The sequence below is a fragment of the Diospyros lotus genome, chromosome 4, assembly GCF_014633365.1.
Source record: "Diospyros lotus cultivar Yz01 chromosome 4, ASM1463336v1, whole genome shotgun sequence".
In the NCBI taxonomy this organism is placed as follows: domain Eukaryota; kingdom Viridiplantae; phylum Streptophyta; class Magnoliopsida; order Ericales; family Ebenaceae; genus Diospyros; species Diospyros lotus.
Genome location: NC_068341.1, coordinates 44,175,407 through 44,297,302, shown reverse-complemented (window position 1 = coordinate 44,297,302; position 121,896 = coordinate 44,175,407). Strand labels below are relative to the sequence as shown.

Below are 121,896 nucleotides of genomic sequence, written 5' to 3'. Positions count from 1 at the left end.
TTTTTGAATATAATTTTTAAGTTAATTTAACTATAATATATTGATATTTTTTTAATGTGATAATATAAATTTTTGGTTGTTTCAATTACATAAATAAATTTATATTTTTAAATTAATTTAACCCATATGTTATCATGCATTAAAAATAAGTAATATTAGATAACAAAGTATATGTCATATAGGGATTAAATTAATTTAGAAATACATGTTCAGGTTAAAATCGACATAATGAAAAGTTAGATTAACATAAAAAAAAGATAAAAATATATTAGTTAAATTAATTTGAAAATATAAGTTTATAAGTGTAATTAAAATAATAAAAAAAAGAATAATTATTTAAAAAAATATAAGAATATAAAGATTAAAATGTCAGTTTTGCCCACGATAAAGCAAAAAGTAAATAAAAAAATTTGGTCATAGTATTAAAAATAAAAAAAAAGGAAAATAAGCATAGAAATGGGAGGGAGAAAAAATGCTAGAACACATAGCAAAGGAAAAAGAGAAAATACAAATAATCACGCCCTTGTATAAGAAGCAAAGCGCAATGGTCTGAGCTCTGAATCGCGGTTGGTTCCGGGCTTTAACGCAAGACACCGCTGATTTGTCAGCGAACCCATCCGCCCTCTTCACCATTCGCGCAAACCCTTATCGGAGCAAACGCCAGAGATTCAATTATTTCAATCTTCTCCGATTCATTGATCTTTTAGCGAGGCGATGTTACGAAGGTACAAAACAGTAACACACGCACACACAGCCACAGTATTCGGACGGAGAATTGTATAGTTGGTAGCCGGGTGTTCTATGCTGATTGAAGTATGATCATTAGGGTTTTTGGCAGTCTCAATTGATCTTGCATTTTATGTTTATTTGATTCTTCCTGTTTATGAATTCGGGTTGCGGTTTTATGCTGCTGCTTTGCAGGTCAATTTTGGAGCTTTCATACCGTCAATCTGTTAGAAGGAACCTGACTCGAATTACAACTCAGGCATGTTACATTTTTTGCCGAAATAAATTGCATCAAATTTCTTGAAGTAACAAGTATTTTATTTTATTTTATTTTTAAAATTTTCTATATCTGTTAGTTGGTAGATTCTGTGCTATATATTGGTGGGTAAAACTTGTTGAAATTTGTTACCGAGCATTGTGTTTGTTTAGCTTCATTTAGGAATCTAGTGATAAGCACAGTGAGCCATTAGCTATTAACTGATGTGAACCTTTTGTGACCCTGCTCCCCTGTTCATATGAGGGCCTTACCACTTTATGGGAAATGATCTAAGATTGTTTGCCAGCATCCTTATTGCTAGTAATCCATTCATTGCGATTTTCGAAAAACACACCGCTTGACCTCATGGTTGAGCATTTCACTCCCTTTCCCCTGTGTGCCTGTCTCTCTAGGGGGTGTAAATGGACTAATATGTTCAGTAAACATCTCGGTTTGGGCTCATTTATGTTTGCTTGTTAAGTAAATAAACGAAACCCTAAACCCTAAATGAAAATTCGAACAAAAATTCAGACCTTGTTTAATAAACAAGTCGAGCTCAAACAAGTCTGTTCAACTCTTTTATGTTCATGAACAAGTTTGTTTATAATTCGTTTAAAGTTTGTTAAAAACTCATTTGTTTGTTCATTGAATAAGAGTATATATATCTCTAAGATGTTTTAGGGTTTTTTTTTTTCTTGCTTTGAAATCCATGATTTTGTTAAATAATATAATTATATGAACTATTCATTAAAAAAATAGCTCATCCATCAATAATTGTATTTTTGTTCTTGTGCAAACTTGTTTGTTCATGAACAAGCTTCTCATTCATGAACGAGCTTAGTAAATTGTTCATGAACGAACTCAATAACTTTTCTTGTGAACAAACTCAATAATTTATTGTTCACGAACAAGCTCAAGAACAAGCTCAAATTCAACTTGCTTAGCTTAAATGAGCCGAGCCTGAACTGAGCCTGAATGTTTACAAACCAAGTTTGAACATTCCTTACGAGCCAAGCTTGAACACCTTCAGAAGTAAACGAGCCGAGCCCGAACTGAGCTAAGCTCGGCTTGTTTACACCCCCTAGTTCTCTCCCTTCCCCCACTGAGAGGCCTCCAAACATTATGACAATTGTCATAACTTCTTGCCCATCTCATACGTGTGAAGCTAGCTTCGTTTTTCCCTGTGGACTAGAAAGACTTATATAATGGAACAGATTACATGGTATGACTGCAGATGAAAACAATCCTACTTTGACCCTTGCAAAGCAAGGAGCCTCTTGCATCAGGGATACTTTTTCCCCCTCTGCTTCTAGGTTGGATGCTTGTCTAGTTGTCTTGTAGTGCTGGCTACAGAGCCAAGGTTGCTTCATTAGTTTTCTTGTAGTACTGGTGGTGGGATTTGCATTGGCCCTGGCCTTGTTTGCTCCTTTAACATGTTTCAGCAACTATTGTTGGATGGACCACAGTTGCCTGTTTGCACTCATGTTATTAAATTGTGGATTTTGATCTTTTATCGGTTGATAGTCACGTGGGTAGTGCTGATAGAAGTGTGCTCATTTGGGTAAAAGAGGGGTTGCATATCTGTCTTCTGAAGCAGGGTTGTGTTATGTTGTTTATGGTGGTTCTGCCCCACCTCCACTCCTCATCTCTTGCTGCATTATTGGCTATATCATTTATGCTTTTTCTTTCTATTTCTTCTCATAATTGAGGAGATAATTCAGCCTGAATGCTAAATTGGAGAGATGCTCTTTGTTTTGTGGTTGTCAAATTGTTATTACTTTTCTGTTATATTTATATAATACATAAATCACCATATAAACTCTGCAAATTCATTACCTAACATTCATAGTTATATAAAGGCAACTTATTTGAATTTTTTTCACTGTTGCCACATGTGGGGCAGACACCCTTGTATCTTTCTTACAGTAGGCAATATTCAGTTGCCTCTGATAAACATGCGTCTCAAGGGTCTGGATCAAGTGGCAAGCCACCAGAGGCAGGGAACTCTCTGTCAAAAGTGATCATTGGAACTGTTGCACTTGGTGCTGCTTTCATGGCTGCTTATCAGTGGAATTCTCTTGAGGAGCGGCGAAAATCGCTTGAGTCAGCTAAAATTGGTACTAAAGATCCTGTTGACTTACCAAAAAGCATTAATGATTTGCAAGAAGATAAACAATTGCAAGAGAAAAATGCCGTGCCCAGTGTTCAAGATTCAAATGTATCCAGTACTGATGCATCTACGGAAGACAACATTGGAACCTCTGATTCTTCTCACCTTGATGATTTGAATAGAAAAGCTGAAGGAACCCAATTTCAGGTAGAAGATAAAACTGACCTGACGGCTGGACAAGAAGATATACCTACTGTTAGCATGACATCTGATGTTGAAAGTAAAACTTCTGGAACATCAGTTGAAGAGATCCCTGACATGAAAAACACAGAGTTAAACTCTGGCATAGAGCAAGAGAAAGTTGAAAGCACACCAGTAAGAGAACAGGTCAATGCAATTCCTACAGAAAATGAGATGAAGTCAACATCACCCCAGCTACAAACTGCCAAAGACATACTGGAGGTGCGATTTATTATTTTTATTATTAAATAAATTGTATTTTTTCGAACAGCTATTCTAGCAGTACTTTTTGCAGGATGCAGTTGTTAATGGTGTGGAACAACAAAGTTCTCTTCTTGATGAATATTACTTGAGAGATAAGGCTGAACCCACCATTTCCACTTTATCAGACAAGCATAAGGTTAGTGGCTTCAGACATTTATCAGAAGATAAATAGACTGGGACCTTATGCCATGGTATATGAACTAGTTAATTGTTATTCGTCTTAGTTTCTTGTGGGTGAGAAAGAACTGTTATATGGTCAATTTTTGGTTTCTGGAACTGAAGGATTTGGTTGGTGCAATTGAGGATTCCAATGATGTTTACATATCCAAGGATGGAAAGCTGGTCCTTGATTTCTTAGAAGCTATTCATGCAGCAGAAAAACGGCAAGCAGAGTTAGATGCTCGTGTTTTTGCGGAAGAAAAAAGAAAGATGAAGGTTTGATCTTTGCTTATCTCTAGAAATGAAAATTTAACTTTCTAAGACTGTTATATATCGATTAATTTCTTCTGGTGCCTCCTTATGCGGATAAGGAATAAATATTGGAGAATAGGATATTTCTAGTTTTGGTGCTATGGATATGTTGGATATTATTAAATAATCATCTGTCATAAAAGATTAAGATTTTAGGACGGGCCCAACCAGGCCTGTAAATGGTCTGGATCTGGACCAGATCCAATTGGTAATGGTTGAGTCTAGATCCCTTTCTTTTGATTTTTTTCACTTTTTTGGACCTATCATCATTGTAACCATATATTATGTATACATTTTTTCTAGATTTAACAAAGCTAAAAAACAAAAAACAAAATACCAGTGTTTAAAAAATCAGACCGGGCACCGAATCGTAAAGGGCAGAGGGTCAAGGTTCAATGGTCAAACTGCCATTGAACCAAATTTTTTCATTAAATAAATAAACACACAATAATTAAAATTATGATTTTAAAAAATCATTATATAATTTTATAATAAACTTCAAAATGCAAGTGAACCAACAAAAACACAAAACAATTTGAAAAACGTGATCAAATATTAAATATAAAAAATTATTTTTCAATGTAAAAATTAGAACTTATATTTACAATGTTGTTATGAAAAATAACCTCAAAACATGTAAATGTATATGAGTTAATCTGGCCCTTGGTGGGAAAGTCATTCTTCTAGAAACATTTATTGTTGCTTAAATATCAGCTAAGTGACTTAGCTTCCTAAGGAAGCTTTGTGGAGATTGAATGACGAGATTGAAAAGCTTTAAAGTTGCAGGGAGAGGATAAAGGCTACTGGTTTCAGACATTCAAACCAAAGCTTCGTAAGTTGTAACTTGTAAGCGAGGGATAGAAGACAATGCTTTCAGACTTTCAAACCAAATTTTTTGGACTTTCAATGTCTTCAAACAACCTGCATTGTCTCTCCAAAAATTGTTGAAGATGAATCCGAACGCCATAATTCTGTCATTATATTAGCCTTCTCTCCAACCCATCTCATATCTTGGAAGCACTTAATTTTAATTTTTATTTTAATAATCACATCCACCATTTCCAAAGATTTTCTGGTCAAAGTCCCCATATTCCATCATCCAATCCTTAATTTATGATCTTGGTCTAACTTCCACATTTCGCATCCATCCATAAAAATATGAGAACCCTTTTAGATTTAACACTACATTCGGGCATTGATACAACTCTAGCTCACTTGTCACTACACACAATCATTGTAGCGCGCCTTTGTTAATGGTTATGCGCTAGTAATTTTTTCATTTGTCTAGAATTTATGTTTGTTTGATCCAATGAGTTTTACACTAGTTGTCAGCTATTAAGAACAGAGGAAGAAAACCTCGAAAAAGTATTCTCTGTTATTCACAAAGTTGCCTTGCAGCAAGCTTAAATACAATAGGAATACAACAACAACAACATATCCAACCTTTATCCCACTATGTGGGGTCGGCTACATGAATTCTAGACTTCCATATATTTCTGTCTTTTGTCATATCTTCATTGAGGTCTATACATTTCATATCAAACTTTAATGTCTCTCCCAAAGTCTTCTTAGGTCTGCCTCTACCTCTTTTTTTGACTAATTGTTCCATTTCATCAATTCTCCTCATAAGAGCGTCTCTTGGTCTCATTTTCACATGACCAAACCATCTTAGTCTAGTCTCTCTCATCTTCTCCTCTATTGGCACTACTTCTACTTTATTACGAATAACTTCATTTCTAATTTTATCTTTTTTTGTATGACCGCACATCCATCTTAACATCCTCATTTCTGCTACGCTCGTCTTTTGATCATGCTGGTATTTGACTGCCCAACATTATGAGCCGTACAACAAAACTGGTCTTATAGCTGTCCTATAGAATTTTCCTTTCAGTTTTAATAGGATTTTACTTAAATACAATAGGAATGAAGAGACAAAAATAACCCTGCTTACTCTAACTGTACAATGGAAAGAAATACAGAAAGAAAACAACCAGCAATATAGTTATATCAATATTTGTTATCAGCTACCTAATGCAATCCTCTCTTGCTTATTTAGGCTTGAGAATGGTAGTAGATATGAATCCACAAGTGAAGCTACCTGTGATCTTAATAAAATAGAATAAAGTAAAATAAGAAGAAATGGGAAAGAGGGCGAGCCTTGGTAGCAATGATGAGGTTGCTTCTTTGTGATTAAAAAGTTACGGGTTTGAGTTGTGGCACAACCTCTTTGCAAGCAAGGGCAAGATTGGGTACAAAAATGACCCTCCTCTAAATCTCGTAAAGTGAAGAGTCTTGTGCACTGTGGATGTCCTTTTAAATAGAAAGGGGAAAAATGACATGTTGGAATTAGACATATATGCATGGTTATATGCTTCACTTGGTAAAGCACATTACCATTTGAATGAGCTTCTACAAGATCTAAGTAAGTAGAGACAAACTTGAAGCCCAAGGTGGTCTACATAAGATTTAACTTAAAAGTACAAGCCCCCTTGCACTAATAATGCTAGAAAAAGCTTCAAATTTTTCATGGCTAATGATTTTGCAAAGAAAGGCTGGAAATAGGTGTTATTAGGGGCATTTTCTATTTTGTCAGTTAATTTGCACGTCTAGTTCTAAGCTAATTCCATGTGGTGTGTCGCCTTTTTTTATGGATACCAACTATCATGATATTTGGATAATATCATTGCCATTCTGTATTTTAAAATTATCTCTGATATGTTGAGTTAGTTAGCAGTACCAATATAATATTTTAGAAATTGCACAATTGTTATATTTCCGATATTTTACAGCATTTAGTTCTGTCATCAGTTTAATTTTTATATTTTTTCTGTCTTGATAATCTGTTTTTCATAATGGTCCTAAATACTTTAGGAGAGGTATGAAAAAGAACTGAAAGATGCTCGGGCAAGGCAGCTTATGTATGCTGAAGAGGCGGCTATTCTGGATAAGGTTATAGAACTACTTTAATGCCTGTTATCTTACTTTCTTGTAGTTAACTACATTGTTTGGGGTTCTGCATTTACTGAATCCAGGTTTGCTAGATAGTGGTTATTGCATGTGATTTCAAGGTTGCTTTCTCGCTTACTCTCACATAAAGCTCAGTGTTTTATTAAATTTTGTTTTATTAAATTTTGCGATTGAGGTTTAAGTGGTGCCTTTTACTTTATATATATATGTGTGTGTGTGTGTGTGTGTGTGTTTCTTTGCTTGCTGCCTGGACATCTGAGAACTCAAGACCATTAGACTGATGCATTATTTCTGATATGATATAATTTAGGTTTTATATAGTAAATCTTATTAAATACCTCTTTAAAGTATCATTTTTAGATCATCACCATCACCGTCATTAATAATTTATTATTTTCATTATCACCATTATCATCATGACTGTCATGGTCATCATCATCATCATTATTACGTTGAGGGAATTTTGAACTTTATATCCAGTTGTACAAGTTTTCCAACCTGTTCTGTCATTTCTTGATGATTTCATCATCATCATTATCATGTTGAAGATTTTGAACTTTATATGCATTCGTAAGGGTGTTCCAAACTTTCTGGCAGTTCGTGATGTTTCTATTTTCATTGCAATTGCATTTTCTCACAATATTTTCAGGAACTGAGCAAAGAGAGAGTGAAAGCTGCCGCTGCTCTCAAGTCACTTCAAGAAGAACTTCAAGGGAAACTTAAAATGGAGCTTGAGCAGAAGGTATAAGTTCTGTATCATGCTTTTAACAATATTTTCTGCAAGGGCCAATTATGGGAGACATGTAATTCAAGTTTGACTTGCTTTTGCAGGAAGCTGAAGTGGAATCTGAGCTGAAGCAAATGCAGGAGTTAGCAAAAGCTGAATTAGCAGCAGCAATTGCAAGTGAGAAGGCATCTCAGATAGAAAAGATGGCAGAAGCAAATCTTCATGTATGACAGCTGCTGAGGTTACTTAGCATGTAGAGTCGCACGAAATATACTCTGATTCAAGTGTCAACTTCCACCAGGATAAAATGCCAATTTTCACTGTGGGATATATTTTGCAAATAAATAAAATTCATAGCATAACTTATTAATGTTCCTTTGTGGGATTGCATACAGTTGAGAACTGCAGAAAAATCTCTATGAAACAGTGTTTAGAAATACAAGCCACTTGTTTTGAAGCACCAATGAGTTTATGTAAGATATCCACACACAAGTTAATCTCTGAATACCACATGATAGTAAACATAACCAACAGCAGGTCACTATTCTCTCATTTTGTTTCCATGTGTGAATAAGAATGCAAATCAGAAAGTTACTATTATCAACACTTTGACAACATATCTGTGTGTGTGTGTGTGTGCGTGTCTTTAGATTGGACTGCTTGCACCATAAAAATGTTCTATAAAAAGTATTGCATAAGTAACCTAAAACATCTTGAGATATTTGCAGTAGAAGTTTCATGTTGATTTGAAAGTCTTCTTGGATTGAATTAATAATGAAACATCAGCATTGGATGTGCAAGAAGGATGATCCCTGGTAAGGATCCATTGCAACCCTAGCATTTGAAATGTAGAACTGGGAAAGTTTTGTAACTTCTTGTTCTGAAATATCAGAATCTTAAAAAATTTATTCTTTCTGTGAATGCAAAAATGTACTTGAAGAAGTCTTAAATGGCATCTTAAATTTAGATTCTTAATCCTTGATTGAACTATTTTGATTCCTGTTTGATTTTTAGATACGTCGGGGGTTCAATTTCAGAGAGTAAAAGATATTAATTTGTGACTGATTCTTGTGTTAAACATTTTTTGTGTTGATCCTTCATTGTTCTGCGTGCAGATTGTGCCCCTATAAGCTCCTTTATTATATATAATTTTCTTATTAAAAGAAATTAGGAATTTAACTCAGTTATGGTTCTTCTTTTGCAGATAAATGCCTTATGCTTGGCATTCTATGCCCGATCTGAGGAGGCTCGCCAGAGTCATTCTCTTCACAAGCTTGCTTTGGTAAGTGCCTGGATCTCTCTAGTATTGGTAACACATATTTAAGATGATACTGATTATGGTATGAGTGTGCTGCATTGTAATAGATTCATTATATGAGATGATCTCTAAGAATCAAGATGAGCTTAGTGCATTTAAAGGGTCATAAGGAGTGACTGCACCTGGTTAGCTTGATGGAATAATAGGGTTGTCATTATTATTTCATATTTTAAGATTTATTTTATTACTCTTAGCTTGACATCTAGTGCATGAGACTGTTAGTGAGGTCAACTGTAGCAGGGACCCAACATCTGTACATCATCAAAGGGACTGCATGGATTTCCTTAGCATGCATGTGGTGGATAGAAATTGTTTGTCCTCGTACAGAGTAGAAGGCATGCATGTTTAATGTGGTTGTTGTGCTTGAATATGTGTGTGTGCACAGAGAATGGGCCTATTCACAATAGTAAATGTCATGGGCTTGGTTGTGGAAAATATTTGTGGTTCCTATGGTGAAAGGGGAGGAATCATTTTGTGGTCTGGAGAGGAATGAGGCTGGAATTGTGCCTCAATTTCTAGAAGGCAGATTGCAGGTGTCAGAGTTATCAAGTGAACAACCTGTCCATAAATCTTGTGTTGTAGATTTCAGAAATGAGTTTTTTGAATGAATTATTTTTCATTCAATAGGTGTTTTGCATGATTGCAAGTTTCTGGATATTTGGGATTAAATTGTTCTCTCTACCTGATTCCCCTCCAACCAAACAATAAAGGGAAAGGAAAACTTCCCTGCTAAATCATGAAAGAGTGGTTTGGAAAATGAATTGGAAGGACAATGAAGACTTTCATTTGATTTCTTTTTGTTTTATGTATAATATATATGTTACTTTGAGGAGTGCTGGGAGTAGAGGTTTACCATGAAGAAGAAAAGATAAAAGATAGAAGATGAGATATAAAGAGTTTAGAATCTTTCAAGTTTTAGGTAGTGAAAATTGAGGAGGGACATGTATGCTTAATATTTCTGTATTCTAATGAATTATGTGCTCAACACATTATTATTTCCTGGATGATCAACATTTAGTTGATAGTATTAATATTATTATTGTTATCGTGATATTACTATTTTATTTATAGATGACCAGGTACAACCATCCCAAGCCTAGTCCCACCAATAGCTACACTTATTTTAGTTTTCTAACCATCTGTATCCATGGCTGAAAAAAAAAACAAGTAAACTGCCAAAAAATAAAAGCAAACTGCCAAAAAAGATTGAACCTTGTATGTAAAGAACCAAATTAGAAGGACAAAATAAAAACCTACCTACTTTGAAAGCTGATCTACTGAAAAGGAGAAAAGACTGGAGAACAAACAGGGTTCCCCAGGTCAATGAAAGGGAAGAGGTCTCTGAGTATCACAAGACACTGCATGGTCTAAAATTAAATGATTTACCAAGTCTCAGTCCCTGCCCCTCTTATATAGATAGCACCAATCAACCACCTCCCCGGAAGCCCTTATCCCTAGATTATCAAAAGCAAGAATAGAACCGAGTAAGGCTTTTCAAATTAAAAAAAGGCCACTTTGGGAGGTGCTTTTAACCTTCATTTTGAAGGACCAACACTCCACTTCTGTCATATATGGCATCATAGGAAGAGCGAATAGAAAAGGCTCATTTACTTAGCAAAAGTTGGGGTCCAGTTGTTCCCACCCACTCAATTCATAAATAAGAATTGAGAATATCAAACAATGGTATTGGGGACCTAAACACTCACTAATTGCAAAATCTCTATCACTCTCCAGACTAGAAGGATCTAGGATAAGTTATACAGCTACTTGTGCTTACACCAACTATTAAACCAGAAATGAACTCTACCAGCATTACTGCCACCAACAAAAATAAATGAATGGATCTTGACCTTGGTATTAATCTTATCCTTTCAAAGCCCAACTTCATGGGAGGATCTAATCATCCAATAGGACCAGTAGTCCACTTTTCCCACTGAAGACTGTGTTTATCATTAATATTCCTCTTTTAGAGACATTAGCTTTCAATTGTGGATCTCCACAAACCACTAAGCTGTAATAGCTTTGTTAAATGCTCTTAACTTTCTAATACCCAAACCATTGCCAGCTACTGGAAGTCACACTTAACCAATTTAATAAATGATAGCTAAAATTCATTACTCAAACCTCTCAATCTTGAATAAGCTCTGTAACCTTTCAAAACGATTAGTAATCAAATCTAGCATTGCCAGGAGACATAAATTAGATAGAATAATAGAATCATAAATGATCAGTAGTTGGTATTTTTTGTTTTCATTTTTTCTTCCAGGGCTGACAGTAAGGATTATATAGTTTATGTAACTTTGAGATTGAGAGGTTTGAGTAATGAATTTTAACTACAGGGTGCACTCGCATTGGAAGATGTATTATCCAAAGGGCTACCGATTCAAAAAGAGATTGAGGCTTTGCATGTTTCTGTTGAAGGCATTGATAAAGATCCACTTGTGGAATTGGTTCTATCATCGCTTCCTGAAGAAACAAGGGACTATGGAACAGACACCATACTACAATTGCGGCACAGGGTGTGTTTTTTTAGCTGTTTCAATGATGACATAAGCTGCATTGCTACTCCATTCTGCCAACCATATTGTTTTGCAGAAAATTTTCCCCCGTGTTCTTGTCATTTTACATTGCTTTGTATATTAGTCTTCATTGATGTGAAAGACCACCAGTCTTGGCTTCACAAAGTGATAATAGAAAAATTTATGCTTGAGGAGATAGATATGGTGGTTATGATTAGTGGTTTTTCTTCTAGAGACTAGTGTTTGTGAACAACTACCATTATCCTCAAATGGTATTGTGATTACATTAGCTCACGGATTTTATTCGACACATCTTATTCTTATGATAACAACACCAATCACAATCTTAAACCCTATTAGTTGGGGTCAACTATATGAATTCTAGACCTATAACCATCTCTGTCCATGGCCATATCCTTCGTAAGGTTATTATATTCTATATCATATTTATGGGTTTCTCACCAAGTTTTTTTTTTTTTTTTTTTCCTTTTTGGTTTTCCTCAGTTCCTCTCCCACTTTTGCTACAAATTTTCTCCATTCCATTCCCTCACCTTAAGGGTTTGTTTGTCAGTTATCTTCTTACATGTCCAAACCATTTTTATTGTGTCTCTTGCATTTTATCTTTGACAAGCGCTACTCCAGTTTGCCTTTAGTTTTGGGGTGTCTCAAATCCAAGCCATGTGAAGGAGATATGGTGGAAAGGATTGGGACGTTTAGAAGCATGATCTTTTACTTACTATGTTTCAAAGTCCATGATTCTTGACAAGAAATAAGTTTTGCTTTTGACAATGCTATTTTAGTTGTATCAGGATTGAATTTAATAGCAGTTTGAAGACATATACAAGGGTTTAGTCTAATTCACATTTTTCTTACAGTTTGATGCCCTAAAAGAGATGCTGCGGCACTTCAGTCTAATTCCACCAGGTGGTGGCGGTGTTCTAGCACATTCTTTGGCTCATATTGCATCCTGGTTGAAGGTGTGACCAGAACTGTTCATTCCTTTCTATGCTTGACCATTGTTTAGCAAATGACAGATCATAATACCCTTTCCCTTTGCTTGTCGGCGCAGGTTCAGGAGGCTGACCAATCTGGTGATGGAATTGAATCGCTTATAAATAGAGTTGAGAGCTTGCTAGCCGAAGGGAAACTCGCTGAAGCAGCAGACACTCTTGAAAACGGGGTCAAGGGTACACAAGCAGCAGAAGTTATCGGCGAATGGCTCAAGCAGGCCAGGAACAGGGCCATCACTGAGCAAGCCTTGACACTGCTTCAGTCTTATGCTACTTCCATCAGCCTTTCTTGACTCAAATGCTTCATCACCCTCATAATTTTCACCACTCATGGTAATATATTCATTGATGTTGTTTAGCATACAGAAAGGGAGATGATTTTCAAGACCCATCTACATCCAATGACAGGAATAACCACCACCTCATTCGTACCCTTAAAACTTTACCTCAAAATTTTGTAGCCAGTTGCGGCTTTCTTTTTGCCTTCCATAGCCAGTGTTCTTGAATAAAATTCAGCTTCTTTACCCATCATCATCCATTGTTAGTCTGTTTTTTATTCTATACTTGATTAAATGCTGCTGAATGATGGAACAGGAACAATGCCTGGGACTTAACTGCTCTCCTCTGTTATTCTGTATTTCTCATTTCTATTTTGAACAGTCCGATGCTTTTAATAATATTCATGTATTGATACATTATATATTTATATCAATGTAATATAAAATATAACTTTTTAATACATAAATATCATTAGAAGTATGACAGCTAAGTATTTTGGTTCTCTATTTGCTGTTGAGGAGATGTTATAAATTTTTTTTACTTTATTTTTTTTATGTATAAAATGTTATTTAGATACTTTTAAAGTTAATATTTGTGACGATATTTGTTTTGATTATACTCTTTTATGTGTATTCTTTAATTAATTTAATTTGTGTATTTTAATTTTTTATTATATAATAATTTAAATTTTTTGTTATTTTGATTATATTTTTGTGTTTATGTTTTTAAATTTGTTTAATTTATATATTTTGATGTATACAAAAAGTTAAAATAAAATAAAATAATGTAAATATAAAAATTAAATTCAGTCAAAAATATAAAAATAAAATAATACGAAATTAAAATTATCATGTTTAAAAAAGTGATTAAAGTAAAATATAGGCTCGGATTTATAATATAATATATAATATGATATAAAAAATCATTGGGTGTTTTAGAAGTGTATTGAATCACTGTAGAAGGAGCCTGTCAAAACCAGAAAGCGAGACGCGCCCGAAAACCGAAGCGGGGACAAGTTGCCGCGTGGCCAGGTGCAGCCAGTGAAGGTACGCCGCTGTCCCTGACACGTAATTGCTTCACAGTCCGGGACCACACACGTGGCGCCTCCTCGTAGGTGGCTCCTCTGCATCTGCAACGACAATAAAGGACGCTTGCTTGACCCTTGCTTCCGTATTAATTAAAGCTAATTATCAATCAAAACCTCAACTCAAACACTCCAATCTCCGCCCACGTTCTCAGGTGCCGCCCTTCTCTACAACGCGCCTGGTGCACAATGCGCACCCCGCGGGCCAACCACAACAAAGTAAGGAAAATTACACCGGAACCCCGAGGTCTTGCACAGAGACACGCGAAAAAGTTACATTAATTTATATTTTTTGAATAAGAATTAAATTAATTTAAAAATTATATTTAAAGATAATTAAAATAAAAAAATTTAAGTAAACATACAAAAAAAATATGAAAGTATAAGAAGAAAAATATAAATTTAACTTATATTAATTATATTTATTATTTCATTGAATATTCTTAAAATTTATAAAATTGCATGCGTTTTTTAATACTTTTTGATTGAGATCAAATTAATATAATTTCCAAAATATGAAAGGAACACACTATAATTAAGTGAGTAATTTGACCCAACAATTATTATTTTTGGGTAATATTAATTATAGATATATTTATTGTATTTTATTTTTAATATCTAAATAATTTTAAAGATAATGATTAATATTAATTAGACGATGCCAACTTATTGTTATGAGAATATAATAAATAAAATTTATATCAGGATAGCTCAAATTAAAACAGAGCCCGATAGAAAACAAGAATGTGGGAGTTCATCTTTATCTTAGAGAACTTATACTTTTTGTATGGGAAAGTGAATAATTGTTAGGTTAAAAAAAATAGATCAAATAGTGAAGTGAAAAAGTATTGTAATTATCTAGAAGAAATTTTCGTATGTCTTCTAATTGATTATTGTGATAACTACAATACTTTCTCATTTTATTCTTTGAGCTGCTTCTCTTAAATTGATAATTATTCGCTTTATTAGACAAATGCGCATATTTATCTAGACAATAGTAAGTTTCCTTCAATCTTATTATCTATTAGGCTATGCTCTAGTTTGAGCTATTTTCGTATAATTTTTATTTATATTTTGGTAACAATTGATATATTTAAACATTGTCTAATAATATTAATTTTATTTCAATTAAAATAACTCCACACAGTTACAAATTTAGATTCTAATAATCATTATACTTTGTCTCTTTTTAAAATATTATGATCAATTTAACCTTAACGGACAGTACCTTGTTTGGCATTTTTCAAAATACGATAACTAACTTAACCCTAAATCCGCATTTCTCGTTTTGTCTCCTTCCGTTTTTCGCCCCTCGCGTTCCAAAATCCAAACACGGCCTTAACCGGAAATTCACCTAACACTTGCCCCTTCACGCTCTGTTGAGTTTCTTCTCCATTTCTACTTTTCCCTGCTCTTGTGCTCTCTGCATACATCCGCATATATCTTCTGTCTATGTGTGAGCTGCTTCTCTCTTCGCTGCCATTCGCAGTGATCTCAAAGCCGCGTAAATCTAGATCTCACTTTTGAAGCTTGTTAGCTCGGAGAAAACCTAACTTTTTCCGCATTGCGTTTCAGTACTCGTTGTTGTTATTGTTGTTCTGTTGTTTTGTTTCGATTTAGAGTATCGATGGAGGCGGCGCGGCGTCTGCTGGTTGGTGTGACAATGACGATTGTTCTTCTGCTGGTGGTGGAGTGCGCCGTGAGCTTGACGCTGTCTTCGAGGCTAATTCACAGGTTGTCCGAGGAACTGAAGAGCGCTAGGGTTTCGAGAAGCGGCGGAGAGGCGTCCCCTGCTTGGCCGGAGCGGCGGAGCTTGGAGTACTACCGGATGCTTGTGAGCAGTGATGTTCGGAGGCAGAAGATGAGGCTCGGTTCTCGCTATCAACTTCTGTTCCCTTCCGAAGGCAGCCAAGCAATGTCGTTCGGGGACGACTTAGCATGGTGTGTTAATCTCACCTTTTTATCCGTCGTCGTTTTGCTAATAAATCTCCTTCTAGCCGTGGATTTTTGTTAAATACTCACCTTCCTCAAATTTTGGTTGATATTGTGCTAAGCTTGGAAGTGAAACAATAATATAAAGCTTGACAATTATTTTGAACCACTTATGAGGTGAGGACTAGAAATGAGAATTGAGAAGCATTTGTATATTGAAAATATGGAAGCTCAAGGTTTGGTCGGTACCGTATTGAATGCTTATAAATGTTTGAATGTGTTGAAAGATATGTACTTCGCATTCATATCTGATATATTAGCTCCATCTTATATGGGGTCCAATTTTGTAATCTATTATGTTCATTTGGCAAAGAAAAAAAAAGAAGAAGTTATTATCAATTTATATTGTATAAGTTATGCAAAAGCATGTCCAAATATCATGCTTTAGTCTTCTTAAAAGCACAGATGATCTCCATAAAAAGAAAAAGAAAAAATAACACAGATGACCAAAATTTGAATGTATCTAACCTTGTATTGTGATTTTATCAAGGAAGCAAGGCTGCCTGCTGGTTGACATGTCAAGTAATAGCCCTTTGTTGTCCTGTTGGCACCTCATTATAAGAGTGGTTTCTCAAACCTTCACAACAGGGGATCAAATCCCCCTGATTTAGTGTTCAGGTTACGAAGCATCAATCAGTTGGACTTAGATCTGTTGTGAGATTCATTCAACTGAAATCTATAACAATTCATATTTTGATGGCTATGTAGGCCTATTGTTATCAACTCTGGTCTTTTGTTGTCAATGACATGGTCTGGGTACACATAGGTTGGTTATTGTTGAATATATTATCCATACATGTTAGAAGGCTTACAATTTTCGTATATTGGGCTTATGTCTTGTAACATATGGAAATGGGTAATATGTCTTTTAGTTGTTGGATATACAATCTGTGCAGTAGGAACATAGTGCTTGATAATTTTTCTATCTACATATTAATACAACAATTGGTCATTCAAATTCATTCCTTATGGACTGGATTATTTTTCTGATTTTAAAATGAGTTTGAGATAAAGTTTTTGTTTGAAACTAAAATGAATTGGGTTTTCTCACCATTTATATCTTCTGAAAGTACTTTTCCATTGAGTTCTTTTGAGTTATGCTTGTTCATTGGAGTCTAATTGTTACTTTTTAACTTTATACAGGTTGCATTACACTTGGATTGATATAGGGACACCCAATGTGTCTTTTCTGGTTGCTTTGGATTCTGGGAGTGACCTACTTTGGGTTCCGTGCAACTGTATTCAATGTGCTCCCCTATCTTCTAGCTATTACGACAGTTTGGTATGCTGGTTACTGCTAACATTGTTACATTATCAACTGTTACATTCTTATTACTATTGCTACTTAGTAGAATATTGGTTTGGCCTTACAATTTTTGATTTTTTGTTTTTTCAATTTTTTGTCTCCTAAGAGCTGATCCTTAACACTTGGATGTGTACTGTCTACTATCTTGATTTGACTACATTAGGGATATAAACATGAGAAAAATGAGAGCTACAGAAAATTCAAAAATTGCCAAAAATAGCATGCATTTAAATACCATCACAGATAGTACTTCATGTTTAAACTAATGCATACATGTCTGCTTCATTTTACTATTACGAGAGTGTTTGGCTTACCCGTTTGACCACTTATAAGCTACTCTTTTAGCTTATAAATTACATGACTTATTTTGTTATGCGTTTTTTAAAAATTTAGGAGCTTAAACGGTACTGAGCTTATAAGCTATTTTAGCATCTTATTCAATAAGCTCCTCCCCTAGCTTTTCCAAATAAGCTCTTAGTAGCTTTTTTTGTTAACCAAGCAAATTACAAATTTGCCCTCAAATATTTATGGTATTTACAACTCTATCCCTTCTCCTTCATCCCTCTGTCTTCTTTGTCGCTGCCTCCCTCCAATTTCTCTGTTGTCGCCTCTGTCTCCTCCATGGTGGCTGTTAGCCGTTGCCTACATCTCCATCGGCTGCTGCCTCTAAACCCATCCCCAGTGGCCGCCTCCTCTAGCTTCCATCGCTGCCTCCTCCATATCCGTTGGCGTCATCCACCTCCTCTATGTCCATCGGACGTGCCTCCATCATCTGCCGCCTCCATTGTCGGCGTCCTCCCCCCATCTCTCTGTGTATATGCATATATTTAACATATATATTGTATTAATATATTTTTTAATAATTGCGTATAATTTATCAACATGTAATTGTAAGTATTTTATTAATTGGATATTAATTTATAATTTATTTTTATTAAAATTTAGTATTTTTATGAATTTTATTTGTATTATTCAGTCACATATCCATTTTCGTCTTCTTATTAAGTTTTGATAGTTTATCAACTTTTTCAAACAAAACACATAATTATATAAATAATAGTTTAAAACACATTTATCCAAACATATTATCAACTTAAATGATATCCAGCTTTTAAGCTTTACACAACTCATAAGTATAAAGACTTATAAGCACGCCCCCCCCCCCCCCCCCCCAAAAAAAAAAAAAAAAAAAAAAAAAAGAGGGTAAGCCAAGCAACCTCTATATTAGTTTGCTTTGTTTTCAACTTAGGGCATTCTAAAATTTAGAACCTTGTTATACAATAACAGAATGCTGATACTATTTAAATGTGTGTTAGTTTAAATATGAAAATGAACTCATTATAGTAATTGAGACTTCATATAAGGATACTGTTTTACATGCATAATTGACCATTGGCAGCCACAGTCAGCCACTACCTTTGAATGTTGTGTCTGAGCTACTTTTGAAGTTACATTCTTATATATAACAAATTATGTAGCTTCGGAACCCCATCTGATTATGAATGCAACTTAACAAAAGGATTTTCTTTTTCCCCCTTTCCTTTGGAGGGGGGGGGGGAGGGGATCTTTGTGGAGAGCAGTGAGAGTCATTTAATCCTGCATGGAATGTGCAGATGTTAACCTTATGCAGAAATTAGAACTTTTTTGATTTGGGAATTGATTGTATGTACTATGCAGAAATTAGTGATTCAATATGTGTCAGCTAAGAAGCGCAAACACAAGACGTGACATGAATGACTCACCTTCAACATAATAGGAAATAAATGATGAAAAAGCATTAACATATCTTATTTGGTTCTAAGCTGTGCAAGATCTTGTGATGAACAAGGGTGCCCTTGCCCTGCCCCCTCCCAAAATACAAAAAAAGTATGCAGTATCCTTTGTAAAAAAAGGTCATGTTCTAACAAGCGTTGCCATGCATTTCTTATTGTTTGAGAAATGTTGGTGTCGAAATGATATGGCACCTTTATAAAAAGCAGTGCTTTTTAGTTCTAGAGAAAAATTGAGGAATTCCTTTCTGGTGGGATTAAACCTTGTGATTTTTGCTATTGTTGTATGGAAAAATTGTGGAACTCTAATCAATATATCATTCTGTTGGAGCTGATGTAAACGAGAAAAGCTAATGTCATGGCAAAGTTTTGATACATGCAAGAAAATCAAATAATGAAACCATGATCTCTTGGATCAAATAAGTCACCTCATGAGCTCTTCTAGGAGTACTCTGGGATAATGGGATTACTTATTGACGCAACATGTAGCGCGCATGTGAAAAACACAACATACAACAACAACATATCCAGCCTTTATCCCACTATGTGGGGTCGGCTACATGAATTCTAGACTTCCATGTATTTCTATCTTTTGTCATATCTTCATTGAGATCCATACACTTCATATCAAACTTTAATGTCTCCCTCAAAGTCTTCTTAGGTCTGCCTCTACCTTTTTTTTTGATTAATTGTTCCATTTCATCAACTCTCCTCACAGGAGCGTCTCTTGGTCTCCTTCTCACATGACCAAACCATCTTAGTCTAGTCTCTCTCATCTTCTCCTCTATTGGCACTACTCCTATCTTATTACGAATAATTTCATTTCTAATTTTATCTTTTCTTGTATGGCCGCACATCCATCTTAACATCCTCATCTCCGCTACACTCGTCTTTTGCTCATGTTGGTATTTGACTGCCCAACATTCTGAGTCGTATAACAAAACTGGTCTTATAGCTATCCTATAGAATTTTCCTTTCAATTTTAATGGGATTTTATCATCACATAACACCTCCCGATGCATTTCTCCATTTTAGCCAACCTGCCTTAATTCTATGTGTGACATCCTCGTGAATTTCTCCATCTTTTTGAATCACTAATCCCAAATATCGAAAATGGTCTTTTCTTTGTAAGATTTGATCTTCCAATTTTATTATAATATCCTCCACTCTTGCATTCTTACTAAATTTACATTCCATATATTCTGTTTTCTTTCTGCTTAATTTAAATCCCTTAGATTCTAAATTGTTTCTCCATAACTCAAGCTTAGTGTTCACTCCTTCTTTTGTTTCATCCACCAACACTGTGTCGTCTGCAAATAGCATACACCATGGCACATCTGTCTGAATATCTTTAGTGAGTTCATCCATTACTAGAGCAAATAAGTATGGACTTAGTGCAGAACCTTGATGCAATCCTATTGTAATTTTAAACGGTTCAGTATCCCCTCCGCATGTGTTGACCCTTGTCTCTGCACCATGATACATGTCCTTAAGGGCTTGTATATAGGCTATTCGGACTCCTTTCTTTTCTAAAACCCTCCATAATACTTCTCTAGGGACCCTATCATAGGCCTTTTCTAGATCTATAAACACTATATGTAGGTCCTTCTGATGATCCCGATACCTTTCCATTAGGCGCCTCAGTAGGTATATAGCTTCCATTGTTGACCTACCGGGCATGAAACCAAACTGATTTTCTGATACCTCTGTTTCTTTTCTGAGCCTCTGCTCTATTACTCTCTCCCGGAGTTTCATGGTATGACTCATTAACTTAATTCCTCTGTAATTTTCACAATTTTGAACATCTCATTTGTTCTTATATATAGGGACCAAAGTACTCTTCCTCCATTCATCTGGCATCTTTTTTGATTTAAGAATCGCGTTAAATAATTTCGTTATCCAGGAGATACCCTCTTCTCCCATACATTTTCATGCTTTTATTGGCTAATCCAAATCCATCTAATATTTGTAAACAAAATTTAACTAAAATTCTAATAAAAATAAAACCCTAATCAAATATGAAATAGAATTAAAATCCTAAAACGTAGGAAGGAGAATAGAAGTAAAAATCTTAAAAACTCATGGAGTTCAACTGTAGCACTACTGTTCCAATGCTACTGTAGCGTTACTGTTCCGGTTTGGGCCGGATTGGCCTTGGACCGGGTCTTGAATATTAGTGACTGCATCACTTCTCATAGATCACGTTTCTCTATTTTGACTCCTGTTTCTTATTTTGCCTCACAGGAGTCTTCTGGACCACAGTAACGTGCCACCAATGCAGTTGCTTCTTTGTGTAGCGAACATTTTGATTTTGAGTTTCTTCCCTGGTCAAATGCAGAATTGAGTTTTATTTATTGGCTAGTATTGAAGATGAGGAACTTTGTTTTATGTTTTGTGTCCCATTCTTTCTCTCTTGAGGTTTTTTTTTTTGCGCATGTGTGTGGGTGGGTGGGTTGGGGAGGGGGGGCATCAAGAAAGGAGATGATTTGACTATGAAATATGAATATGTATGTACTCATGTGAAATACTTACATGAGGCTAAAGAACATGATCCTTTTTTTGCCTCTGTGTTTTTTTTCTTTTCTTCCTCAATAACTAATGTTACTGTAAATTTTATTTGCTAATCAATTCAAATTACAAAGGGGTAATCTGCTTAGGCTTGGCAATGGGCTCACATCTGATAATTTATTGGCCAGTTTACTTGGGAAGAGAACTTTTCCGATTACATACCTAGAAGCACTTCTGATCACATCTGTTAGAAAGAATTTGTAGTTGCTCTGTTCTGATAACATGTTTAGCACTTATTTCCAATGATTGATTGGCAGGTGCTCCCTTGTATTTGGGGCATCTATTATGCAGGATAGGGATCTAAATGAATATAGCCCATCTGGGTCAATCACGAGCAAGCACTTACCTTGCAGTCATCACTTATGTATACTGGGTCCGAATTGCAAGAGTCCTAAGCAGCCATGCCCTTACACAGCTGAATATGAATCAACAGATACCTTCAGTTCAGGATTTCTGGTTGAGGATACAATGCATTTTGCTGCAAGAAGTGATAATGCAACCAATATTTCTGCAGAGGCTCCAGTCATTATTGGGTCTGCTTGATTGATCTGTTATTCTCACATTAGAATTACACCTTTCACATGCTTAAAGTTTCCTCAAGAAGGAATTATCTTGGTTACATACTTAATCCTGATTCTAGCTGTCTATTGTTTCAGATGTGGGAGGAAGCAAAGCGGTGGTTACTTGGATGGAGCTGCTCCTGATGGTGTTATGGGTCTGGGACTGGGTGAGATTTCTGTGCCAAGTTTACTTGCAAAAGCAGGATTGTTGCGGAATTCTTTCTCTTTGTGCTTTAATGAGGATGCTTCTGGGCGAGTATTTTTTGGGGACCAAGGGCCATCTGCTCAACAGTCTACTCCATTCCTGCCGCTTGAGGGGAAGCTGTATGACTAATAGACTATCTATCTGATTTTGGATTCTTTCTTCTCTCTTCTTTTTAATTTGTAATTCTCTCGTTGGCTCAACTCTTGGTTCAGTGTTGTACCATATACTGTTGGTGTTGAGGCATGTTGTATTGGAGGTTCTTGTCTCGACAAAACAAACTTCAAAGCACTGGTAGATAGTGGGACATCATTTACGTTCCTCCCCAAGAAAGCATATGAAATGGTTGTTCAGGAGGTACATTTTATTGCCATTGTATAGTTTATGAAGCTAATCTCTTTTAGCAGTATGTCTCATATTTCTGTGTATGATGATAGTTTGACAGACAAGTAAATGCTACAAGTGTTGAAGGATCCGATTTGAAATATTGTTACAAATCCAGGTAATTTCCATGAATTACACCATGGAAGTTCAGCCCTTCTCCTTGTCTTGTTTAATATGGTGGTAATTCAAAATCTATGGTTGAACAGATCCCAGGATATGCCTAAGATACCCTCTCTGACACTTAAATTTGCATCAAACAACAGCTTCCTGGTCCACGATCCTACCTTACGTTATAATGACAGTGAGGTTGGTTGGTTGTTCAATATTTGAAATATTAATTGTTTTATCTAGATGAGTTGGAATAGTCTTGTGATTCAATATGAGGCTTAGCTGGGAGAGTATGCGCAATGAACCATGAAATGGACTGATGGGTCTGTTTACATATTCCAAACTTATGATTCTGCCAAAATTATTAATTGTTAATGTCATCTAGGCAAGTTTTTATTTCCCCCCCTCTCTACATGATGAAATGTTTCAGGTTTTTCGGTCTCTTATGGTTTCTAGCAGTTTGTGGAAATTCTTACTTGTTTCCTAAAAAGTGCAGATGCTTTGTGATATTTGTTTTACTTACTCCATGACACATAGAGATATGTATCAAAATGTGTCATCAAATTTTTTCAGTATTTTTGGGAACTGAACATGTTTTAGATACTTGGGGAACACATTTTGTGGGGTTGATAAATGCATTACATCTTGAGATTGAAGAATTTTGTTTGGATAAATAACTCAAATTTCATTAGAGAACAGCAGAAATGTGGTGAACCACTTACAAGGTGAAAGAAAATAAACCTGCAACACCAGCTATGTTAACTATTAGCTCATCAATGAAGAAGCAAAAAAGGATAGATAAAAAATGAGAATCTTGTCTGTCATGAAATAGAGAAAATGGGAGTTGGGCCTTCTAATAAAGTTATGCTATTTACTCTCCCCTATCTGTTCTGCCTTTTTAACCATCCTTTTTCACAGAGCCTAGCCTTTTTTTTTTTTAATATTATACATAAAGTTCTATTTGTGCTCATGCCTCTCTGGGTTATTTATGCTTGGCCATGCTGGAATTGAGTACGCAGAAGAAGAAAAGACATATTTGTGCTATGCTTGTGGTTGGTTAACCTAAGCTTTATTATAGTTCATTTCCATTTGAGCTCAGCTTTGAGCCTAGCTGTCAGGCATAGCATAAAACTTCAAAGCAGAACTCATAGTTATTAAAGGTGCGCCTAGGCGCAAGGCGCCTTAAGGCGCCAGTTTGGCGCCTCGCCTGGGCTGAGGCGAGGCGGTTTCAGCAAGGCCCTCGCCTTGCAAGGTGAGGCGCTGAGGCAAGAGGCGCGCCTCATGAAACCCGTGCTTGCATTCTCTCTTCCTCTCCTCTCCAGCCTCCTTTCTTCTTAGTTCCAGCATGTATACATCACAACTTATTTGCATTTCTTTAGTTTAAGTAAATGGAAGGTAAAATATCCATTTACTTTAATATATAAATGTAAATAAGAAAGTATCCCCCATTTGGATTCAATAAAAATATCTAAAAAATTAAAATCCATAACAATAAGAAAAGAGAATTTTGATTTTAGTACAAACTCAGGATTTAGCGATTTTACCACCCCCAAAATACATATCTATTATTTCTTGAAAAATTCATTAAAAATCATTTTAATAACAATGAATATTAGCTATCAAAATATCGGGAGATAGTTTTTCAAAATGAAAACATTTTCTTATATGTCTCCTTATAATGCCCTAATCTTCCAGATTTAAAAAAAATGTGTTAATCTTCCAGTCCTAGAAAAATAGCATTTTTCAAAATGAAAACATTTTCTTGATTGTGAACTTATAGTGTTTATTGATTGTGGAGAATACTAAAGCTATTCCAAAATGTCCTCCATCAATAAAACAAGAGATTGGAGAGTACATGCAAAAGAAGAAAAATAACAGGGATGAGCAAAATATGGCACCGTAAGATGATGATTTTCAATTTGGTGAAGGGTATGATGATGATGATGATTAAAATTTCTTTATTGATTGTGGACTTGTAGTGTTTATATGTTTGTTTAGAACTTTGCACGATGATTGGTACTTGTTTGAGTTTGAGACTTTAAATTTGAACTTTGATGATGTTTCTAGTTTAGAAATTGCATGATGAATGAATTAACTTTGATGTTGTTAGTTTAGAATTTGAAGATAATGAAACATTAATGATATGCATGTGTTATTATTGATAATTTGATAGTTTTTTATGATTTTACAAGATTTTGAGTTTTTTTCTAAAAGGTGCGCCTTGCTTTGCAAAGGCGCGCCTCGCCTCGTGCCTCAGACTTCAGGACCCTTTGCGCCTCGCGCCTTTCAGAACTATGGCAGAACTTCCATTTTTTATAGAAGCATATTGTTATTGCACTGCATTTATCCATATTTAAGCCGAAGTTATTTGTTCTGAGATATTGTGGTTCCAAATTACTAGTTCAGTACCATAGTAATGAAATGGCACAGATATCAACAAGATAATTTGCTTCAGTGAAACTCTTTCTTAATGAGTTAAAAAATAATACCATCTGAGTGGAGATAGCCCAATGCCAAGCTCTCTATTCTAGAGGTGGGCCAATATCTGTCCTTGTCCTATATAGCCCGTGTGTGTAGTTGATTTGTTAGCTGAATTTTATATTCACTAGCTGGAAATAGGCAGCTGTCTCAGACCTGATGTAAGATGCATCATCTTGTTAGATGTTTATTCTGATTTACCTCTCTGTGCTGATTTATTGGGTACATTTGGAGGTATTTGTTTCATAAACTGAATCTATATATATATATATATTCCATGATATTGGACTCATTTCAGCTCTAGCAGGAAGGAAAAATGACTATATATGTAAAAATTGAGAAAGGATTAAGTTAATAATCAAGTGGCGGAACTTAATGCATAGATGGGCTTTGGACGTACTGTTTTTAGGTTTTACTGAAACTTTTAATTCTTTGTTCTTCACGATTAAGAAGGAAAGGAATAATTGTTTTTTCCCCCAAAATTGTCTTCAATTTGTCTATTGGCTTTATACTTATGCATGCATACATATTAAGCCATAGCCATAATCCCACTAGGTGCAATATTGCCTTTCTAGTTACTTGGGTAAAAAAAATCTAGTAGTGTTGACGTGTGAAGATCAAGGAGAAAAAGAAAGCCTTATATGTCTGCTTCTAGAATGCTATGCCGTTTTGGAAGTTTCTAAATTTTCTAAATCTTGTTATTTTGGATAGTTTCCTAATATCTAATTAGGATACTTTCCTAATGTGCTTTATTGTAATCTTCTTTGTAATCTTTCCTAAGCTGTAAATATTCAACCCTATAACTAGGGCTGTACGTGAATAAGATAATTAGCTTTTCCGTCCAGTTTTACAAGTAGCTTTATAAAGCAATTAGATTTTGAAAAGCTACTAGAGTGTTAGATCATTTGTTTGTACTGGAATTAGAGAACTTGCAACTGGATCAGGAGCAATATAGATTATGCTTGCAACTAAGAATAGAGGCCAGAAGCTGCTACCTTGCATTGACTACAATTGGCTACTCTATATCTGTGTAGAAATGCTTAAACTGTTCTGGGATTAAAAACAGTGATGCAGTAATTAGTGTACTTGATATCAGATAAAATCTAAAATGTGTAGTCCTTGTGACACAGGAAGTATTTTGTTTAGCCATACAGCCTACAGATGGGGATCTTGCAATAATTGGGCGTAAGTGTAAACAATTTGTTTTTTGTGTTATCAATGATGTATGGCTCCTTGTTTCAGCTTTTGTTATTCTCAAGAAACTTTCTTAATGCAGAGAACTACATGACTGGTTATCGGTTGGTGTTTGATAGGGAAAATTTGAAGTTGTGCTGGTCACCATCCAATTGTAAGTACACGACTTCCCAAAATGCATATGCATTGTGACACTTTGCAAGTCAAAAATGTGCCTTTTCTTTTACCCACAAAATAGGTACTCCCAGGAGGTCCATATTATTCATGAACATGTGGTAAAGATACATTGATAAATGTATTCTTGACAGACTAGTTAAGTTATGTACAACACGCTGTATTCTCGACAGATTAGTACGTACAAAACTCTCATTTTATGTACAAAAACATTTTTTTTTAAACACCATTCTATGTACAAAAGCTCTCTCTCTCTATCTCTCCCCCCTTTTCATTTATAGACATTTTTAAGCAAATAAAAAGGTATCTAAGAAAGTGGAATTTAGCATCAGCCTTGGACATGAGATCTTGATGAATCAGACTTAGGACACCGCCTGCACCCAAAACACATACCCAACTCTCTGCAGTATCTGTTGTAGTTAAGACTGCAGTAGCTGAGTGGGGGAGTTTCTAGGAAAAAATATTGTGGATCAGGCATCAAACTTTGAGATTCTGATGCCCAAATCTCCTTCAGCTGCCTGGTAATGCATTGGTTTTAAATTGAACTGGCTCTTTGCAGAAAAGAAACCCAAAAATTTAAAGGTGGATATGTGCTTCCCTCTCCATTTACCTGCCCCCCCCCAACCAAAACCCAAAAATATGCATACATCGGTGGGGAGCATGTTTTTACAAACCCTTCCAATTGTTAGCAGATGTCCTCTTTTTTTTTTTTTTGAGTTGGCATCTTGACGCAGAGGGTGAACCTTAGTAACAGTGGTAAGCTTACTCCTTTGAGTGTTCCCTGCCTCACCCCCCCCCCCCCCCCCCCCCAAAAAAAAAAAAAAAAAAAAAAAGAGAGTAAATGGAAAGCGTTACACAAATGTGGTTCTTGCAAGTGTGGAGCCTCTTATGCTTGGGACACCCTGTTTGTGCTCAAGATTCATGTTTTTATCATTCCTTCATGTCTGAATATGTATGCGTTGATGAATCACAAATTATTCTTGCCAGTTGACATCTAATTTAAACGTTGTATCAGGTCAAGATCTCAGTGATGCAAAGACGATGCCACTTACACCTCCAAGTGGTAGCCTGCCTAACCCGTTGCCAACAACTGAGCAGCAAAGTTCGCCTAATGGCCACGGAGTTGCCCCCGCCGTTGCTCAAAGGACTCCCTCAAAACCCTCAGCTGCCTCACCACAGCAACTCTCATCCCACATACATTTGGTGAACTTCTTGCTACTGCTGCTATTTTTACATCCGTATTTCTCAGGCCACTAAGTTTGATGCTTTCACTTCCGATTAGATATTTTTCAAGTTTTCATGTAAATCCTGTTGCCCACGCCCAGAGCTTCCACTTCCCTCGCATTGCCCTTTGTTTCCTTGCTCATCCTGGGATGCATTGGGTGCTCTTTTTCTAGGAACACGTAGTATTCTTGTGTGTATCTTCCTCTTTTTTATTTAAAATTTTTCCTTATTACATATATATATATATATATCTGGCTTAACACTATATCTATAAATCCCTCTGAAATTAACCATCTGCTTGCCTTGCTGCCACTTGTTTTCGAAGGTTTCTCGACATTGTATATGTTCATAATTTATATATTTTTGCTAACCGAACACGGCGATGGTTCTTACCTAGGGGGGCTTGCTTTTGATGTTTATTGGCAAGCTTCCTCCCTCCTGAGAAATGCTGTAGCCCGTAGCTCATCACATGGTGGAAGGAGAATCTAATTGGAAATAAAAAAGTAATTCACAGCGAGTCCAAAGGGCAGCCTGGTGTCTGGGTTAGGTAATCTGTTGAAGCAGAGGTCACACGGCCATTATTATAGAACATAATAATAATTGGCGTTGTTTTACCCGTTAATTCTATATAAATTTGCTGGACTTAGTGTCTTGTTTGATTGATCTTGTCATTTGGGAAGCGAACAATTTGAGCAATGATTGATGAGAATGGGCCTGACCACCGAATATTGAATTTCTTGGCTCCCAACCATATTCCCCAAAATGCCTCTTATCTGTGTGTAGTCTTAGGGACAAAATGGTGTTTGGTGGCACATCAATGGCTGGCTTAGCAAATGTTGTTGGGTGCATTTGGGTATAGATATTGCCAGTACACTCAAGAGGTACCACCAGCTGGCTTTCTGGAATATTTTTTTTTTTTGATATCGCCAGTATACTGTATTTTCCTCTTTTCCTTTCTCTGTTCCTAGACCCTGCTACGAATCTGATTTCATTGGCACAACACAAATATCATATTCTCCTAGAAATGTAGGAAAATCTGTCTTTTATGTTCCAAATTTTCCTTTCTGGGTTTCCTTCCATAAATGCTTGAGTTTGGGGCATGACTTTAGGCCATAATGTTTTGGGATATAATGATTTTGAGTCTGAATTTTGGGATATAATGATTTTCATTGGCACAACACAAATATCATATTTGCCTTGAGACCACTTTCGGTAAAAGCATTCTAGAATTACTTGCCCGAGAAGGACTCTCACGTGGAAGCACGTGCCCCCCCCCCCCCCCCCCCCCCCCAATTTATAACACATCCTCTTACTTCTTCAAGTAGGTACAATACTTTCATTTACGTACTTGTTTTGCATTGTCGTTTTGTCCCTGCAATGCAAATCTAATCTAGCAACTCCGAAAAGACAAATTTAGAATTATGAATTTCCCCATGAGTGGTTGGGCTGGGCTGGGCTGGAAATAATAAACAATTATTGGGTTAGCAAAGGACTGCAAGATTGGTTGGTGCGGGGCTGTGGCAGTGTCTCCAAATCTTCTTTTTCCACTCCCAAAAGTTGCACCTTTTAAATATGTGAAGAAGGGGAGAACGTGCTTTCTTTGCTTTCATCTGTTTGTCTATTTCAGACAAAAATCATATTAATACTTAAAGAGAGCAAATTTGAGTTCTTAAGGTACCACCCAATAGTCAATCTTTTCTTTTCCAATCACTAGAACCATATACATGCACATTGTTGAAGCCTTCAGAGCTTAGCAGAAGGGGTTTCTCAGTGATTTTGAATAAACTATCAGAGACGTGTCTCAGTAATATTTCTATAATTATAAATTAATAATTTTTTTTTCTTTTTTGTAAGATGGCCATCAGTGGAAAGAATACAGGGACACAATACTTCCCCACCATTAAATATTCTGTTTCCAAAGAAGATTCTTTTCAGCAAAGTCACTTACCTGAACTACTGTTGAGGATTCTCTGTGCCTGCCTCTATGGTCACTCCTAGGAACACATTGGACCAGCAAACAACATGGCCATTGTTCTTGAGAACCCCTTAAAAAGTTTCATATTTATTATAATATTTTATATTAATATCTTATATTTATAAATTTATTAAACATTAATGTAGAGTGTAAGACTTGAATGTTTAAATACATCAATGCATGAATATTATCAAAATTGTCTGAGTGTCCAAATTAAAATGATATATATATATAATAAGGGTAATGTTGGAAATGATTATGTATTAATAAATTTATTTTATTTTTAGACAATGTATATTTATTATGTTTTATTTTTAAGCTTTAATATTAAAAATAAGATGTAATAAATATATTTTATTTAAAAATTAAATATATTTATTTACACATATACAAAAACAAATTTACACATGTGGACTACTGTTAATAAATAAATTTATTGGACACGTATAATAATCTACCGATACCATTACGGGCCTTCCAGGCCCATGAGTGTTGTCCACGCTCCAGTCAGGAGCGTGGCAAAAATTCACACGTCCTTTTGCACTTTAATGGGCCTATGTATTCAAGCCCAAAAACACTTTACGCCAACCAACCTTCCATCACCAAACCAACAAAGTTTTTTTCTTTTTGGGAAAAGTTAAATTACATACGAATATATTTAAAATGCAGACATTATTTTCCTAATATATAATTATTTAATGTGACTTTTCTAAAGTTTTGTTAATAAAATATTTTTATATATTTCATTTAAAAATAAAAATTAATAATGTCGCAATCTTTAAACAAAAAAATAAATAGTTATTGTCAAAGGCTATTCAATAAACTATCATTTAAATTTTTTTACTTTTATTATATATACGAATCACTCCTTCAATAAGACTAATAAAAGCAACAATATCTTTAATAGATATTTTGAGTTACCAATACCACTAACAAGGTTGAATGAGTATAAAATATGCATGCATTAATTAGGTAAATGATTTTGACCATACTTGTTTAATTTTCCCCAACCCATCCTTTCTCTCTTTCTCTTCTTGCACTCAAAGCATTGATTGAAGTTTCTCTTAAAAGTTAACTGATTAGTGGGAACTAATCCCAAGATTAGGGGCTTCAAAGAAATTAATTAAACATGCAAAATGAACCAGATTCTTGAGAAAAGCATTAGTTTGTTCTGAAATGTTAATGTTTTGGGGGGCCACCGCCAACCCTTAGTTTCCTTCCCCCTGTTTGAATTAAGGCAATGAGAAGAAACAAAGGCCTATATAAGAAGTAGACTTCTGCAAAAGAAAGATCACAGTCACGGGACATAGAGAGAAAGCAAAGCAAAGGTTAGGAGACAGCAGCCTTTGGGAGAGTCTTTTCACTCACTTTTCTTCTGTGTTGGAAAGCTTAAAGGAATTAAGGAATTCATTCTTGGAGGGAAGCTTCTTGCAAATTCACCTTTTGAGTGCTGTATTCAATCTCTTATAACCCCTACCTTTTGGTTATAAATATGGTCTCCATACTCTCTTCTGGTTCCCAGTATTGTTTCTCTTTGGTTTTTCTCTCATTTTCCACTTTCTCTCTCTATCTCTCACAGAGAAAAGCTACCATTTTCTTGGACCCATTTGCGCAAAATAGAAAATATGGGGGTTGCAGGCACCTTGGGGTACATCTCTGAGCTGATGAGCAGCGGCGCCCATAAACACAAGAAGAGGAAGCAATTGCAGACTGTGGAGCTCAAAGTCAGGATGGACTGTGATGGTTGTGAGCTTAAGGTCAAGAAAGCTCTATCTTCATTAACAGGTGATTTTGCTCTCTCTCTCTCTCTCTCTCTCTCTCTCTCTCAAATTTCTTGACATTTTCTGCGATCCCAATGTATGAGGTTTCCTCACTTTTGATCTTTCAATCAGGGAGGAACAATCTAACCGTTGCGAGTTCAATGAATTTTTTATATTCTTTTACAGTTGCAGTTACCTAATTAATTAACAAAGAAAAAGAATACAAATTGGTGGGCTGCTGTGTGCAGGAGTTGAATCGGTAGAGATAAACAGGAAGCAGCAGAAGGTGACGGTGAGTGGGTATGTGGAGGCAAGCAAGGTGCTGAAGAAGGCCAAGTCGACGGGGAAGAGGGCCGAGCTGTGGCCCTACGTTCCATACAACCTGGTGGCTCAGCCATTCGCAGCCCAAGCGTACGACAAGAGGGCGCCGCCTGGCCATGTCAGGATGGTGGAACACCCCACCACCGGCACCGTCTCCAGATATGGGGATCCCTACACCTCCATGTTCAGCGATGACAACCCAAATGCCTGTTCTATCATGTAATCCCGTAGCTCAATCAACAAGAAGAAAGAAGAAGAAGAAGAAGAAGAAGAAGAAATGGTTGGTGGGTTCTAGAGGTGATGGATAGCTAATAATAGGTTGATGCTATCAAAAAATTTCTTTTCATTTTATTTTATTATTTTTATTTTAGTACATTAATTTTGAAAATGAAAATGGAAGACATCGATCGTTTGATTTTGTTGCGAGCTGTCAACAAGAAAACGAAAATTAATTAAAACTAAAAACAGTGTAATATTATTGCATTTGACTCCATAAAATGTCGCTAATAGATATTGGTGTATAATATTATATTAAACAGTCTAATATTGTGTTAGATCTCATAAAAAGTTAGGTGGTTGATGTGGCTATAATCAAGGCTGCACAAAAATGAAAATGAAAATGAAAAACGAAAAATATTTTTGATATGAAATAGAAATGAAAAAATGATATATTTTTTAAAAAAATATAAGAAATAGAAATGCAAATTAAAAAAAAATATATTTTTTGTAAATATAATTTTTAGTATAGAAGATTATAAAAAATAGTTCAAACATAATACAAACAAACATAAATAATAAACATAAGTTTCATAATGCATTCAAATAAATATAAATATAAAGTCCACATTAATGCATTTAATTAAACACCCATCAATAATATTTATAAAGTTCTATTATCCTTACCATGACTTAGTAATAAGTATATATTACCATGATTTATTTATTATTATGACTTGGTAATAAATATAAGATTAAATGTTGTTCAACCCAATAAATCTCAAGCCTAAAATAGAAATTGCATATGATTAATCACACAAAAACAGAGAAACAACTGTTTATCAAAGTACAAAATAATTGATGGGGAACAATAAATGAAGTTCCAGAATTAGGACTCAAAACTTTTTTATTAAGTGTTTCTCTTATTGGAACAGTATTAGTTGCCAACACCATGAATCTAACGAGAGAAGAGGAAAGTATAATATACATAATAAAAGAAACATCTCTCCAACTCAATAGATAGAGCAGAAAAAAGGAAAGACTTGTATGTGAAAGATAAAACAAAAACAAAAACAAGCAGAAAATATCACTCTCTCTCTCTCTCTCTCTCACACACACATATTCATTTTCTCACCTTGGTCCTCTTTAGGTAATCTTTATATTTAGGCAATTGCGTTATAATCAAGAGGGAAAATTAATATAAGAAGTTATTTGAAGGGATAACTATAGAAACATACCTTAGAAGGATGACGAGTGATGACTAAGAGAAGGAAAGGAACGAATGGTTGATAGTGGCGACCAAGAGAGAGAATGATTGGTAAGCTATAGCGATCGAAAATGAGGGAACAACGACTGAAAGCAAGGAAGCAACAAGCAATGGTGAGGAAGCACCAACGATGATGGAGCATCAGAGGAGTAAGGACGATCGAAAGCAATGGCGATGGAGCACCAGAGCATCAAGATTTGACGACCGAGAGAGGGAACTTCGGGATTCGAAAACAAAGAAGAAGAAGAAGAAGAAGAAGAGAACTTTAGAATTCAGTCGCCGAAAACTTGTTTTCGGCCATTTTTTGTAATTTGCGAAATGGTCTCATAACATTTCGTAAATTACAAAAATGGCTTGAAAAGCATTTCGGGTCATTTTCAAAATGGGAAACGGTTCAAAAGCTTAGAAACAACATTTTCGAACTGTTTCTGTGCTTTAGAGGCTACAATACATAATTGTCGAAGATGTCATGGTGTTAGTGTCGATTGGTGGTCACAAACAGGGAGGCCTTTTCAATTAGGTTGGCAGGAAGAAAGAGGATGATAGTGACTTTTGAGCAAAAATAAAGAGTTGTTAGTATTTTAAAAACAAAATGTGAGAGGAAACAATTTATTTTTATTCAACTTAGTCATATGTGAATATCATGGTGTTATAAGCCTATAACCTCTCAAGGTAACACAACTGGCTGCAACACTCATTCGAGAGTTTTGAATTCTGTAAGGTTATGAGTTTGATTAGACTCTCGTATGGAATTGTGCATATAATTGTGTTTATCTGAGGGGCCAGGTTCTTGGGGTTCTGCCTGCTACTTATTTGTTTGTTCACCTTTGTTTGAAAAGAAGATGAATCATGAATTTCAAAAAAAGTGAGATGGACTAAATCGAAAGTTGATTGTGATCTTAGGACTCCTCAAATTTTTCATGATAAAAAAAAAAAAAAATATCGTGATGCTATGCACTCTCTTTGTTTGCCATAGTAACTAGCTCGCTCTTGGCTGTACCCACCTGGAAGTGATGATCTATAATATTAAAAGTTTTAAATGAATGATGTATCATAAGTTGTTGGTACATGGATAATAGGAAAAATATTCTTCAAAAAGTTTATGGAATTATAATTATGAGAATATCACTGTGTGTATTTCTAAAATTAAGGATAAAATATTTTTAACGGTGACTTAGGTGAGTGTATGTGATGATTCATTTTTCATTGTGAATATGAAATTATAAATTCTAACATTCGTGTGTTTTTTAGTGTCGAATAGAAGCAAGTAATATTTTGATTAAATCAAATAATAAAATCGAACAAGTCAAAATTATTGGTTTGATTCGGTTCATGTTATAAATCAATTTAGTTTTGTTTTTAAGTTTGACATTTTTAATTATTTTAGTTCGGTTTGATTTTTGTATTGAAAAAAACTAAATTATCGAACTAATTGAAATGTTAGAAATGAGGTTGTTTTTGACCAACAGTTCAGCGTAACAAAAGAAGAAAGGAAGATCTTCTAATTCAATAGTTTGGTTTTTTCTTTTACAATTTTTTTTGGCCTTTTTGATTTTTTCGATCAGTTATGTTTTTTTCAATTTTTTTTAGATTCTTTTATTTTTATAATTTTATTTGATTTTTTCAATTTGTTCAATTTGAGTATTTATTCAGTTGGTTTGGTCTAACTTTTGATATAAATTTGATCTATTTAATGTAAGTAATTTAGCCAAATGCCCATCCTTAATATCAACATTTCTAAAAAGATAAAATAGCTCTGTTATATAAGAAATGGATCAAAAAAACAAAAATATATAGAAAGCCCGATACAAACAAGGGTATAAAACCCAAAAAATAATTCAACCAAGAGAGTGGCCCAAGCAAGGGACAAAATTAGGCCCAATACTTCCAGCTCAAACAAGGCCATCAACAACATCTACCAAGCCACAATACCCTTTATTTTTAAATATCTTTTTTAATTTACACGTGCATAATATAAACTGCGTTCCTAATTTATATTTATTAGAACTCTATAAAATTCTTTTAATTTATTTTAAAATGGCGAATTCTTATAGGAAAAAATAGAGAATTAAAAAGAATACTTATTTAAACCCACATGTCATATTTGACATTGTTGCTTTAGGATTTGTTTTATTTAATGGATTAAAATAAATTTATTTTACATTTTTTCGGGCTTAAGAAAAAGCTTTTAAGTAGTGGAAAATGGTAAAAGGTAGAAGAATAAATAAAATTCTTAAATTGGGGGACATGTATTGAGTGGATCTGATATCTAAATAAAAAATGTTACTTGTACAAATAATTGGGTTATTGAGAGGATGACTGAAGGTGTCTAATGACAAAAATACTCTCACACAATTTATAGATTCACCACCCCTACCCTTGACAGCCTCTTATCTTCTCTGCCATGGCTGCCTTCAACAAGCTCCGCCTCGCCTCATTGTCTTGTTGACTGTCGATGCATCATCTTGTCACCCTGTTGCAACGCCTCACGTGATTGCCATTGCATCCTATTGTCAACTCGTTGCAGTGTCTCGTGCGATTGCCATTGTATCTTGCTATCGCCTCATCATAGTGCCTCGTGTCGATTGCTATTGCACTATCTCGTCGTCTTGTCGTTGTCACATCTGGATGAAGCCCAATCGGTCTTTATTCGCGGAAGAAGCCCAACTTGATGATTGATGATGAAATTCATCGGATGAAATCTGATTCGATTATTGATGAGTTTATCATATCCATCGATACAAGTAACACGGTCCAATTAAATATAGAGGGGCGCACATGATATGGCGCAATGAGAAATCATTGAACCAACATAAATCAGTTAAAAGAGCACATGGAAAAGGTTAAGGGAGACATGCATTCAGCGGATCTAAGACCCAAATTAACCATAAGACATGCATTCAGTTGTGCATCTTTCAATATCAAAATAGCCTCACTAGTGGCCATACCATTTTAAAGCTCCAACATGGTAATCTATTCATTGCTGAATGCACAATTGAAATTGAGGTGTACGGGAATGCTAAAATTACTACCAAAAAAAAAAAAAAAAAAATTCAGGTTTGGAGATGAAAAAAATTCTATCTCTGAATGTTTAGAGATGAAAATCGGTTTGTGTCTAAAAAGGCTAGAAATAACCAACTAGAGATAGAAATTTTATTCTGACTCTAATTCAGTGATGAAAATTTTTTTCGTCTCTAATTCGAAAAATCTTCATAGACAGAAAGATTCCATTTTTGATTTCGTCTCTAATTCGAAAAATGTTCAGAGATAAAATTTTTCCTTCGATAATTTTGTCTCTAAAAAAAATTTCGATTCTTTTGATATTTCATCTCAAAATTTGCCTCTATTAGAGATGAAATTTATTTTGATTTCTAAAATCCGTCTCTATTAGAGATATAAATAAATTCCATCTCTAAATTTAGTCTCTTAAAATGATTTTATTTTTTTAGTGAATACTGACTTTAATTAGAGAAGTGCAACTTGTTATAAAAAGTTTTTATTTGATATTTGATTAACATTGGCATTGCTTAATTAGAGAAGTGCAACTTGTTATAAAAAGTTTTTATTTGATATTTGATTAACATTGGCATTGCTGGAATAATCAAATTACTATAAAACTAAGATCTAGCAAGTGTATTCAGGGGCGGATTTAGGGGGCAGACACGGGCTGCAGCCCCCCCCCTCCCCTAGATTTATTAGGCATAGTTAGGACCCTTCTCCCTCCAGCCTCATTAATGGCTTATGGATTTGGGGGCTAACCCTCCCCAGATCTGTTCCTAGATCCGCCCCTGAATGTATTAGTTTTGAAAACCCAAAATATATCAAATGGTCATCTTCTCAACACTCTAAACTTTTGAAAAAAATGAATTTTACATAGATGGAAAAAGGGTAGTGATTAATTGTTTTTAAATGGATATGTCAAAGTTACATCAACATTACTAATCTCTTTTTGGGGGAATATAAACAAATGTAATCTAATTATGTCAATCTTAAAGGTGTATATGCGGCTCTTTTTGATAAATATTGCAGCTTGGATAATATATTCTTTAAATATCTTTTATACTTATTTTAAAAATTGTAAACAGAAAATAGTCCGACAATATATATTTTTAACAATGTATCCTTATAAACCTTTTGATGAATACTAATAGAATAGAAAATAACTATATTTTTTGTATATTTTCTCTAGTCTCGTTGTCATTGTGAACTTTACGCAATCGATCAAATTGTGTAGATATCTCTTCAACAAACAAAGGTCATCGAAAGGATATCAAAAACTCACGAAAGCCATGCAATGCTATTGATAATTTGTTGTTAATTTAACCTTTGGTTTGAATGTTCTAATTTTGGGTTGGATGCCTTTATGCTTTTGAAGGTTATTATTGTTGAGATTTGAGGTTATTATAGGAAATGCAAAAAGTGAGATATTTGGTCCATTATTTCTTCTAGGTTGATTTTTGATACTAGCACTTACCAACATCTTTTGATCATATATTCCTTATCCACTCAAATAAGCATGCTTAGAAACTACCTCAACTTCTTCCTATTTCCACCATTAATTTCTCGGTCGATTTCTAAAAGAATTTTCTTATATTCCATTATTTCTAGGTCCATCACCACATAGTTTGTGCCCATTCCTTGTTGATTTCTTTTGAACTATAAGTTCATTGTGCCCTTTTCACCTCCCCAAATATCAAAGTCTTCTTATATACCACACTTCATAATCTTTGTCATCTTCATTTTGCTTCTAAATGTTCAAAGCATTTGAAATGTTGCATTTAGTGCGACATCATTGACGGTTTCTTAAATATTTGTCCGATTTGATTGGTGTTCTTCCTTACCTCATTTTTAGTTGGGTTCATAAATTTGTCTGAATCATTCAACAGTTCAACCAGAGCACCTTTTGTCGGCACTTCCCCTTTCTCCACATTTATGGGCAAAACTTGTTATCATCATCAACGTTGACATCCATGCCTTTTGTCTCATGGGAAGTGCATGGTTGAGATGAGATCGGAGTCATGCATGGGATATTTGCATCCTCTAAGAGATTACGTAAGGGGTATTAGTCTCTTTACCTATTCAATACATTATCAATAGGTGACCCTACCACATTTATAACAATATTAAATGACTAAACGTCTAGAGATACTAAGTTCGAGACATTCCAACCTCGTTTCTTCTAAGTTAATGTTCGATACTAGCAGTTTCGATACCAATCTTGTTTGATCATATTCCTCATCCACTCGAATAAGCGTGCCAAGAAACTGCCCTCATTTCTTTTTGTTTTCCGCTATTAAACTTCTTGTTTTCTAAAATAATTTTCTTTGATTCCATATCTTTTAGGGCTATGGTTTACCATTAACGTCTGATTCCATTTTTTGATCATTCTCCTCCTCAAACCACAAGACGTGACAATGTTTTTTTTTTTGACACTCCCCTTAAGCTACTTCAATACTTGTGGGCTAATAGTTCTATATATATGTGCTTCAATGTCCTTTAGATAATTCTTTTCAATGTATTTCCTTAGCAAAACGAACAAAAAAACAAAACGGGGAATAGTTTCCTCCACGCTTACTATAGGGTTAGAATCAAATAAATCAAACTGTTCATATGAAACAATAATATTAGAGAAAAACTCGGGAAAAAGGATAAACGTCAGGGCGAAAAAGAAGAAAAAGGTACTCGACGGGTGCAGGTTAATTAGTTGAGAAAATGTTGTAATTGTAATTGCATTTGGATTCATTAGGAAGAGAATTGATACGATGATTCAAGTAAACAGGAGTAAATGGAAAGCCTCAACAGTAGTAGAAAGGGCGGTTGTGGTTCTAGCATTCAATTCATCGCCGGATCTATCACCGGTTTGCTGTATTCATCTCTCACTGCTTTTAATTCATCCAGTCGCCAGTGGGGTTTGTTAGCAAAACCCCAAAATATATAAATGATTCAAATCACTTGTAGGGATTGACACTGGGTTGAAACTCGAATGCAAAGGCGGCATGTGGCAATGCAGCTTAAAAGCAATCGATGAAAGCTGTGTTCTTGTTTATCAGCTGGTGGAGAAGGAGATGGAAGGTAGCAGAAGGGAGTTACATATTTATTACATGCATGCATGAGGTGAAGCTGCCACCTATCAAAACAATCTGCTCTATATATGCCCTCCCAGTTCTTCCTTCTCTCTCACACAGCTTATCAATCATGTCAGAGGCTGAGAAGAACAAGTCGGTGGCTGCCATGCCCAAGGGAGACAAAGGTGGATCGTCAGCTGCTAAGGGAAAGGGGTATAGATCCCTTGTGTTTTTCAAGAAAAGATCAAGAGTAAAGAAAGGGTTTCAGTATTTTAATTATTTATATTTTTATGAGTTAACCCTTCTTGTTTAATTTCCATCTGTAGTGTCACTATAATCGATGCTGATGCTGCAGTTGCCGCCAATACTGAAGCGGCTAACAGAGAGGTGAAGGGCTCCCCCCACAAACCCCCAATTTTGTGTGTGTGTGTGTCATATGTTTCTGACCTCTGATTGCACCTTGCAGGATATAATCAAGGAATTCCTCAAAGATCCCGAGAACCGTGAACTCGCAAGGATTGCGTGGTTCTCTCTCTCTCTCTCTTTCTCTCAGTTCTTCTGCTACTTGATGGTTTATTTGAAAAGGAAAAATCCCCAAATCTTCCACTTCTGACTCTAATTGACAACTAATTAACAAGTGCGTCTTCATCTTGCATGAACTTGGCCGTCAACAAACATGGCTTCGGAAAACGATCAGGTTGCAGGTAATTAAGGAATCTACCAATTTAATTAGCTTGATCTTGTTATAATCACATCAACACACACAATTTGCTTAGAATCTCAACATCTCTTCTGTTGCCCCCCCTCAGTCCTTCGGGAGAGACCTGAAGCAGGTTAGGGACGAGCTAGCTGCCGCGGGCAAGGCCTTGGGGTAAGTCCCATATATACTCCACCATATCTGTGATTAACCAATTGTTCTTTTCTCAAGTTTGGCTTAATTAATCTTCTGTTATCTCCGATTTTTATACATATGGATCCATGTAGCTACAAGCCCAAGTGCCGATGCCAATGCAAGTGTGAGGCTGGCAAGGGAAGTCTCAGCAAGTGATCAAGAGCAGACAACAGTGATGGGTGTCTCTCCGGGAGGAGTATAAATAAAGTTGTGTGTCGTGTAGGCCATTCATATGGTCAAGTCCAGTTATCGCTGGGTCAGTTTGCTATCCAGTGGCATCTAAATAAAACTTTATTATATAAATATTGTCTTTGTGTTCTTGTTGGAGAGGCCACTGCACTTAACCAAATGATCCCCAAAATGAAAGATTGTGATGAAACCAAGCAGATTGTAACAAGTGACATTCGAAACATTAATTTATGAAGAAAATCAAGTGCTTTTTGGGTAGGAAATAATGTCTTTATATATCATAAAAAATCGTACTTTTTAAATAACCCAAGATCAACATCGGCCGGAACCCCACTTCGTGGATGTCGGAGAGACTTTGCCCCCATTGGTCTAAGTCACTGACAAATTTATCGATAATATTTCTACATCATCAATAACATTATTCTTAGAACAATGTAAGCCTCTTTTGTATATAAAAATTAAATTAAATTAAAATTTTATTAAATGATAATGCAATGTAAACAATTTATTACTCAAGGTATATAAATATTTTTAATCATAATCCATCCAAAGTGGATTATATCAAATATTTCCATAAGAAATATATAAAAATAACATTTTAATAACAGATATCATAAATTATTTATCTTTATATTTTTATCAAAATTCCTTTATCTTGGAATTTATTTTTTTCATATTTTTTTCTAAGTTAAGTTTAATTTTGAAATAAAAAATTATACACATGATATTATTTTTGGAATTTAGTTTTTTAGAGTTTTATAAAAAATTCCTTTCTAAGTTAATCTGTATGTATGGAATAAATATAAATATAGCTAGGATAAGATTTATGGGAATTTTATTTTACATTTTTCTATAAAAAATATTTTCTAAGTTCAAATCAACGAGTTTATTTTATTTTTATTTTTATTTATAATAGTATACAAAGGAGCAAGTTAAGTTTTTAAACAAAATTGAAAAGAAAGTTGTTAGTTAAGCTGGGCCGGTCTCTAACAAAAAGCCCATGGTCTGCCCAACTCACTGGGCTTTCAGCCTTGTTAAAATCCTAAGCTGCTACTCTCTGGACTGGACTGATGCAAGTTAAAATTTATCAAACAGCTATTGCAAGAACAGTTCTTTACTTAATTCCACAAGAAATAAATATGTTTTTCATACAGAGAATAGGATATTCACTAGCTAAAAAACGATGTACAGTTTGAAAAAAATTTAGGTAAACTAGGTATCTTTTTGGGATGACACACTCAAAATTCAAAATTTAGTCTTGCAGTTAAATTTGAATTTCAAGTCACAATTATAAGAGTAGTCAAATCTTAATTTTTAAATATTATTCTAACACCTAAAAATTTAGATTTGACTACTCTTATAATTGTGACTTGAAATTTAAATTTAACTCTGCATACTAAATAATGGATTTTTAAGTATTTTCAGGTTATGGGGGCCGTTTGCTTTCACCACAACCCATAATAGATTCTGGCAGTTCACCCACCCTCTCTATCCCTTCTTCAAACACCACCCCCATCCCCATATAGAAGTGGGACTCTATGTGGCAATGGAATGCCCAGACGCCCGGATTGTCGGCTCGAAATCGCAGGGCTGTCCAGCCATAATGATGCACAGGCACAGTGTTTTTCATGATTGGATTAACCAAATTGTACTTCAATGGATCCTTGTACATGTCGAACTTGCCTTCTCCATATCCCATCACCCAGAAATCGTGTCCGTGGAGATGCCAAGGATGTGTCTCGCTATTGTTTTTGGTCATAGAGTTGGCATTTTGGAGTACTATGTCCACAGTTGAGTTAAACTGCAGCCTGTAGATGGCGTTGCTGGCAGTGGCATTCGAGTTCTTGGGGGGATTGTAAATGTCATAGTTGAGGAAATCATAGCCATTCGGGGGAGGGGTTTGGTCGAAAGCATCGGTTAAATTCTGCTTAAGCGCAATTAGGTAGGGGGTACTGGGCAGGTGAAAGGACACATTGTTGACAGACCAGTGGGTGTAGCCATTGATCAGATTTTGTGTGTTCAGCATGACAATGATTCTGTCCGAGGCCCGGGGAGGGGGGGAAATGTGGCCTTGTCGGGCCTTGATCGCGCGACTCTGTGCCAGCCTCGGCGGGACATCATCCCAAGCAGGGCCGGGTGGTGGAGAGGTTGAGGGAGATCTCCTGGGATGGTTGGGATAGTAATTGAGAATGGCTAAACCATTTGGAGTTGTGTTGTTCCTGCTAACCACTTTTGTGCTAGCCCAGTAGTTTCTTTTAGGGTCTTGATCAGCCTTTATTAGCACAGAGTAAGTCTCCCCTGAATATATGAATAGATTTTGCACCACAAATGGCTCAACATATCGCCCATCTGCTTCAACCACTGTCATGTTATGACCCTGTTGAGCATTGCAACAACATTAGCAATCACCTACATATGGTTCATGTGTCATGCTAATTAGTTAACTAAATCACCTCTATTTCGAAGCTGAGGGCCGATAAAGTAGTCAAGCTTCCAATCCTGAGTCGATACGTTTTGCCTGGAATTACTGTGATAGCATAGGGAGAGCATTCAGGGTTTGTGACATTACAGGTACTGGCCTCCATTCCAGGAGATGAGCAATTAAATCTTCCTTTCCCTTGTATCAGCAATGACTGTAGATTATCATGGAAAAGAATTAGTTCAGATCGGTAAGAAAGTAGAGAAGAGGCAGAGGGGATAGTCATGAACCTGAGGCTCCCCGACCCAGCCGAAGGGTATGGAAGAGAGGCCAGTGACTTGCTCAAATGTGCTCTTGTGGTACCAGTCATTGAGGATGATACTTCTGTCGTAGTCATACGAAAAGGGCTCTGAGAAGCCGTCAGGAAGTGACACCCGGATGGATCCATAGAGGCCAGCTTCCCTTTGCATGCCGTAATGTGCATGGTACAGATATGTTCCAGGCTGTGGATTGATGTTAAGAGTGTTGATTAGTAGTGAGAATAGCACTGGAAGACAAGCTAACTAGCTAGCTGTAGATATAGAGTGCTTGGCTTGCAGTAGAGGCTTAAGCACATGGAGCTTACCCTATCCACTACAAATTTGTAAATGAAGGTGTCTCCCGGCAAAATAGGACACTGAGTCACCCCTTCCATGCCATCAAACCAAGGTGTCCCAATCTGCAAATAGTTGCAATCAACCGTATATAAGTAGGTGTAAATCAACCCAAAAAAACAAAAACAAAGCCTCTCTAGGGACGGTCGGTCACTTCCTCAATGCTGCTAAGTTACAAGTAGATCTTGTTAGGATGTCTTGTTATTAGAGTTACAAGTTTGTATTGTGAGAATTAAATGGTTAAATGGTATAAATGGTCATTAAATTTTATATTAATTATAGCACAAAAAGATTACTAAAATTCAATTTTTAACTAAAAGATCACTTAAAATAAATTTAGTATACAATTTTATAATTATCGTCGATTGGTGTTAATACATGTCGTTAGTATTTTTTAACGATAATTAACAATAATTATAGAATTATATACTAAATTAGAATTTAGTAATCTTTTTATATATTAGCATAAAATTCCCTAACAATTCATCTTATTTAGCCGATGGAAGTAAAGCTAGCTCCTCCGCTCATCCACCCCGTGTGCATACAGTGTGATCTTGAATACAACAATGCTCACGGCGGGCGGCTAGAAGCTTAACTTACCTGTCGGATTCCATGCCAGTGGATCGCGAGATTCTCGGTTAACAGGCCGTTCTTGACCTCGACGACGACGGTGTCGTTCTGCTGAGCCAAGATGGTCGGCCCCGGCGTCTTCCCGTTGATGGTGATCACCAGTTTCTTGTAGCAATCAGGAGACTTGTACTCGTACTTCACCTCCCACTTGTAGCGCCGAACTCTCGCCTCCGCAAACAACAGCGGAGCACTCGCCACCAAGACAAACAGCCACAAGGCCCCCACCACCAACCCCGCCGGCCGACTCATTCTGCACACCGAGAGCCCCGCCATTTCTTCTTCTAGATACTGACCAGCCCGGCAACCAATCAACTATATATTTTCAGTTCTCTTTCGCTTTGCCACTTCGATTCGTCTGTCTATATATATAGAAAAACAAAAAGGGTGAATCAAACGATGAACTTACCTGGCGGTTTCCTGTAGGAAATTCATCAAATATTTGGCAGGTTGGAACCCATCAACGTTCGAACAAATTAAAAGGTCTATTCCAAAGGGACGACTTGGGTGGGTCAGCCATCCCGAAAAACTTCCGAGCACTGTTTCGGCATCCTAACTGTGAGCCGAGATCTACCCTCTCAGTTGGCTGTCTCTTTTTATCTTCACCAAATGAAAATCAGCCGCATCATCAGCCACATCACTCTAGTGTCAAATAGTAATTTTAAAAAAAAATATAAAATCAAATAAAAAAAATTATAAATGACATATATGTTGATTATATATATTATTATTTAATTTTATAATTTTTTTGTTTGATTTTATAATTTTTTTTAAAAAAAATTAGTATTTGATAGTGGATGATGTGACTGATTTTCATTGGATAGACAAAAAAGGAGATAAGCAACCGGGACAACAAATCTCGACTCATTAACGATAACGTAACAACAAGAGAACCAAATATAATATGTGACGATGTGACATGAAATGAAGCAATAACTTCATGTACATCATCAACTAGTTTGGGCTTGACGTCAACTTAAGACCACATTGTGATGAGCCGCAACATAAGTTGAGCAGACGGATAAGTAATATGTCAATCTAGTGGATTGTGAGTTTGATTCTCGTTCTATACAAGGGTCAAAAATCCAACCTATGATTTATCTCTCTTGACAAAATTAAAAGTACAAGTACCAGGGACTGCTCAAAAATAGTCATCCCAAGACCACATTGCGATGAACAGTTCAATAATTGATTCTTCTAACGTGTTTCTCTTAAGTTTATTTGCCAAACACTTATTTATGTCATGTATTTTTATGTTTTTTTGTATACTCAGTCAAACTTTAAGTAATTTTGATCATATCTCTAGATCATATATTTTCGAGTCAATTGCATATTTTATCTGGAGCATGCAACATATGCAAGTTGAAATGCCTAAATTATTCCTCACGAGCATGCAAACCCTTATTGTGGACTACTATCTCGGCCACAATATCTTCTTTTGGTGGCCGATGACAATTGAGATGTAAAAGATGAAGAAAAAGATATATGGGTTAGGTTGAAGGGGGTTTGCAACAGGTAAAAAAACGTCAACGGTGGTAGAGGGTGTAGAGGAATCGAGCAGACAACTAGTTGTTGTGACTAAAGAAAAAGGCAGATAGTTGGAGGCATTACCGACGGAGAAGACTATGACTGGCGAAGACAAAACAAGAGGTCTCACCGACACGAAAAGATTAACTATCGATCATGATGATCGAAGAAGACACGAGAACAGTCGCAATGATCGAAAATGACAAATAATGCAGTTGACAACAACTGCGAAGGACTAACGACAGTTGACTGTGCGTGATAATTTCAATATTTTAGCGTGCGTGTGTTACATGCTCTAACTTAATTATGATAAAATAAGCAATTAATTCAAAAATACATAATTTAAAAATATAATCGAAATAATAAAAAATTTGAATAATCACACCAAATAAACATAAAAATAAATACGATATATGTTTGACCAAATTTTTTCCTTTCTTTGGACCTAAACATGTTCTTTTGTTAATGCGGACTACATCAATGGTCCCAATTCTAAGTTACAATTAATAAATTTATATATTTTTTCTAATACTAAACTCAAATAAATCAACACAAAATCAAATTAAGTTGGAATCTAAACCCCAAATATATATAATATAATAATCCAATGGAGGAGTTAATAATAAGTGGGAAAGAGATAAAAGTGTCTGGAAACACGGTTTTGACTTTTTTAAAGATGTTTATATTTTATTAAAATAAAAAAAAATAAAATATAAGAGGAGCACATGCGACCATAGACCATGTATTAATATAAAATATAATAATATATTAATACATGAGTCTCACATAAATATTTGTCAATACGTGTGTCGAGATAACACTTTGAATTTTTTATCTTGGGATTGATGCCACAAAGCCAATTTTTTATTTAAAATATATTATTTGAACATTAATTTGTCATTTTCTAATAATATTTATTTATTAATATGATGTAAAATATAATATATTATAAATAAGTGTCAAAATAATATTTTAAAATTTTTATGTTAAAAGCGTTGACCATGAAACCTATATTATGATTTTTTCCCCTAAATATCGATTGTCTTCTCATTAGCTGGATGTGAAGTTTGGTTTGAATTGAAAAATTGAACCACCCTACCCCAGGTCTTTAGTTTTTCATTGAGACCGAATTGAATTGAAAATTAATTATATATACATAATTAATAGCAAGATTGTAACTAAATCGAGTTTAGTCGAAATTCAATGAGTTTAAGATCAACTTACTAGATAGTTTTCAGACTTGAGCTTGAACTCTAACTCGGGTTCAAAAGAATTTGTTATTTTACAGAAATTTAATTTATTATTTTATTTTATTATATATACATATATTATATTATGTTGAATGATTAAAGTAATATATATAATAATTTTAAATATATTTAATTTAATTATATTATTATAATAATTTAAATTTTGATAACTTTATCTTAAATAATATATTTCTAAAATTAAAAATAAATATATTTATAAACGAGGTTATTCATGAGATATTTACAAACTTCTAATTGAGCATGTTTATGAGGCTTTAATTGAACTTATTAGTATTTATGAGTTTTTAATTGATCATGTTCATGAAATTTAATGAATTGAGTTTTATTGAGTTCAAATTCAACTAGTTCACAAATTGAAGTTCGAAGTTAGTTTGTTTATTTTAATGAATGAAGTCAAATGAGATTTTGTCGAGTCAAAAATTAAGCCACTCGCGAACGACTCGATTCATTTGCGACCCTAGTTAATAAGAGATAACATATTATAAAAATCTAATCTAAATCAATTAACTAAGTAATGGGTCCAATTTTGACTTTTCAAAATAAGAATTTTTTGATTGGGTTATGATGCAAGCTAGACTTGTTTTGTTTTGATAACATAGTCAAACAATTTGAATGGGTCAGGAGGGGGTTAGTGTGAATTGAGTAATGATTTACGAAAAGTTGCATTTGATTATTAGGGGCCTTAGGTATGGGTGCAACTACATGGAAATGAGGTATCTTTGAAAGTTGGCCCCATGAGGAGGACTTGGAAAGAAGAACCACCCACAGCCTTGCACATGGTTATTGAATTCGGTTATATCTTATATAGTTGGAGTGGTTGTAAAATGATCCTCTTTGCTCCCTATCTAAGTTCAGAGGAAACGGTTCCCACGTTTGATGATTCGTTGAAGTTGGAGAGGTTGGAAAATTATCATTTTTACTCCCTCTCAAGGTGGGTGCGATTTTCCATGAATGTTGTTGTCACATAAGCCTATCAAATATTTTTATCATATAAATATATCTAACTTTATTAAAGTTGGTCTAACCTTGATTTAAGTCTTAAAAAAAATTGGAACACAATCGTACACATAAAAAAAATATGTGATTCAATAAAAAATTATGTGATTCATAAGTATTTTTTACTATCCGAAAAGATTACTATTATAAAAAATTATACTCACGTATTTATAATTAAAAGTAGAACTACTAATTTGAACATAATTCCTAATCTATTTGGGTTTCACCCTATTTAGAGCTCATAATCTGAATTAGTCTTCACATCTTGACACTTGGAAATACCAAAAAGTTAAGATTGCGTTCTCTTTACTATTTTCAAAGCATTTTTAATTTTTGATTTTCTAAAATAATGAAAACGCGTTCTCTTTATTATTTTATTTTTATTTTTTAAAAAACAAAAAAAAATTATAGAGAAAATTTAAATCAACAAAAAGTTGTTTTGAGTGTTTTTATCCAAAATAAACTCTAAACTCAAAACACATTAATTAATTTATTTATTCATATTTTATTATTGTAATGGAAAAAAATATTACAAAATTCATTAGCTTTAAAATGTATATATTTTTTAATAATATATTAACATTAAATATTTCTAATTTATTGAATAATCAGATTTATTGAATAAAATATTATTAAAAAATTATTTTCAAAATTTCAAAGAGAAATCATTTTCTAATTAATTGTTTTAAGAAATAGTTTTTCAAAATAATAAAAAAATGCGTTTTGAATTTTTTAAAAACAGACAACCAAAACAAAAAAACTGAAAATAAATTCAAAATTCAAAACTGAAAATTGAAAAACAAAAAAAACGCAGTTTAAATTATTGTTAGTTTTTAAATTTTATAACATAATATTTTAATTTTTATAATTATAATTATTAAAATTTAATTTTTGTTATAATTTAGTATTTCTTTTAATTTTTCATCAAATTGTGTTAATAAAAACTAATATGGTATATATACATGAATAGAAGTCTCAAAATTAATTAACCACGAGATTTATGTCATTTTTAAAATATGTTAGTTTTTGCAAACAGATGAAAAATTAAAAAAAGAAATTGAATTGTAACAAAAATTAAAATTTAATAATTATGATAACACAAAATAAAATAAAGTAACTAATTTATTATGAAAAATAAAATTTAAGAACTAGTATATAATTTATCCTACCTAAAAAGAATGATACCATTGCTTACATCCCAATTTAAGAAAACAAATGTTTAGGGTGAACATTCATTCCTTGTTTAAATTGAATAGATTGAAGTTGTGTCAAAAATCAAACCCAATTGATCAGATAAATTCTTAAATCGAACAATTCAAAAAATTGAAAAATAAAAAAAAGTGAATCAATAGTAAAAAAATTAAAAAAATCAAATAACAAAGTTAAAAAATGACCTTTTGTCATTTCGATTGGTTTGATTATTTTATTTTTTTAATACAAAAACAGAATCGAACCGAAATACTTAAAATTATTAAATCAAATTGAACTGACCTATAGTTTGAACAAACTAACTGAAAGTTTTATCCAATTCCACGTTTGATGATTAAAACATATGTTATTGTATATAAACTATGAGAATAAGATGCATTATTCGATTATTCCTCTCTTATAATGGATCACCATGAACTTTTATTTCTGGAAAAAATAAATTAATAAAAAAAAAAGACTAAATGAGAGTCCCATATGGCACAGAGGACAGGGGACCTTTGGTAATAACAAATTAACAATATACACATTCTAACCATTTATTTTCATTTTAGTTATCTCTTGTTGGACAAATGAACATAAATGGTATTCAACAACCATAAACAAATACATTACAAACATACATATTTCTTGGGGGCGGAAATAGAATCGATCTTCAAGTTGGGTTAAATCATTGGTTCCAAAAATTAAACATCAAAAGTGAAAATCGTTTCATAATCCATCATCTAAATGATTCACTTTATGAAACCCATCATCTAAATGTCTCACTTATACAGAAAATATCTTTGAGAGTCTAATTCTTTTCCTTCTACACAAGTTGGAATCACATGAGCACTCTTTTTCTTCTTTTTGCATCATCGGTTTCATTGTATATATTTGATATATATATTGGCATGCTAACGAGCATGCTTCTTGACCCATTTGCCCAACTTCAACCGTATCTTGCAATTACCTCCCTTCAAGTGCACATAGTAGATTTGGATCTAGATTCAGATCTACAGCCCTTTATGGACAGACCAACCCGAATTCATAATTTGGATCCATAACTAGTGTTTATTACATTTCTTATAAAATTTTGATTCTTAATTACCTAATCATCAAATAATTTATGTTGAAATCACCTAAGATAGTTCTTTCTTTTAGTTGTATTAGAGGGGTAGTTCGTTTTATGTACGTGAATAAAATAAAAAAATTTAAATAAAAATTTATCGAATGAAATTTAATAAATTAGGTGATTTCAAAAGAAGCTTGATAGCTTATAAGTTAAAAACTACACAACTTAAACGCTAATCCAATAACATCTGAAAAAAGTTCTCACCCCCAACTTTTTCAAAAATGTTAGCAGGGGCTTTTAGCGTTGACCAAATAAAAGACAAATTTGCCCTCATGCAAATCCATTATTTTCAATCTACCCATCGATCGTAATCTTACTATCTTCATCATCGCCACCTCCCTCTAGCGTTGGTTGTCGCCTTTAGCTAATCTGTCGTCGCTTCTAGCTCCACCGTTGTCGTTGGCCGCCACATGCAGACCCATCACCATCGCCATTGGCTACTACCTCCAGCCCCCATCGCCCGTATCTATCACTTTCTCTTCCATCAGTCGTTGCTTCTAGCCTCCATCGCCCGTCGTTCATAGCTTCCATTGTCTGTGATCGCCTCTCTATGGGTTTATATTTATATGTAACATATATATTGTATTAGTATTTTTTTAATAATTATATATAATTTATCAACAACTAATTGTAAAATTTTATCATTAGACACTAATTTATAATTTAATTTTATTAGAAATTAATATGTTTATGTCTTTTATTTATATTATTTAACAATATATCTATTTTTATTTTTTTGTTAAGTTTTGATAGTTTCAAATTAAATATATAATTATTAACAGGCGCACAGGATCTCGAGCTAGACTCGATCCTTCTTTAAACTGTGCTCGGGACCCAGACCGACATGGTCAGTCTGCTCCGTGTGGAACTCGGGCACAACCCCATCATTGTTCTAGGCGCCTCAACCCTGCCTCGGCCCTATCGAGCCACGCCTTGTATCAGACAGGCTCACAGGACCTCGAGGCAGACTCGGTCCTCATTTAAACCGTGCTCGGGGCCTAGACCAACAAAGTCTGTCTGCCCCACGTGGATCCCAAGCTCAGCCCTGTCATTGCTCTAGGAGCCTCGAGCCTGCCTCGGCCCTATCGAGCCACGCCTTGTATCAAACAGGCATTTCGGACCTCGTGTCTACCTCGGTCCGATCCCAAAGTCATGTCTTGTATCAAACAGGCACGCTAGACCTCGGGTCTACCTCGATCCGATCCAAAAGTCGCGCCTTGTATCTAACAGGCACACCGGACCTCGAGTCTACCTCGGTTCGATCCCAAAGCCACGTTTTGTATCAAACAGGTAAACAGGACATCGAGTCTACCTCGGTTTGATTCCAAAGTACCTTATATCAAACACGATCAGAAAGGCTAGGAGGCATCACAACCAAAATAAGATGCGCAAGACAAAACATGAAAGAAGGTACCTAGAAAATATTGTCCATTTCATTACAAAACTTACATATTGTAATACCCAATTAACTGAAGAGAGAACCCTGAAACTTAAATGTCTAAGGAAATAAGAATGCCTTTAACGAGCATATCAAGGCATGATTTTTAAGACCAAAAGAAATCGAATCAGAAACCATTTTTGGTATAGCTATGGATCGGGTTGAAAAATTGAATTGTCGTAGGAGACTCTCGCAAGGGTATCAGAAGCTTTGGGAAGCTGCGGTTTATCGAGTAGGACAACCCTTCAGAAGTTTCGGGAAGAAACCAAGAGGTTTAAGGGCAAAACGAAAATTTGGGCCTAAGTGTAATTTTTCAAAATTACCGGAAAGGGGTCAAAATGACTTTTTTTAAAAATTTCAAGGGATAAATGGAAAGATTAGGATTTGAGGGACCTAATGGAAATATTCAAAATTTGAGGGACTTTTGTGAAGGAGGGCCAAAACAGAAAAAAATCAAATCAATGAGACAAAAGTGCAAAAAATGAAAATCTTAGCCATGGAATTCGAACAAGCCACAGGGGGTCGCCGAAAGCCTCTGGGTTTGCATGGGCGGCAGTCAGGGAGGTTCAAGGAGCGATGATGAGCCGACAATGGTCACTAGAGTGGCCGAATTTTTGAAAAATTAGGCCAAGAAAGATGGCCGCGATGATGAGCCCTGCAACTCGTTTTTTTAGTCGATTATTGATGCCTTTAGGTCGATCCAAGGGAGGTGAGGATGTCTAAGGCAATGGGTAAGGCGGCCAAGGCCATTTTGAGCTTCAACTTTGCCTATAAATAGAGCTCATGTTGGCCGAAAATTTCAGAAGATTGAAGCTCAAATCGAAGCCATTTTCGAAAGAATTGAGAGGCAAGGATAGAGGGCTTTTGTTATCTATAAGTTGAAGAGCATTTTTGGAGAATTTTGTGAGCAACAGAGCAAGAATGAAGGAGATCCGAGGCTTTGCCGGAAACCTAGGCGGATTGTGACACCCCAAATTTCTCTAGCATGTTATAACTTAGGATTTCTAGAATATAAAAATTTTTCATACCACAATCGTTGTCATACATCACACAAATTCCAAAAAACCCTAATTTTCACATTCTCAGCTTAATAAACCCAATATTAAATAGTTAAGATAGGTGTTAAAATTTCAAATGCGGAAACTAGGTCGAACCTGATATGGTTCACAACCATAATGCTTTATTTATCATAAATAAAATCGTTCAAGATATCTACAAAATGTATTACAAGGACATCATCTTTCGTAAGTGATAACTAAACGCCTTAAACATATCCAAGACATACATAGGTTCACACATAAATAAAGATATTCTAAACATGCTACAGACAGTAAATTAAGCTTATTCTTCCGCTACCTCCTTTCCCTTTGAGCCACTTGTCGAACCTGAAACGTTTGAATATTTCAGGGACATAGTCCAATTAGAAGATGAATCTTCTAGTGAGAAACTCCAAAAAAAAAATAGTTTATATCAATGCATGAACAAGTATAAAACGTATGAGGAAAATAACGAGAACTACTCCGAAGTGCCTCGTGAACATGTCAGCCTTCTCCAACGAGACCTTTCTCAATGGCGCATGCATAGCGTCTCTCGGGAGGTCCCTAACCATGTCACCTCGACCCGACCTCATAGAACCTATGCAAACACCACATCCATTGTTCCTTAGACTCACGGTCTTCCCCATGAGAACTTTCTAGATGGCGCACGCATAGCTTCTCTCGGGGGATATCCGATGTAACACCCCAATTTTCGGGAGGGCATTACGTAACGTAAGATTCCGGGGATACTTTTTTTTTTCCAACAAACAACATAAACTCAACATAAACTGTTCCCCGAGGATCCTGTTACACCTTCTCAGTATATCAACTATGAGCCATCAATAACTAAGACAGGTTCACCAACACAAATGCGGAAGCTAGATCGAAACCTTAACAGGTCATAACCAAAATCACTTTATTTATAATATAAACCTGAGCTAACGTTTACATGATGTCATCAAAATAAATGACATAACTGAAATGACATAATATAAAACATCTTCTAATCGTTGTCACCCCTCGGCAATTCCTTTTCCTTTCGCACCGCTGCCTTCACTTGGAACGTTTGAATATTCCAAGGACATAGTCCAAATTAGATGCTGAATCATCTAAGTGAGAGTTCAAAATCACATTTTTCATGAATGAATGCAAGACATGAAATAAACCAATACACCTGGTAAGCCCTATCTCAAGAGAATCCCACGCGCTTAACCCTACCATGGGAAAAGAGCAATCTCTCTAAAAGCTATGCCACCATACCGACTTGACGACACGACGACGCGACGCGATTCTAGCTTAAATGGGGCTGCCAACGCATCTCACCAGAATATGTTCCCACCTTAAGCATCCAGGAACCACCATGCAATCCGAACTCCAAAATTTCATATGGACCACCTAGTCATCCTAGTGCAACTTCCTTGGCCAAACGACTTGGCACGGAAACCAAGACGGCTATCCTAACATGCACACCAGCATCAGATACCCCTATTATTCCGTCACGCCCTTGGAGAATTACGGTTACACTATCTAGACAACATCCTAAGCTGACATTCCACATGAACAACACTGTATGGACCACCTAGTCATCCTAGTGCAACTTTCTTGGTCAAACGACCCGGCACGGAAACCAAGGCGGCTATCCTAACATGCACACCAGCATTAGATACCCCTATTATTCCGTCACGCCCTTAGAGAATTCTGATTACACTATCTAGACAACATCTTAGGCTGGCATTCCATACGTACATACAAAACTCAAGACAATGCCACATTTCACAATTCAATGCATTATATAAACAACATTTTATAAAATGCAATGCACCAGTTCAAAACGTTTAGGGATGAACCTCCCTCATAAAAACCAACCGTCACCGATTACCATTTCAATGCACAAAATCATTTTGCATGAAATCACACACATGTTCAGATAGAGTAAGTACAATAAATCAAGTTTTGGGGGCGAACACTGACCTTGAACGAAACTCAGAACACTTCAAGTCTTGTTCTCAACCTCGATTTTCGTGCAACTCCTTAAATCTTTTAACCAAACCACCTCCTTACACGTCCTCATGCGCTGCCCAAGTGCTCTGCGTGTGTGATGCTTCGCGTATGCTTAAAAAGCCCTCTATCCACTAAACCCGAAGCATTCTTGTCTAGCACGAACTTCTTACAATTTCGAATGAGAGAATCCTTAGCCATGAACCCCTATTTATAAGTTTTGGAAACTTAGCCACCAAGAAACATATATTCTGCAATCATTTCAAATCTTCCAAAATCTTTTACAATCATTCAAAATCTTCTAAAGATCTTCTGCAATCATTGTAAATCTTCCAAAATCTTTTACAATCATTGTAAATCTTCCAAGATATTGTATTTTCATTACCAAATCTTTTAAGATATTCTGCAATCATTCTAAATCTTCCAAAATATTATATAATCATTACTAAATCTTCGAAAATATTATATAATCATTACCAAATCTTCTAAGATATTCTGCAATCATTCTAAATCTTCTAAGATTTTATATAATCATTGTTATCCGAATCAAATCTTATTCAAATCAAATCTTTATCCAAATCAAATCATATCTAACAAAATCTTATCCAATCAAATCTTATCCTTAAAGTCATCATGAGCTTTCATCTTATCTCTAACGTCAACATGAGGCTTCATCTTATCTCTAATGTCATCATGACACTTCATCATTATCTCTAAAGTCATTTATGAGGATTTTCTTGAATCTCCCAAATACCCCTAATAAAAAGATTTTAAGAATTATACTTTGGCCCAAACTTTTGGATAATTGCACTTAGACCCTTTTGAATATGGTCCCGGACTAATTTTTAATTGCATTTTAGTTCCTGAAAAAATGGACTAATTACGCTAATGCCCCTAATTTTTAGGTAAATTACACTTTTACCCGAACATCAAAAATTACGATTTTGCCCCTGGCTCAAAAATTGAACTTTTGTCTCCAAACATCCACAATCCCTTAAAATATCATATTTCTTCAAGTATTTGAATCTAAAAATCTCGAGTATTACATCCCTTACGATCATTCAGTTTTCTCAACCTGGTTGATAGTTGTACTGAAAACTGTTTCCGATCCAACTTCTTTTGATGCCTAAAATCATAACTCGAATCACTCGTCCTTACTATTCCATTTTCCTTAATCATCTAGGGTCCAGGGTACTCCCTCTGGTCGATTCGAAAATTAGTTAACTAAATTCTCAAATTGATTTTCAGTTCCTTGAACTTACTTAACACGTTGGAATATGAGGTATTATATCCGACTTTTTCCCTTGGCCAACAACAAATAGGTGCAACAATATGGACACACGAATTTTATAAATGCAAAAGTTAAAAAGCCAATAGCATATAATTTTCAGAAAAATACATTTCATATATGCAACATGATTTCACATAAGAGAATAACAAGAGTTTACGTATAAGAACTTCAAGAAACACATCTCATGCAATAGAAGTCTCTTATAAGAGAATAAAAAATAAGATTTGGAGTATAGGAGTCTCACCTTGTTGGTTTATCTCTTGGACGGTATGATTTCACTGCAAACGGCTTAGGTTTCTGTAGAAAATACACGTTTCGATAAATCTAATCTCAAATATTTTTATATAGAGGTGAGGTATATTAAATTAGGGACAAAACTAGAAAAGTTGAAGAAAACTAGGCCCCTCACACGCCCTAGAAAGTTTGGCCACGCGCCTTCACGCGCTGCCACTTTCCGGCGCATGTGACTCATGCGCAGTTACCAGATTTCGGACAGCTTTGCCTCATTTTCGTATTTCAGCAATAATTTCCTCATTTTAACTTCGATTTGACCCTCGTTTGAATCTACGCGACCCTATCTTCCCCATCTACAGGATTATCAAAAAAAAAAAAAAAAAATTAAGACTTACCTTGCTTTTTTTCTGACTGATTTTGCCAAATTCTAGTGAAGACCTGCAACTCCGACGAGGCTCGTTCTCCGCCGCTTTCTTCCCGCTTTCTTGCAGAATTTCCTTTCCTCTCTCTAGAGAAAGCTTCTCCACTTAGAGTGCCTCATTTCTTAAAACTCTCTTGAATGATTTGAGAACAACTCATGGTACCTATTGATAGATTACTTGAACCAATCACATTATGCCACTTGTCACAAGCTTAGCCATGGACTCCAAAGACTCAAACCTATAATTGAATGGATTTTCAAATCCAAAGCTAGAATGAATTTAACTTTTGAAATCCAAACTAATACCCCAAACTTCTTCCAAATGACATTTTGGCCCTTATTTCAAGTTCTCAACTTTAATATTTTATCACATGAGCTTATAATTTCATCCTTATTTTATTTGAATAATTTTTTAATTACAATTACACCCTCAAACATCAAATTTATCGAGATACTTAAAATCTCAAAATTAATAACTCAAAATTACTCAATATGTACGATTTTTGGGAAGCCCTTATCATCATTCGGTCTTTTTAGGCTACAACTTAGCTTAACCGAAAAACCTTCTCTAATTTGATTTTCTTTAGCGTCATAAATCTTGCCTCGAGACGCTTATAAAAAATATAACTTTGTCCTTAGGTATCTAAGTTCCAGGGCACTCCCTGCGACCGATTCAGTCACTTGTTGCCATTTCAAGCATATTTTTTCATATTTTAAACTCACTTAAAATACGTGGCATCTTCACGAAAATATGGGGTATTATATGGACCGCCTGGCCGAGTCTTCAAGCTTCAAGTTGACCGGCTTCTTGACCTTCTTTTGAGTCATCTCAAGTACCATCGTGATCGACTTGGTCTGGGCAATTTTTGGGTGTACTGTCGCCGGAGAAGATGACCGGCGCGTGAAGCTCACGCGCTAGTCTCACTCGCCCTATCACGCGCTGGCGGGTGCGGGCGCGGGCGCGGGCGCGTGGGACCTTGTCAATTTTCAATTTTTTTTTAATATTCTTTGAAAATTATTTTAAGATTTTCTATGAAAAAAGATTTGGAAAAAAAGTTATGTAGGTACTTATTTTGGATTGTTAGTAAAAATAATTGGAGAAAAATAGAGAAAAAATGCAAGAAAATTAAGGAAAAATAGTTTTTATTGATTATTTAAATGAATATCTTGCCTAGGGTGTCTTGTGATTTAAGGTGAAATAATTGGTGCGATTTTTGAAATTGGCACGAAAAATGAGGCAAGTTGCACGCTTTTCGAGATATCCCGATTTTTGAGAATGGTGAGTGGTTTTGTCCCTATAACCCGTAAACGACATGAATACCTCTCTATGCATGATATTTATATATGTTATGGTCATCTTCGTCATATTTGTCCATATTTTATTGCATGGAAAGTTATGATATTCACATGACACGCTATTATTGTTATATTGAAACTCGTGCATGGGATTGTGATGTCCCCCTAAGAGTGTAGTCGTAATTCTCCAAGGGTAATTGATGGAATAATGTTAGAATTATCCTGTAAAGGTTCGGGATTCTGCCTAGGATTTCGTGTCGGGCTGATGGGCCAAGGAAGTTACACTAAGGTATTTGTTTATAAATGTCCATGCATCATTCATTCATTCATGCTTATCTAACTCTCACTTAGAAGATTTCATCTTCTAATATTGGACTATGTCCCTGGAATATTCCACATTCCCGGCGAGACAAGCGGTCTAAAGGGCAAAGATGTGATCGAGACCTGATCGCGACGAAAATTTTATGGGCCCCATGTGAGGCTAGGATCATCTATTACATTCAGTTATATTATTTAGATTTTTGTGATATCATGTTGGGTGGACAATATGTATGTACCCAAGTATGTTATGTTTTCGAGATTTCATGCAGGTTTTGATCTTGCTTCCGCTTATGTTAAAAATGTATCATTTATTCGTTATGTTTTGGAGTGGTTATGTTGAGGATTTATTGTTGATTTATGTTTAAATGAAAAAAAAAAAATCCTAGCATATATTTTAATGCTCTGGATGGCGGGGTGTTACACATATAATTACAAGACCTACATCTATAGTAATCTTACATTACACCCACTTCAACCCAAAAAATGCTGGACGTAGCCTAAAAGCACACCCAAAGCAAAAATAAGGCCAAGCAGTAGTCGCTACGAAACACACCCTCTCTATATATCATTAGTAACAACCTTCCGCAGGCCACCTGGCAAAGGCTGAAACTCTTTTCATACCACCAGACATCCTGTCCCTGACAATAGGGTCGGATTTCGCCGGCCTGGCAGCCGCTCCTGAAGAAAGTCCAAGCAGACCTAGACCCATGCGATATCGAGATCTCCCACTTTCAACCTTGGAGCAATCAAATGGCCCCTTATGTCCAGCCTAGTGATGTTAGCGTTAAAGATTGAAGTACTCAAACACCGGAGCATGGTGCTTCCACTGGAGGCAAATTCCAAGAAAGCCACATCACCCATTCTAGACATGACACGTCTCACCCATCCTAGTACTACTCCCACCCAAACGCGCTTAACCTCAAACCTCTCGGCCCCCGCTGGCTGGTTTCAATCCCAGCTGCCGATGGAAACGCCCATCCCAGATAAAAAACACCCATTGCAAACCAGGGCACAAACAAACGTTGATAACGTGGAAAAGAAACAAGAGCTTTCCCTCCCATTTTATAGGCCCAATCGCCTAATGGTCAGAGGATCCTCACCATCTCCTAAAAATTAAATACAGTTAGGCTCCAAAAGATCATACCATCAATATGGCCATACCCCTACCTCGAAAACCGAAAGGCCACTCCCATCGTGACCAATTAACTCCTTCCACATGCTAAATGGAACACCCAAATGGCGAAACGTTTCGCAAAAAAGTAGCACGCCTAGGTCCCTAAAGCATTGCCCCCACTTATGACCTCAAATCTCGTGCCGCGCGTGTGATCCCCCCGAACCTTTGCAATACCTCAGAGTTTGCACTCTAGACATTTTCCCCTGAACTTTAAGATCGGGCACTAACCCTAGCACCTAACTTAGGAACCACACCTTAACATTTAAGGGCCCTGGCCCAGCTAAAAAAAAAAAAAGAGCAGTTAAACCTTTCATTTCGATTAGCAAGTCAAAAGGTGGCGAAGATAGCCAGTTGCGATATCACAAGCCCTAATAAAATTGGGTTGCCAATAAAAAACTAGAAAACCTACACTACTATAAGGGAATAATGTAGTAAAATCAGCCTGACTCGGCTCGAGGCTCGACGTCGTTAGCAACACCTTCCTCAACTCGGCCCATTTCGATTCCAGGCATTCCCCTTGAAGTCTCGGCAACACATCCCTCTTCGATTGGATCAACAAGTCGTTCGCCTCATATAGGGCATGCAAGGCTGCAGATCTAGGCCTGAAAACAAAGTCCGAACGTGGAGTAAGCCTTCCTCGTAGCCCTCCAAACAATCGTCCATTGCTCTCAAATGGGCAACCTTTGCCTTTGAATCATGAAGCTCCACCTTGGCATTCTCGCGCTGGCGACCGAGTCGATTTATGACCTCATGGAAGCTAACCAATGATGCATCCATCTTATTTAGCTACTGACTTAAGATGACTGTCACCCTGGCTACCTTATTCCCCATGTTGCTTTCCATCGCCTCCTAGATGCATCTTATCTCCTTTTGATGCGACTGTTTGAGAGCGGTCATCTCTGTTTGGAACCCAAACTTCAACGCATGGCATTCCGTTAATACCCCTAGAGCCCAATCCTCTACCCAGCAATAAGCCGTCCGTCGGTCCCCTGAAGAAGGAGGGTCAAACATGCCCACAGAAGGCGCACCAGCAGATGGCTCGACCACTCCGGCATCCCTCAAGCATTTCCCAACCGACAACCGTTCCTCATTGATAGCAAGTCCCATGGAAGGAAACACCGAAGTGGCGCCAGAAGTAGTCGAAAGAATTAGCGCGATGGAGAAAAATACAGGATCAGCTGCAAGGAGAGCGACATCTCCCTCTCCAGCACTGCTAGAGGCCTCTCTCTTTCCCTTGAAGATAGCCTTCAACATTTTCCTACTAAGACGAGGAGTCATTTCACCCCAAGAAACAATTAAAGAGAAAGATTTAGAAAAACAACGTACCTTTGGCACAAGGAGGAAGAAGAAGCAACGATGAAAAACCCAGATGAGATGGGGCACACCTTTTATATTGTTTCCATATGACGTGTCTGGAAGAAACGAAATGCCACCACACTTAGCAACAGTCGACAATTGGAAACCAACCATCGCGAATCCACCGCTATGAAATCGCCACCTGTCACACATCTAAAAAGTTACCAATTATCACTTACAATGTCTCTATCTCCCAGGCAAACTGCCTCGAAACCATGCGCGCCACGCACACCACGAACCAAGGCATAAAGGGAAATACTTCGCTACAGAAAGCCTTGCGGTTCCCAGATGACTTTAGAGCCAGCATCTGTTCGAACGAGACCATGCGCCAACTCGACCATCCACCCCGGCTAGGTTCTAATGACAATCCAACTCTCCAAAACTAGGGTATACAACAAATTACCCAGGATTCCCTTCTCTAGCTCAAGCGCTCGCTACTCGAGCATCCGATCGGGCCCAATCTGGCTCTTTTTTCTCAGCCCAATCTAAATTATGACCTAATATCTACCCACATTTTGGCCATGCGCCAGTGCAACAACATCTTTGCAGCCTCTATTGGGTATCTGGGTGCTTGCCCTAGATCCCATCCTTATTAATGACGGATCACATCCACATTAATGAGGGTCCCGTCGACACTATATTGCCACCATGTCTCTACTTGGGAATCTCCATCGGCACGAGATACTCAATCTCATCACCTGCAAATGCACGATACATGTATGTAGGATGACATCTCCTCCTCCTATATCAACCAACTTTTTTCAGAGGTAAGGTATGTTCTTCCCTCTGACCTACTAATACATTGTCATTTCTTTACCTTCTTACTCACTTGAGCGTCAGAGTGCTTACAGGTACCTGTCGCCCCCCGAATGGACTCGTTGCCAGAGCTCACTCTTTGTCGTTACGATCCCGTCTTTGACAGCTCGTTTTGGTCAAGAAGGAACAAAATTGAATTAATCAAACTTGTACATAACAAAATTGAACCCCACTGAAATTTTGTGAAAACTTATTTAACCGTATTAATTAATTGAAATAATCAAAATGAACAAAATTAATCAAATAACCATTGTTAAGAAAGTTTAGTAGAAAGTCAAGACATTTCAACCTGTGCAATTATTGTGATAGGCATAAACCTAGGTTTATAGTAGTGATACTTTCGGAAATAACCTAGAACTAAGTGATATTTTTGTAAAATAATTATATTTTTGGATGGCCCTCTTGACCGAGGTCCTTGTTGTGCAATTAACAAGCTCAATCTTATCCCCGTATGGACTATTCTAGGCCACTTAAGGTGCCAGTAGTATATCTCAAAAAGCGGCTGTTGCAGCTTTAAGACTGGGCTATGCTGGTGGGGAAGCGGTTTCGACAATGGTTAAAGCTTTTCCGGAGCGGCGAGATTACTTGGTCAAGAATCTTGCGGAATTGGAAGGTGTTAAAATATCGGAGCCGCTGCTATGGTCTTCACCTTTTGTATGCATATTTGGCTTTTAAAACCAGGTGCTACCTCGCCTTGTCCTGGTCTCTCGTTTCTTATCTTTTCTCGTCCTTATGCTAGCCAAAGTTCAATTTCTTGGTTATCATACTTCTCATTTGCAGGGAGCTTTCTATCTTTTCCTCCACTTTAGCTCATACTATGGAACAAATGTGGAAGGCTTTGGTACGATCGAAGATTCAGAGTCTCTATGCCGCTATCTTCTGGACAAGGCTCAGGTAAATGTAGTAAATAAATAGGCGAGCAAGAAGTGTACTCACTAGTGCATGCAACAAACTTAAGCCCTCGACAAACGATTAGGTTCTTTCACTGCTAATTAGTTTGGTCTCGGACTGATTGAAATTCTGTCCGGTCCTTGGGCTACATTTTTATTTTAACCGGTTTTTGGTCTAGTCTGGTCCGCTCGAAGATTGAAAATCAGTTTAAAAAAATATTATTATTTATTAATAATAAATAATAATAAGAGACCAGTGGACTGGAGTCTGGACTGATGCAAGTTAAAATTTATCAAATAGGTATTGCAAGAACAGTTCTTTACTTAATTCCACAAGAAAATAGTACAACAGATCTCTCTAAGTCTACAAGTAAATATGCTTTTCATACAGAGAATATGTATATTCACTAGCTAAAAAATGTACAGTTTGAAAAAAAATTAGGTAGACTAGGTATATAGTTGGGATGATACACAATTAAATTTAAATTTTAAGTCACAATTATAAGAGTAATCAAATATTAATTTTAAGTGTTATGTACATGTATGTATATATAGGGCAGTGCTATGTTATCCACCGTTAGGCAACATAACAGTTGCCTGTATACACAACACTTAAAAATTAAGATTTGACTAATTATAAACTCTTATAATTATGACTTTAAATATTGGATTTTTAAGTATTTTCAGGTCATGGGGACCTTTTGCTTTCACCACAACCCATAATAGATTCTGGCAGTTCACCCACCCTCTCTATCCCTTCTTCAAACACCACCCCCATCCCCATATAGAAGTGGGACTCTATGTGGCAATGGAATGCCCAGACGCCCGGATTGTCAGCTCGAAACCGCAGGGCTGTCCAGCCATAAGGATGCACAGGAACAGTGTTTTTCATGATTGGATTAACCAAATTGTACTTGAATGGATCCTTGTACATGTTGAACTTGCCTTCTCCATATCCCATCACCCAGAAATCGTGTCCGTGGAGATGCCAAGGAAGTGTCTCGCTCTTGTTTTTGGTCATTGAGTCGGCATTTTGGAGTACTATGTCCACAGTTGAGTTGAACTGCAGCCTGTAGATGGCGTTGCTGGCAGTGGCATTCAAGTTCTTGGGGGGGCTGTAAATGTCATAGTTGAGGAAATCATAGCCATTCGGGGGAGGGGTTTGGTCGAAAGCATCGGTTAAATTCTGCTTAAGCGCAATTAGGTAGGGGGTACTGGGCAGGTGAAAGGACACATTGTTGACAGACCAGTGGGTGTAGCCATTGATCAGATTTTGTGTGTTGAGCATGACAATGACCCTGTCCGAGGTCCCGGGAGGGGGGGAAATGTGGCCTTGTCGGGCCTTGATCGCGAGACTCTGTGCCAGCCTCGGCGGGACATCGTCCCAAGCAGGGCCGGGTGGTGGAGAGGTGGGGGGAGATCTCCTGGGATGGTTGGGATAGTAATTGAGAATGGCTAAACCATTTGGAGTTGTGTTGTTCCTGCTAACCACTTTTGTGCTAGCCCAGTAGTTTCTTCTAGGGTCTTGATCAGCCTTTATTAGCACAGAGTAAGTCTCCCCTGAATATATGAACAGATTTTGCACCACAAATGGCTCAACATATTGCCCATCTGCTTCAACCACTGTCATGTTATGACCCTGTTGAGCATTGCAACAACATTAGCAATCACCTACAGATGATTCATGTGTCACGCTAATTAGTTAACTAAATCACCTCTATTTCGAAGCTGAGGGCCGATAAAGCAGTTAAGCTTCCAATCCTGAGTCGATACGTTTTGTCTGGAATTACTGTGATAGCATAGGGAGAGCATTCAGGGTTTGTGGCATTACAGATAGTGGCCTCCATTCCAGGAGAGGAGCAATTGAATCTTCCTTTCCCTTGTATCAGCAATGACTGTAGATTATCACGGAAAAAAATTAGTTCAGATCAGTAAGAAAGTAAAGAAGAGGCAGAGGGGGTAGTCATGAACCTGAGGCTCTCCGACCCAGCCGAAGGGTATGGAAGAGAGGCCAGTGGCTTGCTCATATGTGCTCTTGTGGTACCAATCATTGAGGATGATGCTTTTGTCATAGTCATACGAAAAGGGCTCTAAGACGCCATCAGGAAGTGACACACGGATGGATCCATAGAGGCCAGCTTCCCTTTGCATGCCGTAATGTGCATGGTACAGATATGTTCCAGGCTGTGGATTGATGTTAAGAGTGTTGATTAGTAGTGAGAATAACACTGGAAGACAAGCTAGCTAGCAGTAGATATATAGGGCGGTTAGCTTGCAGTAGAGGCTTAAGGACATGGAGCTTACCCTATCCACTACAAATTTGTAAATGAAGGTGTCTCCAGGCAAAATAGGACACTGAGTCACCTCTTCTGTGCCATCAAACCAAGGTGTCCCAATCTGCAAATAGTTGCAATCAATTGTATATAATTAGGCGTAAATCAATTCCAAAAAAACAAAAACAAAACCCCTCTAAGGATGGCCGGTCACTCCCCCAAAGCTGCTAAGTTACAAGCATTAATGAATCTACACATGAGCTGTCCTGGGCTAAAGCTCATAGTAATGAACAATTAAAATTAGTTTTTTATATTAAAAGACCAATTTTTAATATAAAAAATCAATTTTTAATATTAAATTAGTCCATAAAAAATTACAATCCACCCTAAAATTTGTGTACAGTTCTATATCTCAAAAGAAAATTTCAACCTCCTCCTATATAAATTTTTGGATCTGCCCCTTACAAGTAGATCTTGTTAGGATGCCTTGTTATTAGAGTTATAACTTTGTTGTTTGAGAATTAAATGACTAAATAATATAAGTGGTTCTTAAATTTTATATTATGATAAAAAAAAATTACTGAACTTTAATTTATAAACAAAATGTTATTTAAAATTAATTTAGTGTATAATTTTATAATTATCGATAATTATTGTTAAAACATGTCGTTAGTCTCTTCTAATCACAATTGACACTAATTATATAATTATATATTAAATTGGTATTTAGTAATTTTTTTGGTATACTAATGTAAAGCTCCATAACCATTCATCTTATTTAGCCGGCGGAAGTAAAGCTAGGTCCTCCCCTCATCCACCCCGTGTGCATAATTTTTTATGCAACAATGCTCACGGCGGGCGGCTAGAAGCTTAACTTACCTGTCGGATTCCATGCCAGTGGATCGCGAGATTCTCGGTTAACAGGCCGTTCTTGACCTCGACGACGACGGTGTCGTTCTGCTGAGCCAAGATGGTCGGCCCCGGCGTCTTCCCGTTGATGGCGATCACCAGTTTCTTGTAGCAATCAGGAGACTTGTACTCGTACTTCACCTCCCACTTGTAGCGCCGAACTCTCGCCTCCTCAGACAAGGGCGGAGCCCTCTTCAGCCCGTCCCACAGCCGCAAGAACACAACCAGGGTAAACACCAATCCCGCCGGCCGACTGATACTCCACACCCAACGCTCCGCCATTTCTTCTTCTAGATACCGACCAGCCCGGCAACCAATCAACTATTTTCAGTTCTCCGTCGCGTTGCCACTTCGATTCGTCTGTCTATATAGAAAAACAAGAAGGGCGAGTCAAACGATGAACTTACCTGGCGGTTTCCGAGCGCTGTTTCGGCATCCCGACGATGTGACATGAAATGAAGCAATAACCTCCCAAGCGTCATCGACTAGTTTGGGCTTGACGTCAACTTAAGACTGCATTGTGATTCGGTTCAATAATTGCTTCTTCTAACGCGTTTCTCTTAAATTTATTTGCCAAACACTTATTTCTGTCATGTGTTTCTATGTTTTTTTTTTTAATATAATAAATCAAATTTTTCATTATTTCAATCATATCTCTAAATCATATATTTTTTAGTCAATTGCATACTTTATCAAGAGCGTATAATATATATATAAGTTGAAATAGCTAAATTATCTCTCATGGACGTACAAATCCTCGTTATGGACCATCTCTACCACAACTGCTTCCTTTTGTGGCCGATGACAATTGGGATGCAAAAGATGGAGAAAAAAATATGTTGGAACGAAAGAGGTTTGCTGCAAGTAAAAAGACATCAATGGTGACAGAGAGTGCAGAGGAGTCGAGTGGAGCTGCAATAGCGGAGCCACGTTCTAGCCCCAGCTGGCTTTTTTAAGGCCCTAGCTGACTTTTTTATTTTTTTGATTTTTTATATATATTAATATGAATAATTATAATTTTTATAATTTGGGCCGGACTAAAATTATACTTTGGTTCGAACTAAATTTTTTTCTTAGCTCCGCCATTGCAAAGCTGTGACTAAAGAAAAAGGTAGACAATTAGAGGTATTACCAATTGAGAAGACTATGACTAGTGAAGATATAGCAAGAGGTCTCATTGACACGAAAAGGTCAACGGTCGATCATGATGATCGAAGAAGGCGCGAGAACAGTCACAATGATCAGAAATAACGAATGATGCAGTCGATGACGACTGTGAGGGGCTAATGACAGTTGACTGCGAGGGATAATTTAGATATTTTAACGTGAGTTTATTGTATATTTTAACTCAATTATAGTAAATGAGTAATTGTCTAAAAAATACATGATCTAAAAATATAATTAAAATAATAAAAAATTTAACTAATCATACAAAATACACACGATATATGTTTAACCAAATTTATTCCTTTCTTTGGACCTAAACTTGTTCTTTTGTTAATGCCGACTACTTAAACGGTCCCAATTTTGTGCGGTCCAGGTGATAAATCGACCCAAAATCAAATTAAGTTGGACTCTGAACACGTGTACCGATGGTGAAATTCTATTAGACCCCACAAAATTAAGTTGGACTGAATTTTCAATTTTTGTCTCAGCATCCACCACAATTGCTACGTACCTGGCGGTTTCCTGTAGGAAATTCATCAAATATTTGGCAGGTTGGAATCCATCAACGTTCGAACAAATTAAAAGGTCTATTCCAAAGGGACGACTTGGGTGTGTCAGCCATCCCGAAAAACTTCCGAGCACTGTTTTCGGCTTCTTTTAGCATTAACTTTTCTTGGACCAAGAATAATAGGCGACCATGTGACATAAGCCATCACCTCATGTGATGACTAGCTTTTGGGCGTGACGTCAACCTAAGACCAGAAGGGCCGTTGGCTTAAAAGCAATCGATGGATCCGGGGGCGGTGCCACGTGGGGGCAGTTGCCCCCACTGGGCCAGATATTTTTTTTTTAAATTTCATTTTTTTCTAATAATATACTATTAGAAATAAAAAAATTATATTATATTTTACTAATAAAAATTTAAAAAAAAGTAAGTACCGAATAAAATAAGTATATAATGATCTAGTAATAACCATTAAAGTATTTTTTATAATTTGTTCATAATTTTTTTTTTACAATTATGATGCAAATAAAACTAAGTATTAAAGAAAATTGTGAAGTAAAAAAAATAAACATGGAGAAAATTTATATTGAAAAAAATGAACAAATTAATAAAGCAAATATTGAACAAATTGATGTTACACAATTTCTTATGGATCCCAGATAAAAACTATAATAATGGATTGCAATATTAATTTTCGATATCAAATTAAAAGATTCTACCTGCAAAAAGGTCTATGTCAGCCTCGAAATCAAAACGATTCATTCCAGCTTAGTTGAATGAATTTGATAATTTGTTAGAATATAATATAAGCAAAGATACCGCATTTTGCTCATACTGTTATTTTTTTAAAACAAATAATGGAGAACAAGGAGATAGTGATTCTTTTTTGAAAGTAGGATTTAGTAATTTAAAAAATAGATTTTAAATTTATGTTGGAGATGTTAATAGTGCAAACAATTAAATTCGAAACAACTATGAAACCTTAATAAATCAAGAACAAAATATTGAGACAATTTTCTTTAGATAGTCAGAACAAATATTGTATGATTATTGAATTCGTCTGAATGTATCAATTGATTGTGTTCGACTTTTTTTATGGCAAAAACTACCTTTTCGTGGTCATGACGAGTCTAAAGATTCAAATAATCAAAGTAACTTTCTTGAACAATTACAATTTTTAGTATGAAAAGTCGTAAGGAATAATCGTATTTGTTTTTTCATTTTAATATTATCATTATTATTTTAAATTTAAAATTATATTTTTGTATTTAAGTTTGCCCCTACTGAATAAAAATCTTAGTTCCGCCCCTAGATGGATCAGCCTTTCGTTGGTATCGAAAACTGTTTTTTTTTTTTTTTTGCCTACCAACCAATCAACCCAAACCTAAAATAAATCTCTAAGCGCCTGTTCTCTTTGTTGTTTTCGGCTTGTTTTCTATTTTCAATTTTTCAAAACACCCAAAATGCGTTTACTTATCCATTTTAAAAAATGCATTTTTCAAAACACAAGATTTTTTTACACAAAACAACAAAAATGCATTTTAATTGTTTTCAGCCAAAACACGGTATTAGACTCAAAACACAAAAAACGGATGTCTCTCATCTTTTGTATTCTCACACTCTCTCTATCTCTCTCTCTTCTGTATTCTTTTCTATTCCAGAGAACACCAGCCACCATTGCCTCCTCCAACCACGGAGATCGTTGCCTTTCCAAGCATCACCAACCACCATCGCCTGAGATCGGCCGTCTCCGCTGCATTTTTCAGCAACTGAGATCGGCCCCATTGGACGACCATCGTTCATCCTTAGCCACTGCAGTTGTTCGTCCTCGAGCCATCACCGCTGTTCATCATCTAGCCATTGTCGCCCTTCGTCCTCAGCCACCGCCTCCTCCAGCCAGATCCATTGTCATCACCTCACCATTATGGTCTTCTAGATTCGCCTCAACGAGTGGGTTCTAGCTTTATAATTTGTTTATTTCTCTCAAAACTCCTTATGTGATCTCTCAAGCCTGTCATCTTGGGTTGCTCGCTACTATCTTCTGTTATTTCAAGTTTCTCTCTTTACTGTGTTTTGCTTTCTTTGCTCATTTGTTTGAAGTTGTTATAATTTGTCCTTATTTTTATTTCTTTATTTACTATTTTTTACCAAAGTTGTTTTATTTCTTGTTTGTATTTTTTTTTAATAGAAAAAAATATTGTAACATTCACTAACTTTAAAATGTATATATTATTTAATAGTATACTAGCATTAAATTATTTTAATTTAAATAATAATTAATTTTTTAAATAAAATATTATAAAATAATTTTTCTCAAAATTTCAAATTAAACACATTTTCCAATTTTCAATTTTGAAAAATATTTTCTCATAATTACAAAAAGAAGGCATTTTCAAAAATCTTAAAACAAACACTAAAAACACAAAATTCAAAATAAATTCAAAACTAAAATATGAATAAAACACCACCTAATCTTTTTAACTCTCAAATCTCAAAATTAAACCTAAGCTCATTCTTTCAAATTGGCTCTCTAGACTGCGGCGATCATCTTCTTCTTGCCTCAACAATCTCAGGTAAGCTATCATTCTCTTTAGTTCTTCCATTTATATATTTTAAAATATGTTCTCTTTACTTATTCAATCTTTGCTATTGCTTTTGAGTTTCGACGTCGGTTGCTGCTTCTAGGATTCCTCAAGAATTGATTGCTAAATTTTTTTGTTCTTGGCAGGTAGGCAGTAAGCATCCCATTCCCTTCATACTTTAGGGACTAAGAGATTAAAGGTAAGTTAATTTATTTAATTATGTTCGATATTGTTTTTGTTAATTTAATACCTACGATGGGTTTATGAATTAGGACTTTAGGGTTTAACTAGTGCATTTGGCTTTTCTTAATTGTTATTTGACTACTACATTAAGTTAGGAATTGCCTTAACTGAGATTTTTAAATTGTGATTGAATATTTGAATTGTTGTGGGATTTGTTAATTGTGATTGAATATTTGAATTGTCTTGGTTGAGATTTTGTTAATTGTGATACACAGGTATATTAAAATGCATAACTAAAATATCTTCCAATACTTCACTAAGAAAATCGATGGTCAACCATCAAGTAACCCAAATGGTCCCTGTAATACTCTTTCTTTCAAGTTCTATATCACCATCCAAAACTAAAAGATCAAAACCTTCAAATGAATGTACTATTAGGCCACTTAAAAGTAATATCTTATATTATGAACGTGATTTTGGAAAATGAATCCCAATATCACAATATCCATTAGACAAATAAGGTGAGGTTCGAAGAGTATATATCGATATGGGACCGTGTCAACCTATTTATGAGTATTCTCATGTAAAATTTGGGGCTCAAAATTGTCAATTTCAATCCACTTGGTTCACACAACATCCATGGCTTGAATTTTCTGTGGAGAAAGAAAGTGCATTTTGTTTTCTCTATTATTTATTTGAAAGTAATATATCACAACCTGAAACATTCATTATCAAGAGATTCAAAAATTGGAAGAGAGTTAATTGTAAAGATTGTCTGCTAAAAAAACATAAAGGAGATAGTAACTCACTACCTTACATTGCTATGGAAAAATAGGAAAACTTGAGAAATCTAAATTAATATATTGAGAGAAGGATACACAAATAGACTGAAAAAGAAAAAAAACAAGACCATTTTCTTATAAAGACCTCCATAGAGAGTGTGAAGTGGTTAATTAGCATTGCAAGGTTGTGCATTTAAAGGTCATGATGAGTCTCCCGAGTCTACTAACCGTGGGAAGTATATTGAATTAATCAAATTGCACGGAAGAACAAACAAAGAAATTGATGATGTTTTTCTGGAAAATGTAGCTAAAAATGCCAAGTACACATCACCAAGTATTTAGAAAGAGATATTAAAAATTATTGCTGATTGTGTGCGACATAAAATTTGTGAAGAAATTGGAGATGCTAAATTTTGCATTCTTGTTGTTGAAGCAATAGATGAATCACATAAAGAACAAATGGCTATTATTTTGAGATATGTTGATGGTGATGGATTTGTAAGAGAACAATTTTTTGATGTTGTGAGTGTTAAAGATACAAATGTTTTGACTTTGAAAAAAGAGATATGTACTGTATTAAACCAATACAATCTCTTGGTGTTCCTTCCTGACCAAAAGAGAGACGATCAGAGGCGGGGCGCGGGCTTTGGCTATGGGTTCTTTTGGGGGGCAGCTGGCATCTGCAAGCACTCTAATGGTCTAGTGAGTAAGAGAGGTAGTGTATCAATAGGTCAGAGATGAGAACATACCTTGACTCTAAAGAGAGCTAGTTGATATAGGAAGAGGAGATGTCCTCCTGCATGCATGAGACGTGCGTTTGTAGGTGATAAGACTGACTATTCGGCGTCGATAGAGGTTCCCAGATGGTAGTATGGTGGCGACAGAACCCTCATTAATGTGGATGAGATTTGCTATTAATGAGGATAAGATTTGAGACGGTTGCGCTGATATCTAGTGGGTTTGCAATGATGTTGTGACAAGCTGGCGCTAAGCCAAGGCTAGGTCCAGAAGGGAGATTAGATTAGGCCTAACGGAGGGGGGCTTAGATTGGGCTAAGGGAAGGGCCGAGAATGGGCCCGGACGATCCATAGCCCCCAGGTTAGATGCTCGAGTAACGAGCATTCGAGTTAGAAAATGGGAGTCTGAACAATTTTGTCGCGTGTGATAGTTTTGGAGAGTCGATTTAGGTACGACCGAGATGCTCGACTGACCCGACTTTGTTTTTGCTGGGGTGACAACTTTGGAGTTGTTTTGAGGTTGGCTTGGGATGAATAAGCTGGGCAATATTCTTTATGCGCTGGTCCGCGCCACGCGTGGCCTTGAGATTCGGGGCACTTTTTCTGGAAGATGAGAGTGCTATTTGGACGGTGACTAGCAATCTTCAGATGTGTGACAAGTGACAATTTGGGGGATGCTGCGTGTAGCTTCAGGAAGGTGAAGTATTATTGCTGTATGTATATAATATATTAATATATGAGTCTCACACAAATATTTATTAATGCGTGTCGAGATAACACTTTGAATTTTTTATGTTGGGATGGATGCCACCAAGCAAATTTTTTATTTAAAATATATTATTTAAATACTTATTTGTTATTTTTTAATAATATTCATTTATTAATATAATATATTATAAACAAGTGTCAAAATAACATTTTGAAAATTTAATATTAAAGGATTAAAAGCGTTGATCATAAAATAAACGTCATTACAATGACCAACCGATATTATGATTTATTCCCCTAAATATAGTTTGTCCTCTCATTAGCTGGATGTGAAGTTTGGTTTGAATTGAAAAATTGAACGACCCTAATCCAAAACTGAGATACTCTACTCTAGTTTTCGATGCGGTCCTAATTCAAATCGGAAACTAAGTATGTATATATATATATTACTATATAATTTTGTTGGTTTTTTTTTAGCTTAATACATTTTTTAGTCTTTGGACTAATAAAAAAATAATTTTAAGGATATCAACTAAATTATGCTCATTATTAATCTCTAAACAAAATAATTTTATATACTTTTAGTCCTTGCCTTAACGGTCATTAAAAGAGGCATTAAATTTGTCTCGTTAACATTGCCACGTCACGCCTATTATCCTTATCAGTACTATCACGTCACCACACACACAAAAATATATATATATATATATATAGAGAGAGAGAGAGACACACTCAACTACATATCACACCTAACTACATATATATATATATATATACACACACTAACACACCCAGCTACATATATATATATTCTAACACATCCAGCCATGGTCGATGTTCCTCAGCTTGTCATACCTCACTCTCACAATTTCATTTCCGCTCCCACTCGACATCTCGTTGAACTCCTCCTCCAGCTAGTCCCTATCAATGGCCTCCACCATCAACAGTTTCAGATGGAATTGGGTTGGCAACTCCCTCTCCCGAAACCAGTAATTCCACGCTCCCACCACGAACACGTAGAATGCCAGGACCGGGATGATCAGGTCCAGGTGCCACACCAGCATCACCACCAAGGCGTGCACCAGCATCGTGGCGCTGGGTTTCCTCCAAGCACGCTTATTGTTCACCCACTTCATCACGTCATCCACCCCGACCACCACTCTGACGATCCGTATCTAGTTGGCTCGCACCTTCCGCATGCTGAACCCATACGAGTTCGCGTCTAGCATGTAACTCACCATCTGCCGACGAAGCGGCGGCTCGGATCGGGTCAAGTAGGCGATCGCGATTTTCACGGCGAGCATCTCCAGTTGAGCTAGGCCGAGTGGGCGGATATGCCCCCATCTCTCTCTCTCTCTCTTGCGGCCATGGCCGCTGTCGAGGAGCCCAGCTATGGTGGTTGCCATGGCTGGGTATGTGTATATATGGCTAGGTGTGTGTGTGTATATATATATATGTGTGTGTGTGTGTCTATATATATATCTATGTGGTGACGTCTCTCTCTCTCTTGCGGCCATGGTCGCCGCCACAATTGGGCTCCTCAACGGCGACCATGGTCAGCCTCTCCATGGCCGCCGTTGAGGAGCCCAGCTGTGGCGGTGGCATGGTTGGGTGTGTGTGTGTATATATATATATGTATGTGTATATATATATTTGTGTGGTGATGTGACAGTGCTGATAAAAATGATAAGAGTGACTTGGCATGACGTGGCAGTGCTGACGAAACAAATTTAAAGCCTCTTTTAACGACCGTGAAGGCAGAGACTAAAAGTGTATAAAATTATTTTGTTTAAGAATGAATAGTGAGCACAATTTAGTTGATATTCTTAAAGCCATTTTTTTGATTAGTCTAGGGACTAAAAAATGTATTAAGCCTTTTTTTTTTATATGAGTTATTAGTATAGTTTTAATCGAATCGAAATTTGATGAGTTTAAGCTTGACTTGCGAGCTAGTTTCTAAGGCCGAGCAACTTGTTATTTTATTTAAATTTATTTTATTATTTTATTTTATTATATATATTATATTATTTTATTATATATATTATATTATATTGAACAATTAAATTAATATATATATAATAATTTAAATTTTAATAACTTTATCTTAAATAATATTTTTATGAGATTGTTCATGAGTTATTCACAAGCTTCTAATTGAGTATGTTTATAAACTTTTAATCAAATTTATTAATATTCATGAATTTTTAATCAATGTTCATGAAATTTAATGAGTTGAGTTTTACTGAATTCAAATTTAACTAATTGATAAATTAAAATTTAAAGTTATTTTATTTATTTTAATGAATGAATTTAAATGAGATTTTGTCAAATCAAATATTGAATCACTCGTAAATGAATCAATTTATTTGTGACCCGATTTAGTAGGAGATAGTTCACATATTATAAAATTTTAAATCTATAAAAATTTAATCTAAATCAATTAACTAAGTAATGGGTCCAATTTTGACTTTTCAAAATAAGATTTTTTTGATTGGATTACGATGCAGCTAGACTTGTTTTGTTCTGATCATTATTAGGGGTCTTAGGTGTGGGGGCAACTACATGTAAATGAGTTATCTTTGAAAGTTGACCCAGCCCGGAGGACTTGGAAAGAAGAGCCACAGCCTTGCACCTGGTTATTGATTTGGATCAGATCTTTTAGTCGGAGAGGTTGAAAAATGATCCTCTTTGCTCCTCGTCTAGGTTCAGGGACAGGTATACAACTTAAAATTTAAATTTAATTGAGATTAAAATTTTTAATTTAATCGTGATTACAATTTTAAGTGAGATTTATCTCATCTCGAAAAATATTTTTATGAATTATTTTTTGATCAAGATATGATTTTTTGTGTATATCTATAAAATATATATATATATTCCGTACAAAAATCATAGAAAAAAAATAGTACCCTAAGTCATCATAAAATTTTTCTGTACTAAATTGTTGACTTATCGAAAAAGAAATAGAGCTTAAATTAATGAAAAGTATCGAAAAAATTGACAACCATATTACAAAATATGAATCAATTTATACATTTATCAGTTTTGAGTACTCTTCGTTAGAAAAAAACATGTATTTTCATATAAAAATGTATAAGAAGTAATTAAAAAAATAACTTTTGTGACTTCACCCCTAAGCAAAACTCACAGGGCCGCCTATAAACAAGCTTAGGCTAGTCTGCCCCGACTTCAAAGCGTGGTCCAAGAACTTGTTTTTATGGTGGGACCCACTACGAGGAGGAGTGGTCCTGATTCGGCGATGGTTCCACGTGGTAGCAGTCAAAGGGATGTTGTGGAGGCGATTCCTCCTCCAATGACTTGGTATAAATATATATTTAAAACTTTTTATAATTATTAATGTCGTATTGGATGTGATACCCAACAATAATATCAAGTACCATTTTAAATATATATCATTATTATATAAAGATTTAACATATCAATATAACAGTATAAATTAACATATAAAGCAATACGAAATCTCTGTTATTTTTGCATTATAGAGAAGTAATAATAAATAAATAAATAATATCATAATACGTTTAAGATATAATATATAAGAAAATAAACATATTTTAGTGATGGCGGCGGATATTGGAATATTATTAAAAAGTAATGGCGGCGGATGTTGGAATATTATTAAAAAGTAATGTCGGCGGATGTTGAAATATCTGAGGGCCCCCACGACGTGACAGTTGCTGATTAGGTTGCTTTTGCGTCCCTGTCTGGCTGGCTCAATTGTCGCCGCCAGACACACGTTTTCGGATTTGTAGTGGCAGCAAATTTATGCCGTCTAGAAAACGAAAAAGATGTTCAGATGTGAAATTTTGATGCTACGAGGGACATTCAGTATTAATATATTTTATATTTAAATTAAATATTTTTAAAAATTTATAACATATTTTTTAATATTAAATATTACATAAAATATGATTTTTTTTTTTTACGTCCAAATAACATTTTTACCAATAATTAATCCACCATTTATTTATTTTGTGATAGGTCCACGACACCCAACAACTTTTGATTCCAGCCACATTTATAAATGTCAAGAGAAGACAGCCTCCATTGTCTTGTGCCGTGTCCTTCCGATTTGATACATCATTTTCAATGAGTCGGGCTTCGTGTTGGTGGGACACCATCATTTTGATTCTATTATTTAGAATTTGTTTAAATTTATATATTTTAATATATTAAGATTTAGTCCTTTTTATTCAAATCTTAAAATTCATGATTTGGATGATTGGAATATTTTGAATTCGAGTAAGAAAATGAAAAAAAAAAATTAATTAAAATGACTTCAAAAACAACCTGTTTGTATATGTTGTTTAAAAAAGAAATAAATTATAATAAATTATATAGAATATTCATAAAAATAATATCCTGATTAAATTTAGCCTAAATGAAATTTATATTCTGTTTCGTATAATTGTAACCCAGATATTTCAAGGATGAGTGACATGTCCGATAATTTGGCCTTTTTACTTATTTGGGAAAAAAAATCTAGTAATGTTAACGTGTGAAAATTAAGAAGAAAAAGAAAACTTGCTTTATACATCTGTCTCTGAGAATCCTATGCCATTTAGGAAGTTTCTACATTTTCTACATCTTTTTATTTTGGATAGTTTCCTTATATCTAATTAGGATACTTTCTTAATGTGCTTTATTGTAATTTTCTTTGTAATCTTTATTATAAATAACTAGGGCTCTATGTGAATAAGATAATTAAGCTTTTCCGTCCAGTTTTACAAGTAGCTTTATAAAGCAATTAGATTTTGAAAAGGTACTAGAGTGTTAGATCATTTGTTTGTACTGGAATTAGACAACTTGCAACTGGATCAGGAGCAATATAGATTATGCTTGCAACTAAGAACAGAGACCAGAAGCTGCTACCTTGCATTGACTACAATTGGCTACTCTATATCTGTGTAGAAATGCTTAAACTGTTCCTGGATTAAAAACAGTGACGCAGTAATTAGTGTACTTGATATCAGATAAAATCTAAAATGTGTAGTCCTTGTGACACAGGAAGTATTTTGTTTAGCCATACACCCAACAGATGAGGATCTTGCAATAATTGGTCGTAAGTGTAAACAATTTGTTTTTTGTGTTATCAATAATGTATGGCTCCTTGTTTCAGCTTTTGTTATTCTCAAGAATTTTTCTTAATGCAGAGAACTACATGACTGGTTATCGGTTGGTGTTTGATAGGGAAAATTTGAAGTTGTGCTGGTCACCATCCAATTGTAAGTATACGACTTCCCAAAATGCATATGCACTGTGACACTTTGCAGTCAAAAGTATGCCTTTTCTTTTACCCACAAAATATGTACTACCAGGAGGTCCATGTTATTCATAAACATGTGGTAAAGATACATGGATAAATGAATTCTTGACAGACTAGTTAAATTATGTACAAAACTCTGTATTCTCGACAGAGTAGTACGTACAAAACTCCCATTTTATGTACAAAAACATTTTTTTTAAACACCATTCTATGTACAAAAGCTCTTTTTCTCTCTCTCCCCCCTTTCATTTATAGACAATTTTAGGCAAATAAAAAGGTATCTAAGAAAGTGGAATTTAGCATCAGCCTTGGACATGAGATCTTGATGAATCAGACTTTGGACACCGCCTGCACCCAAAACATATACCCAACTCTCTGCAGTATCTGTTGTAGTTAAGACTGCAGTAGCTGAGTGGGGGGTTTCTAGGCAAAATTATTGTGGATCAGGCATCAAGCTTTGAGATTCTGATGCCCAAATCTCAGAAAAGAAAAGAAAAGAAAAGAAAACTTTCTGCTGTATTCAAAAGTGGATATGTGCATTGGTTTTAAATTGAACTGGCTCTTTGCAGAAAAGAAAACTTTCTGCTGCATTCAAAGGTGGATATGTGCTTCCCTCTCCATCTACCCAAAAATATGCATACATCGGTGGGGAGCATGTTTTTAGAAACCCCTCCAATTGTTAGCAGATGTCCTCTCTTTTTTTTTGAGTTGGCATCTTGATGCGGAGGGTGAACCTTAGTAACAGTGGTAAGCTTACTCCTTTGAGTGGTAAGCTTACTTAGTTGACATCAAATTTAAACGTTGTATCAGGTCAAGATCTCAGTGATGCAAAGACGATGCCACTTAGAATTTGTCCCTGCAATGCAAATCTAGTCTAGCAACTCCGAAAAGACAACTTAGAATTATGAATTTCCTCATCGGTGGGTTGGGTTGGGCTGGGCTGGAAATAATAAACAATTATTGGGTTAGCAAAGGACTGCAAGATTGGTTGGTGCGGGGCTGTGGCAGTGTCTCCAAATCTTCTTTTTCCACTCCCAAAAGTTGCACCTTTAAATATGTGAAGAAGGGGAGAACGAGCTTTCTTTGCTTTTATCTTTTTGTCTATTTCAGACAAAAATCATATTAATACTTAAAGAGAGCAAATCAAACTTGCAAGTTTGGAATTTGAGTTCTCAAGGTACCACCCAATAGTCAATCTTTTCTTTTCCAATCACTAGAACCATATACATGAAGATTGTTGAAGCCTTCAGAGCTTAGCAGAAGGGGTTTCTCAGTGATTTTGAATAAACTATCAGAGACGTGTCTCAGTAATATTTCTATAATTATAAATTAATAGTTTTTTTTTTCTTTTTTGTAAGATGGCCATCAGTGGAAAGAATACAGTGACACAATACTTCCCCACCATTAAATATTCTGTTTCCAAAGAAGATTCTTTTCAGCAAAGTCACTTACCTGAACTGCTGTTGAGGATTCTCTGTGCCTGCCTCTATGGTCACTCCCAGGAACACATTGGACCAGCAAACAACATGGCCATTGTTCTTGAGAACCCCTTCTAAAGTTTCATATTTATTATAATATTTTATATTAATATCTTATATTTATAAATTTATTAAACATTAATGTAGAGTGTTAAGACTTGAATGTTTAAATACATCAATGCATGAATATTATCAAAATTGTCTGAGTGTCCAAATTAAAATGATATATATATATATATATATATAATAAGGGTAATGTTGGAAATGATTATGTATTAATAAATGTATTTTATTTTTATACAATGTATATTTATTATGTTTTATTTTTAATATTTAATTTTTTTATTAATTGATAATAAATATATTGTATTTTGAATCATTTAAATAACTAATAACACTGCTTTAATATTAAAAATAAGATGTAATAAATATATTTTATTTCAAATTTAAATATATTTATTTACACATATACTAATACAAATTCGACTTATGCATACATGTGGACTACTGTTAACAAATAAATTTATTGGACACAGGGGTGTTCAAAAAAATCGACAAATCGTGGAAACCGATCGAATCAAACCGCACCGCACCGCACCGTGTGATTTTTTAAGATGAGCGGTCCGACACGGTTTGAAAAATCCTCAAACCGTGCGGTTTTCGGTTTGAGGATTTCTCGGTTTGGTTTAAAACCGAACCACCCAAATATAATGTAATAATAAAAAAATTATAAAATAATTTATAAAACAATTTACTCTCGAACCAGAAAAATAGATCTGGTAAACAGATTGTAAACAATCTGTTCTGTTTTACATTACAAACTGTATAACTGTTTGTTATACAGTTTGTTTTTACAAACAATCTTATACAGTTTGTAAAAACAATCTTATACAATCTGTTTACAAACAGATTCTTTATACAAACAGTTTGTAAAAACAATCTGTTTGCAAATTGTATAAATAAAAGATTATTTTATTTATTTAAATTAATGAATTAAATAATTGATGAAATAATTTATTAAACTATGAAAATCGCACTACAAAAATGAGTGGATTAATATTTTGAATATTTTGAACAAATCATGGAAACCGCATCGAATTGCACCACAAATACAGTGCAGTTCGGTGTGGTTTTTGCTCACCAAATCAGATCGTGCGGTTTGGTTTGATAAAAAACCGTACAAGCGGTTTGGCGTATTAAAAATGTCAAAAACCGATCAAACCGAACCGTGAACACTCCTAATTGGACACATAAAATAATCTACTGATACCATTATGGGCCTTCCAGGCCCATGATTGTTGTCCACGCTCCAGTCAGGAGCGTGGCAAAAATTCACACGTCCTTTTGCACTTTAATGGGCCTATGTATTCAAGCCCAAAAACACTTTGCGCCAACCAACCGTCCAACAAAGTTTTTCTTTTTGGGAAAAGTTAAATTACATACGAATATATTTAAAATGCAGACATTATTTTCCTAATATATAATTATTTAATGTGACTTTTCTAAAGTTTTGTTAATAAAATATTTTTTATATATTTTATTTAAAAATAAAAATTAATTATGTCACAATCTTTAAATAAAAATTTAAGTAGTTATTGTCAAACGTTATTTAATAAACTATCACTTAATTTTTTTTTATTTTTTTTATATATATGTAAGATGAACCACTCCTTTAATAAGACTAATAAAAGCAACAATATCTTTAATAGATATTTTAAGTTACCAATACCACTAATAAGGTTGAATGAGTATACAATATGCATGCATTTATTAGGTAAATGATTTTGACCATACTTGTTTAATTTTCCCCAACCCATCCTTTCTCTCTTTCTCTTCTTGCACTCAAAGCATTCATTGAAGTTTCTCTTAAAAGTTAACATATCCCAAGATTAGGAGCTTCAAAGAAATTAATTAAACATGCAAAATGAACCAGATTCTTGAGATAAGCATTAGTTTGTTCTGAAATGTTAATGTTTTGGGGGGCCACCGCCAACCCTTAGTTTCCTTCCCCCTGTTTGAATTAAGGCAATGAGAAGAAACAAAGGCCTATATAAGAAGTAGACTTCTGCAAAAGAAAGATCACAGTCACGGGACATAGAGAGAAAGCAAAGGAAAGGTTAGGAGATAGCAGACTTTGGGAGAGTCTTTTCACTCACTTTTCTTCTGTGTTGGAAAGGTTAAAGGAATTAAGGAATTCATTCTTGGAGGGAAGCTTCTTGCAAATTCACCTTTTGAGTGCTGTATTCAATCTCTTATAACCCCTACCTTTTGGTTATAAATATGGTCTCCATACTCTCTTCTGGTTCCCAGTATTGTTTCTCTTTGGTTTTTCTCTCATTTTCCACTCTTTCTCTCTATCTCTCACAGAGTAAAGCTACCATTTTCTTGGACCCATTTGCGCAAAATAGAAAATATGGGGGTTGCAGGCACCTTGGGGTACATCTCTGAGCTGATGAGCAGCGGCCATAAACACAAGAAGAGGAAGCAATTGCAGACTGTGGAGCTCAAAGTCAGGATGGACTGTGATGGTTGTGAGCTTAAGGTCAAGAAAGCTCTATCTTCATTAACCGGTGATTTTGCTCTCTCTCTCTCTCTCTCAAATTTCTTCACATTTTCTGCGATCCCAATGTATGAGGTTTCCTCACTTTTGATCTTTCAATCAGAGAGGAACAATCTAACCGTTGCGAGTTCAATGAATTTTTTATATTCTTTTACAGTTGCAGTTACCTAATTAATTAACAAAGAAAAAGAATACAAATTGGTGGGCTGCTGTGTGCAGGAGTTGAATCCGTAGAGATAAACAGGAAGCAGCAGAAGGTGACGGTGAGTGGGTATGTAGAGGCAAGCAAGGTGCTGAAGAAGGCCAAGTCGACGGGGAAGAGGGCCGAGCTGTGGCCCTACGTTCCATACAACCTGGTGGCTCAGCCATTCGCAGCCCAAGCCTACGACAAGAGGGCGCCGCCTGGCCATGTCAGGATGGTGGAACACCCCACCACCGGCACCGTCTCCAGATATGGGGATCCCTACACCTCCATGTTCAGCGATGACAACCCAAATGCCTGTTCCATCATGTAATCCCGTAGCTCAATCAACAAGAAGAAAGAAGAAGAAGAAGAAGAAGAAGAAGAAGAAGAAATGGTCGGTGGGTTCTAGAGGTGATGGATAGATAGCTAATAATAGGTTGATGCTATCAAAAAATTTCATTTTATTTTTTTTTTATTTTTATTTTAGTACATTAATTTTCATTTGTACTTGCGAAAATGAAAATGGAAGACATCGATCGTTTGATTTTGTTGCGAGCTGTCAACAAGAAAACGAAAATTAATTAAAACTAAAAACAGTGTAATATTATTGCATCCGACTCCATAAAATGTCGCTAATAGATATTGGTGCATAATATTATATTAAACAGTCCAATATTGTGTTAGACCCCCATAAGAAGTTAGGTGGTTGATGTGGCTACAAAACGGAAATAGAAATGAAAAATAAAAAATATTTTTGATATGAAATAGAAATGAAAAAATGGTATATTTTTTAAAAAATATAAGAAATAGAAATGCAAAGTAAAATGTAAATTAAAAAAATATAATTTTTTTTGTAAATATAATTTTTAGTATAAAAAATAGTTCAAACATAAATAATAAACATAAATTTCATAATATATTTAAATAAATATAAATATAAAATTCACGATGCATTTAAACACCCATCAATAATATTTATAAAGTTTTATTATCCTTACCATGACTTAGTAATAAGTATATATTACCATGACTTATTTATTATTATGACTTAGTAATAAATATAAGATTTAGTATAAGATTAAATGTTGTTCAACCCAATAAATCTTAAGCCTAAAATAGAAATTGCTTATGATTAATCACACAAAAACAGAGAAACAACTGTTTATCAAAGTACAAAATAATTGATGGGGAACAATAAATGAAGTTCCAGAATTAGGACTCAAAACTTTTTTATTAAGTGTTTCTCTGATTGGAATAGTATTAGTTTCCAACACCATGAATCTAATGAGAGAAGAGGAAAGTATAATATACATAATAAAAGAAACATCTCTTCAACCCAATTGATAGAGTAGAAAAAGAAAAGACTTGTATGTGAAAGATCAAATAAAAACAAAAACAAGCAGAAAATCTCTCTCTCTTACACACGCTCATTTTCTCACCTTGGTCCTCTTTTAGGTAATCTTTATTTAGGCTATTGCGTTATAATCAAGAGGGAAGATAATTATAGAAACATAGGCGACGATTAAGAGAGGGAGGGGAACGATCGGTCGAGAGAATGATAGGCAAGCTGCGGCGATCGAAAGCGAGGGATCAATGACTGAAAGCAAGGGAGCAACAAGCAATGGCGACTGAGAGAGGAAACTTCGGGAGCACCGGAGCAACAACGATGAGGGAGCACCAGAGTAGTAAGGACGATCGAAAGTAATGGTGAGAAAGCACTAAAGCATCAAGATTTGACAATTAAGAGAGGGAACTTTAGGATTCGAAAACAAAGAACTAGAAGAAGAAGAAGAAGAAGAAGAAGAAAACTTCGGGATTCAGGATTTCAGTTGCTAGAAACCTGTTTTCGACCATTTTTTGTAATTTACGAAATGGTCTCGAAACATTTCACAAATTACAAAAACGACTCGAAAAGCATTTTGAGTCGTTCTCAAAATAGGAAATGGTTCAAAAATGTAGAAACAACATTTTCTAGCCATTTCTATGCTTTAAAGACTACAATACATAGTTGTTGGAGATGTCGTGGTGTTAGAATCGATTGGTGGTCACATAGAGGGAGGCCTTTTCAATTAGGTGGAAAGGAAGAAAGAGGATGGTAGTGATTTTTGAGCAAAAGTAAAGAGTTGTTAGTATTTTAAAAACAAAATATGAGAGCAAACAATTTATTTTTATTCAACTTAGTCATATGTGAATGTCATGGTCCTACAAGCCTTTAACTTCTCAAGGTAACACAACTGGCCGCAACACTCATTCGAGAGTTTGGAATACTGTAAGGTCGTGAGTTCGATTATACTCATATGAAATTGTGCATATAATGGTATTTATTTGAGGGGTTAGGCTTCTGAGATTCTGTTTGCTACTTATTTATTCATCCTGAAAGGAAGATGAATCGTGAATTTTAAAAAGAATAAGACGAACTAAATCAAAAGTTAATTATGATCTCATGACTCCTCAAATTTTTCATGATAAAAAAAAAAATATATCGTGGTGCTATAAACTCTCTTTGTTCTCCATAGCAGCTAGCTTGCTCTTGGTTGTACCCAGCTAGAAGTGATGATCTATAATATTAAAAGTTTTAAATGAATGATGTATTGTAAGTTATCGGTACCAATAGGAGAAACATTCTCCATAAAGAGAAATTATAATTATGAGAATATCATTGTGTGTATTTCTAAAATTAAGGATAAAATATTTATAGCAGTGACTTAGGTGACTGTATGTGATGATTCATTTCTCATTGTGAGTATGAAATTATAAATTTTAACATTCATGTGTTTTTTAGTTTCGACTAGGAGCGAGTAATATTTTGATTAAATTAAAATAATAAAATCGAATATGTCAAAATTATTGGTTCGATTCGATTTAAGTTATAGATCAGTTTAGTTTTGTTTTTAAGTTTGACAATTTTAATTATTTTAGTTTGATTTAATTTTTATATTAAAAAAAAATTAAATTATCGAACTAACTGAAATGTCAGAAACGAAGTTGTTTTTTACCAACAGTTCAGCATAAGAAAAGAAGAAAAGAAGAAAAGAAGATCTTCTAATTCAATAGTTTGGTTTTTTGTTTTGTTTTGTTTTTTTTTTTTTACAATTTTTTTGGTCTTTTTGATCAGTTATGTTTTTTCAATTTTTTTTGGATTCTTTTATTTTTATAATTTTTTTTCAATTTATTCAATTTAAGTATTTATTCAGTTGATTCGGTCTAATTTTTGACATAAATTTAATCTATTTAATATAAGTAATTTAGCCAAATGCCCATCCTTAATATGGACATTTCTGAAAAGATAAAATAGCTCTGTTATATAAGAAATGGGTTAAAAAACAAAAATATATAGAAAGCCCGATACAAACAAGGGTATAAAACCCAAAAAACAATTCAACCAAGAGAGTGGCCCAAGCAAGGGACAAAATTAGGCCCAATACTTCCAGCCCAAACAGGGCCATCACCCTAGTTACCAATTAAAACCTTAATTAAAAGGAAAAAATATCTTCTTTTGCTACCATCAACAACATCTACCAAGCCACAATACCCTTTATTTTTAAATATATTTTTTAATTTGCACGTGCCTAATACAAATTGCATTCCTAATTTATATTTATTAGAACTCTACAAAGTTTTCTTAATTTATTTTAAAACTAGGACTTCTTATAAGGAAAAATAGAGCATTAAAAAGAATACTTATTTAAACCCATATGTCATATTTGACATTGTTGCTTTAGTGTTTGTTTTATTTGAATGGATTAAAATAAATTTATTTTACATTTTTTTGGGCTTAAGAAAAAGTTTTAAGTAGTGGAAGATGGTAGAAGGCAGAAGAATAAAGGAAGATGGTAGATGGTAGAAGGTAGAAGAATAAATAAAATTCTTAAATTCAGGGACATGCATTGAGTGGATCTTATACCCAAATTAAATAAAAAAAAATGTTACTTGTATAAATAATTGGGTTACTGAGAGAATGACTAAAGGTGCCTAATGACAAAAATACTCTCACCCAATTTACAGATTCACCACCATTGCCCTTGCCCGCCTCCTCTCTCCTCTGCCATAGTCGCTTTCAGCAAGCTCTGCCTCGCCTCATCGTTTCGTTGACTACTGATGTATCCTTTCGTCGCCCTGTTGCAGTGCCTCGTGTGACTGCCGCTGCATCCTACTGTCACCCCGTTGCAGTGTCTCGTGCGATTGCCGTTGCATCTTGCCATCGCCTCGCCACAATGCCTCATGCCGATCGTCGCTGCACCACCTCATTGCCTTACCGTTGTCACCTCTAGATGAAGCTCAGTCGGTCTTCATTCGCGAAAGAAGCCCAACTTGATGATCGATGATCAAGTTCATATCGGATGAAGTCTGAATCGGTCATTGAATCTGTCATATTCTATCGGTACAAGTAACATGGTCCAATGAGAAATCATTGGACCAACACAAATTAGAGGGGCGCACATGATGTGGCGCAATGAAAAATCATTGAACTAACATAAATTAGTTAAATAACACATGGGAAACATTCAAAAAGAACTTCAAGCATGGAAGGAAGGCAATAAAAGGTAGAAGAATAAAATAAAACCTCTAAATTTGGAGAGACATGCATTCGGCAGATCTAAGACCCAAATTAACTATAAAAGAGTATAGCTTGACTATGCCCTTAATTGGCTATCTTGGCAAAAGGATGATACGGGTAAGTCACAGTCTTATGATGATAACACTTTCCTACCTACCTACCATGGTTGCTACCTTCTTTAATTAGTGAGCTTGCTTATAGGGTTATGCCTGCCAAGCAACAAGGCATCGGTGAGTTCCTTCCTTCAACTAACTGTATTTAGTAACTTTGCATTATTTATGACTTTGCTCTTCCATTCTACTGTACAAGTGCTTCTTTCCTCTTCTTTTCCTTCTTTTCTTTGCATCATGACTGTGCCTCATCAGGTTCTCTGTGCATGATGGCTTCTTTAAGCCAATCGAGGTTAATGGTTTATTAATAATCTTGTATAACTGAGTTAATATTGGTGGTGATTTGGACTCTTGAAATATAAAATTGAATTGAGATCAATTGTTTATTCTAATCATATATGACTTAGTTTAACTGTTTTGTTGAGTCCTTTCTTTTGTTTTTCATTGAAAGAAGACAGACATTCCCCTAAGTTACAAGAAATAAAACATTTGGAATTCAAACAAACAACAAATACTTCTATTTTTTGATAAACACAGTTGTGCATCTTTCAATATCAAAATAGCCTTACTAGTGGCCATACCATTTTAAAGCTCCAACATGGTAATCTATGCATTGCTGAATGCACAATTGAAAACTAGGTGTACGGGAATGCTAAAATTACTACAAAAAAAAAAAAAAAAATTCAGATTTGGAGATGAAAAAAATTCTGTCTCTGAAGGTTTAGAGATGAAAATCGACCTATGTCTAAAAGGCCTAGAAATAACTAACTAGAGATAGAAATTTTGTTTTGATTCTAATTCAGAGATGGAAATTTTTTTCGCCTCTAATTCCAAAAGTCTTCATAGGAAAGATTCCATTTCTAATTTCATCTTTGATTCGAAAAACATTCAAAGATGAAATTTTTCCCTCACTAATTTTGTCTTTAAAAAAAATTTCAATTATTTTGATAATTCGTCTCAAAATTTGTCTCTGTTAGAGGCGAAATTTATTTCCATCAAGTAAATTTCATCTCTAAATTTAGTTTTTTAAAATTATTTTTTTTGTTAGTGAATGGTGACTTTAGAGAAGTGCAACATGTTATAAGAAGTTTCTATTTGATATTTGATTAACATTGACATTGCTGGAAAAATCAAATTACTATAAAACTAATATCTAGCAAGTGTATTAGTTTTGGAAACCCAAATTAATATATCAAAGGGTCACCTTCTCAACACTCTAAACTTTTGAAAAAAATGAATTTTACAGATGGAAAAAGGGTAGTGATTAATTGTTTTTAAAGGATATGTCAAAGTTACATCAACATTACTAATCTCTTTTTGGGGAATATAAACAAATGTAGTCTAATAATGTCAATCTTAATGGTGTATATGCGGCTCTTTTTGATAAATGTTGCAGGTTGGATAATATATTTCTTGAATATCTTTTATACTTATTTTAAAAATTGTAAACAAAAAGTAGTCCGACAATATATATATTTTTAACAATGTATCCTTGTAAATCTTTTGATGAATACTAATAGAATAAAAAATAATTGTCTTTTCTATGTACTTTCTCCAGTCTTGTTATTGTGGGCTTTACGCAATTGATCGGATTATGTAGTTATCTCTTTAATAAACATAGGTCATCGAAAGGATCTCGAAAACCCACCAAAGTATGAAAACCATGCAATGCTATTGATAATATGTTGTTAATTTAACCTTTGGTTTGAATGTTCTAATTCTTGGGTTGGTTGCCTTTATGCTTTTGAAGGTTATTATTGTTGAGATTTGAGTTGTTGACTTGTTAAAGAAAAAGAATAGACTATGAGATGAAGGCATTAATGATGTTTTATTTGATTTAAGGATGTTTTCTTCAATACCATGTGATGTGATAAATGCTTGTAATAAGGAAAAAAAAATGCCCATAAAAAACCGCTTAAAGGGCCATCACTCCTTCTACCTCTTCAATATATTCTCCTATTTAATTTATGGGTAACTCTATCACATTTATAACAATATTAACAGGCCAAATGTCCATATAGGAGATGCAAAAAGTGAGATATTTGGTCCATTGTTTCTTCTAGGTTGATTTTTGATACCAGCACTTCTGATACCAACATCTTTTGATCATATATTCCTTATCCACTCAAATAAGCAAGCTTAGAATCTACCCCAGCTTCTTCCAATTTCCACAATTAATTTCTCGATCAATTTCTAAAAGGATTTTCTTATATTCCATTATTTCTAGGTCCATCACCACATAGTTTGTGCCCATTCCTTGTTGATTTCTTTTGAACTAAGTTCATCGTGCCCTTTTCACCTCCCCAAATATCAAAGTCTTCTTGTATGACCACACTTCATAATCTTTGTCATCTTCACTTTGCTTCGAAATGTTCAAAGCATTTGAAATGTTGCATTCAGTGCGACATCATTGACGGTTTCTTATATTTGTCCGATTTGATTGGTGTTCTTCCTTGCCTCATTTTTAGTTGGGCACATAAATTTGTCGGAATCATAGTTCAACAGTTCAACCAAAGCACTTTTTGTCAGCACTTTTTGTCTCCACATTTATGGGCAAAACTTGTTATCATTATCAACGTTGACATCCATGTCTTTTGTTTCATGGGAAGTGCATGGTTGAGATGAGATCGGAGTCAAGCATGGGATATTTGCATCCTCTAAGAGACTACTTAAGGGGTATCAATCTCTTTATCTCTTCAATACATTCTCATCTCATATAAATGACCCTACCACATGCATAACAATATTAACCGACTAAACATCTGGAGATATTAAGTTCGAGACATTCCAACCTAGTTTCTTCTAGGTTGATGTTTACTACTAGCAGTTTCGATACCGATCTTGTTTAATTGTATTCCTCATCGACTTGAATAAGAGTGTCTAAAAATTGCCCTCTTTTCTTTTTATTTTCCGCCATGAAACTTTTTGTTTTCTAAAATGTTTTTCTTAGATTCCATATCTTTTAGGGCTATGGTTTACCATTAAGGTCCCATTCCATTTTTTGATCATTCTCCTCCCCAAACCACAAGATGTGACAATGTTTTTTTTTTTGACACTCCCCTTAAGCTAGTTCAATACTTGTGGGCTAATAGTTCTATATATATGTGCTTCAATGTCCGTTTAGATAATTATTTTCAATGTATTTCCTTAGCAAAAACGAACAAAAAAACAAAACGGGGAATAGTTTCCTCCACGCTTACTATAGGGTTAGAATCAAATAAATCAAACTGTTCATATGAAACAATAATATTAGAGAAAAACTCGGGAAAAAGGATAAACGTCAGGGCGAAAAAGAAGAAAAAGGTACTCGACGGGTGCAGGTTAATTAGTTGAGAAAATGTTGTAATTGTAATTGCATTTGGATTCATTAGGAAGAGAATTGATACGATGATTCAAGTAAACAGGAGTAAATGGAAAGCCTCAACAGTAGTAGAAAGGGCGGTTGTGGTTCTAGCATTCAATTCATCGCCGGATCTATCACCGGTTTGCTGTATTCATCTCTCACTGCTTTTAATTCATCCAGTCGCCAGTGGGGTTTGTTAGCAAAACCCCAAAATATATAAATGATTCAAATCACTTGTAGGGATTGACACTGGGTTGAAACTCGAATGCAAAGGCGGCATGTGGCAATGCAGCTTAAAAGCAATCGATGAAAGCTGTGTTCTTGTTTATCAGCTGGTGGAGAAGGAGATGGAAGGTAGCAGAAGGGAGTTACATATTTATTACATGCATGCATGAGGTGAAGCTGCCACCTATCAAAACAATCTGCTCTATATATGCCCTCCCAGTTCTTCCTTCTCTCTCACACAGCTTTTCAATCATGTCAGAGGCTGAGAAGAACAAGTCGGTGGCTGCCATGCCCAAGGGAGACAAAGGTGGATCGTCAGCTGCTAAGGGAAAGGGGTATAGATCCCTTGTGTTTTTCAAGGAAAGATCAAGAGTAAAGAAAGGGTTTCAGTATTTTAATTATTTATATTTTTATGAGTTAACCCTTCTTGTTTAATTTCCATCTGTAGTGTCACTATAATCGATGCTGATGCTGCAGTTGCCGCCAATACTGAAGCGGCTAACAGAGAGGTGAAGGGCTCCCCCCACAAACCCCCAATTTTGTGTGTGTGTGTGTCATATGTTTCTGACCTCTGATTGCACCTTGCAGGATATAATCAAGGAATTCCTCAAAGATCCCGAGAACCGTGAACTCGCAAGGATTGCCTGGTTCTCTCTCTCTCTCTCTCTCTCTCTCTTTCTCTCAGTTCTTCTGCTACTTGATGGTTTATTTGAAAAGGAAAAATCCCCAAATCTTCCACTTCTGACTCTAATTGACAACTAATTAACAAGTGCGTCTTCATCTTGCATGAACTTGGCCGTCAACAAACATGGCTTCGGAAAACGATCAGGTTGCAGGTAATTAAGGAATCTACCAATTTAATTAGCTTGATCTTGTTATAATCACATCAACACACACAATTTGCTTAGAATCTCAACATCTCTTCTGTTGCCCCCCCTCAGTCCTTCGGGAGAGACCTGAAGCAGGTTAGGGACGAGCTAGCTGCCGCGGGCAAGGCCTTGGGGTAAGTCCCATATATACTCCACCATATCTGTGATTAACCAATTGTTCTTTTCTCAAGTTTGGCTTAATTAATCTTCTGTTATCTCCGATTTTTATACATATGGATCCATGTAGCTACAAGCCCAAGTGCCGATGCCAATGCAAGTGTGAGGCTGGCAAGGGAAGTCTCAGCAAGTGATCAAGAGCAGACAACAGTGATGGGTGTCTCTCCGGGAGGAGTATAAATAAAGTTGTGTGTCGTGTAGGCCATTCATATGGTCAAGTCCAGTTATCGCTGGGTCAGTTTGCTATCCAGTGGCATCTAAATAAAACTTTATTATATAAATATTGTCTTTGTGTTCTTGTTGGAGAGGCCACTGCACTTAACCAAATGATCCCCAAAATGAAAGATTGTGATGAAACCAAGCAGATTGTAACAAGTGACATTCGAAACATTAATTTATGAAGAAAATCAAGTGCTTTTTGGGTAGGAAATAATGTCTTTATATATCATAAAAAATCGTACTTTTTAAATAACCCAAGATCAACATCGGCCGGAACCCCACTTCGTGGATGTCGGAGAGACTTTGCCCCCATTGGTCTAAGTCACTGACAAATTTATCGATAATATTTCTACATCATCAATAACATTATTCTTAGAACAATGTAAGCCTCTTTTGTATATAAAAATTAAATTAAATTAAAATTTTATTAAATGATAATGCAATGTAAACAATTTATTACTCAAGGTATATAAATATTTTTAATCATAATCCATCCAAAGTGGATTATATCAAATATTTCCATAAGAAATATATAAAAATAACATTTTAATAACAGATATCATAAATTATTTATCTTTATATTTTTATCAAAATTCCTTTATCTTGGAATTTATTTTTTTCATATTTTTTTCTAAGTTAAGTTTAATTTTGAAATAAAAAATTATACACATGATATTATTTTTGGAATTTAGTTTTTTAGAGTTTTATAAAAAATTCCTTTCTAAGTTAATCTGTATGTATGGAATAAATATAAATATAGCTAGGATAAGATTTATGGGAATTTTATTTTACATTTTTCTATAAAAAATATTTTCTAAGTTCAAATCAACGAGTTTATTTTATTTTTATTTTTATTTATAATAGTATACAAAGGAGCAAGTTAAGTTTTTAAACAAAATTGAAAAGAAAGTTGTTAGTTAAGCTGGGCCGGTCTCTAACAAAAAGCCCATGGTCTGCCCAACTCACTGGGCTTTCAGCCTTGTTAAAATCCTAAGCTGCTACTCTCTGGACTGGACTGATGCAGGTTAAAATTTATCAAACAGCTATTGCAAGAACAGTTCTTTACTTAATTCCACAAGAAATAAATATGTTTTTCATACAGAGAATAGGATATTCACTAGCTAAAAAACGATGTACAGTTTGAAAAAAATTTAGGTAAACTAGGTATCTTTTTGGGATGACACACTCAAAATTCAATATTTAGTCTTGCAGTTAAATTTGAATTTTAAGTCACAATTATAAGAATAGTCAAATCTTAATTTTTAAATATTATTCTAACATCTAAAAATTAAGATTTGACTACTCTTATAATTGTGACTTGAAATTTAAATTTAACTCTGCATACTAAATAATGGATTTTTAAGTATTTTCAGGTTATGGGGGCCGTTTGCTTTCACCACAACCCATAATGGATTCTGGCAGTTCACCCACCCTCTCTATCCCTTCTTCAAACACCACCCCCATCCCCATATAGAAGTGGGACTCTATGTGGCAATGGAATGCCCAGACGCCCGGATTGTCGGCTCGAAATCGCAGGGCTGTCCAGCCATAATGATGCACAGGCACAGTGTTTTTCATGATTGGATTAACCAAATTGTACTTCAATGGATCCTTGTACATGTCGAACTTGCCTTCTCCATATCCCATCACCCAGAAATCGTGTCCGTGGAGATGCCAAGGATGTGTCTCGCTATTGTTTTTGGTCATAGAGTTGGCATTTTGGAGTACTATGTCCACAGTTGAGTTAAACTGCAGCCTGTAGATGGCGTTGCTGGCAGTGGCATTCGAGTTCTTGGGGGGATTGTAAATGTCATAGTTGAGGAAATCATAGCCATTCGGGGGAGGGGTTTGGTCGAAAGCATCGGTTAAATTCTGCTTAAGCGCAATTAGGTAGGGGGTACTGGGCAGGTGAAAGGACACATTGTTGACAGACCAGTGGGTGTAGCCATTGATCAGATTTTGTGTGTTCAGCATGACAATGATTCTGTCCGAGGCCCGGGGAGGGGGGGAAATGTGGCCTTGTCGGGCCTTGATCGCGCGACTCTGTGCCAGCCTCGGCGGGACATCATCCCAAGCAGGGCCGGGTGGTGGAGAGGTTGAGGGAGATCTCCTGGGATGGTTGGGATAGTAATTGAGAATGGCTAAACCATTTGGAGTTGTGTTGTTCCTGCTAACCACTTTTGTGCTAGCCCAGTAGTTTCTTTTAGGGTCTTGATCAGCCTTTATTAGCACAGAGTAAGTCTCCCCTGAATATATGAATAGATTTTGCACCACAAATGGCTCAACATATCGCCCATCTGCTTCAACCACTGTCATGTTATGACCCTGTTGAGCATTGCAACAACATTAGCAATCACCTACATATGGTTCATGTGTCATGCTAATTAGTTAACTAAATCACCTCTATTTCGAAGCTGAGGGCCGATAAAGTAGTCAAGCTTCCAATCCTGAGTCGATACGTTTTGCCTGGAATTACTGTGATAGCATAGGGAAAGCATTCAGGGTTTGTGACATTACAGGTACTGGCCTCCATTTCAGGAGATGAGCAATTGAATCTTCCTTTCCCTTGTATCAGCAATGACTGTAGATTATCATGGAAAAGAATTAGTTCAGATCGGTAAGAAAGTAGAGAAGAGACAGAGGGGATAGTCGTGAACCTGAGGCTCCCCGACCCAGCCGAAGGGTATGGAAGAGAGGCCAGTGGCTTGCTCATATGTGCTCTTGTGGTACCAGTCATTGAGGATGATGCTTCTGTCGTAGTCATACGAAAAGGGCTCTGAGAAGCCGTCAGGAAGTGACACCCGGATGGATCCATAGAGGCCGGCTTCCCTTTGCATGCCGTAATGTGCATGGTACAGATATGTTCCAGGCTGTGGATTGATGTTAAGAGTGTTGATTAGTAGTGAGAATAGCACTGGAAGACAAGCTAACTAGCTAGCTGTAGATATAGAGTGCTTGGCTTGCAGTAGAGGCTTAAGCACATGGAACTTACTCTATCCACTACAAATTTGTAAATGAAGGTGTCTCCCGGCAAAATAGGACACTGAGTCACCCCTTCCATGCCATCAAACCAAGGTGTCCCAATCTGCAAATAGTTGCAATCAACCGTATATAAGTAGGTGTAAATCAACCCAAAAAAACAAAAACAAAGCCTCTCTAGGGACGGTCGGTCACTTCCTCAATGCTGCTAAGTTACAAGTAGATCTTGTTAGGATGTCTTGTTATTAGAGTTACAAGTTTGTATTGTGAGAATTAAATGGTTAAATGGTATAAATGGTCATTAAATTTTATATTAATTATAGCACAAAAAGATTACTAAAATTCAATTTTTAACTAAAAGATCACTTAAAATAAATTTAGTATACAATTTTATAATTATCGTCGATTGCTGTTAATACATGTCGTTAGTATTTTTTAACGATAATTAACAATAATTATAGAATTATATACTAAATTAGAATTTAGTAATCTTTTTATATATTAGCATAAAATTCCCTAACAATTCATCTTATTTAGCCGATGGAAGTAAAGCTAGCTCCTCCGCTCATCCACCCCGTGTGCATACAGTGTGATCTTGAATACAACAATGCTCACGGCGGGCGGCTAGAAGCTTAACTTACCTGTCGGATTCCATGCCAGTGGATCGCGAGATTCTCGGTTAACAGGCCGTTCTTGACCTCGACGACGACGGTGTCGTTCTGCTGAGCCAAGATGGTCGGCCCCGGCGTCTTCCCGTTGATGGTGATCACCAGTTTCTTGTAGCAATCAGGAGACTTGTACTCGTACTTCACCTCCCACTTGTAGCGCCGAACTCTCGCCTCCGCAAACAACAGCGGAGCACTCGCCACCAAGACAAACAGCCACAAGGCCCCCACCACCAACCCCGCCGGCCGACTCATTCTGCACACCGAGAGCCCCGCCATTTCTTCTTCTAGATACTGACCAGCCCGGCAACCAATCAACTATATATTTTCAGTTCTCTTTCGCTTTGCCACTTCGATTCGTCTGTCTATATATATAGAAAAACAAAAAGGGTGAATCAAACGATGAACTTACCTGGCGGTTTCCTGTAGGAAATTCATCAAATATTTGGCAGGTTGGAACCCATCAACGTTCGAACAAATTAAAAGGTCTATTCCAAAGGGACGACTTGGGTGGGTCAGCCATCCCGAAAAACTTCCGAGCACTGTTTCGGCATCCTAACTGTGAGCCGAGATCTACCCTCTCAGTTGGCTGTCTCTTTTTATCTTCACCAAATGAAAATCAGCCGCATCATCAGCCACATCACTCTAGTGTCAAATAGTAATTTTAAAAAAAAATATAAAATCAAATAAAAAAAATTATAAATGACATATATGTTGATTATATATATTATTATTTAATTTTATAATTTTTTTGTTTGATTTTATAATTTTTTTTAAAAAAAATTAGTATTTGATAGTGGATGATGTGACTGATTTTCATTGAATAGACAAAAAAGGAGATAAGCAACCGGGACAACAAATCTCGACTCATTAATGATAACGTAACAACAAGAGAACCAAATATAATATGTGACGATGTGACATGAAATGAAGCAATAACTTCATGTACATCATCAACTAGTTTGGGCTTGACGTCAACTTAAGACCACATTGTGATGAGCCGCAACATAAGTTGAGCAGACGGATAAGTAATATGTCAATCTAGTGGATTGTGAGTTTGATTCTCGTTCTATACAAGGGTCAAAAATCCAACCTATGATTTATCTCTCTTGACAAAATTAAGGGTACAAGTACCAGGGACTGCTCAAAAATAGTCATCCCAAGACCACATTGCGATGAACAGTTCAATAATTGATTCTTCTAACGTGTTTCTCTTAAGTTTATTTGCCAAACACTTATTTATGTCATGTATTTTTATGTTTTTTTGTATACTCAGTCAAACTTTAAGTAATTTTGATCATATCTCTAGATCATATATTTTCGAGTCAATTGCATATTTTATCTGGAGCATGCAACATATGCAAGTTGAAATGCCTAAATTATTCCTCACGAGCATGCAAACCCTTATTGTGGACTACTATCTCGGCCACAATATCTTCTTTTGGTGGCCGATGACAATTGAGATGTAAAAGATGAAGAAAAAGATATATGGGTTAGGTTGAAGGGGGTTTGCAACAGGTAAAAAAAGGTCAACGGTGGTAGAGGGTGTAGAGGAATCGAGCAGACAACTAGTTGTTGTGACTAAAGAAAAAGGCAGATAGTTGGAGACATTACCGACTGAGAAGACTATGACTGGCGAAGACAAAACAAGAGGTCTCACCGACACGAAAAGATTAACTATCGATCATGATGATCGAAGAAGACACGAGAACAGTCGCAATGATCGAAAATGACAAATAATGCAGTTGACAACAACTGCGAAGGACTAACGACAGTTGACTGTGCGTGATAATTTCAATATTTTAGCGTGCGTGTGTTACATGCTCTAACTTAATTATGATAAAATAAGCAATTAATTCAAAAATACATAATTTAAAAATATAATCGAAATAATAAAAAATTTGAATAATCACACCAAATAAACATAAAAATAAATACGATATATGTTTGACCAAATTTTTTCCTTTCTTTGGACCTAAACATGTTCTTTTGTTAATGCGGACTACATCAATGGTCCCAATTCTAAGTTACAATTAATAAATTTATATATTTTTTTTAATACTAAACTCAAATAAATCAACACAAAATCAAATTAAGTTGGAATCTAAACCCCAAATATATATAATATAATAATCCAATGGAGGAGTTAATAATAAGTGGGAAAGAGATAAAAGTGTCTGGAAACACAGTTTTGACTTTTTTAAAGATGTTTATATTTTATTAAAATAAAAAAACAATTTTGACTTTTCAAAATAAGAATTTTTTGATTGGGTTATGATGCAAGCTAGACTTGTTTTGTTTTGATAACATAGTCAAACAATTTGAATGGGTCAGGAGGGGGTTAGTGTGAATTGAGTAATGATTTACGAAAAGTTGCATTTGATTATTAGGGGCCTGGCCTTACGTATGGGTGCAACTACATGGAAATGAGGTATCTTTGAAAGTTGGCCCCATGAGGAGGACTTGGAAAGAAGAACCACCCTCAGCCTTGCACATGGTTATTGAATTCGGTTATATCTTATATAGTTGGAGTGGTTGTAAAATGATCCTCTTTGCTCCCTATCTAAGTTCAGAGGAAACGGTTCCCACGTTTGATGATTCGTTGAAGTTGGAGAGGTTGGAAAATTATCATTTTTACTCCCTCTCTAGGTAGCAATTAGGTGTCCCCCCCCCCCCCCCAAAAAAAAAAAAAAAAATTAGGGAGAGAGGATAAAAATGTAGTCGGGGGATGGAGGGGGGCGGAAAATTATCATTATTCTTAGAACAATGTAAGCCTCTTTTGTATTTAAAAATTAAATTAAATTAAAATTTTATTAAATGATAATGCAACGTAAACAATTTATTACTCAAGGTATATAAATATTTTTAATCATAATCCATCCAAAGTGGATTATATCAAATATTTCCCTAAGAAATATATAAAAATAAAATTTTAATAACAGATATCATAAATCTATATTTATCTTTATATTTTTATCAAAAATTCCTTTATCTTGGATTTTTTTTCATATTTTTTTCTAAGTTAAGTTTAATTTTGAAATAAAAAAATATACACATGATATTATTTTTGGAATTTAATTTTTTAGTGTTTTATAAAAAATTCCTTTCTAAGTTAATCTGTATGTATGGAATAAATATAAATATAGCTATGATAAGATTTATTGGAATTTTATTTTACATTTTTCTATAAAAAATATTTTCTAAGTTCAAATCAACGAGTTTTATTTTATTTTTTATTTTTTTATAATAATATACAAAGGAGCAAGTTAAGTTTTAAACAAAATTGAAAAGAAAGTTGTTAGTTGGGCTGGGTCGGTCTCTAACAAAAAGCCCATAGTCCGCCCAACTCATTGGGCTTTCAGCCTTGTTAAAATCCTAAGCTGCAACTCTCCGGACTGGACTGGACTGATGCAAGTTAAAATTTATCAAACAGCCATTGCAAGAACAGTTCTTTACTTAATTCCACAAGAACATAGTACAACAGATCTCTCAAAGTCTACAAATAATAATGTTTTTCACACAGAGAATATGTATATTCACAAGCTAAAAAATGATATATAAGTTTGAAAAAAAATTGAAAATTCAATATTTAGGTAAACTACGTATATAGTTGGGATGATACACTCAAAATTCAATATTTAGTTTTGCACTTGAATTTGAATTTCAAGTCACAATTATAAGAGTGGTCAAATCTTAATTTTTAGGTGTTAGAATAAGACCTAAATATTGGATTTTTAAATTTAATTCCTGCATACTAAATATTGGATTTTTAAGTATTTTCAGGTTATGGGGGCCGTTTGCTTTCACCACAACCCATAATGGATTCTGGCAGTTCACCCACCCTCTCTATCCCTTCTTCAAACACCACCCCCATCCCCATATAGAAGTGGGACTCTATGTGGCAATGGAATGCCCAGACGCCCGGATTGTCGGCTCGAAACCGCAGGGCTGTCCAGCCATAAGGATGCACAGGCACAGTGTTTTTCATGATTGGATTAACCAAATTGTACTTCAATGGATCCTTGTACATGTCGAACTTGCCTTTTCCATATCCCATCACCCAGAAATCGTGTCCGTGGAGATGCCAAGGATGTGTCTCGCTCTTGTTTTTGGTCATAGACTCGGCATTTTGGAGTACTATGTCCACAGTTGAGTTGAACTGCAGCCTGTAGATGGCGTTGCTGGCAATGGCATTCGAGTTGTTGGGGGCATTTTTAATGTCATAGTTGAGGAAATCATAGCCATTCGGGGGAGGGGTTTGGTCGAAAGCATCGGTTAAATTCTGCTTAAGCGCAATTAGGTAGGGGGTACTGGGCAGGTGAAAGGACACATTGTTGACAGACCAGTGGGTGTAGCCATTGATCAGATTTTGTGTGTTGAGCATGACAATGACTCTGTCCGAGGTCCCGGGAGGGGGGGAAATGTGGCCTTGTCGGGCCTTGATCGCGAGACTCTGTGCCAGCCTCGGCGGGACATCGTCCCAAGCAGGGCCGGGTGGTGGAGAGGTGGGGGGAGATCTCCTGGGATGGTTGGGATAGTAATTGAGAATGGCTAAACCATTTGGAGTTGTTTTGTTCCTGCTAACCACTTTTGTGCTAGCCCAGTAGTTTCTTCTAGGGTCTTGATCAGCCTTTATTAGCACAGAGTAAGTCTCCCCTGAATATATGAATAGATTTTGCACCACAAATGGCTCAACATATTGCCCATCTGCTTCAACCACTGTCATGTTATGACCCTGTTGAGCATTGCAACAACATTAGCAATCACCTACAGATGATTCATGTGTCACGCTAATTAGTTAACTAAATCACCTCTATTTCGAAGCTGAGGGCCGATAAAGCAGTCAAGCTTCCAATCCTGAGTCGATACGTTTTGTCTGGAATTACTGTGATAGCATAGGGAGAACATTCAGGGTTTGTGGCATTACAGATAGTGGCCTCCATTCCAGGAGAGGAGCAATTGAATCTTCCTTTCCCTTGTATCAGCAATGACTGTAGATTATCACGGAAAAGAATTAGTTCAGATCAGTAAGAAAGTAAAGATGAGGCAGAGGGGGTAGTCATGAACCTGAGGCTCTCCGACCCAGCCGAAGGGTATGGAAGAGAGGCCAGTGGCTTGCTCATATGTGCTCTTGTGGTACCAGTCATTGAGGATGATGCTTTTGTCATAGTCATACGAAAAGGGCTCTGAAACGCCATCGGGAAGTGACACACGGATGGATCCATAGAGGCCAGCTTCCCTTTGCATGCCGTAATGTGCATGGTACAGATATGTTCCAGGCTGTGGATTGATGTTAAGAGTGTTGATTAGTAGTGAGAATAGCACTGGAAGACAAGCTAGCTAGCAGTAGATATATAGGGCGGTTAGCTTGCAGCAGAGGCTTAAGGACATGACGCTTACCCTATCCACTACAAATTTGTAGATGAAGGTTTCTCCAGGCAAAATAGGACACTGAGTCACCCCTTCTGTGCCATCAAACCAAGGTGTCCCAATCTGCAAATAGTTGCAATCAACCATTTATAATTAGGTATACATCAACCCAAAAAAAAAAAACAAAAACAAAACCCCAATAGGGCGCTAGGGACAGTCGGTCACTCTCCAATGCTACTGGCGAATCTACACGTGAGTTGTCCTGGATTAAAGTCCAAAACAACCTATAATTAAAATTAATTAATTCAAAAAAATTACAGTCCATCCCAAAATTTGTGATATACAATTTTATATTTCAAAAAAAAATTTTAACCTCTCTTACATAAATTTCTAGACAAGTAGATCTTGTTAGGATGTCTTGTTATTAGAATTTCAAGTTTGTTGTTTGAGAATTAAATGGCTAAATAGTATAAATTTCATTAAATTTTGTATTATGATAAAAAAAAATTACTAAACTTTAATTTATAAATAAAAGATCATTTAAAATTAATTTAGTATATAATTTTATAATTATTGTCAATTATTGTTAAAACTTGCTGTTAGTATTTTTTAACTGCAATTGATAGTAATTATGTAATTATATATTAAATTAAAATTTAATAATTTTTTTGTATACTAATGTAAAGTTGTGTGACCATCCATCTTATTTAGCCGGCGGAAGTTAAGCTAGCCCCTCCCCTCATATCCACCCCGTGTGCATATAGTGTGACCTTGAGTACAACAATGCTCACGGCGGGCGGCTGGACGCTTAACTTACCTGTCGGATTCCATGCCAGTGGATCGCGAGATTCTCAGTTAACAGGCCATTCTTGACCTCGACGACGACGGTGTCGTTCTGCTTAGCCAAGATGGTCGGCCCCGGCGTCTTCCCGTTGATGGCGATCACCAGTTTCTTGTAGCAATCAGGAGACTTATACTCGTACTTCACCTCCCACTTGTGGCGCCGAACTCTCGCCTCCGCAAACAACAGCGGAGCACTTGCCACCAAGACCAACAGCCACAAGGCCCCCACCACCAACCCCGCCGGCCGACTCATTCTTTACACCCAGAGCCCCGCCATTTCTTCTTCTAGATACCGACAAGCCCTGCAACCAATCAACTATTTTCAGTTCTCCTTCGCTTTGCCACTTCGATTCGTCTGTCTATATAGAAAAACAAAAGGGCGAGACAAACGATGAACTTACCTGACGGTTTCCTGTAGAATATATATGTAGCAATTTTTTGGCCAAGTTGGAATCCGTTGAAGTTCGACAAATCAAAAGGGCTATTCCAAAGGGACGACGTGGGTGGGTCAGCCATCCCGAGAAACTTCCGAGCATTGTTTCGGCGTCTAGACGATGTGACATGAAATGAAGCAATAATCTCACAAGCGTTATCGACTAGTTTGTGCTTGACGTCAACTTAAGAGTACATTGTGACGACGGGTTCAATAATTGCTTCTTCTAACGCGTTTTTCTGTCAAGTATTTCTATGTGTTTTTTATGGTAAATTAAATTTTTTATTATTTTAATTATATTTTTAAATTATATATTTTTGAGTCAATTACGTACTTTATCGAGAGCTTGTAAATCATACAAGTTGAAATGGCTAAATTATCTCTCATGCATGTGCAAATCCTCGTTATAAACCACCATCTCTGCCACAACTGCTTCCTTTGGTGGCCGGTGATAATTGGGATGCAAAGATTGTGAAAAAAAATGAGTTGAGATGAAAAAGATTTGCAGTGGATAAAAGACGTCTAAGGTATTATTGATTGAGAAGACTATGACTTACAAGAGGTCTCATCAACACGAAAGGACCGGCGATCGATCATGATGATCGGAGAAAGCACGAGAACAATTGCAATGATCAGTAATGATGAATGATGCAGTCGACAACGAGTGCGAGAGGCTAACAATAGTTAACTGTGAGGGATAATAATAATCCAAAGGAGTTGTTAATAATAAGTGGGAAAGAGATAAAAGTGTCTGAAAACACAGTTTTAACTTTTTTTAAAGATGTTTATATTTTATTAAAATATCTAAAAATAAAATAAATAAGAGATAAATAAAATATAATATATTAATACATGAATCTCACACAAATATATTTGTCAATACGCTTCGAGATAATACTTTGATTTATATGTTGGGATGGATGCCATCAAGCGAATTTTTTATTTAAAATATATTATTTAAACACTCATTTATTATTTTTTAATAATATTTATTTATTAATATGATATAAAATATAATATATTGTAAATGAGTGACAAAATAATATTTTAAATTTTGTTAATATATATTAAGGTAGTATTTATTAAAATAAATAAAATAAGACTCTATCAACATAACTTATCTGTAAAGTTCAAAATAAACTATTCGAATAAGAACAAAAATAAATTTATTTTAAAAGTTCAAGACAAGAAATTTTGTAACTTTTTTTTTAAAAAAATTTAATAAATATAATAAAAAATATTTTTATTCAAAATATTTTTTATATCTCATTTTTTTTAATTCATATCTTAATTAATAAATACTGCTAACAATTAAAAGCCTTGACCATAAAATCAATGTCATTATGATAGCCAACCAATATTATGATTTTTTCCCCTAAATATCGTTTGTCTTTTTCATTAGCTGGATGTGAAGTTTGGTTTGACTTGAAAAATTGAAGCACCCTAGTCCAAGACTGAGTTACCCTACTCTTGTTTTCGATGTGGTTCTAGTCCAAATTGAAAACTAAGTATATGTATATATATATATGTATATATATATATTTTATTATATAATTTTGTTGGATTTCCTTTTTATATGAATTAATAATAGAGTTGTAATCGAATCGAAATTTGATGAGTTTAAGTTCAACTTGCGAGCCAGTTCTCAAGCTCGAGTTTATGCTAGACAAAACTTGATATTTTATTTAAATTTAATTTATTATTTTATTTTATTATATATACATGTACTAGGGAATGCCCGTGCCTAAAGGCACGGTATATATTTATTAACGTTGTATAACAAAAAATAAAAAGGTTAAATTAAAAAAAATACTTTGATAGTAAAAAAAAAATTCTCTTATTATAAAGCAAGAAGATTTTTGACCAATTTTTATTAAACTTTAATATGTGACAAATTTCTATTAACTAATTTCTATTAAACTCAGTAAATTAAATATTCTTTTTGAGTAAAATAACAAATATTAAATTTATAAATATTATTTATAATTATTCATTATTATTGATTATTCATATATAATTATTATTAGTCATTTTATAAACAATTTATAAATTTTTAAATGACAAGAAATAAATATTTTAATTATTTAATATAAATATAAATAATAATATTTTAACAAATAACAAAGTCGTCTACTGCTGGTGTCTTTTTCTATTTTAAAATTTTCAATTGTTGTAGAAAGCAACAATTTTTTACAGTAATAAAAAAAAAATTTAAATAGAAAGCAAAGGCTAGGTTTAGGTGTTGAACGAATTCATTGCATCATTTACAGTAATAATTAATCCCCTCACTCAAGCTTAAAGTATAATTTTATTTACTTGTGATTTCTCTTTTTTAATTTTTATTTAATTAATTTGGTGCAATCAATCTGTTTGAATGACTGACTTATTAAGTAGTAGGATTAATTAATCTGTTGAAAAATTAGAAGATCAGGCCCTAAGTGAGTTAATGAAATTTTTAATGAATGTGTGTTCTTTTACCATTAACTGTTGATGATATTTTTAACGAAATATTATTTTTTAGAAATGTTCTCATAATATTATGTGTATTTCTAGTGTATACCTGTGCCTGAAGTCACGGTGTAAATAATATTAAGATTAAAATGCAATAATGTTTATTAATATTGTAAAAAAATTGTAAATACTAAACAGAATACAGAAATTAAAGTTATTATAGATTTGTTAACATTTTATAATAAAAAAATTATTAAATTCATATAATAAAGCACATTAGCAAGTGTTCTACAATCTGAATATATTAAATTAAAAATTAAATATCAAACAATACATATCAATCGTCGTCGGGGACCCTTGGAGCCCCCGACAGCGGCCGGTCGGGGGCCCGTGGATCATCTTGGACCTCCATCACCCCCTGTCATCCCTTACAACGCCTCACCCCCACTCGTCGTAGACCCTCCCTTCCCCCCCACCCCTCACGCTGGGCAAGTGGGTCTATGAGAGAGAGAAAGAGAAAGATAAAAATATTAAATTTTAAATTAAGCTTCCTACATTGAGTAAAATTTTACACTAAAAATAACATTTGATCATTAATGATTTAAAAAAGAGATTTTTATTTTTTTTGAAATTAAATTATCTATGTCAAATTCTTATGCATTAAAATTTATACGGTTGATTTTTTTTATTTAAAAAATTTCAAAAATTAAGTATTAAAACTTATATGATATTTTAAAAAATTTCAAAAACTTACCCAGCTGATATTTAAAATATGTAAAAATTAAGTATTAAATGCTTTAAAAATTAAAATTTAAAAAAATTAAAAAAGAGTCCCTGAATATACCTACACACCCTGTAAGTGCATTGCAATTGGGACATTTTTATCGGAATTGTATTAGTTCATAATTACATTAATGGTGGACCAATTGCAACCTTAGTGTTACCAACTCAAAACCAACAAAATGATATAACAGATCCAATTCCAACACGTCGAACAATCAGAATCCCAAGTTCTCAGACCCAAGCACCCACTAATTTGGAATTCAACAAACAAATTCTTCCCCAATGACTAAGAGAGACAATTATGCACACAAATTAACACCACAAAAACACATATCTGGAAGCCATTGATATTAGCAGAGACACGCGATAATCAACTAAACTCAAAATGGGAAATTTACAGATTTTCCCTAAGCACTGAACTTAAATTATCAAGAACATATTTTTATGAGAACCCATCGATCAATAGCACAACTTACCAAAATAAACAAATCAAGAAGTTCAAGATTATACCCTCCGATTGTTGGGATTCCCGTAGTTTCCAAACTGATTATTAGCCACCAGTTGATTAATCCATATCAAGGCCGATGCATTTTTTTGATTCGTCAAGAAAGAACTTCAATCAGCTCAAGTTTAGCCAATCAATTATAAAGTTTAGATCATTAATCTTTGATTCCATAAGCCAACTCTGTTAAGCACAATTTTGCAAACCCCCCAAGTTCAGTTAAACCATGAAGTTATATAACGATGCATAAAAAAGTAAAAATCTTCCTTAATCAGAGAAGATTAAAAAACAAATTCATTCTTGAAAAAGCCCAACATAACTCAAATTACCACTCAGGGCTCCAAAAGAATCATGTAAAGAAACATCCAAATCCTAACATTCAATCGCTTTTCCTCCAATTTCTGTTTCCACCAAGCCTTTCCTCACATTTTCTCGGCAAACAAACACAACAAACTTACAAACAAACCCGCACAATTAACTCACAGATCAAGGAAAACCCAACAACATAATCATCAAAACCCATAATTAACGCACAGATCAAAGAAATCCCCAAGTCAAGAAAAACCCACAATTCATTCTCGATTACATTGGAGGAATCTGCCGTTATGTATGTATGTATATAATAATCTATGTATATAATGAAGTAAGGCAGCACGTGAAGATTAAGAAAAAGCGCATAGTGCGCGTCTTCTTCCTCCTCCAATTTCAGAAGTGCACTGTGTGCAGATACGGCTCTCTCTTACTTGCGTTAATTTGATGCGCGTAGTGCGTGTGACGCACAGTGGTGCGTTCTTCTTCCCGAATTCATACCCCCTGATCTCCCTCTTGTCTTCTTCCTTCCTTCCATTGTTCTGTCCATCGATCCACCGAGGGGGTTGCGGCAAACGGTGGAAGGGGCGGCAACGATGGCGGGGTTGGGCCGATAAGGGGTGCAGCAAACGGTGGAGGGAGGGGCGACGATGGGCGGTAGGGGAGAGAGAGAGAGAAAATGGGTGAATAAAAACACATATATTTTATACAAAAAAATAGAGGAAGAGGGCGGCCATGGCTGAACCTCGCGAGTCAGGGATGCTGGCGGATCGGGACGACGATGGGGATGGCCATCAGCAGCGGAACATGGTCGCGCTGGAAGTAAGCGGCCGCGACGGTGATGACAGCAAGCACGAACGACAGTGATGGCAGAGCAGCCGTTGGCGAATATGGCTGTGGCCGAAGCAAGAGGCGAAGGCTGTGCGGTGGGGAGGGCAACGTCGATTGAGCGACTGCAGGTGGGGTGATAGGGGGGGAGGCGATGGCGTGGATGGGTGGGTGACTGAAAGAGAGAGAGAGGGGGAGAGAGAGTGATTGGGCAGAGATGGAGTGTGAGAGGGAAAGAAGGAAGAGAGGGTTGGGCAATGAATGGCTCTGTGTGCGTGTGTGAGCAGGGATGTGATGGTTTTGAGGGGGAAAATTATATTCTAAAAACTGATCTCAGCCATTGAACTTTTTAAAAATTAATCTCAATCGTCCAAAAAATATCCCCTCACATTTGTCTCTCAATTTCGAAAACCATTCTCCCTTATTATATAGATAATTAAATTATTATTAAATGTTCTCATAATTAATTAATTAGAAATATCATTAAATGTTCTCATAATTAATTAGTGAAATTATTTATTTAATTGACAAACTTCAAGACACATTCCAATTGAAAAAGGTTACTGGCAATTGAAGTGGGAGACAAAGTGAGTAGGGCTAGCATAAGGCACGCTTACATGCTGAGAATTGAAATTGAAAGGAGTAATAGCTTGCAGAATTGTTCTCCAGAGGCTGTCGAACATTTCCATTGAAGTGGGAGATAATTAAATTGTTAGATTTATTCTGGTTCAACTATATAAATGGGAGACAATTATTTTGTACACACATTGAAGTAGGAGACGATTAATTAATTATGTTATATTGTACACACATGCATATGAAAGTGGGAGACAATTCTCCAGAACAATTAGTTCAAGGCTGGCAGGAGGCACATTTGAAGTAGGAGACAAATGGGCCTGGAGAATTGTTCTGTAGAGGCTGCCGATACAATAGATACATGCAAACATAGTCGCAACATTAAAACTATATACACATTGGATATGCTCACAAACATAAAAACATTGACTACACACATTGAAACTATATACACGAACTAAAAAAATATATACGCACACAGTGACTATTGGATATGCTCACAAACTAAAAAAATATATACGCACACAGTCACTGTGTGCTCACAAACAGTCGTAATGGAGTCTATATATATACAATGACTATATACATACAAACACACAATGACTATATACACAGTGAGGAGAGAGAGATAAGAAATATACATACACAGTGATGGCAGATACACATAGTGAAATGGAGATAAGAAATATACACACACAGTAAAATGAAATGGAGATACACACACAGTAAAATGAGCTGGAGGCGGAGCTTCAGGTGGCATTGGCGGGAGGTGACAGCGGTGGCTGGGTAGGGGCGACGACGGTGGGCGACGATAAAGGGGGAGGATGGGATGGAGCGGGGTTGGCGAGGCGTGATGGCGGTGGGCTGCAATGGCAACAATGCAGGGGCTTTGAGAGAGAGAGAGAGAGAGAGAGAGAGAGAGAGAGAGAGAGATGGGGGGAGAAGGGGGGTGGGTTTGCAGAGAGGGAGTGAGTTCGGTGGGTAAAAAGGAAGGATGGGATGGGATGCATTATTTTGGGGGGAAAAATTATTGATCTCAGCCATCAAAACTCTTGAAAATCAATCTCAACCATCAAAAAATATCCCTCTCACATTTGTCTCCCAATTTCAAAAACCATCCTCCCTTATTATATAGATTATATTATGTTGAATGATAAAATTAATATATATAATAATTTTAAATATATTTAATTTAATTAGATTATTATAATAATTTAAAATTTGATAACTTTATCTTAAATAATATATTTTTAAAATTTTAAATAAATATATTAATATATTTATAAACGAAATTGTTCATGAGTTATTCACAAGCTTTTAATTGAGTATGTTTATGTGTCTTTAATTGAACCTATTAATATTCACAAGTTTTTAATTAATTATATTCATAAAGTTTAATAAGTTGAGTTTTATTGAGTTTATATTTAACTAGTTCACAAATTAAAGTTTAAAATTATTTTATTTATTTTAATGAATAAATTCAAATGATATTTTATCGAGTCAAATATTGAATCACTCGTAAATGACTCAATTTATTTGTGACCCGATTTAGTAGGAGATAGTTCACATATTATAAAATTTTAAATCTATAAAAATCTAATCTAAATCAATTAACTAAGTAATGGGTCCAATTTTGACTTTTCAAAATAAGATTTTTTTGATTGGATTATGATGCAGCTAGACTTGTTTTGTTCTGATCATTATTAGGGGTCTTAGGTGTGGGGGCAACTACATGGAAATGAGGTATCTTTGAAAGTTGACCCAGCCGGAGGACCCGGCGCCCCATGAGGAGGACTTGGAAAGAAGAGCCACAGCCTTGCACATGGTTATTGAATGGGAAATTGTTTTTACTCTTCACGATTCAAATCTCATAAAATTTCATATTAATTTTAAAATTTCTATGTTATCACTCCAACAACTCACTTTCTTCTCCAATCAAATCAAATCATCAGCCTCCGTCTTCTCTCTCCCTTTCTCTTCCATACACATACATACACAAATACATACATATATATATAAACATACACATCAGCCTCCGTCTTCTCTCTCCCTTTCTCTTCCATACACATACATACACAAATACATACATATATATATAAACATACACATGCGACTGTCATGACCAACCTAGCTATTGAGTCGGCTATGGCGACCAACCCCCCTAACACGCGCGCGCGCACACACACACACACACTCTCTCTCTCTATATATATACTAGGGAATGCCCGTGCCTAAAGGCACGGTATATATTTATTAACGTTGTATAACAAAAAATAAAAAGGTTAAATTAAAAAAAATACTTTGATAGTAAAAAAAAAATTCTCTTATTATAAAGCAAGAAGATTTTTGACCAATTTTTATTAAACTTTAATATGTGACAAATTTCTATTAACTAATTTCTATTAAACTCAGTAAATTAAATATTCTTTTTGAGTAAAATAACAAATATTAAATTTATAAATATTATTTATAATTATTCATTATTATTGATTATTCATATATAATTATTATTAGTCATTTTATAAACAATTTATAAATTTTTAAATGACAAGAAATAAATATTTTAATTATTTAATATAAATATAAATAATAATATTTTAACAAATAACAAAGTCGTCTACTGCTGGTGTCTTTTTCTATTTTAAAATTTTCAATTGTTGTAGAAAGCAACAATTTTTTACAGTAATAAAAAAAAAATTTAAATAGAAAGCAAAGGCTAGGTTTAGGTGTTGAACGAATTCATTGCATCATTTACAGTAATAATTAATCCCCTCACTCAAGCTTAAAGTATAATTTTATTTACTTGTGATTTCTCTTTTTTAATTTTTATTTAATTAATTTGGTGCAATCAATCTGTTTGAATGACTGACTTATTAAGTAGTAGGATTAATTAATCTGTTGAAAAATTAGAAGATCAGGCCCTAAGTGAGTTAATGAAATTTTTAATGAATGTGTGTTCTTTTACCATTAACTGTTGATGATATTTTTAACGAAATATTATTTTTTAGAAATGTTCTCATAATATTATGTGTATTTCTAGTGTATACCTGTGCCTGAAGTCACGGTGTAAATAATATTAAGATTAAAATGCAATAATGTTTATTAATATTGTAAAAAAATTGTAAATACTAAACAGAATACAGAAATTAAAGTTATTATAGATTTGTTAACATTTTATAATAAAAAAATTATTAAATTCATATAATAAAGCACATTAGCAAGTGTTCTACAATCTGAATATATTAAATTAAAAATTAAATATCAAACAATACATATCAATCGTCGTCGGGGACCCTTGGAGCCCCCGACAGCGGCCGGTCGGGGGCCCGTGGATCATCTTGGACCTCCATCACCCCCTGTCATCCCTTACAACGCCTCACCCCCACTCGTCGTAGACCCTCCCTTCCCCCCCACCCCTCACGCTGGGCAAGTGGGTCTATGAGAGAGAGAAAGAGAAAGATAAAAATATTAAATTTTAAATTAAGCTTCCTACATTGAGTAAAATTTTACACTAAAAATAACATTTGATCATTAATGATTTAAAAAAGAGATTTTTATTTTTTTTGAAATTAAATTATCTATGTCAAATTCTTATGCATTAAAATTTATACGGTTGATTTTTTTTATTTAAAAAATTTCAAAAATTAAGTATTAAAACTTATATGATATTTTAAAAAATTTCAAAAACTTACCCAGCTGATATTTAAAATATGTAAAAATTAAGTATTAAATGCTTTAAAAATTAAAATTTAAAAAAATTAAAAAAGAGTCCCTGAATATACCTACACACCCTGTAAGTGCATTGCAATTGGGACATTTTTATCGGAATTGTATTAGTTCATAATTACATTAATGGTGGACCAATTGCAACCTTAGTGTTACCAACTCAAAACCAACAAAATGATATAACAGATCCAATTCCAACACGTCGAACAATCAGAATCCCAAGTTCTCAGACCCAAGCACCCACTAATTTGGAATTCAACAAACAAATTCTTCCCCAATGACTAAGAGAGACAATTATGCACACAAATTAACACCACAAAAACACATATCTGGAAGCCATTGATATTAGCAGAGACACGCGATAATCAACTAAACTCAAAATGGGAAATTTACAGATTTTCCCTAAGCACTGAACTTAAATTATCAAGAACATATTTTTATGAGAACCCATCGATCAATAGCACAACTTACCAAAATAAACAAATCAAGAAGTTCAAGATTATACCCTCCGATTGTTGGGATTCCCGTAGTTTCCAAACTGATTATTAGCCACCAGTTGATTAATCCATATCAAGGCCGATGCATTTTTTTGATTCGTCAAGAAAGAACTTCAATCAGCTCAAGTTTAGCCAATCAATTATAAAGTTTAGATCATTAATCTTTGATTCCATAAGCCAACTCTGTTAAGCACAATTTTGCAAACCCCCCAAGTTCAGTTAAACCATGAAGTTATATAACGATGCATAAAAAAGTAAAAATCTTCCTTAATCAGAGAAGATTAAAAAACAAATTCATTCTTGAAAAAGCCCAACATAACTCAAATTACCACTCAGGGCTCCAAAAGAATCATGTAAAGAAACATCCAAATCCTAACATTCAATCGCTTTTCCTCCAATTTCTGTTTCCACCAAGCCTTTCCTCACATTTTCTCGGCAAACAAACACAACAAACTTACAAACAAACCCGCACAATTAACTCACAGATCAAGGAAAACCCAACAACATAATCATCAAAACCCATAATTAACGCACAGATCAAAGAAATCCCCAAGTCAAGAAAAACCCACAATTCATTCTCGATTACATTGGAGGAATCTGCCGTTATGTATGTATGTATATAATAATCTATGTATATAATGAAGTAAGGCAGCACGTGAAGATTAAGAAAAAGCGCATAGTGCGCGTCTTCTTCCTCCTCCAATTTCAGAAGTGCACTGTGTGCAGATACGGCTCTCTCTTACTTGCGTTAATTTGATGCGCGTAGTGCGTGTGACGCACAGTGGTGCGTTCTTCTTCCCGAATTCATACCCCCTGATCTCCCTCTTGTCTTCTTCCTTCCTTCCATTGTTCTGTCCATCGATCCACCGAGGGGGTTGCGGCAAACGGTGGAAGGGGCGGCAACGATGGCGGGGTTGGGCCGATAAGGGGTGCAGCAAACGGTGGAGGGAGGGGCGACGATGGGCGGTAGGGGAGAGAGAGAGAGAAAATGGGTGAATAAAAACACATATATTTTATACAAAAAAATAGAGGAAGAGGGCGGCCATGGCTGAACCTCGCGAGTCAGGGATGCTGGCGGATCGGGACGACGATGGGGATGGCCATCAGCAGCGGAACATGGTCGCGCTGGAAGTAAGCGGCCGCGACGGTGATGACAGCAAGCACGAACGACAGTGATGGCAGAGCAGCCGTTGGCGAATATGGCTGTGGCCGAAGCAAGAGGCGAAGGCTGTGCGGTGGGGAGGGCAACGTCGATTGAGCGACTGCAGGTGGGGTGATAGGGGGGGAGGCGATGGCGTGGATGGGTGGGTGACTGAAAGAGAGAGAGAGGGGGAGAGAGAGTGATTGGGCAGAGATGGAGTGTGAGAGGGAAAGAAGGAAGAGAGGGTTGGGCAATGAATGGCTCTGTGTGCGTGTGTGAGCAGGGATGTGATGGTTTTGAGGGGGAAAATTATATTCTAAAAACTGATCTCAGCCATTGAACTTTTTAAAAATTAATCTCAATCGTCCAAAAAATATCCCCTCACATTTGTCTCTCAATTTCGAAAACCATTCTCCCTTATTATATAGATAATTAAATTATTATTAAATGTTCTCATAATTAATTAATTAGAAATATCATTAAATGTTCTCATAATTAATTAGTGAAATTATTTATTTAATTGACAAACTTCAAGACACATTCCAATTGAAAAAGGTTACTGGCAATTGAAGTGGGAGACAAAGTGAGTAGGGCTAGCATAAGGCACGCTTACATGCTGAGAATTGAAATTGAAAGGAGTAATAGCTTGCAGAATTGTTCTCCAGAGGCTGTCGAACATTTCCATTGAAGTGGGAGATAATTAAATTGTTAGATTTATTCTGGTTCAACTATATAAATGGGAGACAATTATTTTGTACACACATTGAAGTAGGAGACGATTAATTAATTATGTTATATTGTACACACATGCATATGAAAGTGGGAGACAATTCTCCAGAACAATTAGTTCAAGGCTGGCAGGAGGCACATTTGAAGTAGGAGACAAATGGGCCTGGAGAATTGTTCTGTAGAGGCTGCCGATACAATAGATACATGCAAACATAGTCGCAACATTAAAACTATATACACATTGGATATGCTCACAAACATAAAAACATTGACTACACACATTGAAACTATATACACGAACTAAAAAAATATATACGCACACAGTGACTATTGGATATGCTCACAAACTAAAAAAATATATACGCACACAGTCACTGTGTGCTCACAAACAGTCGTAATGGAGTCTATATATATACAATGACTATATACATACAAACACACAATGACTATATACACAGTGAGGAGAGAGAGATAAGAAATATACATACACAGTGATGGCAGATACACATAGTGAAATGGAGATAAGAAATATACACACACAGTAAAATGAAATGGAGATACACACACAGTAAAATGAGCTGGAGGCGGAGCTTCAGGTGGCATTGGCGGGAGGTGACAGCGGTGGCTGGGTAGGGGCGACGACGGTGGGCGACGATAAAGGGGGAGGATGGGATGGAGCGGGGTTGGCGAGGCGTGATGGCGGTGGGCTGCAATGGCAACAATGCAGGGGCTTTGAGAGAGAGAGAGAGAGAGAGAGAGAGAGAGAGAGAGAGAGATGGGGGGAGAAGGGGGGTGGGTTTGCAGAGAGGGAGTGAGTTCGGTGGGTAAAAAGGAAGGATGGGATGGGATGCATTATTTTGGGGGGAAAAATTATTGATCTCAGCCATCAAAACTCTTGAAAATCAATCTCAACCATCAAAAAATATCCCTCTCACATTTGTCTCCCAATTTCAAAAACCATCCTCCCTTATTATATAGATATACTAAGGCATATATACACACACAAAAACCATAACTACGGCCATGGCAGTAGTTGGGGAACCCAGCTAGCAGTAGGGAAAACAGTTTCCCCTTTTTAATTAGTTTTTTTATTTTTTATTTTAATTAATTTTTTTATTATAATAAAATAAAATTAAAAAATAATACAAATAAATAAATTTTAAATATCTTCATTTTAAATAATTATAATTTGACTAATTTTAAATTTTAAATCATCGTGTTAAATTTTTAATACATACAAAAATTAAAATTAATTAATTTATCTTATTAAATTATTTAAAGATACACATATCTAAAAATCTTAAATATATTTATCTTTACCTAATTTAATAAGATAAATTAATTAATTTTAATTTTTTTAAGTATAAAAAATTCTAAAAATCTTAAATATATTTATCTTTACCTAATTTAATAAGATAAATTAATTAATTTTAATTTTTTTAAGTATAAAAAATTCAACACCTAATTAGGATGATTTAATACTTAAATCATGTGTATCTTTAAGTAATTCAATAAGATAAATTAATTAATTTTAATTTTTTTTAAGTATTAAAAATTCAACGAGATGATTTAAAATTTAAAATTAGTTAAATTATAATTACTTAAAATACAAATATTTAAAATTTATTTATTTATATTATTTGATAATTTATCTTTGGCAATTTAATTATATTTGTTATTTTTCATATTAATTATATTTTTACACTTCACATTTTAAATATATGTGTGAGAATGATATGAAATCAATGATATTTTAAAAAAAGAGTAAAAAATTTAAAAGGCCTAAACTTAAAAAAATAAAAAATAAATACATTAATAAAAAAAATAAAAAATTTAAAAGACCCCCGCACCGTGAGGTGTGGAGGTTTCCATGGCCACGGCTACCATGCCCGCGGCCAAACTTTTGTGTGCTAGTGTGTATATATATATATATATGTGTGTGTGTGTGTGTGAGTGTGAGTGTGTGATATATATATATGTGTGTGTGTGCTGGGTTCGTGGCCGTGACCATGGTAGTCGCGGCCATGCTGTGTATATATAGAGAGAGAGAAAGAGAGAGAGTGTGGTGTGTGTGCGCGTGCGTGTGTTGGGGGGGTCGGCAGCCATGGCCGACCCAGCAGCTGGGTCGGCCATGGCGACCGCATGTGTGTGTCTATATATATATATGTGTGTGTGTGTGTTTGTGTGTGTATGTTTGTGTGCGAGAGAGAAAGAGATGCGAGGCGGAGACTGACGATTGGAGAAGAAAGTGGGTTGTGGGAGGGGTAAAATAGGAATTTTAAAATTAGTGTGGAATTTTATAAGATTTGGGTTGTGAAGAACACGGGTTCTAAATAGAATTTCCCTTATTGAATTGGATCAAATCTTTTAGTTGGAGGGGTTGTAAAATGATCTTCTTTGCTTCCTCTCTAGGTTAAGGGGAAAGGGTTTGATGATTGGTTGAAGTTGGAGAGGTTATAAAATAATCCTCTTTGCTTCCTCTCTAGCTGAGTGCAATTTTGTGCACCCTTTAACAGGTGACGTCACCCTCTCATCACTCGGGGGGGGGGGTGTGTTTCTTCCCAAGGTGTTGCTCTTTCCTTTTTGCTTTTTCTCATTGCTTTCCTATTGTTGCTAATACTCTCATCGCTTTCCTCTCATCTCTCGCGTATTGATCATCGCTATATCTTCTCTTATTATAGAGAGTATAATATAATTTTTAATAATTAAATTAGTCTCGATACTAAAGATAAATAGAATATAGAATATAATAAATAACGTATTTATTTTTTAAAATTTATGTCTTTATATAAATGCATTATAGAGCTCGTGGAGAGTTATAATCATGTCAAGTGAATGATTAGATTTTGACTCATGAGCTCATCTTGATAAGAGGTGGTGGAGATTTATATTATTTTGGGCTCTAAATCTAGTTATTTGGGTCAAATTCTTTTTTGCCTCAATCTAATTTACTTAGGTTAGTACGAACTTAAATTTGGAGTCTCGGTACTCGTCAGACTTGACCCAAATTTGAGTGCCACTTCTAGGAAGGTTTCCTCAAGGTTAAACAACTTTTCCATGAATGTTGTTGTCACATAAGTCTATCAAATATTCTAAATAAATTTTTCATGAATGTTGTTGTCACATAGTTGTTACATAAGTCCGTCAAATATTTTAAACAACTTTTCCATACATGTTGTTGTCACATAAGTCTTATCAAATATTTTTGTCACGTAAATGTATCTAACTCTATTAAAGTTAATCTAAACCCGATTAAGCCTAAAAGAAATTAGAACACAATCATACACACACACACACACACAAAAAATTATGTGATTTAGTAAAAATTACCTATATTCACGGACGCATTAGGTATTTTTTATTATTTGAAAAGGTTACTATTACAAAAAATTATACTCACGTATTTATAAGTAAAAGTAGAACTGCTAATTCGAACATAATTCCTAATCTATTTAGGTTTCAAGCTTGTTTAGGTTTCACCCAATTTAGTCTAGTACCAACTCATAATCTGAATTAGCCTTCACATCTTGACATTTAGAAACACCAAAAAGTTAAAATTCTATTATTGTTAGTTTAAATTTATAATCTATTTAGCTTGTTGTTATCTTATCAAGTTTGTTATATGTATTTTCTGCTCGCATGAAGCGGGTTGGACTGAACCCTACAGGCCGACCCAATCACCCGAGACCCAACGGGCCCAAGCTCGAGGTTGTTAGTTCCAGGTCGCACGACACCTAACTTTGAGCTCGAATAGCGAACCATGCGAGCTCTCTCAACGACACTCTCAATTCGTAGACAGCGGGATCATTTAGTTCGAGCTCCCAGCGACACTATCAGCTCGCATGAGCGAGGAGACCGCAGAATAATAATGGGTTAGGCATCATTCTAGCTGGGTCGTCTGGGCCCCAATCTGGTCTCTCTCTCGGCCCATCTCTTGGCCCATAACAGTCTCATCCTAGTCCCATACCATCCTGCATCAATATTATTGTACCATTTACTGGGTATTCGTGCGCCCGTCTCAGATCCAATTCACATTAATGAGGGACCAGTCAACGCCATGCTGCCACTTGGGAAACCTCACCGACGTCGGTATACAGTCCCATCACCTACAAAAACACAAGACATGTGGAGAGGACATCTCATCCTTCTATATTTAGCTGGCTCTCTTTAGAGCCAAAATACGCTCTCACTCTTTGACTTGCTAATACACAGCGTACTCCCTTACTGACTTGGGCGTCGGAGTGCTTGCAAGTGCCGGCCGTCGGAGCACTAACCAAACCATTTAAATCTCCTTGGTGCGTCTTTTCTTTCCCTTTTTGGCATTCATTTCTCAAAACGAGCAAAACGAATAACGATCGATCAATTCCGAATGTCGACAAAGTTATTGTTAGTTTTTAAATTTTATAATCATAATATTTTAATTTTTATAATTATAATTATTAAAATTTAATTTTTGTTATAATTTAGTATTTCTTTTAATTTTTCATCAAATTCTGTTAATAAAAACTAATATGGTATATATACATTAATAGAAATATCAAAATTACTTAACCACGAGATTTATGTTTTTTTTAACATTAAGTAATTTTTAAGTTTATATTATTAATGTATTTTACATCAATTTTTTCTAATAGAAGAAAAATTAAAAAAGAAATTGAATTATAACAAAAATTAAAATTTAATATTATGATAACACAAAATAAAATAAAGTAACTAATTTATTATGAAAAATAAAATTTAAGAACTAGTATATAACTTATCCTAACTAAAAAGAATGATTTCATTGCTTAGATCCCAATTTAAGAAAATATATTTGATTCTTGATTTAAATTGAATAGATTGAACTTGTATCAAAAATTAAATTGAATTAACTGGATAAATTCTCAAATTGAATAATTCAAAAAATAGAAAAATAAAAAAATTGAACAAAAAAAAAAATTAAAATATCAGAGTTCAAAAATGACATTGTTTTAATATTTCGATAGATTCGATTATTTTAATTTTTTTAATACAAAAACATAATCAAATTGAAATACTTGAAATTATCAAATTTAAAAATCGAACTAAATCGACCTATAGTTTGAACTAGATCAATCGATAATTTTGTCTAATTCGATTCAATTATCTTGATTTAACTGAAATATTACTCATTTGTACGTAAGTTTATATTACTTAAAATTAAAATATATATTATTGTATATAAACTATGAGAATAAGATGCATTATTCGGTTATTCCTCTCTTAGGATGGATCACCATGAACTTCTATTTCTAGGAAAAAAATAAAATAATAATAATAAAAAAAAGACTAAATGAGAGTCCCATGGCACAAAGGACAGGAGACCTTTGCTAATTACGAGCACTCTTTTTCTTCTTTTTGCATCATCGGTTTTCATTGTATATATATATATATATATATATATATTGGCAAGCTCACGAACATGCTTCTGGATCCATTTGCCCAGCTTTAGCCGCATCTTGCAATTATCTTCGTCCAACTGCACATAGTAGATTCGGATCTGAATTTAGATCCATAGCCCTTTATGGACAGACCAACCCGAGTCTATAATCTAAATCCATAACTAGTGTTTATTACATTTATTATAAAATTTTGATTCTTAATTACTTAATCATCAGATAATTTGTGTCGAAATCACCCGAGATAGTTCTTTCTTTTAGTTGTATTAGAGGGACAGTTTGTGTTATGTATGTGAATGAAATAAAAAATTTTAAATAAAAATTTATTCAATGAGATTTAATAACGCATTGAATTTTACTATCTTAGTAAGAATTTGTTTGATTAAGTGATTTAATTGCTTATAAGTTATTAGTTTAGTTTATAAGTTGTCAACCTTCTTTTGTTAAACGTTTGGCATCATGGAACAACTTAAAAACTATATAGCTTAAACGTTAATCTAATAATGTTTAAAAAAAGTTGTCGTCCCCAACTTTTCTAAAACTGCTTGCAGAGGCTTTTAGCGTTGATCAAACAAAAGATGAATTTACCCTTACACAAATTCATTATTTCCAATCTACTCATTGACTGTAATCTTACTACTTTTATCGTCGCCGCCTCCCTCTAGCTCCTCCTCGCCATCGTCACCTCCCTCCAGTGTCGGTTGTCACCTCTAACTCATTCGTCGTTGTTGGCCACCACTTTCAGCTCCACCGTTGTTGGCCGCCGCCTGTAAACCTATCACCATCGCCGTTGGACGCTACCTCTAGCCTCTATCGCCCAAGTCTTTCACTTTCTTCTCCATCGGTCGTCGTCCATCGTTTCCATCACCGCTTTTCTGTGGGTGTATATATGTATATGTGTATGTATATATATATGTAACATATATATTGTATTAGTATTTTTTTAATAATTATATATAATTTATCAACAACTAATGATAAAATTTTATCATTAGACATTAATTTATAATTTAATTTTATTAGAAATTAGTAATTTTATGTCTTTTATTAGTATTATTTAACAACATATCTATTTTCATTTTTTTGTAAGTTTTGATAACTTATCAGCTCTTTCAAACCAAATGTATAACTATTAAGTGATAATTTAAAAACATATTTATCCAAATATGTTATTAGTTTAAACGCTATCTAACTTAAAATTTTAAACTACTTAAAAGTTGAGTAGTTTAGAAGCTCCCCACAGAAACGCTTAGCCAAACAAGCCCTAAAAAATATAATGAGGAGGATAAAGGAAAGAAGGGAGACAAGATGGTTCGAGAAATTTGGAAAAATAGGACTTCTGTCGAGAGAATAATGAAAAATATGACATTTTGCAAATCTTTGCAAAACTATGACTTTTGAATGTGTATTGGACAAAAATACTCTCGTTTTTCAGTTAGCTCTCTTCTTATTCTTCTTTTTCAATAACGCTCATTCTTCCTCGCTGATTAATTTGCTTAGAAGATTTTCAAAGTCTGCCACACACAGTGGCTGTGTGTTTTGCTTTCTCCGCTTAAGTTGCTATTTTATTATTTTTTTTATTCTTTTTAAATGACACTTCTTCTTTCTTGCTGATTGATTTGTTGAGAATATTTTCAAAGTCTGTCACACATAGTAGTTGTGTGTTTTGTTTTCTTCGCCTAACCTGCTATTCTATTATTATTTTTTATTATTTATTCACCTTCTGCAAGTTCTCCATGAAACAAGCACAAAGGTTGTCCAAAAATATCTGTAGTAGATATCGATTGCCGATAGATATCAGTTTAATGATATCGGTGTAAAAGTATCGGTTCAAAGATATTGATTGTTGATAGATATTGGTTTAAAGATATAAGTGCAAATATATTTGTTAAAAGATATCAATTCGAAAATATTGGTGTAAAGATATAGGTTTAAAGATATCAGTGCAAAGATATTAGTTCTGTAATATCCGAAATTTTAGAGGTAATTGATAATTATTAATTCTAACGTTTTAGAGTGATTGGTGATTTATGAAATATTGGTGACTTCAAGAAATAATAATAATAATAATAATAAAATATAATAACAATTAATATGCTGAAATATAATATAAAATAATTAAATAATTAAATAAGGAAAGTGTTTGCAATTTGAAAAGGTTGCTATGCGTGAATTGCTTTCAATTGAAATAAGTGAAATATATATATATATATAATATTAACTTATACTATATTAATGACAAAATACTTGATATTGGCATATTAATATAAGGGCAAGGTGCAGCCACGTGTCCAAGTCATTGGAAATTAAGTATGGCTAGCCTAGGGATGTGTGAGTGGCTTGGCTGCCAAGCTTTGCTTGCAAATTTAAAGGCCATTTTGGCCAGTGTGTTGGCGTGAAGCAGGGAAGAAAATAGATGAGGAAGGAGAGGAAACTTTGGGAGCAAGGGGAGTTCGGCCAGCAGCGCGGGGAAGAAGAAAATAAGAAGAAGAAGAAGAAGAAATGGAGGAGAAGAAGGAAAAAAGGGAGAAGAAGCAGCGTGCAGGGAGCAGTGGGCGCGGGGAGAAGGAGAAGAAAGGAAGAAGAAGAAGAAAAGGAAGGAAAGAAAGAAAAGAAAAGAGAGAAAAGAAAAGGAAATAAGGAAAAATAAAAGGATTTTGGAATTTTTCGGTATAGGAAGTGATCAGGTACGTGGGTAAAAATCTGTAGAAGCATGATATGTGTAAATTATAAATTTTGCGCGATTAGAATTAATTAATTTAAGTCCCGATTGTGTTATTTGCTAGGAAATATTTTAATTTGCATCGGGAGCACAAGAGAGGCTGAAATCAACCATTTTCAGGCAAGCTCTTAACCCTCTTCTCACGTTATTTATTTCTCGTGAAAGTCTTTGAGGTTTCTTGTACTCTAAACCCTCCCTCACCATGACTCGGTTCTACGCACAAATAATAATAATCCGCGTAGTAACTATTTTATGACTTTTATTTTATTAATGAGTTTATTGTTAATGTGATAAGCTAAGTAAGAATGTCATGGCGTCTTTTATTTCGACCGTCACGGAGCTTCGTATCGCTCTGTTTTCCTTGGGAAT

At 35.2% G+C, this 121,896-nt stretch overlaps 9 protein-coding genes across 17 annotated transcripts; 5 read left to right on the top strand and 4 right to left on the bottom strand.

Annotated features, from left to right (window-relative positions):
- The first annotated feature begins 483 nt into the window (after positions 1-483).
- LOC127800266 (MICOS complex subunit MIC60) lies at positions 484-13,228 on the top strand. The gene is made up of 12 exons (XM_052334782.1): positions 484-725; positions 922-985; positions 2,886-3,554; positions 3,628-3,732; positions 3,879-4,031; positions 6,939-7,016; positions 7,684-7,776; positions 7,866-7,985; positions 8,966-9,043; positions 11,419-11,598; positions 12,474-12,575; positions 12,668-13,228. The coding sequence occupies exons 1-12, from the start codon at positions 715-717 to the stop codon at positions 12,899-12,901; spliced, it is 1,887 nt and encodes a 628-aa protein (XP_052190742.1). The 5' UTR covers positions 484-714; the 3' UTR covers positions 12,902-13,228.
- A 2,058-nt stretch (positions 13,229-15,286) lies between these two features.
- LOC127800215 (aspartic proteinase-like protein 1) lies at positions 15,287-28,223 on the top strand. Of its 4 annotated transcripts, none has more exons than XM_052334698.1 (11): positions 15,287-15,475; positions 15,592-15,912; positions 17,107-17,245; positions 21,898-22,139; positions 22,263-22,490; positions 22,584-22,725; positions 22,806-22,870; positions 22,959-23,058; positions 26,469-26,523; positions 26,615-26,686; positions 27,722-28,223. In XM_052334698.1, exons 2-11 carry the CDS (start codon positions 15,599-15,601, stop codon positions 27,961-27,963), a joined length of 1,599 nt encoding a protein of 532 aa, XP_052190658.1. In that variant the 5' UTR covers positions 15,287-15,475; positions 15,592-15,598; the 3' UTR covers positions 27,964-28,223. The 4 variants fall into 4 exon arrangements, with proteins under 4 accessions (XP_052190658.1, XP_052190657.1, XP_052190659.1 ...); XM_052334697.1 differs by having other exon boundaries at positions 15,287-15,503; XM_052334699.1 differs by having other exon boundaries at positions 15,293-15,427.
- A 2,993-nt stretch (positions 28,224-31,216) lies between these two features.
- On the top strand, positions 31,217-82,605 carry LOC127800218 (heavy metal-associated isoprenylated plant protein 23-like). Of its 4 annotated transcripts, none has more exons than XM_052334705.1 (3): positions 31,217-31,357; positions 81,679-81,881; positions 82,091-82,605. In XM_052334705.1, the coding sequence occupies exons 2-3, from the start codon at positions 81,725-81,727 to the stop codon at positions 82,384-82,386; spliced, it is 453 nt and encodes a 150-aa protein (XP_052190665.1). In that variant the 5' UTR covers positions 31,217-31,357; positions 81,679-81,724; the 3' UTR covers positions 82,387-82,605. The 4 variants fall into 4 exon arrangements, with proteins under 4 accessions (XP_052190665.1, XP_052190662.1, XP_052190664.1 ...); XM_052334702.1 differs by having other exon boundaries at positions 31,350-31,547; positions 81,742-81,881; XM_052334704.1 differs by lacking the exon at positions 31,217-31,357 and adding an exon at positions 81,422-81,551.
- Positions 31,485-32,399, top strand: LOC127800216 (heavy metal-associated isoprenylated plant protein 23-like). The gene is made up of 2 exons (XM_052334701.1): positions 31,485-31,690; positions 31,914-32,399. Exons 1-2 carry the CDS (start codon positions 31,531-31,533, stop codon positions 32,207-32,209), a joined length of 456 nt encoding a protein of 151 aa, XP_052190661.1. The 5' UTR covers positions 31,485-31,530; the 3' UTR covers positions 32,210-32,399.
- On the bottom strand, positions 41,676-44,692 carry LOC127800213 (L-ascorbate oxidase-like). Its single transcript, XM_052334695.1, has 5 exons — positions 44,288-44,692; positions 43,660-43,752; positions 43,325-43,537; positions 43,069-43,248; positions 41,676-42,992 (listed from the first exon to the last, which is right to left on the bottom strand). The coding sequence occupies exons 1-5, from the start codon at positions 44,588-44,590 to the stop codon at positions 42,042-42,044; spliced, it is 1,740 nt and encodes a 579-aa protein (XP_052190655.1). The 5' UTR covers positions 44,591-44,692; the 3' UTR covers positions 41,676-42,041.
- On the top strand, positions 62,293-69,649 carry LOC127800219 (uncharacterized). 3 transcript variants are annotated; one of them, XM_052334707.1, is made up of 3 exons: positions 62,293-62,491; positions 62,591-62,704; positions 69,216-69,649. In XM_052334707.1, the coding sequence occupies exons 1-3, from the start codon at positions 62,337-62,339 to the stop codon at positions 69,325-69,327; spliced, it is 381 nt and encodes a 126-aa protein (XP_052190667.1). In that variant the 5' UTR covers positions 62,293-62,336; the 3' UTR covers positions 69,328-69,649. The 3 variants fall into 3 exon arrangements, with proteins under 3 accessions (XP_052190667.1, XP_052190668.1, XP_052190669.1); XM_052334708.1 differs by lacking the exon at positions 69,216-69,649 and adding an exon at positions 65,872-66,530; XM_052334709.1 differs by lacking the exon at positions 69,216-69,649 and adding an exon at positions 65,756-66,530.
- On the bottom strand, positions 63,005-66,238 carry LOC127800211 (L-ascorbate oxidase-like). The gene is made up of 5 exons (XM_052334692.1): positions 65,853-66,238; positions 65,005-65,097; positions 64,672-64,884; positions 64,416-64,595; positions 63,005-64,339 (listed from the first exon to the last, which is right to left on the bottom strand). The coding sequence occupies exons 1-5, from the start codon at positions 66,162-66,164 to the stop codon at positions 63,389-63,391; spliced, it is 1,749 nt and encodes a 582-aa protein (XP_052190652.1). The 5' UTR covers positions 66,165-66,238; the 3' UTR covers positions 63,005-63,388.
- A 10,251-nt stretch (positions 82,606-92,856) lies between the features above and the next one.
- On the bottom strand, positions 92,857-95,589 carry LOC127800212 (L-ascorbate oxidase-like). Its single transcript, XM_052334694.1, has 5 exons — positions 95,177-95,589; positions 94,549-94,641; positions 94,214-94,426; positions 93,958-94,137; positions 92,857-93,881 (listed from the first exon to the last, which is right to left on the bottom strand). Exons 1-5 carry the CDS (start codon positions 95,477-95,479, stop codon positions 92,931-92,933), a joined length of 1,740 nt encoding a protein of 579 aa, XP_052190654.1. The 5' UTR covers positions 95,480-95,589; the 3' UTR covers positions 92,857-92,930.
- Positions 95,590-98,624: 3,035 nt separating this feature from the next.
- Positions 98,625-101,780, bottom strand: LOC127800214 (L-ascorbate oxidase-like). The gene is made up of 5 exons (XM_052334696.1): positions 101,388-101,780; positions 100,601-100,693; positions 100,268-100,480; positions 100,012-100,191; positions 98,625-99,935 (listed from the first exon to the last, which is right to left on the bottom strand). The coding sequence occupies exons 1-5, from the start codon at positions 101,664-101,666 to the stop codon at positions 98,985-98,987; spliced, it is 1,716 nt and encodes a 571-aa protein (XP_052190656.1). The 5' UTR covers positions 101,667-101,780; the 3' UTR covers positions 98,625-98,984.
- Between the last annotated feature and the right edge of the window lie 20,116 nt (positions 101,781-121,896).

Bases quoted from the DNA above. Each gene is read 5' to 3' on its own strand.
- LOC127800212 (XM_052334694.1), bottom strand. From the start codon at position 95,479: ATGGCGGGGCTCTCGGTGTGCAGAATGAGTCGGCCGGCGGGGTTGGTG. The intron at 94,642-95,176 runs GTAAGTTAAGCT...AACTATTTGCAG, and splicing joins ACTGGCATGGAATCCGACAG to ATTGGGACACCTTGGTTTGA. The intron at 94,427-94,548 runs GTAAGTTCCATG...ATCAATCCACAG, and splicing joins ACAAATTTGTAGTGGATAGA to CCTGGAACATATCTGTACCA.
- LOC127800214 (XM_052334696.1), bottom strand. From the start codon at position 101,666: ATGAGTCGGCCGGCGGGGTTGGTGGTGGGGGCCTTGTGGCTGTTGGTC. The intron at 100,481-100,600 runs GTAAGCGTCATG...ATCAATCCACAG, and splicing joins ACAAATTTGTAGTGGATAGG to CCTGGAACATATCTGTACCA. The intron at 99,936-100,011 runs GTGATTTAGTTA...AATGCTCAACAG, and splicing joins CCCTCAGCTTCGAAATAGAG to GGTCATAACATGACAGTGGT.
- LOC127800216 (XM_052334701.1), top strand. From the start codon at position 31,531: ATGGGGGTTGCAGGCACCTTGGGGTACATCTCTGAGCTGATGAGCAGC. The intron at 31,691-31,913 runs GTGATTTTGCTC...TGCTGTGTGCAG, and splicing joins AGCTCTATCTTCATTAACAG to GAGTTGAATCGGTAGAGATA.
- LOC127800215 (XM_052334698.1), top strand. From the start codon at position 15,599: ATGGAGGCGGCGCGGCGTCTGCTGGTTGGTGTGACAATGACGATTGTT. The intron at 15,913-17,106 runs GTGTGTTAATCT...AACTTTATACAG, and splicing joins TTCGGGGACGACTTAGCATG to GTTGCATTACACTTGGATTG. The intron at 22,140-22,262 runs GTCTGCTTGATT...CTATTGTTTCAG, and splicing joins GAGGCTCCAGTCATTATTGG to ATGTGGGAGGAAGCAAAGCG.
- LOC127800266 (XM_052334782.1), top strand. The intron at 4,032-6,938 runs GTTTGATCTTTG...TAAATACTTTAG, and splicing joins AAGAAAAAAGAAAGATGAAG to GAGAGGTATGAAAAAGAACT. The intron at 9,044-11,418 runs GTAAGTGCCTGG...TTTTAACTACAG, and splicing joins CTCTTCACAAGCTTGCTTTG to GGTGCACTCGCATTGGAAGA.
- LOC127800219 (XM_052334707.1), top strand. From the start codon at position 62,337: ATGCTGGTGGGGAAGCGGTTTCGACAATGGTTAAAGCTTTTCCGGAGC. The intron at 62,492-62,590 runs GTGCTACCTCGC...TCTCATTTGCAG, and splicing joins TATTTGGCTTTTAAAACCAG to GGAGCTTTCTATCTTTTCCT. The intron at 62,705-69,215 runs GTAAATGTAGTA...TTTCTATTCCAG, and splicing joins ATCTTCTGGACAAGGCTCAG to AGAACACCAGCCACCATTGC.
- LOC127800218 (XM_052334705.1), top strand. From the start codon at position 81,725: ATGGGGGTTGCAGGCACCTTGGGGTACATCTCTGAGCTGATGAGCAGC. The intron at 81,882-82,090 runs GTGATTTTGCTC...TGCTGTGTGCAG, and splicing joins AGCTCTATCTTCATTAACCG to GAGTTGAATCCGTAGAGATA.
- LOC127800211 (XM_052334692.1), bottom strand. From the start codon at position 66,164: ATGGCGGAGCGTTGGGTGTGGAGTATCAGTCGGCCGGCGGGATTGGTG. The intron at 65,098-65,852 runs GTAAGTTAAGCT...AACTATTTGCAG, and splicing joins ACTGGCATGGAATCCGACAG to ATTGGGACACCTTGGTTTGA. The intron at 64,885-65,004 runs GTAAGCTCCATG...ATCAATCCACAG, and splicing joins ACAAATTTGTAGTGGATAGG to CCTGGAACATATCTGTACCA.
- LOC127800213 (XM_052334695.1), bottom strand. From the start codon at position 44,590: ATGGCGGGGCTCTCGGTGTGCAGAATGAGTCGGCCGGCGGGGTTGGTG. The intron at 43,753-44,287 runs GTAAGTTAAGCT...AACTATTTGCAG, and splicing joins ACTGGCATGGAATCCGACAG to ATTGGGACACCTTGGTTTGA. The intron at 43,249-43,324 runs GTTCATGACTAT...GATAATCTACAG, and splicing joins GCTGGGTCGGGGAGCCTCAG to TCATTGCTGATACAAGGGAA.